Source organism: Nothobranchius furzeri, chromosome 9, assembly GCF_043380555.1.
Source record: "Nothobranchius furzeri strain GRZ-AD chromosome 9, NfurGRZ-RIMD1, whole genome shotgun sequence".
Classification (NCBI taxonomy): domain Eukaryota; kingdom Metazoa; phylum Chordata; class Actinopteri; order Cyprinodontiformes; family Nothobranchiidae; genus Nothobranchius; species Nothobranchius furzeri.
In genome coordinates, this window is record NC_091749.1 from 49,682,610 (window position 1) to 49,826,788 (window position 144,179).

The following is a 144,179-nucleotide window of genomic DNA, read 5'->3' on the forward strand; positions in this document are numbered from 1 at the left end:
GGTTGGCACTAAATGCACTGTGATTTATTATTATGTAATTGTTCAGTAAAACAATGTTGATTTTATATTTCCTCATCAAGTTGACGCAGTGAAAGCTTGCTCCTGTTGTATTGTTGTGTGTCCCTTTTCTGCAGGTCTAGAAGCAGACTTTTGTTCATCATTGATTGTTTCTTTTTGTGGACCCCCACCCCCTTTTTGTTTTTTCCTTTCTCTTTCACCTCTGTCTCCGTGTCTGGTCGGAATTACAAAGCATCAAAAAACAATAACGATAAGTATCAGGCGTGACAATAAAAGCAGAAGCTTTGATGCTCCACCTGAGAGTAACTCTGTAAGGCTTGTCATCAGCATTCAGACATTAATTCTGTTTACTTTACAGTCAGACAGAACACAGTAAAAAAATTATATTTTGTCAGTGTTCTGACAGTGGTTTTAAGTTTTGCTGTTTGAATGATGCAATATAGATTTTCTTGTTCTGCAATGCTTTATATGTATGTACATGTGCACTGTTTTATAAGAACGTAATTCTAATGTTCAATAAAAATGTCTTTGAACTTTCCTTTAAGCAGCAGATATTTGTTTCAGGAAAATGTATTATTTAAAAGAATATTGCAAGTTAAATTTAATCTTTTGTCACATTCCCCAGTATTATATGAGAGAAAAAAATCTGTAACCAGCCCAGCTTTTCTCTTGATCTGACAACAAAATTGTTTGCTTTAGTTTAGCATAAAAATGTAAGTGAATTGGAAAAACAGTTGCCATTCACTTACAACCTGGTTATCGTTTTTTTCTAACACTTCTCTAAATCTGGGAAATATGAAAAAATATTAAATTTAACTATGAGGTGCAATGTCCCTGTACTAAAATAGTAAAATATTTTGATTAAAATAAACTAATATATTATTAATAAATATTACTTAATAAATACATTAAAAATCACAAAAAAAGATGAGTAATAAATGCAAAGGAACATCAAGTAACATTTACTTGGGTTTTGTGTGTACATGCATTGGTAATGTGAGTGAACGTTGCAGTCTAAATGTATTTCCAGTGAAATTTACCTATGTATATTTCTTAAGCAATATGTGGTTCTAGTAAGTAAATATTACATAGAAATAGCCTGAATAAAAATTACAGCACTTTCTGTGTGTAAATCCATTCCTAACTTTTTTTAAGTAAATGTCACTCCAAATTTTTTTCAGTGAGCTGAACCTGCAGTCTCTCTGGGTCTACAGCGATACCCTTCACTCCACGTGTGCACCAGAGCAGAGCAACTTTAATTTTCAGTCATTTCTATTGAATCAAGTGGAATGGATTTCTTTGAGAATGCTTGAAAAAGCACAAGGTGGATTAAATGGGGGGGGGGGGGGGGACCAAATGTGTGGGGGTGACAGGTCCCCTTCTGACATAATGGCTCAGATGCATATGCACCTCTACGGCTGTCAGTCAACAGGGCAGCTTGTCATACACTGTTGAAGATGCAAACACATTATTTTTCTAAATAAAATTAAGTTCCTCTCTCTGTTCTTGACTCAAAGAAAAGCCCAAATCTAAAGTTTATGCTAAAGCTGTTTCAAACACGCCGATGCCATCTCAGTTATTCCACTCTGGCGCACCATTCCGCCCACCACACTGATAGAAGGTTGTGATTGACACTGTGAAATACTGCTCGGGTTAATGGTAGACCTGCTGAGGCTCCTATGGAGTGTAGCTAGACTGACATACTGAGCAAAATGATTTTGCTTTGGCTACTGTCTGTCTAAATGTCTAGGCTAAGTAATTCACACATCTACACAGCTTTCAAATGTTCCAATCCGGGAAGATGTTTGGAACATTTGGGATGGAATTAGATTAGCATCTAGACCCAGTGGCATACATAAACGAATGAACCGCTGGCTATTGAGTACACTGCAGAATCCTGCAATGATTTTCTCAACTTCTTTGCTGACAGAGTGGAGAGGACGAAGGGTTCGATCACACCCTCCAATTACGACCTTGCTCTTCGGGGTCCTGTCCCAGGGCTCCTGGAGAGCTTTCATCCAACATCTCTCAAAGAGTTGGAGAAGATGGTCAAAAGACTGAAATCATCTGGATCTGTAATGGACGCAATCCCTGCTAAACTGCTAAAAGAAGTTGTTTCAGTTGTGTCTGCTTATGTTCTGGAAATTATAAACAGCAGCCTACCATCTGGTGAAGTTCCCAGCTCTTTCAAACATGCAGTAGTGCACCCTCTGCTGAAGAAAGCTGGCCTAGATTTGTCAAATGTATTTAAGTATAGGCCAGTTTCCACACTGCTTTTCTTAGCTAAGGTCTTAGGAAAGCTTGTCGTCGTCGTCATCTTCCTCCGCTTATTCGGGTCCGGGTCGCGGGGGCAGCATCCCAACTAGGGAGCTCCAGGCCGTCGTCTCCCCGGCCTTCTCCACCAGCTCCTCCGGCAGGACCCCAAGGCATTCCCAGACCACATTGGAGATGTAACCTCTCCAACGTGTCCTGGGTCGACCCGGAGGCCTCCTGCCGACAGGACATGCCCGAAACACCTCCCCGGGGAGGCGTCCAGGAGGCATCCTGACCAGATGCCCAAACCACCTCAACTGGTTCCTTTCAATCTGGAGGAGCAGCGGTTCTACTCTGAGTCCCTCCTGAATGTCCAAGCTCCTCACCCTATCTTTAAGGCTGAGCCCGGCCACCCTACGGAGGAAACTCATTTCGGCCGCTTGTATCCGCGATCTCGTTCTTTTGGTCATTACCCAAAGCTCATGACCATAGGTGAGGATTGGGACGTAGATCGACCGGTAAATCGAGAGCCTGGCTTTCTGGCTCAGCTCCCTCTTCCCCACGACAGATCGGCTCAGCGTCCGCATCACTGCAGATGCTGAACCAATTTGCCTGTCGATCTTCTGATCCCTCCTACCCTCACTCGTGAACAAGACCCCGAGATACTTAAACTCCTCCACTTGAGGAAGGACCTCCCCCCGACCCAGAGTTGGCAAGCCACCCTTTTCCGGTCGAGAGCCATGGTCTCAGATTTGGAGGTGCTGATCCTCATCCCAGCCGCTTCACACTCAGCCGTGAACCTACCCAGCAAGAGCTGAAGGTCAGAGCTGGATGAAGCTAGGAGGACCATATCATCTGCAAAAAGCAGAGACAAGATTCTCCTGCCACCAAACTCGACACACTCCACACCACGGCTGCACCTAGAAATTATGTCCATAAAGGTAATGAACAGAACCGGTGACAAAGGGCAGCCCTGGTGGAGTCCAACCCTCACCGGGAACAGGTCCGACTTACTACCGGCTATGCGGACCAAACTCACGCTCCTCTGGTAAAGGGACTGAATGACCCTTAACAGAAAGCCACCCACCCCATACTCCTGGAGCGTCCCCCACAGGGTGCTCCTGGGGACATGGTCATAAGCCTTCTCCAAATCCACAAAACACATGTAGATTGGTTGGGCAAACTCCCATGCCCCCTCCATCACCCTTGCAAGGGTATAGAGCTGGTCCACAGTTCCACGGCCAGGAGGAAAACCACATTGCTCCTCCTCAATCTGAGATTCAACTATCGATCTGACCCTCCTCTCCAGTACCTTGGAGTAGACCTTTCCAGGGAAGCTGAGAAGTGTGATCCCCCTATAGTTGGAACACACCCTCAGGTCACCCTTCTTAAAGATGGGGACCACCACCCCGGTCTGCCACTCCACAGGAACTGCCCCCGATGACCACGCAATGTTGCAGAGACTTGTGAACCATGACAGCCCTACAACATCCATAGCCTTGAGATACCAGGACGAATCTCATCTGTCCCCGGGGCTCCGCCGCTGTGTAGTTGTTTGACTACCTCAGCACCTTCTGCCCCCGAGATTGGACAGTCCATCCCCAGCTCTCCTGGCTCTGGTTCCTCCTCGGAATGCGCATAGGTGGGATTGAGGAGCTCCTCAAAGTATTCCTTCCACCGTCTGACTATAGCCTCAGTTGACGTCAGCAGCTCCCCATCCCCACTGTAAACAGTGTGAGCGAGTTGCTGCCTTCCTCTCCTGAGGCGCCGGACAGTTTGCTAGAACCTCTTTGGAGCCGATCGATAGTCTTTCTCCATGGCCTCACCAAAAAGAAAAGCTTGTGTATGCCCAAATGGTGTAATTTCTACATGAAAATGGGATACTAGAGGTTTTTCAGTCTGGGTTTAAGTCTCTCCATAGTACAGAATCAGCCCTGTTGGTGGTTTTGGATGATATCCTGATGGCAAACAATTCTGGGGAGGCAGTGATTTTATTACTTTTGGACCTGGCCACTGCATTTGACACCATAGACCACAATATCCTGATTGGTCGACTGGAGCACTGAGTGGAAATATCAGGCTTAGCACTCCAGTGGATAAAATCTTACCTCTCAGGGAGGAATTTTTTTTTAAGACTGGTGGACTGTTCATCTGATACTGCTGATTTGCAGTGTGGAGTGCCTCAGGGATCCGTCCTGGCCCACCTCCTCTTTTCCCTATATCTGCTGCCACTGGGTGACTTGTTTCGTCGGCACAAGTTTCACCTGTATGCGGATGGTTGTCAAACCTATCCACCAGTAACACGCAATAACTCAAGTTCTTTTAAACCACTCTTGGATGGCTCGGAGGAGGTCAAATTATGGATGACTCAGAATTTTCTGTTCTTCAACCAGAATAAAACTGAGACTATCCCGTTTGACTCGAAAAACACACATTGATGTGCCCAAGGGATTGTGGTCACCAATCTGGGGGTGAAGTTGGATGTAGAGATCAGACTGGACAGCCAGGTCAATATAACAATCAGATCCTGCTACTTCCATCTCAGGAGAATAGCTTGGATTAAGCTGTTTCTTTCACGCAAACATCTGGAAACTGTCATCCACGCCTTCATTACCACCAGACTGGACTACTGTAACTCGCTTTATGCAGGCATCAAGCAGGCCTCCATAGCGAAACTACAGAAGGTCCTAAATGCAGCAGCCATGTTACTGACTGGTACCAGGAGATCTGAACACATCACCCCTGTCTTGACATCCCTACACTGGCTTCCAGTCTCCTTTAAAAATTCATTTAGAGTTCTGGTGTTTGTTTTTAAATGTTTAAATAAGTTGGCGCCACAATATCTATCAGATTTGATCCATCCTTATGTTCCTTCAAGGAATCTTCGGTCAGCTCAGCAAGGACTGCTGGTCGTTCCCAAACACAGACTAAAATCTTGAGGGGGTCGTGCTTTCTCAGTACTGGGGCCGAGGCTCTGGAATGAGCTACCTACATGTGTCAAACAGGCCACCACGCTCGGCAATTTTTAGAGCTGTCTGAAAACACACTTTTATTCTTTGGCTTTAACTCAAGAGGAGTCTCGTTAATGGGGGGCTTTGCACTTTTTGCTCCCCCACCTAGATTGTATCTACATGTTTTTGTTGGTTTTTAAATGGTTTTATATGTTTTTATTTCTTTATGTTCATTTCTGTTGTGCAGCACTTTGTTTGGTCCTTGGGCCATGTGAAGGCACTATATAAATAAAGTTTAGTAGTAGTAGTAGTTTATTGCTGTGAAGTCCTGTAAAGGCAATAGTGCCATTCAGGGCTGCAACTACAAACTTGGACATGGTCAGTATTTAACTGCAAACCACAGTAACCCAAATAGGGGAAGACCTATCCACATAATTCCTCACTAATCCCAAGGCTACAGTAATCACTTGGGTCATGCACAAATGGAATGGATCCAGAAGAGGATTCCAAAGGCTTACACAAGAAAAAAAAGGACACCTTAGAGGAAGGGATGCCCACATTGAATGAGGCTACTCAGTAATGGAGAGGATCACCTAACCATGGGATGTTGGGTTTAGTTATGGGGCAAACACAGCACTCAGAGTGCAGTGAGGGGATTGATGTCAAAGCTCTTCAGGATATGTATAAAAAATTTGTCACAGAGTGTCCAAGTGGAGTTCTGTTTCTGCATGAATTTAAGCGATTCTTTGGGGTGGATGCAACCGGAGAAGCATCGGATTATGCAGAGAACATGTTTCGAGCTTTTGACAAAAATGGGGTGAGAAAATAACTTTTATTACAGTCCATCATACCAAAATGTTTAGTGTTTAAGCCAGCTGTTGTTCTTCAACTTGTGTTTTAGGACAACACGATTGATTTCCTTGAGTTTGTGGCGGCACTTAATCTTGTTTTCCGAGGGGACTTGGAGCATAAGCTGCGATGGTCATTCAAGGTGTACGACAAAGACGGTAATGGCTACGTGGACAGAAGCGAGCTGCGGTCAATAATTGATGTAGGTTTCTTTTTTTTTTATTATTTCAAACTTTCACCTGACTTATTTATGTTAACAACCATGGTATGGAATTTGACGTTCTTCCTTTGTGCCTACATTAACTGTCGATCAGTGAAATACAAAAAAAAAAAAAAAAAAAAAAAAAAAAAGAATGTTGGTATCAGATAAGACTGTAGGACTTCTTCCCTGGCAGAAAATTTCATTTGTCTTGTAAATTATTTGTGAATATTTGGATGCAAACTTGTGCTTTTTAACCAATAATCAGGTTTTAGACGTTATTCACTTTCACCTTGTGGTAATTATAGAGTGAGTATTTTCCATGCCTACATGGTAGAAGCAAGAACAGTTGTAGAGTCAGGCTACAGCAGAGGTCTGCAAACTGCGGCTCTGGAGTCACAAGTGCTTCTTTGATGTTTCTATGATGGTCCTCAATAGCTAGATGAGTGCTAAAACAAACAGGTTTTCAAATGTACAAATTATGAAAGTGTTTTTTAATTGATTAATTGTATTGAATATCCACAATAAGATTACACCAAAAGTATCAGTGACATGTGGTGTCTATTTATGTTTTTTACTAATCTGAGTAGCCATTCTAGATAACTATAGTATGGCCAAGACACATAGAAATATATCAGTCGTGGAGTGGAATCTAGGGCCCTCACAGCTATGGATGTCAGTCAACAGGGCAGTCCATCATATACTGTCAAAGAAGACGTAAATACCTCAAGTACCTCTGCTCTTGACTCAAAAGCCCTTTTTACAAGACACACCGTGCTGGCAAATCACCGTAATATTACTGCAACGATGTGTCTTACAAACGCGCCATGCTGGCATAGTGATAAGTGACTTTGCAGCATTTTTTCTGCCTTGCTTGGTAGTAATATTGCAGTAACTGTCAGTCTCATAACCGGCGATTGTGCCTTGGCGCCACAGAAGGAAGTATCATGATCATGTGGGGAATTATTGCCAAGCTCTGGCCAGCAAATATATTGAAAATGTAAGTTAAAATGGACCATAAGCTTTTGTATATAGAACTAGCTGAGATGTTAAACTGAAGCAATGCCGTGCTCTTGGAACTTCTCTCCATCGGAGCTGGAGGTCAGATCACCAGAGACTGCACTGGGAGTGTGGAGGACAGACACCTTTAGTTGCAGCTTGTTAAAAAAAATGTACTGAGCATGGCTTTGATTGCAATAAAAACAAGTTATATCCGAGATAAATGTAAATCTGCGCCAACACAGAGATCGCCCAATACCCCCTTTAAACCGCCATTGTCTAACATTTTGTAAAAAGTACACATTACTGCTACGGTCGGACCACTTATAAAAGATCTAAGGCTCTGTGATGCCGCCACAACATTGTGGCAAATTGAAGGCATTGTTTTGTAAAAATGCCACCCAGCTCCTGGTGCAATCTACTGTCATCTCCCGCCTCGATTACTGCAATGCCCTTCTAACTGGTCTTCCAGGCTGTACTGTGAGACCTCTTCAAATGGTCCAGAACGCAGCGGCGCGTCTGGTCTTCAATCAGCCAAAAAGAGCACACGTCACCCCTATGTTCATTGAGCTCCACTGGCTACCGCTAGCAGCATGCATCAAATTCAAAATGCTAACACTAGCATACAAAGTCCGAGATGGTACTGCTCCCATCTACCTGAATCCTCTTGCAAAGGCTTACGTCTTGGCCCGACCGCTCCGGTCATCACAGGATCGTCGGCTAGCAGTGCCTACACCACGCTCAGGACAACCCAGACTCTTCTCATGCATCATTCCACAAATGTGGAATGACCTTCCAAGCACTACCAGAACAGGGGCTTCCTTTTCAGTTTTCAAGAAACTCCTGAAGACCCTGCTCTTCAGAGAGCATCTTCTAAACTAGCACCCTCCCTGCACCCATCCCCCCTCTCTCTACTGTCCACTCCTTGTTCCCTACTCTCCATGACTGATGTCAATGTTGTTGTCGTTATTGTTGTTGTTAGCCTCAAGGGCAATATGCCGATTATCACTTGTAAGTCGCTTTGGACAAAAGCGTCTGCTAAATACATAAACATAACATAAACATAAAAACAGCTACAGAAAAGCCCGAGTCTAAATAGTGCAAAGTTTATGCCAAAGCCATTTCAAACAAGCCGTCGCCATCTTTGTTATTTCGCTCATTCATAGTAACATCCCACCCACCAAACTGGTAAGACACAAGACTGACCAGAGCCTGCTGAGGTTTTAATGAAGCATGGCTAGACTAGCCTGCAAAGCAAAATTATTTTGCTTCTGCTAAAGTCTGACTAGAGTTCTTGGCTAGTTTTTTAAAACTTTTCCACAAATATAAACGTCTTGAAGAAAAAAACATCCATACCTTTTTGGCAAAACTTAAGAAGAGAAACAAGATGGCGTTTTTTCAAAAACAGCAGATAGCTGGTTTGGGGTAGATTTGATTTTGATCTCTCTGGGGAAAAGTTAGAATCTTTACTTCAGTCTCAATATCCTGATTCTAATCTTAGATTTCTGACCTTTTTCTTTTAATTCTTGTATTGCTCTCATTTACCTGAGGCAAAAGCAAAATTGTATTTCAGTCCTCTTCCATAGATTTCTGCTAAAAACATTTTTTAAGTGTCTCTCTTCCAAATATTCTATAGCAGGTGCTACTCTAAACAAGTTTTTTTCTGGTTGACTGAAGGAAAAAATGGCTCTCTGGACACCAAGTGCTCCAGACCACTGGGCTAGAGCCTAAATAAGACTCCTCCATCTTAAAAAAACTCAAGCACAATGACTGACCCAGTAGTCTGAGCTAAAACATTGTTCACACCTATCCTGCATTTGTTTATTTTTATTTATTTATTTTTTATTTATTTCAACAAATAAAAAAGAAATGGAATAAAATAATACACCTATTACTTATTCAAGAGAAATAACATTATATGTTATATGCATCAGTTTGCACATATACTAACGTCAACAGTTCAAAAGGGAGTAGGATGAAGTAAGAACTTATAAGATTCCTACCCCTGTATTTTGCAATGATTCACATACCTATTAACAAAGCAAACATGCAACATTATGCAGGTCTTCTTGTATTCAATGTGTCATTTTTAAATATTGCACCTTATTTATCCATCCAACATAAAAACAAAACAAATCTAAATCAGCCCAGCAGCAACAAACAACAATAGATAGAAAATAGATGTTGAAACTCTAGGATTTGCAAAGACTAACAGATTTATGACAAGACAAGACAGCTTTATTTATATAGCCCATTTCCTACACAAAGGACACTCAATGTGAATTTATTTCACACTGCCACTTAACATTCATGGACTCACCCATCATGACTCATGACGGGAAAAGCTGTTGTTGGTTTATAGTCCAGGGAGCACCAGCGAATGTCTTGACTGGTAGAAGCTAACCGTTAGCATTAGCACCTTCACCACACAGCAGAACTCCTTGATAAAACATCAAGGCTGCAAAGCAAATAGAGTCAGTGGTAGAGTAGTGATGCAGTTAGCCAATCAGAGGTGAGACGTCCAAATATCAGGAAATAAGACTGATTTGGCTCACTTCTAGTTCCTGAAACAGGCACACCCCCAGAGTACGACTTACAAGGATTTAATTCCTACTGGAGACTGACGAGTGAACGACACCTTTAATAAGCGTTTAATTAAAATACAGGAAAATTGTGTTGGGTTGTTTTTAGATGTTAAATTTCTGTTTTTAGATCGAAGTGTTTTTGGGTAGAAGTTAGTTTGACTTCTCTGTAGGAACTCCTCCAAATCCAAATCATTTGATTGATGTCAGGTAAGCCTCAGACTACCTGGAGGTTCCATACCACTCCGCTTAAGACCTCTTTAAGACAACAAAGGTAAAATCAAACTATAGGAAAGTTTATTTTTTTTAGAAATCAACATTGCCTTGGAAACAATGCCACTTTAACAAATAAATAATAATTTGTAATAATAATAATAATAATAATAATAATAATAATGTCTATACAAAAATAAATAAATAATATTGATTGTAAATACATGAAAAAAGCTACTTTAAAGAAAAACAAGAATCCTGAAATCTGGAGAAACCATATTTTGAGGCAGAAATAAGATAAACTAAATATGCAGTTAATATAAATGTGCTGTTTACACACTCAGCAGTGTCTAAAGACTGAGTGAGAATATCTGCTTTATCACATCAAATGTATCTAAAATCAGGGCAGTTACTGGCTAGACCAGTGCATCACCTACCCAGCTGCAGAACAAGTTGACCCAGTAACATTTAAAGTTGTTATACATTGTTGTTGTTGTTGTTATAAGATCTTCTTCCTCTTTTTCAGAGTATCCACAGAATTAAGAAAGGATCAAAAACAGAGATGACTAATTCAAATCCCACAGTGGATGAAGTTGTGGATCGGATATTAGAGGCCGTTGATGTGGATAGAGATGGTAAGCATGGAGTGAAGTAAAAAATCCCTGTATAGTGGATATTCATCCTGTGGGATATTTATTTTATACAGGTGCAGTCAGCATAGAAGAGTTCATCAAAGGAGCCCAGGAGGACCCATGGGTCCTCAGCATGTTGAGGTTGGACATGAACCCTACTGGATGGTTTCTGGAGCAGAGGAGGAAGAGTGCACACTTTTGAGTGTCCAATCACATTGGACTTTCCTGTGATGGCAAAAAAAAAAAAAAGATTGCTTGAACCCAAATGTCTTTTCATATTTCTGTAACACCTCTTATCCTCCATACTTTCCCAGATTGCGCAAGTGTGAGATTTGTTTCTGTGTAACCTTTGTTGGACTTTTGCTGCTGTAAAAAATGTGTTTCCACATTAATTATAATAATTAATCAAGACTTTAATCACTGTTTATTACACAATATTCTGCTTTACCAGTTACAAGCTAATGGTTCTGTGTGTAAATGCCATCATAGATCAGAATTTCTACTATAACTCAATGGTGCATGTATCCATCACTCGCTAATGCAACTTAACAGCCTTCTTGTTATAAAGTGTCAATCTGTAATGAACAATGATGTTTTTATGGTTGTTGTGGTTTTATACTAACATTGTTTGTTTTTTTTTCCTTTTCTTTATTAAGACCCAGCGGTTTAACAAGGATTCTTTGGCCATTATTATGCTGACTCAATTAAAATCTAATTAATGATTACTTTCCTGTTGTCAAAGACTGGTTAGAATGATGATTGTTGCAACTGTTGCATGCAAGGTCTCTTGAAGAAGAATGTGTTAAATACATAAGGATTTAAAGGGGTTGGATTTGGGGGTTAAACCACCAAAATGCTTCTGAGCACAGCCGTGTCTGCACCTCACTGCTCCTGTCATGATGGGTCAAATGCAGAGGACAAATTTCAGCAGACACCCGTGTGTGACAACTGATGGGACTTTAATATCTCACAGCCCTAACCCTTCTTTTACATGGCTAACAACTACTCTCAACTCTGATATTGCATATCAAGCTCAGATGGAAAAAAGGTTTAAATTATTGTCTGTATTGGGTTCTTGCATCTTAAATGAACATCATCAGATTTTATTTATGTCAATCATATCAATGTCTGCATGGGTTTATTAGACTCAGATTATATGTGAAGCAGCTAGCCATGGTTAGCCATCTTAACCATTTAAATAATGCATTTTGTGTAGACCATTCTTTGCTTTTCAGTAGGTTTGAATTCAAAGGTTCTTTCTTAAAAAAAACAAATCTAAACATATTCAAAAGGAATGTGTAATCCCTGCCTTTGAGCTCCACAACCATGATATTCTCTGCTCCAACATTTCAGAACCGATGACTGAATTACCAGTTCAGCATGTCCTCAAGTTCAGCAGAACCCTTTTAATAGCTCATCCATTCAAATAAAATCTGCAGGACACTGGCCTCAAGGACTAGGATTGGATAGAAACGTTCCCACATTACTCCTGTCCTGGAGTCACTCCACTGGCTTCCTGTAAATTTTAGAGTTCATTTTAAAATGATATCTTTAACTTTTAAAGACTTGCAGGGTCAAGCACCTTCATACATAACTGATTTGGTGCAAATCTATACTCCCAAACATTGCCTGAGATCAGAAGCTCAGATGCTCCTGGTGGTCCCCAAAACCCACCTAAAGACCCACTCCTTTAAGGCTATGGCTGTCCGGCTGTGGAACGATCTTCATCTCGCTCTACGTTGTGTTGATTCCTTTTACGTGTTTTAAAATCTCTTTAAAACTTGGATTTTTTAGTTTATTTTACTTAATTTTATTGCTTGTCTTATTCTCATGTTGGTTTTTGTTAATGTATTTTATTCTGTTTTAATGTGAAGCACCTCGGAATTTTTATCTGTGAAAGGTGCTGTAGAAATAAAGGTTACTTACTTACTATAAAACCTCCACATCTTCTAAGGTGTTGGTCCTCGGTTGCTCCTTACTTCTATTGGTCTGTAGTTCAGCTGACTGCAAAATAATTTGTCCATCAGCTGATTGGTCACATTAGATGTTTGGCCTGCCTGACATTTGCGTTACATGTTTAGATAAACGTTTCTGATCCCGACAAATATAATTTAACCGTTATTTTTAAAATACTACTTCATTAAGCAATTACACAAAGTGCATTAGTGAAAAGGTCAGTCCAGGTGCAGGAAGGGATGTTAGTCCTGTGGATCACGTCTTTAAACTTAGCTAGCTAAAATCCTTGGCTGAGAATAAGCTGCTTTGTTGGGGTCAAACATGGCATGCATCAGTTATCTCAGGTGACTCACGTCTGGATCCATTAGCTGCTGAGGACACCATCAACATAGGCGGTGAGGTCAAACTCTGGAGTTAAACAGGCTGCGCACGTCTTCAGGATTTTACTCTATGCTTTGAGTCACTAACATGGGATTAACACAAATAGAAATCACTGAGATGGGGAAAACAAGAACTGGAGAAAAACTGTATCTGTGGCTGAAAATGATTCATCGTGCACCATGATAGGCACAAAGCTGCTCTGGAAAAAAGGTTTTTAGTCATACACTGGGTGGACATGAAGAGGACTCTGCAAGCTAACCAGACTAAGGAGAAGGGTTAGCGTTGCAGAATCTGACGTTTCTATGAGATTTATGTATAATGCTGACTAAAGCTCGCTGCCATGCTACAGAAAAGCATTAAAACCGAGGTGGGGATGTAGCGGCAGCGCATTTTCATAATTCACAAAAAATTACATTTGATACTCAGTATGTAGCCTCCGTAATTCCTTCTCCACACACCTGAAAATTACGCCATTGTCACTACAATTTACACACTTATGACTTAAATCATTTTTTTTTACAAATAAATACATTAAATGTTCAAATTAGCAGTTATCACTCCCATAGGCATGGTTCAAACCGGCCCCCTTGCACCTGCTGGCATCTCAATTCTGATCATTATTCTCTGATCACTATTCTCTGATCACTAGTCTGATAAACAAGAAGCTACTTTTAGGCATCATAATTTTAAATTTATAAGTTAATTCATGGAGTTTAGTGAAAAAGGTGTAAATGTGTTAGTGTTTATCATGAAGCATTTTCTTAAATCATTTCTACACAATCACTTTCCATTATCTGCAAGAAAGACAGAGAAGTACTGTTAATACATAAAAAAAAGACAGTTAAATCATTGAATCCGGTGTGTTGGAGCAGCAAAACAGCTCAAATTTGCATGCTGATAGTCATCAAGGACTGATTTGATGATGCCTGAACTAAAACAATTCCAGGTCTGGAGGACCAGTATCCAGCTCATTTTAGTTTTAACTCTGCTTCAACACACCTGATTTCAATCAGCAGGTATACACAGACTCCTGTAGAGCCTGATGAGCTGACGCACAGGTGATTCAACCACTGAATCAAGTGTGTTTGAGCAGATAAACCATTAAAGCGTGCTGGATACTGGCCCTCCAAGACTGGAATTGAATACCCCAGCTAAAATATAAGCTCCATCTTTGAAACATTTCATTTAGTTATTTCACCATGATGACTTTGAAAGTCAATATAATTTTAAAGTGTGAAGAACTGACACACAACAGAACTGAATGAAGTGGTGGGAAGGTGATGCTACCCATACAAACACCTTCTTTCATGTGTTTAAAAATTACAAAGCAAATGTTAAACCCTATTAGTGAAAAAGAACATGATTGAAGAATAGGCAAGTTTAGTTGTTACCTTGAAAGAAATCACTGAAGAATGTGTAAAATGCAAATATCTCATTAAGATTATTAATTTGTGTGTTAAACCTTGAGCTTTGTTTATTCTTTTATCTTTTGTATAATTTTTTTTATTTTTTTACATTGTTCATGTTTATGATGACTCTAATTGTGATATTATTTTTTGATTTTTATATTCTATTCTATTATATTCTATTGCATGGGAGTTCGCCCATGCAGCCAATCCACATGTGTTTGTGGATTTGGAGAAGGGCTTCGACTGCGTCCCTCAGCGGGCCCTGGGGGGGGGGGGGGGGGGGGGGTACTTCGGGAGTATGGGGCACCAGCCCCTAATGGGCTGTTAGGTCCCTGTATGACCGGTGTCAGAGCTTGGTCTGCATTGCCGGCAGTAAGAGTTGGACTCCGCCAAGGCTGCCCTTTGTCACCGATTCTGTTCATAACTTCTATGGACATGATTTCAAGGTGCATCTAAGATGTTGAGGGAATCCATTTTGGTGGCCTGTGGATTGGGTCTCTGCTTTTTGTAGATGATGTGGTCCTGTTGGCTTCATCAGAACGTAACCTCCGGCTTTTGCTGGATCTGTTCGCAGCTGAGTGTGAAGCAGCTGGGATGAGACTCAGCTCCTCTAAATCTGAGACCATGATCTTGATTCAGAAAAGGGTAGAATGCCTTCTCCAGGTCAGGGATGAGGTCCTTCCCCGAGTGTAGTTTAACTATCTTGGGGTCTTGTTCACGAGTGAGGGAAAGCTGGAGCATGAGATCAATAGGCGTATTGGTGCTGCGTCTGCAGTGATGTGAGCATTGTACTGATCTGTTTTGGTGAAGAGAGAGCCGGGCCGGAAGGCAAAGCTCACGATTTACCGGTCGATTTACGTTCCTACCATCACCTATGGTCATGAACTTTGGGTAGTGACCAAAAGAACGAGATCGTGGATGCAAGCGGCCAAATTTAGTTTTCTCCCCAGGGTGTCTGGGCTCTCTCTTAGAGACGGGGTGAGACGCTGGGACATCTGGGAGGGGCTTGGAGTAGATCCGCTGCTCCTCCGCATAGAGAGGAGCCAGTTGAGGTGGCTCGGTCATCTGATTAGGATGCCTCCTAGACGCCTTCCCAGTGAGGTTTTCCGGTGACGTCATACTGAGAGGAGACCTAAAGAGAGACCCAGGAAATGCTGGAGGGACTATATCTCAGGATCCATTTTAAGGTACTTCTAATGGTTTTTAAGTGTCTTAACGGTCTTGGGCCTTCTTATCTCTCAGAACTGTTTTTACCATATGAACCCTCACGGCCTCTGCTCTCCTCTGGCAGGCGTCTCCTGGTCATCCCTAAAGTCAGGACACACATTCACGGCGAGGCGTCCTTCCAGTGTTATGGTCCTCGCCTCTGGAACGAGCTGCCAGAGGACCTCAGGGCCGCAGAGAACGTTCATGTTTTTAAGTCAAGACTCAAGACCCATCTTTTTAGGTTGACTTTTATGTAAACATTTACTACAGTTTTATTCCTCGTTTTACATGATTATATTTTATTGCTTGCTTTGCATGTTTTATATGATTATATTTTAGCACAGTTTTATTATTTAATATTATTATTTTACTGTCTATATGATTTTATTTATTACTTATTTTCTAACTTTTGTCATTTATATTAGCTCTTTTATTATATTTTTACTCATTTTAATCCAGTGTTTCCTCTGTAGGGGCCCTCTGCCCCGGGAGTGGTGGTCAACTGTAGCTTCCTGGGCGCTCTATAGGTGGGGGTCTATGCTCCCCCTCCACTGAGCACCCTGACTTAGTGTGGAAGACCTGATTCTGCCGGGGCAGACGGCTCCTCTGATGGCGTTTCCTTACCTCACGTTACTTGGCTCATCTGGACTCAGCCAAATATAATTTTTACTTGTGTGTGCGCGTGTGTGTGTGTGTGTGTGTGTGTGTGTGCACGCACGCGTGTGTGTGTGTGTGTGTGTGTGTGTGTGTGTGTGTGCTTGCATATGTCTATTCATGTTTTTAACCTGTTATGGGAATCTGGGGTCATTTTGTAAAGCACTTTGATTAGCACTTTGTTTTAAAAGCGCTTTATAAATAAATCTGATTGACTGATTGATGTCTCTCGGCTGGCCAGGGAACACCTTTAGATTCCCCTAGAAGAGCTGGCCTAAGGGGCTGGGGAGAGGGAAGTCTGGACCTCTTGACTTCAACTGTTGCCCCTGCGACCCAACTCAAGATAAGCGGAAGAGAACTGATGAATGAACTTTTATATTACAGCTTTATCTAGATACATTTTTCTTGTGTACCATGTTCCATGCAGTATTTACCTATGTAGTGCAGCGTTTTGTGAGGCCCTTATCTTTAAAAGATGCTCTATAAATACATTTTACTTACTTACTTTCTGAGTTCTGTCTCTGCTCTGATGCTCTACCCACACCAAGATTGCTATTTTCTGCACAATGTTGACCCCTGCTGGTCGTTACAGAAGAAACATGACCGTGCCCAGGGCAAATTCGTTTAATTCCCAGTTCTTTGCTTCTGGAGATTAACACACGGTCACTTTAGCTGCTACACCAACAATAAAAACCGGGTTTTCTTTCCACATTTCAGAAACTTGGGGCAACACCATTTATAACATTTTGTGGTAATATTAATGTGATAAAACAGTGTTTTAGAGAGAGAGAGAGAGAGAGAGAGAGAGAGAGAGAGAGACTAAGAAAAATATTTTTTTTCGAAATTAATTAGAACATTCCTCGTTCTTGCATTCAGTTACATTACCCATGTTACCCACTTTTAGTTTGTATCGTTTTGTAGTATTTTGTATACGATTGGATTTCAGTCTTTATTGTGGACCATAATCAAACTGGGTGGCACTAAATTGTGTTTGGCATAAAAGTAAAAAGAAACACGTGATATAAAAAAAGGGTAGATATAAATATATGTAAACATCCAAATCTTAACTGATGCAGTTCATGTACCTACTGTTTAGTTCAGCTCCTATAATAAATACAGGTTGCACCCACTGAGTCGGTGTCTTGATGTTTCGCGGAACACTGAAAAGCAAAACAACATAACAGAAATCATCTTTATTCGCGCAGAAAATAAAAAGCAAAAAGAAGCAAGTTACAAGTGGCCATTTTTCCCACAGTCTACGAAGGCACCACCGTATCGCAGCATCACCGCACCTCAGGTGTCTGAGCCGGGCGGCGGCAGCGCACATCGGCGTGTTGGGAGGTGGGGGAGATGAGTAGCGAGGTGGCGGCATGGCGGACAGAGACAAGCGGAAAGCCACCCCACCCTCTGGCCGCAGCCTCAGGGTCAACTCCCCGGCCGGCTTCAGGTAAGTGTTGCGGCGGAGGGAGCCCACAGAGCTGGGCTACGTGTATCTGCATGCGGGTACCGGAGCTCTAGGAGCCACCACGGCTTTGCTGCTGATGCTGGCGTTTCGAGCAACTTCCGCAACGTTTCTATCTAAGCTCACAGGAAATGTCATTTCGTTTTTGGGCGTGTCTGCTCCCACTGGATGGAGCCGACGCGATGTATTTGCTGCACCTAAGGGGAGCATATGTCGCAATACCTCTTCCCCTCCAGTCGGCTCTACCCTTAAACCTGTGCAGACTTGTAATCAGAAGCTTCACCAGTTTTGGAAGAAATACTGACAAAATCACAGACTTTCTTTTTCCTTTCTTTTTTTTTTAAACAATTGCAATGCAGTACAAAAACGAGCCTTTCAAGTTACTGAAAGAGAAAGCTCTGTGCAGATGCTTGGATCCACATGATTTCACTGGATATACTGGTGCTGCTTCCATAAACTCAGACACATGCTCAGATCAGTGATGACCAATGAGAAGCTGTGCTTATTTAATGTCACTATTGAAGGGAAGAACGCTTAGATCAATATTCCTCAGGGAGATCACACACACACACACACACACACACACACACACAAACACACACACACACACACACACACACACACACACACACACACACACACACACATGTAGCAGATGTGTTTCCACTGACATAGCAAACACATCTGCTGCAAGTTTGAGCCAGAATACAGCCAGAGCCACTGTAGCCAGAAATATGTCACAAACTATGGAAAATTAACTGATGTCTTTAGCTTTCTGATGTGACATAAAACATGAAGAACCTGCATCAAGCAAGTTTTGTGATACAGGCTGGTCATTTAAAATTACTGAGTTGTTATGCTGGTGTAAGGTAACCTGTCATAAGCTGTAACATTACTCCACATTCTCCAATTAGCATAAATCAATGCTCCATAATAACAGTAGTTCAGTTAAGGCAGATTATTTAAAAACACCCCAACCATACCATAATTATCATAACAGCCATTATGTTAACTTTTAACGTTTAATGATGCCTGAGTTACCGGGTGTTTCAGTGAGAAAAGAGGACAGATAACCGGCTCAGAGTTGGCTTGATCCGAGAACAGCCACATGCCTGCATGGTTGTTTCCATCACATTCCCACCTTCACACTTATGATTGAATCATAAATAAGTTTGGGAACCACTGCCTAAGAGCATTCCTTCATATGACTTGCCACCTTATGGCAGTTTTAAATTAACATTGGTTTAAGAAAAATTTAGTTATCTGTTTTGTCAAATTACAAACTCAGTCAGTTTAACAAGTTCTCATGTCAGTCAGCAGCATTTATTATGTTGCTGTGAATTACTGGCAGCTACTGACACACCAACACTGGAGAATTGCAGGTGTTCTGGATTCATTAGCTGATTAGAGTGTGACACTTTGAGTCTAGAATATTGAACCTTTTCACAATATTCTAGTTGTCTGAGATTTTGAATGTGGGGTTTTCAAAAGCTGTAAGCTATAATCATCACCCTGGTTTTAGATCTTTTATGGCCGCTCCTCTTCTGAGAAGGATATCGACATCTTCTGGGCTCAGAAGCAGCTGTTTGACTTGCAGATTCTGCCATTTTTCACAGTACCCTCCTCGCTGTGCTCAGTGGCGTGTCCAGATCTTTTAAAATGGGGTGGCCAAGGTGAGGCACAACTTTGTGCATGGGTGGCACCAATGGTTATGCTTTTTTTTTTTGTTTTACCCCCAAGCCTTTTGTGGACAATGAAAAGCCGATTTAAAGGTAAATTAGTGTGGTGGCACCTGGGGTGGCCAATCAGGTTCCAGGGGTGGCATGTGCTACCCGAGGCCACTCCCTGGACACGCCCCTGGCTGTGCTGAGCAGATTATTTGTCAACCTGCAATGGTGCCCTCTATTGGCTGGTAAATGCAAACATAAACCCAGCATCATACCCATCAAAAAAATTTACTTACTTTTTAAAGTAAAATATAGCTTTTAAAGGAAATGCTGTACCTTCATTCTGCACACCTCTAAATGCACCTTGGAGCTTTTAGTATTTCTTTAAATATATATATTTTTATTAAATTGTTCCATATTCAACCTTTAAGGAGATTTTCCATCCATCCATCCATTTTCTGAACCCGCTTTATCCATGCAGGGTCGCGGGGGGGTTGCTGGTGCTTATCTCCAGCGGTCAACGGGCAAGTAGGCGGGGTACACCCTGGACAAAGAGCCAGTCCATCGCAGGGCAACACAGAGACACACAGGACAATCACACACACATTCACACCTAAGGACAATTTAGACAGACCAACCTACCTAACAGTCATGTTTTTGGACTGTGGGAGGAAGCTGGAGTACCCAGAGAGAACCCACGCATGCACAGGGAGAACATGCAAACTCCATGCAGAAAGATCCCAGGCCGGGAAGCGAACCCAGGACCTTCTTGCTACAAGGCAACAGCTCTAACCACTGCACCACTGTGCAGCCCTAAGGAAATTTTATCAAAGTAAAAAAAATTGCGAAACTTCAAAAGATCTTTATAAGGATGAAGTGCTGGAATCGTGATCTAAATCATCTGTTAGAAATGAGAAAATGAGCAGGAGGGAGGAGAGGGCCCGGTCAGGGAGGGTGAGATACCATATGTGCGGCTTTTCTCAAGCCCTGTCCCGGTGCTCGCACTTCCACCCTTGCACCCTTTAATTGTGCATTCCAACCATTAGTGAAAGTGTATAGGGTGTCTTGATTCTCAAGCGTGGACTTTGGCTCTGTCCCTTTTGCACACTTGATCCACACTTTACCTAAGCTTGCATCAGTGCTGGCTTTGGACTGAGTCAGATTTTTGGTAGCATAATACAATTTTTTTATTAATATTTTTTTCGTTTTGCTTTTATAATTAATACTACAATTACCTAAAATGTTCCCCTTGCAAAATTCTCATTTACACCAAGGATCTGCAGATATGCCGCGGTATGGAGCAGAACCGCTGCAGCTGCTACCTAGAGCCTGCTGTTGTTGCTACTGAGGGTTAGAGACTCGAGTCTGCTCCACACATCGCAGCAGGACTACGGCAAGCCATTGTAGCACGTAGCTCTCAAACGCTTCTATATTTGAATACAATTCATACTGGATTATGTCGCCAACCCGTACATAATAAAATATATACGCCACCATTACATTGTTACTAGTAGAAATTAAATGTTATAATTTCCAGTCGCTTACTACTGAACATGTTAGTGAAATTATTCAATTCTACTGATCATATGCAAATATATTTAGATATGTTTAGACTAGGATTAGTAATATTAAAAATGTTAAATATTAATATTTAAATCTTTATATAAAATAATTATAAAATAAAATATTTATTAAGTATAAATATCAGCTGGGAAAGAGGGAACTAAACAAAACCAATCTAATACATATTGTTGATCCTTTTATCAATGTTTTGTTTTATTTTCATAATTTTAGCAGCAGACCACAGTCTCGTTTCACTTGAAAATCATCAAATAGAATATGAGACCAATTGATGGACAGTTCGATAGAATACTCGAATACTAAAATATTCTATAGCTGCAGCCCAAGATACGTTTGAGGCAGAGAGACAAGAAGGACCCAAGATGTTCCCAAGATTCAGTTTTTAGATTCAATTACTTTTATTTTTATTGGAGAGCTGAGGTCCTGGGTTCAACACTGCTGGAGTCTTGCTTTGGGGCGTTTGCATGTTCTTCTCCTTTCTACCCATAGATCAATTATTAAAGCTTTTATAATAAATCTGCAAACAAGCTAGGTTTTAACGTAAACATGTAATGGAACACTCAGCCCACCCCTCGGGTATCTTTCCTGAGATGCTCCTGCCGAGATCGGAAACCCACATTGTCAGAGGAAGCAAGGTAGCGCTAAAGACCAGTCACCATTTTCTAGGTCGAAACATGATTTGTTGTCCATGACTTCAAATGGTGTTTTTCTTTTTGGGACTCTGGTAGTTTGTCCTGAAGTTGCAGTGGTGTCAGTCGGCTGTTTCTCCTTCTCTGATATTATTGAGTGGAGAACCAGCGATGTCCCACTGCTAGATAAGTTAGTGCGTAATGAGTGAAGGACCCAGGGAAGTGCGTCGGTTCAGCCAGACTGACAACCAGATGGTCCAATAGTTGCTTTTGGTTTGAAACGTGTTATTGGTGGAGGTTTATAAACAAATGTGACAACTGCCTTATTATTGTTTTTTTTATCTCTACAATATATTTCTAGCTATACTATGTTATAAATGTTATTGAAAGGCATGGAAAAAAATGTTTTAACCCTTCCACTGTCCTATCGTGGCAGGGGTGAGGAGTGAGTACCACCTCACCCCTGCCACGTGGACCTCAAGGGATGAACCATCAACCCTGCTCAATGGTCACCTTTCCTGGAGGGGTCACCCGATAGGACAGTGGAAGGGTTAAGCTTATTTGTTTTCCAAATTTGTTATTGCAGCTTTAAATTGATGGTTCTAAACCGACCCAGGTGTGAGTGTGAATGACTGTCTTTACATATGTCTCTTTATCAGACTATTGAACAATCCATGTTGTACCTCATCTTTTCTCAAATGGTCACTGGAGGTAAATATCAGCTATGATCCTATGTGGGACCATGGAAACCAATGATTGATTTTCAAGGCAAAGAATAAATAGATTCAGGATTTTTCTACAGAACTAGCTTGTTGTTGAGTATCTGTTTCTTAAAAAGGAGCAGGGTTGTAAATGGGGCTGATTTGAATGTGACTCTCACTAAAAGTTGACATTGTAAATGCACAGGATGCAATTCCCCTCTGGTGGTTATTTACGGCTGTTTCTTAATTCTGCCGACAGGACTTGTTTGAGCTGGTAGCACATTCCCTCTAAACACAAGCCAAATCCTTTCTTTATCTCCGTTTGTGGAAAAGAAATTAACAAATTATGTTAACCAATAAATAATATCAACAGTTACACATTTCACATTAACTTGGCCATCGTGCCTTATTCCCTGTAATTTTATTACAAAAACATTAGAAATAATGTATTCAACAGTAGGGCTGCAACAAACGATTATTTGGATAATCAATGAATCGGATGGGGTCTCGACACGATTAATCGATTAATCGGATTACATGGGGACATTTTTAAAAACTGCTAGGGAAATGTTATTTCTCTCCTTCCTTCACTTTATTTAACACAACATTATTAGAAAACAGTTCAATAGCAGAAAAACAACATGCCATCACCTAAATTGTCTTATAAGGTGTATAGACAGAGACCCTAAGCTACACCTATCTGTGACCTAAAATGCTTGGTCCAATTAAACAGCTTAAGGGCAATTCTCATCTGTTTTGTTTGATCTCATCTGTAGACATTTATTATAACTGGGGATGTCAAACAACTAATTTTTAAATGTAATTAAACATAGGCTGTGAATTAATCAAAATTGATCACTATTTCCAAAAATGACTGAAAAAATAAGTTGTCACACACTCCATGGAAACTTTCAGAGAATCCACAAATAGAGGCTTTCAAATGGTTTTGTTACTTTCTGCAAGTTTAGAAAAGAAGCAGATGAGACAGCATGTCTGATAATTTAGTTTTTCATCTGATAATATTAGAACATGTCAGTAATGCCTGAGGGGCTTTTAGAAACACTGTATAACTAACACTACTGGAGAGGGCATGAATTACACAGAGGCTTCTGGGGAGCCCAGTTATGGGGGGTGGGGGGTGGGGGGGCATTTTGCCTTGGCCCCCAAAATGTCTTGAAACGGCCCTGGGTGGGTGACTGAGTGTTGAAGGTGACCTGAATAGTATCAAATTTATAAATACTACATGTGTGTAACTTATTGTTTTATACAGGTAAAAACGTGTAGTGGAGATAAATCTACCTACATTTTACTTTTCAACACTTTGTTTTGTTTTCTTGTTTTTATTTAACTATTTCCTGTCCTGTCTGTCTCTCATCTTCCTGCATCTCCTCTTAATTCTCCAGAAAAACTGCTGCCTGGATTCTTACTTTTTCACCTCATCAGTTACTTCTGAGCAGATTAAAGGGATCTCCTGACCGCAAAGCGCAGAGCGCGTTTTCGATGCTGCGTGAGGTGAAATCACCGCAGCACAGGTGATGAGCTCCGCAGTAGCGCGCTTCACGCACAAATAAGACAGAAAATAGAGAACATGTGCAGACATGAACGATCGTGTGCTAATTATAGTTTTTTGGTTGCGCCACTTTGAGAATGGACCGTGCGCTGGAAGCAGCTGCCTGGATCGCTGCGCAACAATGCGCTGTGCCGCTCTCTGCTCAAAAGAGTCCAAAAATGATATAATATAGAAAACTTTTTTCCGGTTCCCCTGGATGTGTAGGATATACAGCTCCCCCATAATTCGATCCCTGCTCCTGGATGAAAAGCCGGACATTTTCATCAATACAAGAACCAGCAGTCCGGACGCGCCGGACAGAGAGTGAAAAGTGGACATGTCCGGGGAAAACGGAACGTACGGTCACCATAGTCCTCATAAAGCGGGAAATTATAGATACAGTATTTTGCTCATGCCCTGGGCCCTTTAGAGTTCGTGGGCCCTGGGCAATTGCCCAGTTAATCCGGCCTTGGGCGGAACCGGTTCGCAGCAGCGCAAGTCTCCCCGCTCATCTAATAAGCGTCGCGCTCACGACTTTAGACTCTTTTTTACGAGCTTAGGGCATGTCTAGCCTGTGTAATAATCCGGGACTTGGATGAATCACTTTTGAAAAGTTTTTAATTTACCCGGACACAGAGTTCTCTCCTTCCTCGCTGATGATCCCGACATGCTTGCGTTTAAGACGCTGCATCATCCCGTGCCATGCTAAGTGTAAAGGTGAACTATTTCTTTATGTTTAACAACGGCAAAGGTATACGGGCTTTTATTTTGATAGCGTCATAGCAACCGTAGCCAAGTAGGGAGGCGCAACGGGCGCAACACAGAAGAAGCAAACGGAAATCTATTAGAAGTGAAGACGGAGCAAAGGATAGGCTATTAGCAGTTCACGGAGAAGAAGACAAAGAAAGTTTGAAGAATACTTCTGTCTAGCTTCAGTTGATAAGGGGAACAAGGTTTGTAATTATAATTCAGAATGTTGTTATGAAAACGGAACGTGTCTATATGATTGTATTAATTGTGAAAACGACTACCAATGTAATCAGTTATGCATTATGGTTTATTTTATGATTTATTTATTTTTTGTTTATGCCTAGCTCTTACGTTGGTTGGTTGATGATACGGACGGCTCAATAAATCATCATTCACCATCAGTTCCGGCCTTCTCGATATTGACTGAATGCTACAGTAAGAGCTTGACCGCCCCCTCTTGCCGCACGGTGTGGTTTCACGGTTCAACGGCAGTACCCGCAACGTCCAGCAGAGGGCAAAAGTTGGTCAGGAATTGAAACGGATCAAGGCAAAGTAAAATGGAAGACTTGCAGGCTGCAACAGTAAGTCAAACGGTCCTAACTGAACAGATGACAACTCTGCAAAACGAAAAAAGAATGCTTGTCCTTTATGAGCAATGGAAAGCACAGGCACGTGAAACAAGAGAAAAATTAAAGGAAGATATAACAGTGAAGGAGATGTCAGAACTTGCTGACATAATAGAAGAAAGGAGAGATGATCTATTAAAGTTATATTCAGAAAATAGAACCCAAATGGCACCATCATCTGACGTAAGGAGAAAGATCGATGCATGTGAAGCAGTAACTAAGGAGATCATAGGGATAATTCTGGAAAGAATAAGTGGTGTTGATGGAGATTTTGATGCAGATCGTGAAAAAGCTCGTTTACGTGAACTTTTAGAGCATGAATACGCCATTTCCATATATGGATCAACTGCAGCATCAAATCGCAGCCAGCGATCCTCAGCTTCCCATCTTACAGCAAAACGAGCTGAAGCAGCAGCAGAACTAGCAGCAAAGGAGGTTGAGTATGAGGTCGCGCTGGAGGAACAAAGACAACAAGAAAAAATAAGGGCTCTAGAAGAAGAGCATAAAAAACAGGTGGCAGTTCAAAATGCAGAGTTAGAACGCCTGAGAGCACAAAGGGATGTGAAAGCAGCTCGAGCCAGATTTGAAGCATATGACAGGCATTTACTACAAGTGGGTGATGTACAGTCAATTACAGATGAAAAGGTGAGCCCAAACATCACACCTAAACAGCCGTTACCAGCAGTCTCCTTTGGTTCTGTGCAGACAGCCCCCCCTACTGTTACTGAGTTGGCACCAGCAGTGCAGGAAGCTCCCTCCAGTGTTACCCAGCTAGCACAGGCAGTTCAAGACAGCATAAGATTAAACAAACTTCCTACGCCAGAACCAACAGTTTTTAGTGGCGACCCAAAGCATTTCATTGAATGGAAATCCACATTTACATCACTGATTGATCAAAGGGGCATCTCAGCAGCAGATAAACTGTACTATTTGAAGAGATATGTAACAGGGTCAGCTCGCAAATGCATTGAAGGGACTTTCTTTAGGAGTGATGAAGCCGCATATAAGGACGCTTGGGACAAGTTAAACCAAAGATACGGCCAGCCCTTTATTATACAGAAATCATTCCGAGAGAAGCTATCAAAATGGCCAAAGGTGCAGTCCAGAGATGCTGATGGATTAAGAACTTTTGCGGACTTCCTAAATGCATGCATGCTCGCTATGCCTCATGTAAAGGGTTTGCAAATACTTAACGACTGCGAGGAAAATCAAAAATTACTGCACAAACTACCAGACTGGATAAATGCAAGATGGAACCGACAGGTAACAAAGACTTTAATGGAAGGTGGTGAGTTTCCAAGTTTTAGTGAGTTTGCATCCTTTCTCTCTGTTGAAGCTGAAGTTGCATTTAACCCATTCACCTCCATTCACGCCCTTCGTTACTCTGAAACTAACAGCGACAAAGGAAACACAAAAGAACGAAAAGGGAACAAAGCAAGTGTTTTTAAGACAAATTCAACGGAACAAAGTGACACACAGTCAATAATAATAACATCAAAGGATTTTTCATGTGTTCTGTGTCAGATTGCACATCCACTCCACAAGTGTCCAGACTTCTTAAAACTGTCTCTAGAAAACAGAAGAAAGTTTGTGAAGGAGAAGAAACTTTGTTATGGTTGTCTAAAACAAGGTCACAATGCCAAAGACTGCAAACGCCGCTTCAGTTGTGATACCTGCTCAAAGAGGCATCCTACCTGTCTTCATGACGACAATTATTGGAACAGCCTACAAAAAGAGACACAAGTGAGTGTAAATAATGGAACTCAAGTTAACTCACCTGCAGCAGCGACGGCTATGTCACTCAATGTTGCCAGACCTGAACACACAATCAGCACATCAATGATAGTTCCAGTGTGGCTGTCAACTGCCAACAACCCACTCAAAGAAAAACTGGTTTATGCGCTATTAGACACGCAGAGTGATGCTGTCTTCATTGATCAGGATGTAACACATGAGCTGCAGGCAGATGTTTGCCCAGTAAAGCTAAAACTGACTACCATGATGGGAAAAAATGCAGTTGTAAGCAGTGAAAGGGTGTCTGATCTCTTGGTGAGAGGCTATAACTCAGCCACAGTCATAAAGCTTCCTACGGCATATTCAAAGGACTGCATCCCTGCTAACAGAGAACACATACCCACATGTGAAACAGCCAAACAGTGGAGTCACTTGCTGCCCATTGCAGATGAAATCCCTCCACTTCTCAGTTGTGAGATAAGTCTCCTCATAGGTTATACTTGTCCTAGAGCTCTAGCACCTAAACAAGTAATCTTAGGAAAAGATAATGAACCTTATGCTCTTCGGACTGATTTGGGATGGAGCATTGTTGGCAACTCAGACCCCGAAGAGAAAACAGACATGACAACCAGGCTTTGTCACAGATGCACCGTTAAAGAGGTTCCTCCTTCCACTCCAGCAGACGCAATACGTGTATTGGAAAGAGACTTTAAAGACGCTGAAAGAAATGAAAAGACTGTGTCACAAGAGGATCTATTATTCCTCCAAAAACTTGAGGAAGGCATAGTACAAACGAAAAAGGGAAATTATGAAATGCCATTGCCGTTCAGGAAAAGACCACAAATGCCAACTAACAGACAACTTGCTGAAAGCAGACTAAGTCAACTGAAACGCAAACTCATGAAGGATCAAAAATACAAGGAGGATTACATGAAATTCATGAATGAAATGATCAAAAGAGGTGATGCAGAAGAAACTGACGATATTGGACCACCTGGTGAGACATGGTATATACCTCACCACGGTGTTTATCATCCAAAGAAACCTGACAGGTTGCGCATAGTTTTTGACTGTTCAGCTAAACACAATGGTACCTGCCTTAATGATCATTTACTAAATGGCCCTGACATGATCAACAGTTTAACTGGTGTTTTGGTGCGCTTCAGACAGCATAAAGTCGCTCTAATGTGCGACATTGAAAAAATGTTCCACCAGTTTCAGGTTAAGGAAGATGATCGCAACTATTTGCGCTTCTTATGGTGGAAAGATGGTGACGTTAACAGCCAGCCACAAGCATACAGGATGACAGTCCACCTTTTTGGCGCTGCTTCATCCCCAGGGTGTGCGAACTATGGACTCAAACATCTGGCTAAGGAAAACAGATCTGCATATCCTGTAGGCTCACAGTTCATAACCAGGGACTTCTATGTAGATGACGGAGTCACCAGCGTACAAAAAACTGAGGATGCTATTCAACTAGTAAAGGAAGCACGTGAGCTATGTGCAAAGGGTGGATTAAGGCTGCATAAGTTTGTATCCAACAACACTGATGTTTTAAACAGCATCCCAACATCAGAGCTGGCAACAGATACAAAAACAAAGGACTTGACATTCAAAGAGGCACAAACAGAAAGAGCCCTTGGCATTTATTGGAATGTAGAGAAAGACTGCTTTACGTTCAACATCATGCTGAAGGACCAACCCCCAACCAGGCGGGGCATCCTATCAGCAGTTGCAGCAATATATGATCCCCTCGGATTTTTAGCTCCTTATGTGCTCAACGGCAAGGGAATTCTCCAAGAAATGTGCCGTCAAGGAACAGACTGGGACGACCCAATACCAGACCACCTCAGGCCACGGTGGGAGTGCTGGAAAGGAGACCTGCAAAATTTAAAGAACGTCCAGATAAACAGATGTTATGCTCCTGCAGAATTTGGAGAAGTGATCAAAGGAGAATTACATCACTTTTCAGATGCAAGCACCGCAGGATACGGCCAATGTACCTATCTTAGACTCACAAACAAAAACAAAGAAGTTCATTGTGCCTTTGTCATGGGCAAAGCACGTGTCTCACCCACAAAGGTCACCACTATACCCAGGTTGGAACTCACCGCAGCCACAGTATCAGTCACAGTGAGCAAAATGCTAAAGGAGGAGCTGCTCTACGATGATGTAGAAGAGTTCTTTTGGACAGATTCAAAGGTCACTTTAGGATACATAAATAATGAGGCAAGGCGCTTCCACACGTTTGTTGCGAATAGAGTGCAGAAAATACGGAGCCACACTTCACCGCAACAATGGTTTCATGTACCTACTGATGAAAATCCCGCCGACATGGCTTCCAGGGGCACTTCTGTAAAGGAACTGCTTTCATCCAACTGGCTCACCGGCCCTCAGTTTCTGTGGAAAGGAGAAATACAGCTTCCAACAAGAAAGACTATCGAGCTCCCAGTAGGAGACCCAGAGGTGAGAAAGGTGCAGACCCTAAACACTCAAGCTGTAAAACATGCAAGTCTCAGTGACCACCTCACAAAGTTCTCCTCCTGGTCCCGTGCAGTTAGTGCTGTAGCACGTCTCAGACGATATCTGCTCAAAGACAAATCAAAGACACTCACCACTGTAGCTGAAAGAAAAATAGCTGAAACTGTGATCATCAAAGATTTGCAAGGACAAGTGTATCAAAATGAAATAGACACACTCAAAAAAGGCAAACAACTCCCAAAGAACAGCAAAATAAGCAACTTGGATGTTTTCATAAACAAAGACGGTGTGCTCAAGGTTGGTGGAAGGCTTCAGCTTTCATCTCTGCCCAATTCAATCAAACAGCCAACACTCATTCCCGGAGAACATCACATTGCAAAACTGATAATCGCACAGTCTCATGAAAGAGTTAATCATCAAGGAAAAGGCTTCACCATGAATGAGATACGATCCAGTGGCTATTGGATCCCAAAATTGAGCCAAAGGGTTTCCTCCTACATTCGGCAGTGTGTGTTCTGTCGTAAACAAAGAAGGCCTGTGGAAGGACAAAAAATGAGGGATTTACCCACAGAGAGGACTGAACAATCTCCACCCTTCACCTACTGTGGTATGGATGTTTTTGGACCATTTCTGACCAAACAAGCACGTAAAAAACAGAAAAGGTATGGACTCCTTTTCACATGCTTCTATTCACGTGCAGTGCATGTTGAAATGTTAGAGGACTTATCTACGGACACCTTTATAAATGGACTCAGATGCTTCATCGCTCTAAGAGGCTCTGTCAGACAAATAAAATGTGATCAGGGTACTAATTTCATAGGTGCCAAAAACGAACTCAATGCAGCACAAAGTGAAATGGACACTGGCAAGCTATCAGCCTTCCTTGCAGAAAAACAATGTGATTTTGTTCTAAACACACCTCACGCAAGTCACGCAGGTGGAGTATGGGAACGACAAATACGGACTGTGAAAAATGTTCTCAACGCAACATTGGCTCTCACTCCAGGTCGGCTTACTGACTCTTTACTCAGGACTTTTCTCTATGAAGCAGCTGCAATAGTAAACAGCCGCCCTTTAACTACGGACAATCTTAACGATCCAAACAGTCTGGAGCCACTAACTCCAAACCATCTCATCACAATGAAAACTTCAAGTGCTCTGCCTCCACCAGGAACATTCATAAAAGAGGACATGTATGCACGAAAGCGGTGGCGCCAAGTTCAGTACCTTCTTGAGCAGTTCTGGAGCAGATGGAGAAAAGAGTACCTTCAGAACCTTATAGTGAGACAAAAATGGCACACACCTAAAAGAAACATGCAAATTGGAGACATAGTGATGGACAAAGATGACATGCTACCACGCTCTCAATGGAAACTTGGTCGAATCGTGGACACTGTGCAGGACACTGATGGACTTGTCAGAAAGGTCAAAATAGCCTCTGCAGACAAAAATCTAAACAAGGGCCAACGTGTCAGCAAAATGTCTGTGGTAGAACGCCCTGTTCATAAGTTGGTCTTGTTGTTAGAAGACTGTAATGTTTGAATCTACAATGCTTTAAAGTGTTGGAAAATGTTTTATTTATTCATTTTTTGTTTTTGAATTTTATACAAAGTATCTGTTAAGCTACTGTTATTGTTATGGAAAAATTATTTGTGTTTATATGTTCAATAGTAAATAATTTGGTGGGAGTGTAAAGGTGAACTATTTCTTTATGTTTAACAACGGCAAAGGTATACAGGCTTTTATTTTGATAGCGTCATAGCAACCGTAGCCAAGTAGGGAGGCGCAACGGGCGCAACACAGAAGAAGCAAACGGAAATCTATTAGAAGTGAAGACGGAGCAAAGGATAGGCTATTAGCAGTTCACGGAGAAGAAGACAAAGAAAGTTTGAAGAATACTTCTGTCTAGCTTCAGTTGATAAGGGGAACAAGGTTTGTAATTATAATTCAGAATGTTGTTATGAAAACGGAACGTGTCTATATGATTGTATTAATTGTGAAAACGACTACCAATGTAATCAGTTATGCATTATGGTTTATTTTATGATTTATTTATTTTTTGTTTATGCCTAGCTCTTACGTTGGTTGGTTGATGATACGGACGGCTCAATAAATCATCATTCACCATCAGTTCCGGCCTTCTCGATATTGACTGAATGCTACACTAAGTCTGACCTAAACGTTGCAGGTAACGCATGTCTTCGCCTGATTTAACTGAAAATGCTCCCTAACTTAAAAAGCTTTTACTTTTTTGACTCTCGCTGCTTCTGCCATGTTCCTCTTCCAAACAACTGCCGGCTCTCCCTCGTGCTGATCTGCTGGCTCTCCCTCGCGCTGATCTGTCTGCGCGCAATGGCGGGCGGGAAAGGGGGGGGCGCTTTTGGAAGAGTTGTGCAACACAACGAATCGATGACGCAATTCGTTGCCAACGCTTTTAGTAATCGATTTTCATCGAATTTATCGATTCGTTGTTACAGCCCTATTCAACAGTACTACCATGCTCTCGTTTTACTTTAAAGGTTGTTTCCCAGTCATATAGGTGCCTTGTCTTTTCCTGTCCAGTTCTGCAGCTCTGTGAAGACAAACAGGGCTCTGATGTCAGTGTAGTGCTTTTCAGAATGCATGATAAAATCACAGGCTTTTGTTTGCAGAGACCGCATTAAAGCCCAGTGGCTGAAAACAACAGAGCATGCACATTAAGCAGTTAGACCATCAGGCCGGTTGAATGGTCCATTATTACATTTTATAAATCCTATTTTAATTTCTGCAAAGACCCTGACCTCAGTAGAGCAAGTCTTACTCGGTGTTTATTTTGATAGATCTGTTTTTCTCTCCTGATTGCTCACCTTTTAACTATCTTGCAGAGATCATGTCTTTGGCTTAACACTGTGGTTGCTCTCTGTACTCTTCATGATTTAAGTATTTTTCTGGTGGATGTGAGCCTTTTGACCTGAGATGTTTGCACAAATGTTGGGCAGTGGTGGACTTACATCAAATAGTAGGGTTAGCTCAGAAGATCCTGGTCACTGGATGCAGATGGCTGCCCATGTTCTATTGGTTGGAGGAGACCGATGGGCTACAAACAGAAATTGCTGCAGAGATTTTTTTTACAGCCAGAATTGTAATGCCCTTGAGTCTCCCAGATGAGTTAGCTGGTGTGAGGGGGTTATTGGGATCTTTTCACTGAGGTAATATGGGTGAACAGATCTGACAGTAAAGCACTTGATTAAATTGAATCTGAAACTGCTTTAAAATGTATTTATCTTTTAGTCATAAAAACAGGATAAATGGAAGTGAAAGTGATGGAAGATGATGGAAAATAATTATTTGTGACTACATGAACCAAATAAAAAAGCCCAGCGAGATAGAGAGGACTTGTATGATCAGTGGGCCATATGAATAATTTAGCATGACACTGTTCAGCTGAAAGAAAGGAAGAGATGGGAGTGTCCACTCATGCTGATGCTTTTCCCGTTGGGGCTTCCCGTGTTGTGTGATCTGCTAACTCGAGCAGTTTTCTGCAGTGGCGTAGTAAATCTGATGCACGCAGCATCTAGTTGCTTATATAACACCACTCTGTTCTGGCAGCTTCAGCTCCACAGCTTCAAACAATTGCCCCATCCATCTCTCTCCCCTCCGGATGAAGAGCAGCAACAAGGCTTTGAATCTGACTCCTCGTTCATCGACCCAGACGAGCTGCACCCCTCCTCCCTTTCCGCCGGCTCTCATCCTATTCGCTCCTCCTTCTTTCTCTCTCCCTCCCTCCTTCACTTCCTAACCCTCTTGCTTCTTCTTCTCCTTGTCTTCTCTTGGCTTTGGATGCCCTCCTCATGCACAGGATGGACTCAGGAGGGGAAGGAGGAGAGGGGTGGATGGAGGACCAGTGGGAGAAATGGTAGGGGATTATTGTTTTATGTTACTGATGAGCGGCAGCATGGCTGTGTGTGACCTTGTAAGTGTGAAACTGCTAATATTCCCTTTCCTTGCACCGTATAGCTCAGGCAGGCGAGCCTTTAAAAGAGATCAGATGCATGTGGTTATGTGTATATTTGTGGGTTTAGAAGAGAGGCAGAGCACGTTGATATGTTTGACAAATGAAAGGACAAGAGAAGCCATAGAGGGGACCAGACATGGCAACTAATGTGTTTTATGAGTGTTAAGGGTTTGTTTTCACACAAGGGCTGACTGAAAGTGGACTCTTTTACTCGGATATATTCTAATTGACCAGATCCTGATCATGCTCCATGACCTGTCCTTGCAGGAGGGCAAAGCAAATGAGTTTCTGTAAAGATGCAGTTTTGCTATCTCTTATTGGGACCACAAGCATGCAAATAACCAATAGCAGATGTTGGACAAATCAGGAAATGGTGTATTGGAATCATATGTTCATGCAAAGGCCAATTAAAGCATGTTGTGTGTTACCATTATCAGTTAGAACAGATGTTTTGTCTGGTTTGCTACATGGCAGGACATGTGCAGTGAGGTCTTTAATGTTATGGTAAATATGAGTTTTCCTCTGATGCATCGACAAATATGTCAATGAAACCTTCACTCTGTGGTTATGCCTTTCTCTTGGGGCATTGCTGCCTATAATTGACTTCTCTTTGTTATGCTTTTGTGAGACTGACCTGATGTTTGTGTGTTGAATTTTTTACAGCTATTACAAATATTGTTTTTTTAATTTTCTGAATTATTTAACCTGCAGGCACAAGAAGAATACGTTGAACCAAATCTAAATACCTTTATCTGTGTAATCGATAGTTGAGCACCTGTGATATTTGTGAACAAAACACTTTAAATAACTTTAGTTCTGTTGATGCTGTAGGGAGAAAATGTGGATTCAGAGAAAGACAAATGAGCTGGTTCAGGCCCATCACCTCCCAAGCTTAAGGTCATGCTGTCCTTTCGTACTGCACTCTGAGGCAAGCCATAGAGACACTTGGCTGCCCTGTCACCTCCTGCTGTCAGAATTAGGCTTCAAATGAGCCCAAATCCATCGTGATACAAAGTGAAACATCAGTCCTACAGTGCTGTTGCCATCTGATGTCTTTTGCAACTCAATCTCTCCATGGCAAATGCCAAAGGGCATTCTGAAACTGGGAATCCATCCAAGTAATGATGAAGTAAAGATAAACCCTGCAAGGTTTGTGTCGATCAGAGCAAATGACAAACATTAATTTAACATTGTAGCAATGAGGAATGGCTACATATGTAACAAATGATTAATAAGATGTGATGATTCCATATAAATATGAAATCTCAATCTGATTGATCTTTCAATGTTTAATCATTCAGGGACCATAAACACACTTTGTATTAATTCAGACAGTCAAGTATATAGTTTATAAAAATGAATGTATTTCTACTTACCTAAACTAATGATTATACATGACAAGGTATGAATGATGATACAGTGTAATGGATATGAAGTGATTTAATGTGTTGTGTGAAATGCTGGAGTGGATGTTTGATGTGTTAGCACATCCTTTCTTAAGTATCTGAGAGAGTTTGTGGAGTCTGGTTTGTAAAATAAAATTGACTGTACAGGTGCTGGCCAGTAAATTAGAATATCATCAAAAGGTTGAAAATATTTCAGTAATTCCATTCAAAACGTGAAACTTGTACATTATATTCATGCAATGCACACAGACCAATGTATTTCCGATGTTTATTACGTTTAATTTTGATATTTATAGGTGACAACCAATGAAAACATCAAATCTGGTATCTCAGAAAATTAGAATATTCTAAAGGCCAATGAAAAAATGTTTGTTTCTCTAATGTTGGCCAACTGAAAAGAATGAACATGAAAAGAATGTGCATGTATAGCACTCAATACTTAGTCGGGGCTCCTTTTGCCTCAATAACTGCAGTAATGCGGCGTGGCATGGACTCGATCAGTCTGTGGCACTGCTCAGGTGTTATGAGAGCCCAGGTTGCTCTGATAGTCGTCTTCAGCTCCTCTGCATTGTTGGGTCTAGCGTATTGCATCCTCCGCTTCACAATACCCCATAGATTTTCTATGGGGTTAAGGTCAGGCGAGTTTGCTGGCCAATCAAGGACAGGGATACCATGGTCCTTGAACCAGGTGCTGGTGGTTTTGGCACTGTGTGCAGGTGCCAAGTCCTGTTGAAAGGTGAAGTCTGCATCCCCATAAAGTTGGTCAGCAGCAGGAAGCATGAAGTGCTCTAAAACTTCCTGGTAGACGGCTGCATTGACCCTGGACCTCAGGAAACAGAGTGGGCCAACACCGGCAGATGACATGGCACCCCACACCATCACTGACGGTGGAAACTTTACACTGGACGTCATGCAACGTGGATTCTGTGCTTCTCCGCTCTTCCTCCAGACTCTGGGTCCTTGATTTCCAAAGGAAATGCAGAACTTGCTTTCATCAGAAAACATAACTTTGGACCACTCAGCATCAGTCCAGTCCTTTTTGTCCTTGGCCCAGGCGAGACGCTTCTTGCGCTGTTTCTTGTTCAAGAGTGGCTTGGCACACGGAATGCGACACCTGAATCCCATGTCTTTCATGAGTCTCCTCGTGGTGGTTCTTGAAGCGCTGACTCCAGCTGCAGTCCACTCTTTGTGGATCTCCCCCACATTTTTGAATGGGTTTGTCGTCACAATTCTCTGCAGGGTGCGGTTATCCCTAGAGCTTGTACACTTTTTTCTACCACATTTTTTCCGTCCCTTCGCCTGTCTGTTAATGTGCTTGGACACAGAGCTCTGCGAACAGCCAGCTTCTTTAGCAATCACCTTTTGTTTCTTGCCCTCCTTGTGCAAGGTGTCAATGATTGTCTTTTGGACAGCTGTTAAGTCAGAAGTCTTCCCCATGATTGTGGTGCCTTCAAAACAAGACTGAGGGACCTTTTAAAGGCCTTTGCAGGTGTTTTGAGTAAATCAGCTGATTAGAGTGGCAGCAGGTGTCTTCTATATTCAGCCTTTTCAGAATATTCTAATTTTTTGAGATACCAAATTTGGAGTTTTCATTAGTTGTCACTTATGAATATCAAATTTAAATGTAATGAACATTGGAAATACATTGGTCTGTGTGCATTGCATGAATATAATGTACAAGTTTCACGTTTTGAATGGAATTACTGAAATATTTTCAACCTTTTGATGATATTCTAATTTACTGGCCAGCACCTGTATGTTTGTTAAACTAGAGATTTGTTTATAAAACCACCAGCAATCTGTTGAGTCTACGATACCCTTTGTGTGGAGATCCCCTTCAGATCCAGGGGGTCACGAGGCTGAGATGGACAAGGACCTCGAGGTACCAGGAACCTGTAGATTAGCTCCGATACGATCCGTCTAGTCTTGAGATCTCTCCAGGTCATGACAGGAAGCTGGCATGCTTGTTTGTATCTAAGGCTGTTGTTGTGGGCTCTGAGAAGAGTCATTTTGTCTGATACCACCTGCAGCATTGCAGAGAGGCTTTGACTTCATGTCAAAGGAGAAGATGGTTTCAAAATGCCTTTTTCCCAAATTGGCCGGTTCTCGAGTCAGGGAGAAACTGAATTATTCGGGAAGTAATTCCTGTTTTATTAAAACCCATTGTTTACAAATTTGGCAAATCAGGATCTGACATGTTTGAGGGCCTTACCAAATACCTCAGAAGTCACTCCTTCCTTCAGATAAAAAGATGGTTAACTCTTTGTGTGACTGATAATGTTTTAAACACTTATGTGACGTGGATGTTAAACCGTACTAATTATCTTATTATAATGTGTATGAGTACTGATAGATTAACTTGTTTAATCAACACATACGGATCTGGTGTAGATAAGATCTGAAATGGATCATTGCAGGAACAATATTCATTTTAAAGCCATCATTGATTAAAGCACAGATTATTCAAACATTTGATTTAAACATCATGTTTATTCAACACATTTGATTATTTCAACTTATAAGTGGTAAAGTCACTTAGGAACTTTCAGGTGGGTGCACTTTATTCAGAGTGAGGATGCAGCAGTTTCGGCTGCATGAGACCTTGACTGAGAATGTTGTGTCTTCTTGTACGGTAACAAGGACTGGGGCAGAACTTTATGGATTTGGAGGCCAGACAGATGGTGTGTTTTTGTCTGCAAATGAAAGGTTACTTTCTGGTCAATTTGTTGGTGAAAATTTGACCACTGGTACATTACAACATCATTATTTTAGGTGCTATTATTCTTAGGTTTAATCCAGTTTTTATGTTCATTTCAAGGAAACATGTCATTGCAAGGAGCACATCTGGATTTACTTGATCAGGACTTTGAGAAAAACAGTGATCAAAAATGCTGAAAATGAAACATTAGTTTCATAAATCTGTTGCCTCCATTTTTAAGACAGCAGTTTGCATTAAAGGCACACTTGGTAGTTTTGACTTGCTTTTAGTGTCTGTTTAGTAGAACCAAAAGTGAAACTCTCCTTCTTGATGTGCATTTGTCTTCCCAGCCTTCATTAGTTTCTACAGGAGAGTTTCATCATCAAATCAAACAAATCAGCTGCATTCACAACATAAAATATGTAGGAAACATGCTGGAAGCAGACTCCATTTCAACAGGTGGCGACCCGCCACTCTGAAGTTGCAAGTGCAATATTCTGGCCAAATTCTGGTGGTGGGGTCTGAGTGAGATTTAATTACCCCCGTAAAGGGTTATTTTACCACATAGTGGCTCAAGAAAATGATTTAAAATATGAAAAAGTGGCGTAATATAGTTTTAACAACAAGATAAAGTCAAGATTCATCAGAGAGTTTTCATTTAACTGCAGATTCCCTATTTGCCATAAAATAAAATTAGTATCCTCTTTCCCAAAAAGCGTAAAAGAAAACATTTACACTCACCCACGCAACAAAAGGACTTGTTGACATCATTTCAGACATCATCTCACTCACAAAGGGTGGACATCTTCTTATGCTGACTGAGTTAGAATCAAAGAATGGGCTATTTAAAAGTAGGGTGGGGGTTGAAATGACTGCTTTTTTCTCTGCAACATAAATGCTTTGCACAAAAAGGGCTTCACAAGAAAAGACTACAAGTAAAATTGCAAAGACAGATGCTTACTTGTTTGGAGAAAAGCTATATTCCTCCCACTGTCCTGTAACGATTAAATTTACATGTTATTTAATGAACCATAAAATGTGAGATTCCATAGGAAATACTAAATCAATCTTATGGACCTTTGGATAATTTAAACCAGAAGATTGGAACTTTTTAGTGCAGGGATGTAACCACTTCGTATTAACTCAGAGACAAAACAAAGAGAGTCAAGTTTTAAAAGTTTAAAGATTTATTACTAAACAAATTCAAACTAGACTAACTTTAAACACTAAATGTTTGGTGTAACTAAGGTGAAGTGAGACGGAGAATGGTGTAGTGTGGAATGTTGTTCAGAACCAGCAAATCCGGAGAAACGATTAGTTCTGATGGGAGTGAAGATGATGTTTTGTGCTAAGCTTTTGGTTTGGAGATTTATAACACACATTGAGACGCCATTCTGTCGGCCTACGTACCCTTTGAGGAAGTCCCCGTTAGATCAGGAATGTTGAGGTCCAGCTTGACCCTCTCTGGAACCAAAGCTGGTAGGAAAAGCAGCGGTTACCGACCAGACCAGTCTTGAGATACTTCCGGGTCACAACAGTTTTATTGGCATCCAGCAAGACCCAAAACGGGGTCGTGATGGTTCAGCTTTTATTCTGAAAGGAACCGTTGCAGCAGGTGGAACAGCAACAGATTTATCCAGCTTGTCGTTAGGTTCTTTCGGCTGAAGAGGAAAGTTACGGATTGGCCACTCCGACAACTTCTCTAGAAAACTTTGAACTGAAGTTTACGAAAACGTGGGCATAGTTTTATAATTTGGATGTTTTGAGTTACGGTCTAATCAAAAAGGTACAGGTTTACCAAGCACCACCAAAACCACGCCTCCATCAGATCTGGAAGATTCTGATTGTATCAGAAAAAGGAAATGTGTCATGTGACTTAGCCTTACGTGTGATCAGTCTCTAGGGGAAACATTTAAAGTTATATTACTTATTATAACTTACTAATCATAACATTGTCATTTCACAGATTGGTTCACATTTTAATATTGACTAACACTTTGTTTGATTAGCTTATTAAAATAGAGTTCTTTGACTTATTAAAAAGAAAGAGTCCTTTGTCTTCATTCTTCTCTTGAGCTAGAAAGGAAACAGTTTAGAAGCAAATGTATGACCTTGAGGCAGTCTCATGCAGATTAGTTCTTCCTGAGGAGAGAGGGTAAATAACCTTCGGTGGAATAGCTCCTTCATCACGTTACAGTCCTAATGGGTGTGACCCCGCGAGGAACGTTGACCATTGTGCAGGATTGATGGTTTATCCCTTGAGGTCCACGTGGCACCTCACCCCTGCCACGTGGACCTCAAGGGATAAACCATCAATCCTGCACAATGGTCAACTTTCCTTGAAGGGTCACACCTATTAGGACAGTGGGAGGGTTACGAAAACATTTCTTTTCATGAAACAGGGACAGACTGCTGTCCTGTAAACATTTCATGAATTGAAAGACTGATGATTGAGGTAAAGTAAGTTTTGGGGCGTTTAGAGATACAAAGCCTTGTCTGGAGAGGAAAAGCTGAGCTCCACTGTTGCTTCTGTATCATGCCAGCAGTGAAGAATTCTCAAGCCCTTCATGTGTATAGGGCTTCTCCTAACCCTCAGCTATGAATGAAAAAACAATGGTACCCAAATATCACCTGAGAGGATCTCCTTCCAACCGTCAGAGAACAGTTTGGTGATAAAACAGAACCTCTTCCAGCATGCGGAGAACCATTCCATAATATCTTAGTTGCTGAAGGAACAGAACCACGTTTCTTGGACTGGGAGATCACTGAGGTTTAGAACAGATGTGTTGTTGTGAACATCCTGTATCCTTAATGTGAGTTTGCTCATCACAGTGTGCTCATCTTCTCATACCTCTTGATGTCTGTGCTGTTTCATGTGACATTGTAATTTGCCCTGTATTTTACACTATTGTTTTTCTCTGGCATCTGCATCCACCTTACCCACACGTCACTGCAGCAAAGGGGTCACACTGTCCTGTCTAGGCAGTCTATTTCCTGGATTTTAATTTTGTCCTCCCTACCATTTCACTGTCCAGTGCCTTTATAGGTTCTTTCAACCGAGTTGAATCATCACATAAATTTGTCTTACCTCTTGTTCCCCTTCAGTTGCTCTTCCTTGTTTTTCTAAAGCCAGAGTCACAGTAGGATGCCGTACTGATGACTGATAGGCATACAAGCAGTTCAATATTTGCATTGTCTATGTCCTCTTTTAGTTTATTTTTCCCTTCTTTACATGTTACAAAGCCAGCTTCAGTTTGGTAGTATTTGGAAGTACTTTACTGTACTCTAAGGACGAATACATGCTTTTTTTTTGCACCTGAAAAGCAGAAAACCATTGAAGCATTCAAAACTTATAGTTTGTCAGCTGCAGCTTAGTCCTGATAAGGTTAGATAACACATCTAGACACTATTTGCCATTAAAACAACATTTTCACGATTGTATGAAGACAAGAAGATCTGAGAAACATATTTTGAGGGATACGAAAATATCATAATGGTCAATCATAGGTGTTTCTAGCCAGTTTGGGGGGTACTGAAGCACCTCTAAATTAAATCCCATTACTTTTTACTTCTCCATTTTTGTACAGCTTCTTTTTGGCTCTCATGATGGAGGGAAACACGTTTTACCTCTGAGAATTTAGCTTCTACCCTAATCTCCATACTCATGATGACTGATGACAGTTGAAACCGGATGAACATCTGCATGCTGAGACACACCAATAATGCAGTATTTCTATTCAGTGATGGCACAAGGATTACAGCTCTCCAGGTTCTCCCAGGTTTCTTTGACAGAGCACTGCTGTGCTCCTTATGATCACAATTATCTTCTTTTAATAGCATTTACCTGATGAGTTTCTGACATGCTCAAATGTCTGGAAGGTAAAGAGAAAACAGACAGACCTAATAGCAGATGAAGAAAATTGAGGATTGTTTATTAAAAGTTCATTGAATCTTGCTGGCAATGGTGGACAATTCATTTTCCTGTCTATCAAGGTGGAGATGCACAGGAGTCTGCAAGGCCAAAACATTTTTTCTTCTGTTTGTTTCATATTTCCATTTTCTGACAGATTTACGACTCAAGAGGTTGGAATTACTAACTGTTGTGACCAACAGACCACTTAGTGTTGAAGCCCATTTTGTTTTCTTTTACTTTGGACATGGTACTGAAACGTTGGTGTAGTTTTATTACAATCTTGCCAATATGTTAAAAGATGTTAACTTAAATTTTTATTACCTCTCTCTCTTCCTCTTCTCTTTTGTGACCATCCCCTTCAACCAGGTTGACTCATGACATCAGTCTGGACGAGTTTGAGGATGATGACCTGTCAGAGATTACAGAGATCACTGATGAACGAGGGATGAGCCTCAACTGCAATGGCCCTGATATGAAGGTAAAATGGGCTCTCTTGGTATGAAGACTTAAATTTGTCATTCCCTTTAGTATAGGAACTTGGATAGGGAAAATCATGATTGATTGTATCAACACCAGAGATGGGACCTAGGCTTGAAATACACTCGATTCATTATCTTCCACTTATCTAGGGTCGGGTCGCAGGAGCAGCTGCCTAAGCAAAGAGGCCCAGACTGTAGGAGCAGCAAATCTATTCTGAGCCCCTCCCAGATGACTAAGCTTCTCACCCCATCTCTTAGGGCAGTGGTTCTCAATCCTGGTCCTGGAGGGGCGGTATCCAGCATATTTTAGTTTTAAGACTGCTTCAACACACCTGATTTAATCAGGTGTGATTAACAGGTTTCTGCAGAGCCTGAGGAGCTGCTGCAGGTGATTCAATGGCTGAATCTAGTGTGTTGGACTAAAGAAATCACTAAAACATGCTGGATGCCGGTCCTCCAGGACCAGGATTGAGAACCATTGTCTTAGGAAGAGCCCAGCCACCCTGCAGAGATAACTCATTTCATCCGCTTGTATCAGTGATCTCATTCTTTTGGTCACTTCCCAAAGCTTGTGACTATAAGTGAGGGTAGGAAAGTAGATCGACTGGCAAATTGAAATTACATCTTTTAGTTCTTTTTAAAACACAGAAAGGTTTTATTTACCTGCAACGTTTCGTTTGCGGCTGCAAACTTTGTCAGGCTGATGAAGTTTGCAGCCGCAAATGAAACGTTGCAGGTAAATAAAACCTTTCTGTGTTTTAAAAAGAACGAAAAGATGGAATTAGAATGTCAGCACAGCAACAACACACCAAAGATGGTAAATTGAAAGCTTTGCTTTCCACCTCAGCTCTCTTGTCACCACAACAGACCGGTACAATGCCCACGTGCGGCACCAATCCATCTATCGGTCTCGCGTTCCATCTTTCCCTCACTTTTGAACAAGATATTTAACCCTTTAAGACCAACGGGAGTGCCGGCTCTCCCATTTGCATGTCTGTGTTCAAATGCTTGTAGAACTGAAACTACTTTTTGCATAGTAAACCGAAGGATTTACACTTAAATCTCACACACTGAACATGTCTCAGAGCACTGCGTATTTCTGCTAATGAGTTTGCAAAAAACAACCAAAATGTGCAAATAAGAAAAGCGTTGTCATTCAGACGCAGACGCTGTGTCGTTCTGATCTTCAGCTCACAGGGCTTCACATGCCAGAATAAACATCATCACGTTGTCAATGTGAACTATCACATGATTATCACTCACCCAATCACCTGCTTTGACGTCATTTTCCCGTGAATTGTAGTTCTTTGTAATCCCAGTCTTTCGACTTTTTCTTGTGCTTTTTCGCAATAATACATTTAGACAAACATCCTACACACATTATGCACCCACTACAAACTTCCGACACACACACACACACACACACACACACCACTATGAACGTTTTGATGACTCACAGACCTGCCAAACACTACATCCTCCCTCCTCGAAGCAGTTGACGCCATTACAGCGCCTGGTGATGTTTAAGTTTCACTTTCAGTTTCCTCACGTATATATTCATGCAATATTCTTTGTTATTGTTATTATGGGGCAGCAATTAACAATTATTATTGTTATTATGGGGCAGTAGCTCAACAGGTAGAGCGGGTTGTCCAGAAATCGGAAGGTTGCAGGTTCGATCCCGGCTCCGGACAGAGAATGTTGCTGTTGTGTCCTTGGGCAAGACTCTTAACCCACCTTGCCTGCTGGAGGTGGTCGGAGGGACCGGTGGCGCCTGTGCTCGGCAGCCTCGCCTCTGTCAGCGCGCCCCAGGGTAGCTGTGGCTACATTGTAGCTCATCACCATCAGTGTGTGAATGTGTGTGTGAATGGATAAATGATACACTGTAGTGTAAAGCGCTTTGGAGTCCTTACTCTGAGAGGTGCTATACAAGTACGGGTCATTTATCATTTATTATTATTAGTGAGAGAAAAGGAAAACTATATACTACTAAAAATTAGACAAATATTCAACATTATTATGCTAGACTCCTGCAGATTATTATTATTATTTATGTTTTCGTTTTTGTCACAGTTTATATAAATGAGTGTATCTCAGAAACTATTTTATAGAAGCACTTCAAATAACTTTGTTGTTGTTTGAAAGGATTGTGTGCCATTTTTTTCCATTGAAAATTTTGAATCTTAAAGGCCCAATGTGTGATATTTCATCTTATAAGTTATCAAATTTCTTGTATCACATTCTCAAATTTGTTTATTTTTAATGATAATTCAAACAAGCATTTATTCTAAACATCATTATTAGCTTTATATTTTAATATTTTAGACAAAAGAAGCAGACCGGTGCTCCATATGGCATGCGCCATCTTAAAATACAGTGACCTTTTAGGGACATACAACATATTAAGCTTCGCATTTGATGTTTGCGTTTTTAAATGATGTAACCTCAAAGAAACAGCAGGGGGCAGAAGTGCGCCTTGTAAGCATGCAGTCTGACAAAGTAACTAAGAAGAAGAAGAAACTAGCCACACCGTACTTCTAGCGATGGAGGATCACACATATTCTTCAAGCAAACTTGAGAAACGGGATAGTTTGTCTCATCCAAGTAAAAGAAAAAGGATTTTGAAAAGTGAACAAGACCGGCGTCATGAGAAAACCAGAGTAAATATAGGAGTTGCCTTCCCAAGATGGAGAGACCTCATGTTACAAAAGGGATTCAGTAGACACGCTGAGCTTGCTACCTTCCTTTTGGACAGATAAGTTAAAAATGTGTGTTTAATTTCTTCATTGTAGTAGTTGTGTGCTTTGTGACACAAAGTTTGTGTGGAGTAAGCTAGAGTTTGGGAAAGAGCTCATGCTAACTAGTGCCAAAAATGTAGCACACCATCTTAAAATGTTACTACACGTTATTTAAGTTTGTCCCATTGTCGTGACAGAAATTCATTATGCAATTGTCCTATTTTTTAGATTCAAACGGAAGTACAATAAGAATGCCAAAAGGTACAGTGTGTATTCACTAAAATCAGAAAAGGGCTACGAATACATTCCAGTACTCCAATCAAATATAATCAACGAGAGGTTGGCGAGAGGAGTCGGGATGCCTCGTACCAGATCAATGAGGGATGATGACCCCAGACGGCTCGGTCTTGTGCCACCCATCGCTCCACCACCTATTTCGGAGCTAGTGCAGATCCAAGTCAGCCGAGGTCTTGGTATGTGTCATTTTAGCATCCTTTGACTACAGCTCAGTTCTTTACCTACACTTGTCTTACAATACTTTTTTCACAGTATCAGAACTCAACACAGCTACAGGCCTCCAGTGACGATCTTGTCTACATTTACATGGAGTATTCTATACCTGCTGCGTGTTACTAATGTAATGTACATAAAAATGTAGATATTGCACTTTGATGTCTTTCCTACTGTGCTAACATGTTGTTCTTTTTACTTGAAGTAGCACATAAATTCTGCACAGTCTTTTACGTTAGATCTATTCTTTATTATTCTAAAGTGTGTAAAATCATGTTTCAAGATTAAAATGTGTTCCAAATTTGTCTGTTAAAACTCTGAATAAGGTTAATTCAAATAAAAGTGCATCTGTACTAATTTCTTTATTTCTTATGTCTTTCAGAAAATTACATATTTTTTGTTTCATGACTTGACCCTGTAAGAGTGTAAATTAATAGCTCACTAATGTAATGCAAAACTATGGAGTTGTAAAGATGTGTTTTTTTTTCACATTACAAGAGTATACATGGCTGAAGAGTAGCCACCTCTAAATTTGTCATTATTGTACAACACTAACATTGGGGTTTCAAAAAATATTTATTTAAAATACTTATTCAACATAATAAATTACAATATAAAGGTGTACAAAATATCAGAAACACTTCAACAACCCATGTAAACTTTTGACCAGTTACACTCCCGGTAGAAAACCAGTATACTGTCCATGAGGGTCTGGAAATTTCTCCCTAATTTTGACCACACAGCAACTTGGGATGACTCTTCGATTTCCATGTCCAAGTGACCCATGCTGCCAGAAAATGAAGTGCCGGTAGGCAGCATACCTGTATTCCCTGTTGTCATCGCCTGGTTCCCTAATCTGTCCTAATACGGTGAGGTCTGCTCTGTACTGACGATGGATCCTCAGGACACCTTCATCCAAACAGTAAAGTCTAAAATGGGGCAGAAGGCTTATACAGTTTACAGAGTGTTGTCCACAGCATTTGCGCTCTGCATCTGTTGGCATATCTGTGCAATTGCCACAAGTACACCATGTTAACGCAGGGGCCTGCACGGGTGTGGTGTGCCTATCTCGGCGTTGGTTGTTCAACAAAACATCAAAAACCAGACCTGGCTGTCTTTCCAAAAGTTGAGAGGTGAGATGACGGTGGTCCTCCAGGCTCATGCCCTGTACAAGGCGCTGGGGGGAAAAGTAGGATTAGAATTTTTGTAAGATTATTTTAATTGAATTACAGTAAAAAGCAATGTTTTGTAAATGTTTTAACAAGTTTATAAGAGTAGCTGATTAATACTATATATATTAAATGGCTAATTCCTAAAATAAAGGTACTATCAAAAACAAATAATATGTATTAGGAAAGAAGTAGGACACTGAATGTTTTACAGAACTACATATAATTCCAAACACTTGCTATACGGTTAAATAGAATTACCCTATGTACTTATATGAATGAAATGAGTGACAGGACGGCATATATTGACCCAGATAATTATTAATTTGCTCATTATCTTACACAAACCTCAATTTCTGCTCTTCTTTCCCTTTGAAGCTCCTCGACTCTCTCCTCATCAGCTCTTGAAAGCGCCGATCTTCTAGACTTTATTGCAGCTCTGCCTCTTCCTCTTGTGCGTGGGACGTTGCGGCTGGTTTGAGCAAATTCGGCTCCTTCATCTTGGGATGCTTGCCCTGCTTCTGTCGCATGTCTAACACCACTGCCTCTCTGTGCGCTGGCACACGTCTGTCCTCTCCCTCTTCCTCGCCCTCTTCCTCTCCCTCGTCCTCTGTCTGTCTCCACTGATGAACCATCGGATGATATCTGACTCTGTTTACGGAGAGAAAACAATTACAGACTACACTACCTTGTATATTTCCAAAATGGCAAATATAAATATAACATTTCTCAAATAAAATGAACAAAATATTGTCATTTTTTGTAGTCAGAAGTAATCACTAACTAGCTGCCGTTTGCTATTAGCAAACATAACTGACATAAAAAAGTTTTTCTTATTCAAAACCTATTTATATTTAAATTAATAAAATAAGTTAGATGAAAACAACTAACCTGTTCTCTGACTTGAAAGCTGGAATTAGATGATGACATGCTGCCGTTTACAGCAACACGATTTTGTATTGTATTTGTTATATTTGTTAATAAAGTTTTAAATAATGATTAAAAAAACCCTTTTTGATCCTCGGGGGCTCCAATAGCTGCAATACCGACTCTAAACTGCGTGGTGCTAAAGAGTCGGATCTTTTTACTATGATTTCTGTGAATTTCACACACGGGGCCTTTAAAGCTGTGGCATTTCTGTATAACGAAAAATATATGTACTAACAGAAACTGATTTTCAATTTCTGAATAGATAATTGCATATTTTAGTAAAATATGTTGTTGCTATGAACATTTTACAATTATATAATTAAAATTTAGAATGTAAGGGTTGTATTGATGTATAGAAAGTTGAAATACTCAAAAAAATGGCACCACAGCATGTAAAAATGTAAATATATGTTCTGGCGAACTTGTTCTATATCAGGTCTTAAAGGGTTAAACTCCTCCACTTAGGGCAGGGCCTCATCTGGAGAAGGCATTCTACCCTGAATTACACTTAAATTACAAAACAAAGATATGTAATATAAGTTTGACTCTGGATTTTAGTCGTGAAAATTTTGCCTCTCGTGTAAATAGAAATTAAAGTAATAATCCGGTTAGTAAGACACAAACACAAGCAGATGAACAGAGCTGCTTAAAAGCGCTCTGGTGGTTTTGGCCTACTTTTAGCACCCCCTAGTGTTATTGGCAAACCAAAAAGTTAATCAACTAATTTCTGTATTAAAAAAGAAACAAGTAATGAATTTCTTGGCAGAGGTTTTTAGACAAATATGAGAGGACCACTTTATTGTTATTTTTTTTAAATCACCACAATATACATATAGCTTTGTTAGAATGTTGTTAAAAGGCATGAGAAAAATGTTTTGAGTTCATAAAGTGAACTGCAGGCTCCAACACCAACAAACACTGACAGTAGGGATGAGCGAGTACACCACTATCCATATCTGTTCAACCATCTAAATTATCTGTATCTGTATCTGTACTTGGAGTGGGTGTGACCTAACCCAGAAGTGGGTGTAGTTTAACTGGAAGTGGGTGTGGTTTACATCAAAGCATTATTTTAAGTCTGAAATTGATATGGATTGATCAGAAGTTGCTATGTGTACTTACAGAGCAGCCTCAGAATTGAGATTAAATATATCAACACATTCTCACACCCTAAGCGTCGGAAACAAACGCTTGGTCAGCCACCCTCTACGTCAGACCCCAGACGCCAAAAGTGCCCATTTTCGTTACTTATGTGCGAAAAGAGGTTTTCCCCTTTTGTAACTGCAGATCCCAATGCAGCGTAAAACTGACATGATTAGATATCCGCTGATGCGGCACCGAACCAGCTCATTTAACCGCACCTAAACCTTAACATTTCACTATTTATAACCTTCCCCTCTCCCTCATCCTAGCCTTAACCCTCATTTCACCGATGCAGCACCGAACCAGCTCGTTTAACCACACCTAAACCTTAAATGCGGCACCGAACCAGCTCATTTAACCACACCTAAACCTTAACGTTTCACTATTTATAACCTTCCCCTCTCCCTCATCCTAGCCTTAACCCTCATTTAACCGATGCGGCACCGAACCACCTCGTTTAACCGCACCTTAACCTTAACGTTTCGCCATTTATAACCTTCCCCTCTCCCTCATCCTAACCTTAACCCTCTTGCTACCTAAAACGTTACTCTCACTGCGATCAAGCGTTTGTTTCCCCTGCATTCTGACTCTGACAGTCAGAGTCTGAATGTGAATTTTCGTATTTGCCGCCCAAGGAGAACGTTAGAACACACCATCTGGCAAGGGGGAGGTTACACATACCCTCTACTTTTAACCTCCACCTTGGTAGTTGAAACCTCCCCCTCGCGTTGGCTCGGTCCAAACTCGACCAATCACGAGGCGGCTCCCGCCCGTTCACTTCATAGAGCTGGCTTTTAGAGCGATCGACACATCACCAACGTGTTCGCTGGCAAGATTGTTAAGGTTAGGATAGGGGTGAGGGGAAGGTTAAATAAGAGGATAAGGTTAAATAAGAGGATAAGGTTATGGTGAGGTACAATGAGCTTGTTTGGTGCCAGTGTAACGCTGCATTGGGATGCAACGGTAGCGGACATCCCATCGCTTCAGTATTACGCTGCATTGGGATCTGCAGTCAAATAAGGGAAAAATCCCATTTCGCACATAAGTAACGAAAAAGGGCACTTTTGGCGTCAGGGGTCTGACGTGGAGGGTGGCTGACCAAGCGTTTGTTTTTGACGTGCTGGGAGTGAGAACATGTTGAATATATTTGATCACAATAGTAAAGGAACTATTACAGAACAAGTTTTTCAATAAAATCAGAACATTAATATTTTAGTGCAGGAATTAATAGAGAGAGAGAGAGAGAGAGAGAGAGAGAGAGAGAGAGAGAGAGAGAATAAAAACCCGAGCGGAGGCAGTGACCGACGCAGCACGAGCCGCTTTCAGCTCTGTTTTGTCAAATGCACCACGTACGTTATGAAAAAAACTTACTTTAAATATTAAACCGAAAAAGTTAATTTCAATCATTAAAATTTGAGCGCTGATGTACACTTGACTTGTGAACACCCCTCATCTGAACAAAAATGCAGTCTGTGGCTTTGAAACAAAAATTCACAAGTCTTTACTGTGTTTGGATTTCTTGCTAATTTGTGCAAATCTGGCAGTGTCTATGGGTTGCTGTTACACAGCTGGGTAAAAAGGCCTCATCATTACCTATTTCAGATCAGTGAATTTTATGAGACTGTTTTGTCACTGATATATTGACCTAAGCTAATTGTCTTTAGTGCACTGTCCTGAATACATGCTGCACTCACCTTCCTTCCAGCAGAGGTTGCAGACTAGCTGCAGAGAGAGAAGGTGGATGGTAAAAAAAAAAAAAAAAAGTTTACTCTGTTTTGCATAAGGCTGCTGTAATCCACTTTGGGTGCATACTCGTAATTAACTCAAAGCTGCTGATTTGATTCTGAAGAGATCCAGCTAACTTTGTTAATAACACAGCCTCTGGCAGTTACTGAACAGAGGCAGTCATTTTAAACATGGTTGCAAGTTTTAAGGCTGGTCTCAGAGATGTGGCTGAATATAATATAATATAATTCTGTTTTCCAGTGAAACTATCTTCCGTCCTCCTCCTTTCGGCTTGGCTACAGTATCCTAGGCAACAGAATGGTGAGGAGGTTTTCTGGGTAATTTTGCCTGACTGTTATTTGATCCTTCACTAAGGCCTGACAGACTATTTCAGGAGAAAATGTTCATTCTCAGAAGATTGTTTTTTCCTCATTCAGTCCTGAGGCTCATTATAGCTCAGATTACTAAACGTGAACATTTTCTTGTTAGATGCAGGGTTATGTGTGAACACTGATGACTCATACCCACAGATGTATTTTGCAAGGACTGGTGTTCTTGTGTAAAACTGTCTAAAAATATTCTTCTAAATGTCAAGCAGGGAGTCTTTCACATAGTAAACAATAGGTCACCCTCAGGTCAGAAATGCATCTGTGCCGCTTCAGAGTATATTCACAAAGAGCTTTCATATTAAGTGTCTGTGTAATAACATTCTCACAGGAAAAACCAGGTTCTTGTGTGTGGTGCCAGTAACCTTAAAAATACCAAGTTTACTAGGGAATCGTTTTTTATTGTTAGTTTTGAAATATGATCGCTGAGTCTGAGATTTACATTCAGGCTAAATGTGAAAACAATCTGCTGCCTTTAGACAGGGAAACTCTCCGATTAGAAAAGCTTGACAATTGCATGCCACGATGTCATAAAATCACTCACTCAACTATCGGTCTTCATTTAATAGCCAAGAGAGAGCACAGCACATCTCTAGAAGCTAATTGTTAGCATTGGCAACTCCAAAATACAGGTTTGAGCACACAAGAACAGCTAACCCTTTCCTGTTCAGTTCCTGACCCAGCCTGCCCAGAGCCCAAGCCGCGATGCCAGCTTTTCATAGTGTTCAGCTATTTTGTCATAAATGAACAAATACTTCCAAAAACTATAGAATGCCGTTGAAAGAACATTTAATGTACTTTAAATGGCATTTAATTGTTGTGTTATGATGATTTCCAAACAAAACAAAACACATTATCTCATAAAATGAATAAAGCTGAAGGTATTTTTAATAAAATACTAGATAATTGTGAAGAAAACACAAAATTCTAAATAGATTTTATACTGAAGTGAAGAATGTAAAACACAGAAAGAAAATTTCTTCCTGCTTTCCTGATTTATTTAATACTTTTTATGGGATTTTTGTTAATGAAAGTTAAGTTTTGCATCACTATTAAATAACTGCAGGTAAATTATGCTTTGTTGTGTTTATTTCTGACAACATTAAGGTTGGGGGTTTAGTTGTAGGTGTATTTTTTTTCTCTTCGGGTCTGACAGCAGAGCAGAGGGAGCGAGAGTGTTCACAATCATATTTTATTACTAAATGAGACAATCCACGAAAAGTCCAGAGGGAAGTTTGTAGTAACTAAATCACAAAAAAAGTCTAGAAAGTTGGGAAGCTTGTGTTCATCAGGGGTTCATAAACAAATGGCATTTAAGAACATTACTGTTGCCCAGATTATTTAACCTGCAGGATGTTTTTATGAAACCCGTCTTCTTTAGGGTTAGGGTGCATGTCTCCACGCACCTGCATCTGCAGCCGCTGATGAAAGCTGAAACCCGATCAATTAATCAGCATATTTCCAGTAAATAATGTCTGCCAAAAGATTTGTGCAATAATCTGATTTTCACTTTACTTCCACAAAAGAAATTTTACATTGAATTTTACAGGAATCGGGTACGGCTTGCCAACAAATTCAAAATCCACCCCTCTGTAATTACAAGTCAGGATGGCTGGCTGCTTCCAGGCGAGGGACTTTCAAATGCAGTAGCTCGCGAGCGAAATGTTGGAGACCACTATTCTAGAAGCTATGAGCGGGTCATTGACAGGACCAGCAACTCGAATAGCTTCAGTGTTTGGCCCTTATTGTGGTCGGATGTTCTTATTTTAGCTCCATAAATAAAAGTTTTCTTAGTTTCTGTAGAGGATCTGCCATGATGAACATAATACAATAAACGCCAACCATCTGTAGCTGGTCTGTTCTAAGCTGTAAATATGGATTTTTAAAACATTACTGCTTCTTGCAAGATTCGTGACTCGACCAAATGGTCCCCAAGCACGGCTACAGGGTCGGTCCTAGACCATTTAGTGCCCTTGGCAAGCTCAGTCTACACCAGGATCATTGTGCTTGTTTGGGATTGTTGACTGACTCAAATAATTCTGTGGTCAAATAAAAGTGGGTATTTATTTACATAGAGCCGTTGAACAAACACATGATGTTAATATGAACTTACTGGTTTGTTCGATCAAATCTGCAGTCTTATTAGACCACCTAAATGAAACCAAGTACTTTTCTAATAATTTGGGAAAATTGTAGTTAAAAGACTCTTCTTTAGATATTCAGCCAGCGGTGACCTCATCACTGAGCCCAACATCCAAAGGGACATGCAGAATCTGCCTTGTCTCATCAATCATTAAGAGAGTCAGGAAAAGAGCAGGGTCTGTAAGTATAAGTGATCTACTAAAAAGGGGTCCGACAGAGTATGCTGATAGACACAATTTTTAAATTATTGACACCAAAATATTACATTCCAACTATGATAAGTATAGGATTTTTTTGGTGTGGATATTAAAATTCCAGGTAAAGGTTTCTAAATTTCAGAGAATCATTATTTTCTTCTGCTTTTGTGTTTTTGAACTTGTATGAATGTGTCACACAATTGCATTTAAATCCACATTTGCTCTTTCAATTCTATCATCACAACAAAAAACATGTTTTGGCATATTGACTGTAAGGTTATGAAGTTCATTGTTTTCAACTCCATACAGCTGCCCCCTGGGCACAATAACACCGTGTAGAAAAACCAAGGTCGGGTGTTCCTCCTGGAATGTAAACAGTCTGAGGAACACCCGACCTTGGTTTTGACAGGACCAGCAACTCGAATGTTTATTTAATTCCAATTAAAAATCGATTGTTGTATCCGCAGGCAGGGTAATATTCCAAATAAAAAGTGAACTTTGAAAGAGTACTTATCGTAATCCACAAAAAGGGAAGAGCAGGTGACAGTAATCCCAACGAATGAGGTGTCCCAGCAGCCATGCCGGAACCACAGTCGTCCAAGGCCAACGAGCCGGAGCACCACCCAGGAGTAGTCGATGCAGATGACGAGTCACGGATCCACCCCCAGGACGCAGGATCCTCACAAGCTCAGCAGAGGAGAGAGAGCACAGTGTAGGCACTTCAATGTAGACACGACAAAAGTGCATTTCATGTCATCAAAGAAATAAAAATAATAAAAACCTAACTCTATGAGTGCCTTTTGTACTATGTGTTAGTTTTAAGTGTAATTACCCATTAAGTGAAGAAATGGATGCAGCCCTGACTGTGTAAGATGCAAAAAGGAATGATGCGAGAAGCAGAAAAATGAAAGAAACCCTAACTGGTATCAGTGAATCCTCACTGTAAATACTTGTGTCAGGACAGGGGCAAAATTGGTTATAGCCCAGTAGGATAAATCAAAGAATTGATAATCACGAACAGAATTTTCACTGTAAAAATCAACTGGTCAAAGGTACTATAAAAAAACAGAAATGTAAATCAGTACTAAAATGTAAATCAGTGGTTAGTAATCATGTTCATGTTAATGTACCCCTAGGGAATTGGGATTAGTAAGGATTAAAAAAAACAAAATTTTGGACAACAGTACTATGTGACTTAACCCACTCACTGTTACCTGACTCCAGGAGCCCACAGCACGTCCGTCTCAACACACCTTAAGTCTGCACGTGACGTATAACAGGAAAGACAACCATGTACACTCACAAACAAACAAATTTGTGCAATCAGAGATAGAAATCTGTGGCACCAACGGGACGTATTTATCACCCCCCTTTTGAAGTCGGTGGATTGTTGTTGTTGGTATCGGCCAAATCTGTGGGACCCTTGTGCAGTTTGATATGGTCCCTGTGTACCCATTTGTAGACGGGCGCCTTGTTTTTGTCGGCGATCTTGATCTGATACACGACCGGAGAGATCTTATCTGTAATCACGTATGGACCCGACCATCTGGGCAAAAGTTTCTTAGCCAGCTTCCCCGAGGTCGCATTGTTGTTACCCGTTTTGGGAGCGAAAATGTAGTACCAGGCCTGGTCACCTACATCGAGTTCGGAATGTGAGGCTTTCTTATCGTAATAAGTTTTTCTGCCTTCAGCTGACTTTTCCAGAGACGCCTGTGCGAACGAGAATGCTGCAAGCAGGTGATCCCTCAGGTCCTGCAAGTATTGGCCGCTTGTACACGCCGGGGCTGTGTCGGACGGAACCCATCGTTGATACAGCAGGTGAAGCGGTAGGGTCATCTGCCTACCCGTCATCATTTCAAACGGGGAGACACCTGTAGACTCGTGAGGGGTAGCGCGTATGGCCATGAGGACCAACGGAAGTTTCACATCCCAATCTCGGTGGTTAGCTTTCACGTACTTTTTTAACATGCTGATAACCGTGCGGTTCACCCTTTCGACCTGTCCAGAGGACTGGGGCCGGTGGCTAATGTGGAACTTAGCCTTGACACCCAACAGTTCCCAAAGATGTTTCATCACGTCAGAGGTGAAATGGGTACCCCTGTCCGAGTCGACCCTCGTGGGCAAACCGAAGCGGGCAAAAACGTGATTCAGCAAGAGGACCGCTGTAGTCTTAGCCGTGTCATCAGGAGCTGGCAAACATTCAACCCATTTGGTGAATGCGCAGGTGACAGTCAGTATGTACTTACTCCCCCTGGTGGATTTGGTCAGAGGCCCAACCCAATCGAATTGCAAGTCCGACCACGGAGTGGTCGGCCCTTTTTCTTGTAGGGGAGCTCTGTGCGTAGGGTTGGACGGCTGAAACTGACAACAAACCAAGCAACGCCCGACGTGGTCCGAGATATCACGACGCATCCCTGGCCAATAAGCAACCTGGCACAGGGCACCGAACGTGGCCTTGACGCCTTTGTGACCGGCGGATGGAGAGTCATGAGCCTGCGAGATCATGTCCCTCCTCAGCAGTTTTGGAGTAACAAGGACAGGCGGCGAAGGAGGCTTGGCGGCGTGCATCAGCAGCCCTTCGACGACCCTCAGCGTGGACCGCACACGAAAGAGAGAGCGAAGCTCTGGAACGGAATCAAGCTCGACGGAAGTCGGTAGCTGGGTTTTAGGATCAGAAATGTACTTGATCATCCTGCTGATAGCAGGGTCCCGGGATTGAAGACTGACAAGATCGGTATCCGAATAGGCAGGTTGAACGGCCACCGCACCTTTGGGTTGTCCCGAGTCGGACGCTTTAGCAGCCCGAGCTCGAGTAACTACACACACCTGGTTTTCATCAGGGAAAGACCACACATGTCCATCAAGCCACCCGGGTTCGAAAACCCACAAGGGACCATCGGTCGCGCCCTGTTTGGCCAAAGAGTCTGCAAGATCGTTCAACTCCTTTTCAGGACCGGGTGCGCGAGAGTGACCTTTGACCTTACGCCAGTAAATGTGCATGTCAAGTGCAGTCACCAGAATGTCACACGCCCTGAAGAAGGCCTGATTTTTGACGGGCTTCCGGCTAGCAGTCTGGAACCCGTTACTCTTCCACGTTGGTAGGTGACACAAGAAACTGAGACGCGCGTAGTCCGAGTCAGTGCAAACCACCAGTTCACGGAAGCCATGGTCCCTAGCGCTACGTAGCGCTATCACGATCCCCGCTACTTCAGCATACTGTGAGGTCTTCTCACCCAGAGAGTAACATCGGGACTCCCTGCGGTCACCGTCTACCCAGACGACACCCACGCCCGCACTAGGTGCAGAGCCGTGCCGAAAAGCACTGCCATCCACGTATACGGTCGGTAAACCCGCACAGTACGACTGGTCGTAGTAGTGGTGGTTGCGGTTTAGAAGAGCCTGAGGGGGCCTGGCTGGCGGGACTGACGCGATGGCGTCGTCCGAGCAATGTTGGCACGCAGCCAAACCCATGCCAAGAGGGCTACGTCGGTTCTGGGCGTAGCGCACCTCGATATCGAAGCTTTGAAGAGCCAGCAGCCACGAAGCGATACGTGAATTGGTCACCACACCATCTCTGATGCGCTGACTGTTAAGGAAGGTCACCGGCTGGTGCTGCGTCTCAATGATGATTTTCTGTCCGCCAATATAGTTCGCAAAGTACTTAACTGCCCACATGGTGGAAAGCAAAGCCTTTTCACAGTCCGAGTATTTCAACTCAGGTCCAGTCAAGAGCTTACTAGCATAGGCCACGACACGCCTGTCGCAGTCATGAATCTGGTAGAGACCAGCACTCAAACAGTGAGCTGAGAAACCAACCTCAAGATAGAACTCCTTGTCACAGTCGGGGAGCGCCAAGCACGGAGCCGAGCACATGGCAGCCTTCAGGTCATCCATGGCCTGCTGGTGCTGCTCCGCCCACTCGAACGCCACATCCTTCTTCAACAGATTAGTCAGAGGTCGTGCCAACTCAGCGTAATGTTCCACGAACTGACGCGAGTAGTTGCAGACCCCCAAGAAGCTGCGAAGTTCGGAGACGTTCGTCGGAGGTGTGATGGTGGCAACACCCTGAATCCTGCCAAGCTGAGGCTGCACTCCCTGTGGTCCCACAAGGAGGCCAACGTACTGAACTTGCGACCTGCACCACTGTCCCTTGGCGAGAGAGATCTTAGCACCCGCCGCCGCGAGCTGACCCATGACATGGTCCAGCTCGGCCAGGTGGTCATCCAACGTACGCCGACGAATAAGAATGTCGTCGACATAGATGAGTGTCCCACGCTCCCGAGCATCAGGGCAGGCCTTGTTCAAGAAGATGTTGAACTCAGCTGGTGAGTTGGAATAACCAAAAGGACACCGGGTGAAGGTGTACTGCCGGTTGGCAAAGGAGAAAGCAAGTTTGTGTTGGTCCGATTCGTGGACGGGAATCGTCCAGAATCCAGACGCAATGTCAAGGGTGGAAAAGTACTTAGCATCTTTCACTTTTGGAAGCTCCTGCTCCAGTCGTGCCATAGGCCACCTAGACAAGGGGACCTGTTTGTTGAGTTGCCGGTAGTCAATGGTAAGTCGCCACTTACCATTAGGCTTCAGTACCGGCCACAACAGAGCCGAGTAGGTGCTGTTGAAGGGTCGAATGACCCCGTTAGCCAAGAGGCTGTCAATGATTTCCTGGACCGGTTCTATGGACGCCAAGGGAATCTTGTATTGCCGCACAAAGGACGGCGGTGCATCGGGCCTGGTAGGAATCCGGACTTCATGGATAGTGGTCAGACCACAGTCCAAGGAGTCAAGTGAAAGAAAATCCTGGTACTTTAGCAAAAGTTGTCTTAGCTGGTCTCGCTCGACATCGTTGGTGAGAGCATCTGCTTGGTCTACGACCTTCTCAATCTGTAACAGAAGTTCCGGGGGTCTACCCGGTGGCTTCGAGAGTGGTGGTGAGGTCGAAATCGCGTCCCCCCGCGAAAGACATGCCACGGAAGGGCGTCCGCCTGTGTCAGGCCACGGTTTGTACGGCTTTGGCTTCCGCACACGTGCAAACAGTTGTCCGGACGCACCGCTGATTCTAGCGTCAAGGCGTTGGAGACAGTCCAACCCTAAGAGCATGGGCATCGGCATCTCCTCGCTGATGTACACGAGGTGTTTAAAGGACATGCCTCCTATCGAGATGTTGACCTCAGTCGTCGCAGCCGCGGGCGAGGGAGCGCCATAGAACTCGTCAAAATTCTTTGGGCCCGAAATGAGTGTGGGGGGTGAGATGCCCTCCCCCCTTTGTTCGCACATGCTGCTGTAAAGAGCTCCGCTGATGAGCGAGATGTCCGCTCCTGTGTCTAACAATGCGGCACAGCGATGTCTCTGATTTACAGTGACCTCCACTGCGGGCCTATTAGATCCCTTTCTCACGACCAGAGGTGCAAGCAAAATTTTCTCAGTTACGGCGGTGGTAGTAGTGGTACTGCGGTCGTCATCTGCGGGCTCGTCGCCTAACATCGCCACGGATGGAACGACCGGAGAGGTGTTGTCGCTTTCCTTTGAGGTGTTGTTGTTGTCCTGTGAATCAGAACCTGTGAAAACATCAACCTGCAGCATTTCAGTCTCATTTTGTGGCTTCTCAGGCAAACCCGGAGCTGCTGCCCGTGTCGCCTGAGAATCACGCATGAATTGTTTGACGTCCTCGCCGTCTTTCTGAAGAGCGCAAATCATGTTCATCATGGTCTTCATCTCAGTCATCATAGGTAGGAAAGCGCTTTGAATCGCCGCCTGAAGTTGGGATTGTAACTGCATTGTGACCTCTGAGTCCATTTTCCAAAATAGTAAATAGTCTTTTCCTGTTTTATTTACTAATTTACCCTTCGATTTTGCCTTCTAATTAGATGTTTATTTAGAAAAAAAAAACCTTACCAGTAGATTTTTTTAAAGAATTAGTTACAGGGAAGCTTGGCTGGTGAATGAATATTTTGGGCAAAATTGGTCAATAATGCCAAAAATATCATTGTCATTTGACCTGCCCAAGATGGCGGGTCGAGCTACGCGTCGGGCATCTAAGATGGCGGACCGCCGCGCATGCGTCGTCCGACACCCGGCTTTGATCTCCGTAGCAATCTCACGATTCTAACCACCGCAGCGTGTATTAGAACCGCCGCTAACGTTACCTTAAAGTACTCCGTACCGGAAGGTTTAGCGGATTAAAGGACGCAGTTCCGCTGCGTCGGAACGGCTAGAAAGCTCCGCGGGACGCGTTCCCGAGCCTTCTCACCGAGAGTGGCTAGTTAGCTCGTCGGCTAATGCTAGCGAACGCCCTGTCGCGACCAGGGTCTCAAAATAGCCTCGATCAACCAACGGGCCTCTCGCTCCGTGATTGAAAGGGTCTCAATAGCGTACGCAATCTGGATGCAGTATCGCTCTGCGGTTGTTCTCGGCTGACAGCGTTTACCGAGCAAGTCAAGCTACGGCAGGTGCTAACGAGAATTCCGACTAAGAACAGCGCGAATCCTGCGCTCATCGAATGGGAATAAATTTCCGACGGAGTCTTCTGTCTCCGATTACACAAATGGATGCACACAGTGTCACAAACACCGCGACAAACAATAAACAGATGGTTCCAATGCAATAAATCAGGAGAAATGTTTACCCTTAGATGTAGGCCCCAAAATGGCCGTACGCACACGTCAGCACTTAAGGTGTTTTGATGAAACAGCGCCTCCTGTTGGAGGGTGATGAATGTGCACCCCCCCTTTCTGAGAGCTGAATGAGGAAGCTCTCGCTTTTCTTTCTCTAACACACAGACACTGAATAAGCCCAAAATGTCTCAGAGTCGGCACAAAGTGTAATAAACTGTGCAGATATCAAGCTTGGCTCGCCATATTGTAACGGAATAGAAGTGATGTAACTATCTAAAGTTGTATTTTAATACACTGTTAGTAGTTCACTTTTTATAAACAGAAGAATAGGCTGTTTTTATCATCAGGGAGTTTAATTAAACACTCTGTATTGACTTTGAGACAAGAAAAGAGAGAGAGATGGGATCGTTTGAGAATCTTTAATTTCTGAATTATAAATTCTAAACAATCTACCAGGACTAACTCTGTGATGAATGAAAATGGATTTGGATGTTGTGTTGGTGCGTGTGTGTGTGTGTGTGTGTGTGTGTGTGTCTGGTTCAGATTCTCTAGGATGACGTAATCGAATCTGGTCGTCTTTGTTATGACTAGATATCACGAGGCTTATAAAGTGATGACATGAGCCGCTATTTTGCCGTGTACGTATCCAGTGGGGGTCTCCCAGGTAGATCAGGAAATGCCAGGTCTGGAGACCTCGGATGTACGATGGAGCTGTCGGTGCAGCGATCACAACGTTTCAAAGCCCGTCTGGAGGGTCGACCCCGGTACCGTTCAGCGGCGTCAGCAGGTGCTCTTATTTTGAAAGGACGTCGTCTGGTTGTTAAACGACGAAAATCTCCCGTTTCACAGTTCTTAGTTTAAAGAAAACACATCTGGCCAGGCTGCGCTTTTCTTTAGGATGATGGTGAATAGAACTGAAGTCAAAATGGAACTGACTTAAAATGGTGTTGCCTTGTTTTATATCTCTGAATTGTTGATAAGTTGGAGTAAAGTGGATTGGACACTTGAAGTCAACACCAGATTCTCCTGCGGCAGCCGAAAGCTCTGATTGGTTGGAACAATGTGTCATGCGTTTCTATGGAGATGAGGATCAGTATGTCTGTGCCGTAGTCCTGGTTTCATTAAACATAATTCATGACATATTTATTTCACAGATCATTCACTTGATTATTGTTGATCAACATCTGTTTTGCTTAATAATTTTAATCACAAATAAAGTACTTTGATTATGTAAAGCTTCTTCTTCTCCTTCGGACTCTTCTCCTGGAATGTCAACAGTGTGAGGAACACCCGACCTTGGTTTTTCTACACGGTGTTATTGTGCCCAGGGGGCAGCTGTATGGAGTTGAAAACAATGAACTTCATAACCTTACATGACCATTACCATCATTGTTACCATCATTAAATCATCTATGGGTGTCGGCATCTGTGAATGAATGAATTCATGTGACCGCCCCATCTAGTGGACAACTTTTGTTTCTGCGCATACCTGTAGTTATAGTTTATTTATCGTTATTGAGGTGAAATCCTCAATATGTCGTGTGATATTGATTTTAGGCCGTATTGCCCAGCCCTACTGAGAAACCATTTTTACTAATAATTTTGAATGATCTATCACTCTGAGTTTATCATGCAGGCTGAACGTGAAAAAAGTCTTCTACACCTATCTACTGCATTAGCTTCTGATAGAAAATAGATGGTGAAACTCTTAAGATTTGAAAAGTCTGACAGATTCATGTGAAATGAATAAAAAGGGTCAATTTTCACCATCGAATTGACACAGTAACCTGTCATACACGCCAGAGCTGCAAAGTCAAGGTTACACCAGCTGGAGGATCCAGATGCACATAACAACCTTTTGCTCACTTTTTGTTCTTCAACGCAGACATAAATAAACTGTCAAGGTCTCCTGCAAAAGCCCTTATCTCTGTGAAAGCCAGCCATCAACATTCTTCACTCTGAATAAGTGGACTCCACGATGTTAGTTTTAAGTTAAATTATCATATGTGATGAATGAACAAGATTTTTAAATCAAATGTTTGAATAACCTGTGCTTAAATCAATGAATTTGAAATGAATATTGTTCTTACAATGATCCATTTATATCACAAATCACTGTGTGTTTGATTTAACAAGTTAATCGTTGTTTACACTCATACACATCACAAAAAGATACATATTAAGGTTAAAAACATTTTTGTATCTGAAGGAAGGCGTGGCTTTCTGAGGAATGTTGGTGAATACTCAGAAACGTGTCAAATTCTGATTTGCCAAACTTGGCCAGAAATCATAGCTAAGTAGTTTAATAAAACAGGAATTACTTCTCGAGTAATTCAGTTTCTAGCAGAGTTCCGAACCGGCCAATTCGAAACAAGCATCCTTGAGACATCTCATTTGACATACCATCAAAAACCTGTTTGCACGCTGCAAGCTGACACAGCCAGACGGCTCCCTAAGAGCCACATCCACTTTGGATGCAAACAAGCATTCCAGGCACTGTTGTGACCTGGAGACATCTCAAGACTGGACGGGTCGTATCGGATTCAATCCACGAAATCCCGGTGCCGTGAGGTCCACCCGACTTCTGACAGTCCGGATCTGCTGGGGGTCTCTGCCAGGGTTTGTAGACACAACAGATTGTGTCTGATGCTGTTTTATTAATAATCAACTCTTAAGTTTATAGCAAACAACAAATTCTTTTACACCCAGATTTCACAATTTCTTTCAGATACAAAGATTCTGATAAACATCTAACTTACATCACACAACCTACACATCACATTCCATCACCGCATATACACTCCATCACATCTCATCATTCATATCTTGTCATGTATAATCATTAGTTTAGAAAAGAATCAATTCCTTTTAACTATATGCTTGACTCTATCTGAATTAATACGAAGTGTAAATATGGTCCCTGAACAAGCAAAGAACCCTGGACTCTTCTGATTAAACATTCAAAGATCAATCAGATTAGCATTAGCACCTCCATCACATAGCAGAACTCCTTCAAGCTTGCGAAAACATCAATGCTGCAAAACAAATGGAGTCATTGGTATAGTTATCCCGTTAGAGGCAAGATGTCCGAATATCAGGAAATAGAACCCTAACCCTAACCCTAAATCTGACAGCAACAACAAAAGGGTACTAATAACTTAAAAAATATTCTAAACAAATTTATTAGTTTAGATATGGTAAATATAAACAACCATGTCTCCTTTTTTTAAAATAAAGCTGATATTTACAAAAAGAAAGTCTTGTTTATTTAGCCGGGGTACCTACGTTAATTCAGTAAAAGTGCACATGGCTGAAGCTTTAATGCATAGCAGCTCGAGTCCAGACAAAAACATAAAGAGATTTAATTTTCCTCAGAGAGATTAGATGGCAACATGTATCATCATCATCGCAGCCACTCAGGGGAGAGTGGGAGACCTAAGTGTTCCCATGCATATGGGTGAGCGTGAATGGATTTGATGAGGAGTCATTTGTTGTGTGTAAAAGGTTGGTGAGACTAAAATGTTAGGGTGGGTTCAGACAGAATGGCCTGTTTCAGCAGACTACAGAATACACAGCTTTTCGGTATGAGAAGTAGGATACTTCTGTCTATTTTGATGCTACATACAGTATACACATTTTAAATTCTAAATGAAGCCTAATCTCAAAGAAAACATAAATTATATTTCACCACTAATCTAATTTGGATTTGTCGAAAATTAAAAAAAAATTCAGTTCAATTCAAGTTTATTTATATAGCGCCAAATCACGACAAAAGTCGTCTCAAGGCACTTCACATAGTAAACATTCAAATACAGGTCATTTCATTAAGCCAATCACTAAAAAGTTTCCTGTATAAGGAATCCAGCAAATTGCATCGAGTCACTGACAGGTGTCAGTGACTTTACAGCAGTCCTCATACTAAGCAAACCTCCAGAGGATCCTGGCTCAGTATAAGCAGCCATCCACCACGACTCACTGGGGATGGAGATGACAGAGCACACACACACAACATATACACAAAGTAGTGCTTCTACGGTTACATTGTGATTTCTTAGTAAATGTTCTACTTAATAAGAGATAAATTTTATTGTATTTATCCTAGTGAATCTATAATTAAACAGGTAAACTAGTCGTAGCACATTCAATGTAAAAGAAAGTAAAATGTTATTATCAGGAGAGGGAGAATGTTTAAGTGGTTAGCAGCAATGTTCAAGCCGATGGCCTCCTTCATGAGGCTACCACAGCTCAGCAGAACACCACTGTAGCTTCTTCTGGGGAGAAAAACAGAGAAAAAAATAAAGCTAACAGCGGAAATAGCAGGAAATAATACAATTAAGAGAGAAATTGTAGAAGAAAGTAGTCCAGTGTGGAAAGTGGTCAGTGTATCTTCCAGCAGTCTAAGCCTATAGCAGCATAACTACAGAGATAACTCTGGATAACCTAGCCTTTTAGATGGAGGCATGTTGGAGGCAAGGCAAGGGAGTGCTGTCTTTACCAACTGTATTCTCCACCACCTCCCTTTATTGCCCTACTTGTTCAGATCTGGGCTAACATCAGATTTTAACCATAGGTCTTATCAAATAAAAATGTTTTAAGCCTAGTCTTAAAAGTAGACAAGGGGTCTGCCTCACGGACTAAAGCAGCTAGTTCCACAAGAGAGGAGCCTGAACACCAATTTTATTCACACACCCTCTTTGTACATATAAGGCCAAGATATAACTGCTCTCTCTGCAGAGCATTAACTCCTTCAGAGTTGACAGAAGAGCTGCTTTTATCCAGAAGGATGTCACCCACCCCCAACAAGGTCTGTTCACACGTATACCCTGAAGATTTGTTAAATTTTCTCTGTAATCAGATTTCTGAAAATTGGACTAACTTTATGTTGTCCAATTTCAGCTAAAACAGACAAATATGTTTTGTCGCAAATGAACTCTATTTTCCTTCTTTCTTTTTAGGCAACATAGAAATAATTTATTGTGTAAAAACTGTGTTCCCTCCTTGTGCATAAGCAATAGATTGGAAACTTGGAGTACTACACAAACGTGGTAATAATAAGCGTTTTTACCTATAAATGATAGATTTAAGGAAGCTCTTCATGTACATTTATCATTAGACAAAGCAGACCTGTTTCCATGGCAACAGTGCCTCTCTCACCAACTGCACGTGTCAAAGCCGAAAATACATTCTGTGTTGGTTTGCATACAAACACACACTTACACACATTGCCCCCATGGATTCTGCTCATGTCATCTTCTCCACACATGGTAACAGTGATGAGGAAGCTGCTCCATCACTACAAATAGGCACAAGGGAAGTGCTTTCTGTTTCTACACTTTTTAGGTGCTCATTTTGAATTACTTTAATTTATAGTAATTTATTTTATTAATTTCAGGTCAGATCCTTTCTAGATCAAATTAAATATATATCTAGTAGTATTTTTAACTAGATTGTCAATATCATATTAAGCTCTAAGTTAATGTATCATTTTTGGACTTTTACTGTTGTGTTCAGTTTGACCTGCTTGCTGTGTATTTTATTCTTGGAAAGTTTTGATTGGATGAGAGTCATCTTCATGGCAGCAGCTCTGCCTTACTTAGCCTCCTTGTCTCCTAGCAACTGGGGGCAGGGCAGGCGGGGCTCTGGTAAAGGGGCCAGTCTAAATGTGTTGCCAGAAAAGGCATGCAACAGAAGAGCTGATTGCACTACAAAGTATTGATGTTTTTCAGTGGGTGAATAGGTGAATAGCAGATGAGAAGGGGCTTTGACTAATTAGGGGGATGATAATGGAAAGATGGTTGCCATTAGGAGGACAAAATAATAAATTCATCTGTTCAAGCCATAAAACAGTTATTTGAGGGTACCTTTGGGAGGGAGGGATGAATAGAGTGGGTACATGAATGAATGAATGAATGGCTGAGAGGATTGGGACAGACAAATAAATCTGTTGATGGAAACATGATTGATGAAATGAAAAAGAATGAAAAAAAGAAAAAGTAACAGATGCGTGGGTTGATTATGTTATACTAATTGATGGAAAATGGTCATTGATGGATGGATGGATGGATGGATGGATGGATGGATGGGTAGGTAGATGGATGGATGGATGGGTAGGTGGATGGATGGATGGGTAGGTGGATGGATGGATGGATGCATGGGTAGATGGATGGATGGATGGATGGGTGGGTAGGTAGATGGATGGATGGATGGGTAAGTGGATGGATGGATGGATTCAGTTGTCAAAAGCAATAGGCTGATAGATGAAAAAAGAGCATACCTCGTATGAGTGACTGCATAAACACGTTAAGCTGTGGATTTTTTCATGCACTCATGCATTTTAAGTCCTGTTTTCTTGTGGGCTTAAAACCCTCCATCTTGGAATCAGTTATTGGTGCCTGCACCTGCGTTTGTCTCACAACACATCAGTGCTGGAGCTCCAGGAAGTCTTTCCCAAAGCTTAAATGATCTCCTATTTCTGAGTCGGTATCTATCAAGACCCTCTCTATGGACATGCTATAATCATGCTTTTTGAACCTTCATGGTTCCCGTAGTCTCTCTGTGCATGAGCAGAGCATGCTTGTAATGTGTGTGAACGGGCTAAGTTAAGCGATGGTTTTCTTTTTGCTGCCTGGGTGGAGCCCAGTTAGCAGTGTTGCTGCGTCATGCTAACGGGACTCTGGATTCCAGAAGTTGCGGTGTGGTTCTAGATGGATTTATAGATGTAAGCTATTATTTTAGATCAGACCTATGTCATTTAAAAATGCATGTAGGACACGGACATATGGCTCAGACCTTTTGCTACAGCTGTAAACACAATGTTCCGTAATGATTAAGAGCACGAAAGTAAACAAAATAGTTATTCACAACACTAGCAACAGCAACTATCTTGTTTCACATGTTGGAATGACGTATGCGGATCCTCCCGCTGGGAGGATTTGAAACACCGCCATCCTCTGCTGGATACTGTGGTGCGCTGCTGCACCCTGGTTGTTTATTCTGTTATTGTTACCGGTACTTATCTTGCAAAGTGAAATGCTCGGTCTCAGATTTTGTAAGAAAAATAATAAAATTTCCCCCCAAAATGCGACTCAGTGTGACTTAAAGCGCCTTGGGCTTCCTGACAGGGTTGCGGAAGACACTTTATAAATAAAGCTTTGATTTGATTTGATTAAATATGTTTTTTTCTTCTTCATTATACATTTTATGGCTGGTGCGACTTATACTCCGGAGTGACTTATACTCTGGAAAATACGGTTCATAACGCCTTTTAGAGTCCTAGGACCTCCCCGAGGCACGTAGCAACACACCAGTCATTCACTCGTGCATGCACACATTCGCTCACTGGCGGTGACGAACCAGAATGTCACCACTGCTGCCGTGGGGCTAACTGACAGAAGTTGGGCTGTCATACAAACTACGTGCTGCCAGTTCCCTTCAATCACCATAGGCAAGAGTGAGACATGAACTGGTTATGAGGCAGGCACTTTACTCCTTTGTCACCTTCTCTGCTCAGAAGAACTTTTTGGAATATCCCTTTTAACAGAATACAAACAAAGAATAAATGTATTTTTCGTAAAGGAGTAGTAAAATTCTAAAGGCTAAAGGCTGCATATCTACCTACGATTTAAGAAAGGAAAATGCCTTGTGCGTATTACATCGAACACATGTATACATCCAAAAGTGATGTCAATAAATGAATGCTTTTAACACTTTTATGAGTTTCTTATGACTATTAAGTTGCCTTCTCCCATAAATGAAGGCTTTTTCTCAGAATAAAAGACCTCTGGATTACTAGGATAAGTGTCTCACTGCATATAAATGAGCTTGAAGGCAACACTTAGCCAGTGGACGTGGATTAACCTGTATTCCCTTCACCAACTGTGAGTTAGCTCACATATGTGATTATACGTGTCGATATTTGTTTTGCTACATTGCAAAATACAAACAATATAGAGTTAGTGCATTGTTTTATTAGGCGTTAATCTCCAATGAGCTTTAGTCAAACTCTGATCCCACCTTTGGTTTGTATTATAATGAAATATTAATAGCTGTCTGAAGGTATATTGATATTTTACAGTTAATAAAAGTATTAGGACATGTTTACATGCATATATTATTCATGTTTGTATACTTGATTTTTGTGTTAAGTGATTGGACTTTGCATGTGAAGCTAAGAGAGCTAAAGACCATAATAGGTTTTTCAGGGAGCCAGATGTCGATGTCAAAGTCAATTAAAGGAGTAAAGGAGTAGCTGGTTGTGCTTGGCTGTCTGCGGGAGCTGTAGTAGTGACGTTAACTGAAGTAGACTTTACTGACCCAATGCCTTTTGACCTACTCCTCCCCAAAAAGTCACATTTGTTTTGGTTTTCTCAGAAAGACCCAACAACTTTAATTAGAAAATCACACCAAAATAAAGCTAAAGCAAATACTACGTAATCTTTGGCTAAATAAACTCAGAAATATATATGAACACTTAAGTTAACACTCTTAAAATTATTTTTGAAATGATGTTGCCAAAATAGTTGTTCATATAAAAGTGCTCTTGCAGAAAAGCACATAGGGCTATTTATGTATTTTGCTTTCAGAGACCATGACTACATCTTATTGACTTTTTCAGAAGAAATACTGAAACATTTCGCTATATTGACATAAACCATTTGCCAATATAGGATGGACATAGTTTTGACCTTAGAAGTGTGTGTGTGTGTGTGTGTGTGTGGGGGGGGGGGGGGGGGGGGGGGGGGGTTACAGTAAGTATGCAAGCAAGACTTTACATTGAAGAGCTTAGAGGCTTTTTTATGCAATGTCAGGAATGCAGAACTATAAAGTACACAGATGGCAGTAAAAAGCAAGCAAGAATCAGCAGAGCCAATAGATGAGCTTATGGACGTTTCTAATGGGAAACAGGCTTCAGAAACAGGGGACAGAAATTTACTTTGGAAAAAGTAGGGGGGGCATGTCCCTCCAAAAAACTACGTCCATGTAATATAGTCATATTACATCTATAGCCATTAAAATATATACTGGTGTGTTAGTTTTCTACTTTTGTACCAACTCAAAGATTCATTTGTCAGCTTCCTCACAGACATTAATTTATAAATACTTACATCACCATTAACATTATTATACAAACTTTACAGAATTATTTGAAGAATTTGAAATTATTTAATTTATTTATTCAAACAGCAGTCCTGCACTCTGTGACCCTGCTCAGTCTATGGTCCATTATTCCTATTATACTATTTGTCCTAAGTGGATCCAATCTATGGTATTGTGATTTATTTTTAGATACGTTTTTTATTATTTTATTATTTGTTGAATTAGTATTAATTTCAGGGACCTACAGAGTAATCTTCTCTGTGGGTGGGTTTGGCATTATGTGCTATAGTTAGCTTTTCTTTTAGACAGATGGTCTATTTTTACCTGATTTACTACAAAACGTATTTAAACAGTTTTAGTCAAATATCACAAGATGCCCTATAGGTTATAAATTGTAAGTCACTTTGGATAAAAGCGTCTGCCAAATAAATAAACATAAACATAAATAAATGTAAAACCTAAAAAAAAATTTCAAAGGATGACTTCAAGTTCTTTAACTCATTCACTGCCAGCCGTTTCCTGATCAGAAAAGCTCTTCGCTGCCAGTAATTTTCAGTGTTTTTACTGTTTTTGTAAGAGTCACAAAACGTTGCGCTCTTTGATGGTGTCGATGCCAAAACTACCAAAACAAAGAGTAGACTCACCTCTTACAGCAGGAAGAATCCGCGTGTTTCGAGTGTTATCCATTCTTTCATAATCCGTTGTGAAATTGTGATCGGCAGAAGCTTTTCTGGTTCGCGCCTCATTTTTTTTACAGCAGTGGCCCAAAACGATCTTCTAACACATGGATTTTCTGCTTCCTGATCATGTGACATGTGACATACGCGAATGAAGATCGGCTTTAGATCTGGGATGTTTGTTCTCACGGTGTGAGGGCTCATTCAGACGCCCACACAGTAAAAAATGCAAATAGCGACATCGCGTCGATGGTAGTGAATGGTTGGATTTAAAATGACAACTTTTGTCATCAATGGCAGTTAATGAGTTAAGATAAAATGGCATCTTTTTTTTCTAGTTACACTGTCTGTATCCATTTACATCTCATTTCTGTTGAAAATAAAAGACATACATTTTGGGTAAGAACATTCACACTCAGCCACCACTAAAAAGTCTCAGATTTTTATTCTTTTATTTTCTTATTTTAGTACAGACATGTTTAGGTTAGAAAGATAAAGGTAATTACAGAATGGCAATAATACAGCAAATACTATCTACTATGTACCAATATTTGATTTGCTGCTCCTAGCAAGAAACAACTTTCTAACCTATTGAATCTATGGCAAATGAGATCCATCTCATGGATGCAGGAATTTTACTGCTTGAATACAGCAAAGGAATCATGTATATAAAGACAGTGACTATAAAATAGACACAAATGGACATAAATGAGTTTTAAGGAGAGAGAAAATATTGTTCCCTTTGAATACATTATGCCTAGTAAATAGAACTGGTAACAGAAGAAGATTCTATAAATAGGTTCTGCATGTGCTCTCCTTTAAGCAGCCTGTTGGCAACGAAAATGTTGTTGGTGAAGACAGCAGCTTCTAATTGGCCGGCTCGGTCTCCTCATACCATGCACACACAATCTGTCTTTCTCTCTTTCTCTCCTTGTTGCTTTGCTTTGACTGATGCTGTATTCCCTCCAATCCCTGTAGGGCTGCGTGAGACGGGGAACCAATAGTATGTCAGGGAGGATTGATCTGGGAGCAGTTGGTCAGCTTCAGGCTGAGATGTTGCATTTGGACCTCATTGATGGTGCTGACGGTTACCGCGGTGATAAAGAGTCCTCCAAGGCATCAGCTGTTGCATCTCCGGCAGTCACCAAGGACCCTGCAGCATCTGTCACCATGGATACTTATCGGCCCAAGAGACCCACGACACTTAACCTTTTCCCAATTGTGCCACGCACACAGGTAAAGTATATTAATCTTATCTACACACACAAGCACAATTTCTGGAAGGCATCTGAACATAAATTAAAAAAAAAAGATTTATGTCTGTATGACTGGCTGTTTGATGTTGTTCCTTCTATACAAATATGACATTTAAAATGAAAGAAAAAAAAGGAAACGACAGGCTAGTCTGATAATCACTTTTTGTTCTTGAAGAATGTGCTTTTTCTATACTGAACAATAGATTCAATTGTAAAAAGGCTTTTTTTTTTGCTTCCATTTGGTGCCAATCTCTGTTTGTGCTTGGATGCAACTGAAGCTCGTGACTGTGTGTTTGTGTCTACTATGTTAACCAGTGTGAGAACTTAAACCAAGAGGGAGTCCACCACATAGTGTTTGTGGTTCATGTTTAAGCTTTAGCTTACATTTAGGGGTTGATATAGATGCAGAAATGTCTATTTTAAAGATTTTTGTAACTATACGTTTAAATATGACTATAGTAAGTGTGTCTGTGAAAGGATGATGATTGTTGTTCTGTTAAAATCTATAAAATATTTGAATTTTTTTTTTTGAAGAACAGATTCAAGTGTGGTCTGATGTATTGCCCAGTTTTCAACCTATGTGTGCATGTATTTGTATCCAGCTAAAACATCTCAATCAACAAAACCATGTTAGTTTTGTCTTTAGTTCAGTTTAAGCTCCAAAGTCATACAGTCATACAGCCTCATGCAATAGAGCATTAATCCACTAAACTATGGGTTAGCATGCTTCATGTTGTAGGATTCTAGGACCAGATAGTATAACCTCTGGAATAGGCCATGGAAATCCACCCAAATATAACCACTTAAAGTATGAACAACTGCTAGGTGTCAGAACATTACTGATACTTTAGGTGTTGACTTAATCCTAATATGCTTTGAATGAAAGTAAGAACTTAAAGGTTCCATTACATAAAAAATAAATTTTTGAGTTTTTTTAAAGGTAAAGTCCCATTAGTCATAATCACACACTGGTGACATTCATCTCAGCGGGTGACCCATTCTTGTGGGGAGCGGTGAGCTGCAGCTGCGGCTGTGCTCGGGAACTATCTAGTGGTTTAACCCCCCAATTCAACCCTTAAAGCTGTGCATCAAGCAAAGGGGCATTGGGTCCCATCTTTCAAGTCTTTGGTATGACCCAACGGTTTTTGAACCCCAATCTCCCAGTCCCAGGGTGGACACTCTACCACTAGGCCACTGAGCTGGTTTACCATGTGATATTGTTGTTTTCTACCACAAACCTTGTCTTTGTTGCATTGATGCATTTTCCTGCCTTAGCTTCAAAAAAATTTTTCTAATTCTTTCAAAGCCTGCAGATGGGACAAAGTAGCCCAAGTGTTTCATAAGGCATTGCTCCTCCCCCTGAAGCTCTCAGGTCTGGAACCCGCCTCCCCTGGAAGTAGGTCACTAATGCCCACTTCCTCTAAGATGCGGAAATAGAGCAGTCAATTTCATGTTGCTGTTGAGAATGTGACCTTCATGTCACAGATGACTGCTTTAAACCTCAAACGGTACCAGAGTCGATATTCTGACAAAATACTTCTGCATTTGGGGACAAAACACTGCTATAAAAACCATGCATCATGTCTACAAGGATGTATGTAATGGCCAGCACAGGATATGTGTGTTAGGCGACTAATGTTTTGTAACAAACTTGGTAGTCTTGTGGTTAGAGTTTGCCATTTTCACTGGTTTGACTTCCAGCCTTGACAGCAATTTATTTATCTTATTTTGTTTAGCTATATATGCCAATGTAATGTTCTAAACCCTTTTTTGGTCAATTGTTTAAAATAAAAGGACTAATCTTCTTTTTGTACTTTGTTTATTTAGCCAGTGTGAGTCCATGTGAGGTGAGCAGAGTATCAACTAAAATGCTGCTTGGAAATGATCAAATTCAAAGATCTTTAGAGACACAAAATAGTTTGCAGAAAATAACCAATAAAAATAAGTAATTAAAAAAAATGTTAATTTGCTTCAGCTGTTACTTCTAACACAGAAAGTCGAACCGGTGTCAGGACAAGGTGATAGGCACTTGCTTTAACTACTAGACCACCATAGCCAATACAGCAACTGACTTACCTTGCTGTTATCCAGTCCGAGGCCAGATGTCCATATGGAAATAAGGCTCCAAATCTTGTCGTCTGAAGCTCTTCTCTGATGTGCAATTTTTTTATTCCTGAAACTGGTGCACTGGAGCTTTTTTCCCCAAAGTATGAATTAGAAGGCAGTCTACACCTTTAAAGAGATATTACACAACATTGGGTTAATCCCTGTTGTGTCACGACTCATCTGTCAAAAGGAACTAGACGATAATGTGGCTTACAACATAAATTAAGGCAAAATGCATAAAACATGTCAATACTTTAATAAACAATATTGGATATTTAAGCCATGTAAGGAAAATAATATGCATTCTTTTACTACATTTTAAACTAGTGTATAGGCCTGTAGGGTGGTCCATTTGTTATGTAACTGCTGATGTTACTGTCTTGGATGGTAAATTTGCCTGTCACTCCAACACACTTACATCCTCTTTCAGTGCGGGCTGTCAGCACGATCACACAAGCACTTCTATCCTCGCTCACGCTTTGTGCTTTGCCCAGTTTTGCTTAGTTGGAAAACTTTATCTTCATGTGTGTGTTATTGTCATTAGTGCTCTCGCACCATTTTTGTTCTTTGGAGGTCTTTACCCTAGTGATCAGTCCCAGGTTGTGGAACAAGCTGCATACAAATGTAAAACAGGCTGACTCTCTTATTGTGATTAAATCTTGCCAATAGACTCACGTTTTTTTCTAAGGCCTTTGATTGAAGATGTTGTACAGTACTTTCGTACATGTCGCTGTTTTTTTTTGTTTTGTTTTTTTTGGGGGGAGGGGGTATACATAAACTGTAACTGTAAATGTAATTAGCTTCTGATAGAAAATAGATGGTGAAAATCTAAGCCTGACCACTCTAAGTTACATTGTGAATTGGACTCATCCATATTGACTCACGACAAGGAACACTGTTGTTCTTTTAGTGTCCAGAATCAACAGAGAACATAAGCTTACTGCTAGCATAGCAACTTAAACATGACTAAGTTCCTCCTGGCTTGCTATTTGTGGAGATAAAACATCCATGTCCCATGAGCAAACAGTTAGTAGTAGAGTTGCATTGCTTTTATCCAATCCAAGGCAAAATATCTAAAGATCAAGTAATAAGACTCCTGTTTGGAGCACAGCTCTGATGTCTCGAGCCTAATTTATACATTGTGATGGAGACACAAAATGCCATTATGCATATAAAAATAAATTAGGCTTCAGACTTGGTCCTGCTGGGCCAAGGGCTTGTGTGCTTTTAGTGCCCTGAGTTATGCCTGCAAGGCGTTCATTCCTACTAGAGACCACTGCAAATGTTTTGATTCAAAAAGTAATCCACACCTTTAAGATATAAACAATTGAGGTTTTGTTGAGTTTAGGCTAACATGACTTTGTTTTAAAAGCACTGCCTTCAATCAACAATTTTTTTAATCTTTTTTTGGTGTATGATCATTGGGCTTGTCTGGTGGGACTCTTTTCTCTTAGTTTTTATGAGTCCTCGAGAGAGCTCATCAGTATGTCTTTCCACTTCCCTGTGTTTCAGCCTGTTTTGTTGTGCAGCCACAGTTTTGCAGCCCAGTTAGAGTGTTTTCATCACACCAAAAAACATGTTACTACTTGTTCTGTAGCCTTGACTACAAATTGTTAGTCTGCTTAAAGGTTTTTACTCCACACAGCACAGTCTGGTGCTTGAAATGGGTGTTAAAGTCTCTGACTAGAGATATATTTATTTCATTCAATTTTTTTTTACAAATTCTTCTATATTTGTTTTCAGTGCTCATCCATTGCTGGCACTTGGATTTGTAGAATTAGTTTCCTCCATATTCTGATGAACCCCAACTACCATCAGTTTATCCTCTGATTCTCATGCCTTGTGTCATAAACAACAGCTTACTCAGTCCTTGCCTTTAAAGTTAAAGTAAATTCCATAATAAAACTTTATTTGCTGTTTATTGTAGTATTTTGCTCCTAACTGTGGGATATAAAGACAAAAGGACAAACTGACAGATCTTGGCAACAGTAGGTCATAAACCCGTTTAATAGACCTAGCCCTACTCTGATAAAATTCCTTGTATGATGCTACTGGGATAGAATGTGGTCAGAGGGGATTTACGAACCAAAAGAGATAAAAAAAAAAGTAGAAGTCCCTTTGGCTACATTCTCATACAAAAGAAGAAACAAAATGTAAAAACATAATAAACAAAAGATCTAGCCAAATAAATGAGAAAAAAAATGGAATTCAGGTTATTTAAAAATAATGCACACTGGTTATATATAATTAATATCAATCTTGATTGATTGATCAGTTTGACCCAGCTAAAGCTTGTTCATGTAAAGTATATGTGTGTGTGTACATTATGTTCTGTTGTGCTTTCAAATTAGATTATAAATGTTCTCCCTTTTATATAAAGTACATATTTCCATTTATTTTTATTTTTTTTGTAGGCTTTATACTTCTCTTTTGACATTTTAACTATGTAATGTGCTAATTGTCTTTTTTTTAATTATACAGGGCATGTTTATTGGGTAAATTTTTATCTGTAAAAAATATAGTGTCCAAAAATTTTGGTTTTCATAGGGCCCAGACTTTCTGTTGGTACCCCTGCAAACAAGCAAATCTAGATTCACACACACAGATCTTTTGAGACTTTTACCCATACATGAGCGATGAGTTGGAATGCTAACGGCTCGTTATTCATTGCTTGTTTATAGGAGAACTCTTTTTTTTTTCATTCAAAATTTATAAAATTAACACAAGCAAATAAATACAACATAAACGCAATGGAATAAAACAACAACATTTGAATGAACAGGAGCAGACAGAAGAAAAATCTTATGATTTATGCCCCTTTTTACAAAAGAAAATTATCCGTAAAACATATACAATATAACCTCAGTCCCTTTCCCTTTTCATAATTACTTAATACAATTGGTTTTATAAATTTTTTAAATATAGCAAGTGAGTTTGATTCTTTAATTTCTCTGTTAAAGGAGACATAACATGCTTTTAAGTTATTCCTTTTTACATCTAAATCCTTCAGTTGGGGTCTAAATACAGTGGAACTGCAGTTCTTTGGTCTGATTTCCTCATTATTGTTGCTCTACAGACCCTCATCTACCCCTGTTCTGAGGAGAGTCTTGAGAACGAGCCGTTTTTGGGTACTGTCTCTTTAAACTGGAGGAGGAGCTGTAAACTCCGCCCCCCTCCATAGTGCAGACCTGTACTCTCCTCCCCCAGTCGGACTTTGTAATTCTATAGAGAAATCATTATTTAGCATAGCAGATTTAGCATAGCATATTAGCATTTTTAAAACATGTGGGGAGAGTAGTTCATCAAGCTGTTTCAAGGCTGCTAACTCTCTCATGCATTTGTCTGTAGTCACTCACACACACCCGTCACGGCCGACGGAGGGACAAGCGAGTAGGCACGTGCGCGCACACACACACACACACACACACACACACACACATCCGTCACGGCCGACGGAAGGACAAGCGAGCAGGCGCGCGCGCGCACACACACACAAGGAATGCTGCTTGCTTATTTATTTCTATAAAAAATGTTTTAAAAAATGATACAGCTCATTAAAACACCATTAAAAGAATATATTTTATTAAGATCTCTCTCTCTCTCTCTCTCTCTCTCTCTCTCTCTCTCTCTCTCTCTCTCTCTCTCTCTCTCTCTCTATATATATATATATATATATATATATATATATATATATATATAATTATAAATAATTTTATAAGTAGTCTTTTTTATATTGGGTGTCTTAATGGCTGAAAATGGATAAAAAGCAGTTACATTTTAATTTAAAGATTTGAGATTCTAGTCAAAAATAAAGAACATTCCTCCAAATGTTCTTTAATGTGATCATTATAATTCTAATGCTTACAACTTTGTTTTTATTGTCTGCAATGTGTAGCCTATCTTTATTAAATGTGTTTTCAGCTGTAACGTGGTAATTCTCTAATGTGTACACAGAGGTGGACATCAGTGCTGCAGTGAAATTCCCAAGATAAGTCTGCTTTGCTAACAAATATAGTTAAATCTTACCTGCATTCTAAATAAATACCATTAGGTGAAAACATCAGTAGGCATCGAGTTATTGATACAATCCCTAACAGCCAGAATGGAAGAAGAGTATGCTGGGTCATCATGGATCTGAGCCTGTTCTGTGTATTTACCTACAGGATGCAATAAATGTCTACAAGGCTGAGTTTGGACCATTACATCTAAAAGAAAACATACAATCAGTGATTTTTTTAATTGTTTACATTAAAGGCCCAATGTGTGATATTTCATCTTATAAGTTATCAAATTTCTTGTATCACATTCTCAAATTTGTTTTTTTTAATGATAATTCAAACAAGCATTTATTCTAAGCATTATTATTAGCTTTATATTTTAATATTTTAGACAAAAGAAGCAGACCGGTGCTCCATATGGCATGCGCCATCTTAAAATACAGTGACCTTTTAGGGACATACAACATATTAAGCTTCGCATTTGATGTTTGCGTTTTTAAATGATGTAACCTCAAAGAAACAGCAGGGGGCAGAAGTGCGCCTTGAAAGCATGCAGTCTGACAAAGTAACTAAGAAGAAGAAGAAACTAGCCACACCGTACTTCTAGCGATGGAGGATCACACATATTCTACAAGCAAACTTGAGAAACGGGATAGTTTGTCTCATCCAAGTAAAAGAAAAAGGATTTTGAAAAGTGAACAAGACCGGCGTCATGAGAAAACCAGAGTAAATATAGGAGCAAATATACGTTGCGGCTGGTTTGAGCAAATTCGGCTCCTTCATCTTGGGATGCTTGCCCTGCTTCTGTCGCATGTCTAACACCTCTGCCTCTCTGTGCGCTGGCACACATCTGTCCTCTCCCTCTTCCTCTCCCTCTTCCTCTCCCTCGTCCTCTGTCTGTCTCCACTGATGAACCATCGGATGATATCTGACTCTGTTTACGGAGAGAAAACAATTACAGACTACACTACCTTGTATATTTCCAAAATGGCAAATAGAAATATAACATTTCTCAAATAAAATGAACAAAATATTGTCATTTTTTGTAGTCAGAAGTCATCACTAACTAGCTGCCGTTTGCTATTAGCAAACATAACTGACATAAAAAAGTTTTTCTCATTCAAAACCTATTTAGATTAAATTAATAAAATAAGTTAGATGAAAACAACTAACCTGTTCGCTGACTTGAAAGCTGGAATTAGATGATGACATGCTGCCGTTTACAGCAACACGATTTTGTATTGTATTTGTTATATTTGTTAATAAAGTTTTAAATAATGATAAAAAAACCCTTTTTGATCCTCGGGGGCTCCAATAGCTGCAATACCGACTCTAAACTGCGTGGTGCTAAAGAGTCGGATCTTTTTACTATGATTTCTGTGAATTTCACACACGGGGCCTTTAATATACAAATTTTCTAAGTATTAACCTCACAGCAAATAAGTAGAACAATGTAATAAACAGGTTTTAGTAGTTAAACAGGCGTTGTGCACACAGGTGCTTTGGGTCCCGGTGCTGGTGTATCTAGGTCTCAGAGTTCCTGTCCTCCTGCCGTCTTCTGTTGTCCTCAGGATACGGATTGATGTTTCCTGATGATGAGGGAGGGGCAGTATGTGGGCTTCAAACTGGTCCTGGATAACAGTGGGAGACCTCCGTTGTCTGAATACTGAGACTAGAGGGTTGGTGAGATGCAGATCTTCTCTACCTCATCTAGAAACGGAGTTGATTCAGGGAAAACTTTTCCAATGACCAGTTCCATGATGTCATCGCCATATTCTGCAATGATAGACAATAACTTTAATGACATATTTTGTCTACAAGCAGCTTTAGGAAAGTTGGTTCTTTAGCTTTCATGTTTATAGTCACGTTTGTGTTGCTGCAGTGACTTCATATTATCCTACAAATGTAATAAAATAGTGACACTAAAATTATACAAATGATTCCTTATGAAAGGAAGCTCATTAGAGAGCAGTGCAGACAGACTTACTACATGCTGCAGCTGTTTTTGTAGGCCAGCTGCTGCTGAATTTGGGGAAAGTTATTCTGTACACGTCCAGATCAGATGGTCGATTACAGAAAATAATGTATTTCAATAATTTCTAAACAGACTAAACAAGTAAAACATCTAATAAATCACTCTGCTGTCATCAGACGGAGTGATTCAGGGGTGAGTTGTTCTTAATGATGAGGGTGGCTGAGGTGTGTCATCACTCACTTTGGTCTGGTCCAGACCGTCTCTTTACTGGTGGGTCTCCTTCCTCAGTAGGTGTCGTGAAGCTCCAACATCTGAACGTTCTATGTTCCTTAGAGGAGAATTAAAGTAACATTAGCAAGCTGGCTAAATTATTTTTTACTAGCATCTCAAGGACTTGGAGAAGCAGATCTTCACTTACCTAAACATCAGACCAGTTTGTCCCAGCTGAGCTCATCAGGGCGTTAGTCTGACAGCCTGTCAGTGAAACACGGCTCCAGCCTGCTGGATGTGGACTCTAAAAAGCAAAGGAACATTTCTACTTTTGTTTTAATTATTTTACAGCTGATTTGATCAGCTTTCCGACGCTCATACAGACGGTGAGCTTCGCTGCATCTGACTGATGCAGAGTTATTTTTTATATCTGCAGTGAGACAAAAAACTAACCTCACTTCACTCAGAGATCGTTCTTTAAAACTCTATTAAATCCACTGTGTTGACGCACTTTAATGACTGTCACGCTGCATTTTAGCTGATATGGGACTTTATTTACTGGATGCTAAGATTACATCACACTCACGTAGAATAACACACAGGACCTCTGCTGTTACAATCAGTAGAAGGTTATCATCTGGTGTAAAAGAAGGCGTTGATCAGAAATCACGTTTTATTCCAAGAAAATCGGCCAAATCCACATTAATCTGGGTGCTAACGTTACTAGCATACTGTGCTAGCGATAGCAAGCCGGATGCTAACGCTTTAGTGCTGCTAATGCCCGTAAATCTAAAGTAAAGTTTGTCGACATTTTAGAGTGATATGAAGCTTACCACTCTGCTGCTGTGTCCCGTCGCTGCCACATTCAGATGGAAATTACTCCTTTTAGATAGATGAAGCCATCAGTACTTAGCCACTAGCCTGGAGACATGAATGAACGAACCACGCGCGCGCGCACACACACACACACACTCACTCACACACACAAACACACACATTACTTTTTCTCCTGTGTTTTTTTAGCAGTTGTGTCATCCGCTCCTGGGTTTAAATACTGCCACACCACCCTTCCTTAAAACGAGGAACAGTTTTGAGCTGTGTGTGGCTAAAATAACCAGACATTCTGCATTTTTCCAAAAGGACTACAAAAAATCTTAGCGAGAAGAAAAAATGGCGGATTGGCTCTGTGTTTAGCCGAGGGCCATTACCATATTTGGTAGTTATCCTGACGAAATAAATTACTGATGTAATAGATAATTTGAAAAACTGAACGGGTGGACAAATATGCCCAAAACTTAATTATTAAATATCTAAATAGCAACTCCAGTGAATAATAAAAGCCTTTTTGCTCACTTAGACACTTAAAATGTGAAACACACTGTGTTAATGGATAAAAAAGTGGGTTTTTCATGTTATGTCTCCTTTAAGGGCATTCCACAATCTTACACCATTTAGAGAAATATTACATTCCTTCATTTTCAGTCCCTTTTAACATGTACCCACTTACTCTCTTATGAAACATTTTCTGAAATTAGATGATAAATTACTCGTATTCACTTTATACATTATTTGCAAAATTTTCCACTCTACCAAGTCAGGAAATTTCAGTATTTTATATCTAATGAATAATGGATTAGAGTGATCTCTATAGTTACTGTTATTGATCCTCAATGCTCTTTTTTGTAAAACGAACAAAGGTTGAGTAAAAGTTTTGCATTGGCTCCCCAAATTTCTAAACATGCTTTCTTGTGTTTGGTTATTTATTAATGCTAATGTTGGTGATAATGTTGCGTTTAAATGTGATTTTCAAAGTCTGGGACATTTTAGTCAAAGAAAATGAGTTTAAGGGAACTGTGTAAGAAGGCATTACATCCCTGCAGGTCAAGTCACTAACCTACTCAAACTGTACCATTCTGGGCAAAGCTCTGCTCGTTACAATGGCTAAAAATTATGCTCACGTCAGTGATGCTCTTTCCCACCTGCTGATTCACTTGTTTCTATGGCAACAGCCGAGCTTCCGCTTGGTACACATAGTGATGTGAGTTATGTGTGGTGGGTGGATGGAGGAGGACATAGACAAGATCTTATTTGGGATTTAATGTCGTCACAGGACCTTCCACTTCCTGTTTTTAAATAAAAATCTCTCATTTGCAGATAAAAATTATTATTTCTTCCAACCAAATTTTTTATAGAACAAAACCTGCTCTCTAATTGTAATTTGATAGGTTTGTCTGTTGCTTTTAATTGATGAAACATCCTGAATATATCTTACATGTAAGTCATGTTTACTTTCGTGTATTTTTTTCTGGTGATAATAGACATGTCTGCTGATTGATGACAGCTGCACAATGTCTCCTACTGTGTACATTCAAATGATTATGTTTAATTATTATTCACTGATAGACTTAACTGTTATAAATTGTAAATTGTAAAATTTTTTACCATTGTTTAGCTAGTGAAGTCGGAAGTTTCAAAAGAAAAACTTTTTGCCAACTTACAAGATAACTTTTCAGCTGCCAATTTCCATCTTGCTGTCAGATTTTGGCGACCGTAGATCATTAACCTGTTTAATAGATTACCACCCAGCCTTACTTTGATAAGGTCAAGGTCAAGGTCAAGGTCACATTTATTTCTAAAGCACACTTATTATTGCTTCTGCAACCCAAAGTGCTGTACAACACAGAAGATAAAATCACAAACAAGTATAACTAAAAACCATACAAATCAGCAAGTTAGGATAAAAAAACATTACATCACAAAATTATAAAATCAATATAAATGAGAAAGAATGACAATGACAAAATAAAATCATCCTACATAAAAGCCAGGTTGAATAAATGAGTTTTAAGCAAGGACTTAAAGACATCCAGACTGTGAGGTCCTGATCTGCAGAGGAAGACTGTTCCAGAGTGTAGGACCGGCCACAGAAAATGCCCTATCTCCTCTCGTCTTTAGGCGAGCCTTTGGAACTGACAATAAAAACTGAGCCCGACCGCAAATTCCTGGCAGGAGTGTAGGGTGACAATAAATCATCTATATAAGGAGGGGCCAGACCAAAAAGTGATTTATAAACAAAAAGTAACAATTTATACTGAATCTTGTAATGCACTGGAGAGATGTGATCATGCTTCCTTGTACCTGTTAAAAGGCGGGCTGCTGCATTTTGAACCAGTTGCAAGCCGCTTAAGGATGAATGCCCTAATCCATAGTACATGGAATTGCAGTAATCTAGTCGACAGGAGACAAAGAGATGAATAACATGTTCAAAGACAGTTTCCGGCAAATAACACTTAACCTTTGCAAGTTGCCTCAAGTGATAAAAACCAGACTGGACCACTGCACTTATCTGTTTGTCCAATTTAAACAAACCATCCATGAAAAAACAGGTTTTTCACATAAGGCTTTACAGAATCCGAAAGGGAACCAAGTTGGCTCACCGCACCCTTTAACAGGTCTCCACTGCCAAAAACTAAAATCTCTGTCTTCAAGTCATTCAGTTTCATAAAATTAATTGACATCCATTGCTTCAAATCAGCTAAGAAGGCCATTAAAGAAACAGCTGAATCCGGGATGAGTGGGAGATATATCTGAAGGTCATCAGCAACGCAATGAAAAGTAATGTTGTGTCTGGCGAAGATAGAGGACAATGGTAAATTATACAGTGAGAAAAGTGTTGGCCCTAAAATGGAACCTTGTGGAACACCACAAGTCACTGGTGCTGGTGGTGATGTAAAAGTTCCCAAGTTCACAGAAAAAGACCTGTCCTGTAGATAAGACTGAAACCAATCAAGCACTGTGCCCTGTATCCCAACACAAGACTCTAATCGAGACAACAGAATATCATGATCAATGGTGTCAAAAGCAGCAGATAAGATAAAATTCCTTGTATGATGCAACTTCAATTGGGTGAAAGTAGACGTCTCTTTGGCTACATTCTCTGTCTTAGTGCTCAATTCAGATTTTTGGATGAAATCAGATTTTTTATGTGACTATTTGCACCATTACTGAAATGGGACAGCAGACATGCTACAGTGTGAACGGTTCATGCTCCTAAACCGGTTCACCTGCACAGAAAACAAAATGTTGCATGGTTACAGATTTTTGTGCAGCAGTTTAGCGAATTTCTGCAGTAAGAAACTAAAAACATGATAACTGTTAAAACCATCATAGAATCTGTCAATGAACCATTTACTTACATTTGTAATCTATCACTTTCTTCTGGAAATTTTCCTGACGCAATGAAAACAGCGAAAGTCATTCCTTTATATAAGAGTGCCATGGTGATAAACATAGTTTCAATAATTACAGGCCGGTGTCACTGTTTCCACAGTTTTCTAAAATATTGGAAAAAGTATTTGTATCAAGGTTGGATACATTCATCGAAAAAAAATTATATTTTTAACAATGAAAATATGAGTTTAGAACTAAACATTCCACAGCAATGGCAATAATGGAATTAACAGATAAAATATCAACAGCAATTGACAATAAAATTATTTTGTTAGTGTTTTTATTGATTTGAAAAATGCATTTGACGTCACTGATCACTCAAGGTTACTTCGAAAATTAAGTCAGTATGGAATAAGAGGTGTGGCTCATCAATGGGTTAAAACTTATTTAGACAAAAGGAAACAGTTTGTTCAGATAAAGGACCATAAATCAAAACTATGTGAAATCAATTGTGGAGTGCCACAAGGGTCGGTCCTCTGACAAAAACTGTTCATTTTGTTTATTAATGACTTGGTAAATGTATCTAAGACACTCGGTACTATTCTATTTGCAGATGATACAACACTGTTTTACTCAGGATCAAATATTGAGGAGGTGGCTAAAGTGATGAATGATGAACTGATAAAAATTAAAAATTGGTTTGATATAAATAGATTGACACTGAATCTTAATGAAACAAATTGTATACCATCTATTGATAAAAAGAACAGTGATGTGTCATTGAAAATAGATGGGATTGAAATTCAAAGAGTAAAAGAAACTAAATTTCTTGGAGTTCTTATTGATGAAAACTTGTCATGGAAATCCCATATTAGTTACATAAAAGGTAAAATTGCCGAATCCTTAGGAGTATTACGCAGAGTCAAGTTTTTACTGACTTATTCTGGTTTGTTGGCATTGTACAATTTGCTGATTGTTCCATACTTGACTTATTGTGTAGAAATCTGGGGAGCAACATACAAAAACTATACACAACCCTTATTTATTTTACAGAAAAGAGCTCTGAGAATCATCAATTATAGTGGCTGTAGAGATCCATCGAACCCATTGTTTATTCAATATAAATTACTGAAATTACATTATTTAAAAGACTGGAAAATCTTACAAACCATGTATAAAGCCAGTTTAGGTACTCTGCCAACAAACATTCAGGGGATATTTGAAAAGGGAACTAGTAATTACATGCTGAAAGAAACTGATGTGTTAACAAAACCTAGATTTAGAACTAAAATTAAGGAACGGAATATATCTGTAAATGGTGTTAAATTATGGAATAACCTTAAAAGGGACATTTAAAAAACTCTGTCATTTAATATATTCAAAAAATGTACCAAATTGAGTGTGCTAAATAATTATGAAAATGTAAATTAAATCAATGATCATGATTTTCCAGTGACCGCACTGGAATTTAGAACAGGAAAATTTTTAAAATGAATCTGTATGTGTGTCTGACAAATGGAAATTGTATATAAATTGGTTATTTCTTCTGGAAAAGGGGGCAGAAATTATAAGATATTTTTTCTTCATTCTGCTCCTTTTCGTTCAAATTTGATTTTTTGTTATTTCTTATTGTTTATATGTTTTTTGTTTTTATTTTTGAAGTAAAGAGATTTTTTTTGACCAATTAAGAAAAAGAAGGACACAGAGATAAGAGAGCCAGCGTGTAACAATGGTGTTCAGTGGAACTGTGGCTGCCACTGTACAGAGGTGTAAGTGGAAGCAGAATAGGAACCAGGAGTCGTGGAATTGTTAGGTGAACAGCTTCACTGGCATTCAAGTTCATCCACAATGTCGAAACAGACCTGTGAATACCTCTGTCAGAACTTCTCCTCACAGATGTCAAGGCCCTAATACTCTACTCCTCTGTGTCAGTGATGTATGAGATTGATCTAATGTGACATTAAGTTGCTTTCAAAAACATCAGATATAGGATTAAGTGCCAAATATGAAAGTTACCAGGGTCAGACTTGAAAAAAAATTCAGATTTGTGCTTTTCAAACTGTCATGTGAAATCAGATAATGGGTCGCATAATGTAATGACCAGACTGGAGAGACCCGTGAAGACAACCGAGACACAGTAAGGTGCTTTAAAGTTTTTATTATGGAACACACAGAGGAATCTTACCAGTCTGAAGGAAGGGCTGTAGCAGAGGCTTGGTCAGGGGAAGAGCGGGGGGATCAGAGCAGTTCCAAAAAGGGACTGGCAAGAAGCAGAGTCCAGGATCCAGGCCCGAGGTCAGAAATCCTGGTAATCAGATGCACGAGATAATCCAGGCAGGGTGTAGGCAAAGGGGTAATCCAAAGGTCCAGAACAGGGTTGAGATGCGAGAGCAGAGGGTCAAGAGTGCTGGAGAATCTACTGGCAAATGCTTTCAATAATCTGGCGCTGGCTTGGTGTTGGTCCTGGTGTTTTATAGGGAGCGTTGCAGGTTGAGCTGATGAAGAGTTAATGTGAGTGTAGCGTGATGAATTGTCCATCTTTGACCTAAAAGGTCCTGCTCTATTTGCTCTGCCCAAGCAAAACCGTAAGTTTCTGACACAAGCCTAATCTACAGGATAGGGGCCAAGGCCACTCATGCTCTGTGCACTTATCTAAACTGTTGCTTCCCCAGACAGCACAAGAAAGAAGAACTATTTTAGAAACAGAACTATTTCTCTTTAAACAATGATCAAATAATGTCTGTTAGTCCAAGTAATCATGTGAAGCTCAAGGTTCAATCAATCTGTGAAATGAGAATATTAATTACTTGATATTATAATCCTATGATAGTATTTTAATAAGTAATATAGCTTTAAATATTTACACTAGACTGATCATACATAATGCTAAGTCACATGACACATTTCCTTTTTCTGATCCAGTCAGACCCTTCCAGATCTGACGTGAGGCGTGGTTTTGTTGGTGCTTGTTAAATTCCCTTTTGTGTCAAATTCTGATTTGACCATTGATCAAAACATCTGAATTATAAAGATAATTCCCACGTCACCCTTATCTCAGTTCAAAGCATTCTAGAGAAGTTATGGGAGTGGCCAATCCGTAACTTGCCTCTTAAAGCTGAAAGAACCTAGCGACAAGCTGGATTAAATCTGTTGAATGTTCCACCTGCTGCAACGGTTCCTTCAGAATAAAAGCTGACCCATCACAACCCTTCAGGGTCTTGCTGATGCCAATAAACTGTCGTGACCTGGGGGTAACTCAAGACTGGAAGGGTCGGCAACCGCTGCATATCTACAGGCGTCGGTTCCAAGAGGGTCTAAAGTTGGACCCCGACATTCCGGATCTAAACGGGGACTTCTGTTGGGGTACGTAGACCGACAGATGGCGTCTCAATGTGTGTTATAATCTCCAACCAAGCTTAGAGCGAAACGCCATCTCACTCCCATCAGAACTAATCGTTTCTCCAGATTTGCTGGTTTTGAACATATTGCACACACACCATCCTCAGTCTTACTCCACCTTAGTTCATCATACACAGTGTTTAAAGTTAGTCCTGTTTTATTTGTTTAGAAATAAATCTTTTAACTTTTTAAACCTGACCCTCTCTCTTTCTTGGAGTTGATACGAAGTGTTGCTCAATCCCTGCAATAAAAAGATCCGATCTTCTGGTTAAATATTGTTACAAGCCATCTTCCCAAACTAGCTTACTCTTTAACAGATGTTACGTCTCAGGGTTGACTTGTATTTCTATTTATGCGTGGGTGTGATATTCAGTCGCTCTTTAAATTACCTGCACACTATAGGAGCTGATTAGCAATCACCATTAACCTAGACTCTGATTCTGGCAACACAAACTGCTTGCAGCTCAAAGGAAGACTCGGTTCAAGCCCACACACACCTTTAGTCCACCTGTGGCTTATTTATGCTCAGGTTAAAGACTCTAAAATAACTTGTCTAAACCTCTTGGAGTGGGATATAAAGTAACCAGCATCTCACCTTTTCGGTTACCCGACAAACAGACGGAGGCCCCCAGGCACAGAAGTCCTTTTAGTTTCTTTGAATAAGAAACCAAGGTTTTTATTTAAAAATGATGAAAAAAGAATTAATCCAAACAGAATCCCCGACACAGCGGGTAGGACAGAACACCAAGCTCGTACAGAACTTTCTCGAACTTCCGCTCGCAGTCGTTAGAACTCAGAACTCTCTCCTTACATCTCTGCCCCCCCCCCCCCCCCCCATCTCCTGTTCGTCTCCATGGCAACTCTTCCCGGCCCCTCTTGCTTGGTGTTCTCCTGGCATTACCTCATTCCTTTCTTGTGGTTATCAGTCAATCGGGGGAGGCATGCCCCCCCTCCCCTTCCTTGTCTTCTCCACTCCAGGGGTCTGCTTAAGCCAATCATGAACATATCCCAGATGCAGTGTCTCCCCTGAATCTTTATTGCATCCTGGACTAACCCCACAGAGATCAGTAAAGGCTATATACACACATACATTACCTAAACATATCAGAGTAGTGAAGGCACACTCATTATTTACGACATCCGGAGATCAGGAGTCAAATCACACACACATGGCCTTTCTTTGACCTCTTCAGCCTGGTTTCATTCACACACAGATTGAGATGTAATCCAGAACTGCTTTCTTATAATATACACAGGTCTGGAATCGAAATCTTTGTTCAACAAATATATTCAAAGATCCATTAAGGTGATATTTCATATTTCATGGTATTTCACATTCTATGGTTTCTAATTAAATGTAAGAACATCTTCTCTACATGAGGCAGGTGGTTTGGATGAGGTTGATGGTGAGCTGGTTGTGGTTGCTGGGGAAACGGGGCTTGGCTGGAACAGGGGCATGACAGCATAAGGGAAAAAAGTCTAATTTAATGTCCTTTTGCCTGCAGTGTGGACATAATCTATGACTGACACACCAAGCATGCCTATATGTTCTAGCTAATATTCTCTGTAGATAACATGGTTCCGTGTTTTTATAGTGATTAAATGTTTTAGGGATACTAAAGCTATTCATCATTTTATAATTCAGATAGACTGACATTTAAAGCTGTCATAGCAAATCAGCAGAACAAACTAGGTTTTGGACGCAAACACGGTCACAGAACATTCACCCCCTCCCTCTTCCCTGAGATGCTTATGCTGAAACCTGAAACCCACGATGCCTGAGGAAACTGGCAAATGGTGTTTTTCTTGGGACTCTGGTAGTTTGTCCTAAAGCTGAAGTGGTAGTAGCCGGCTGTTTCTCCTTCTCTGATAATACTGAGCTGAGAACCTCTCACACCAGTGGTGTTGTTAAATACGTGAGTGCGTAGTGAGTGGAGAAGCTAGGAAAGTGCGGAAATGAGGCGGTTCAGCGAGGCCGATGACTGGATGGTCCAATAGTTGCTTTTGGTCTGAGACATTTATACAAATGTGAGAGAACCATTTTATTTTTATTTATTTTTTTTTGCATTTTTTTTATTTCCGCAATTTATTTAAAGCTATAATAATAGAATGTTGTTAAGAGGCATGAAACAAATCTGTTAAATGAATTTGTTTTTCAATGTTGCTATTGCAGCTTTAAAGCCCTGAGTAAAAGCTTGCTGTAAAGCAGCTCCAACTGTTTAAATGCCCTCAGTGGCTTCCATAAAAGCTCTGGTCCCTTTAAATGCTCCCCACACACCACGGACAAAAGAGGCCCTGCTCATTCATGAGAATAAAAGATTTGTGTGTATGTGTGTGAGATCGAGACTAACACGCAAATGTTGTACATTTATTCTCCAGGAAGTCAGAGACCACACTTGCCCCGTCTTTCCTTATGTCAGTACCTCCGCTATCTGTCATTCTCATCACTTTTTTCTCTATCTCTTTTTTTTTGTCAAGGACACATTAAACAACAATTCCTTTGGAAAGAAATACAGCTGGCAGGAAAAGGTTTCTGGTTCGTCTTCACCTCTTAAAACCGGTAAGAGCTGAATAAACAGGAAGCTGCTGTTTTCAGTTCCCTCTGACGTGTTTCTTCTACCAGATATGTAACTGTCATCAGGGTGGGGACACGAGAGATTTGGTTTGACAGGCTGGTGAGGGTATGGTTAACTCCAGGAATAGGAGAGATGAATTAATAACGCACAATGCTACAGCTCGCTCAAGGTTGTTTTTAGCAACAATGCTTATCAAAGTCCCATGTTAGAAAAACAAACTATGCCAGAATTTTGGCATAAAAACAATTATTTACAGCTTCTGCTATGTTAAAACATGGTGAAAAAATCCCAATTTGAAGTTCAACTTCCTGTCTCTTCTGTACACATGGCAGAATGACCGCAAGGCTAAAATGAGAGAATCCACAAATTTACCTCAGTTCACTTGATGTCTAAGTTTGTATTTAGTAATTGTGGTATTTATTTAACTAAACCAAAGATAAATGGTAAACCAATAGTATCTGTTTTATTTAGTCTTCTTATAGGTTTTTTGTCCACAATGCAGCAGAAATAAACAAATAAAAGCCTATAAGGTAAACATCAAAGGTTCAGCACTTGAATCCAATAGTTATTACTAAAAGGAATAAAAATTATTTAAATTCAGCATACGATGAAAGAAGTATAATTATCTTGTTCTAAATACACTGCCCGGCCAAAAAAAGTCACCACCTAAAAAATATACCACACTCACATTTCCTTGGACTACTTTTAGCTTTGATTACAGCATATCTTCACTGTGGCGTTGTTTCCATGAGCTTCTGCAATGTCACAAGACTTGTTTCCATCTGGGGTTGCATTAATATTTCACCAAGATCTTGTATTGATGATGGTAAAGTCCGACCGCTGCACAAAGCTCATACCAAAGATTCTCAATGGGGTTAAGGTCTGGACTCTGTGGTGGCCAATCCATGTGTGAAGATGCTGTCTCATGCTCCCTGAACCACTCTTTCACTATTTGAGCCTGATGAATCCTGGCATTGTCACCTTGGAATATGCCTGTGCCATCAGGGAAGATGGAATGACCTGGTCATTCAGTATATTCAGGTAGTCAGATGACCTCATTCTTAGAGAACATCCTGTTGCTGAACCTAGACCTGACCAACTGCAGCAACCCAGATCATAGCACTGCCCCCACAGGCTCCACTAGGCATGATGGTGCATCACTTCTTCTGCCTCTCTTCTTACCCTGATTCACCATCACTTTGGAAAAGGGTCCATCTGGACTCTTCTGACCAGCTTTTAATAAAGCGTTGGACAGTTCTTACCCCAGTTTTAGTCGTTTCTGCAATCTCCTTAGATGTTTTCTCTGCTTGATGCTAGGGGTTGTATCAACTAGTCGACTTCACTGCTCTGTAGTGACTTTTTTACCTTTCATAGACTACTCGCGGTCACGTGATAATGACTGATGAGATGTAGTCCTCGGAAAAGACAGCAGGTGAAGAGACCCTGCACGTTGGGAGGCGACGCGCTGTGCCAGAGCGTTGGTATCTGATGCCCACCGTAAAACGGACATTTGACTGAATTGTGACCTTTACCCTCTTGCAATTTAACCTTCCTCTCAACCCCATCCTAACCTTAACCAGCTTCCACATGCAAAACTCTGATCGTTGACGCGCTCCAGACATCTGCGTCCTGAGCACGGCCACAGTAACATTATCAAATTAGGTGTCGCCACCTCAAAAACAAATGTAACATGCGATTGTTCATGTCGGCTCATTTCCTTTAATGTTTTCTGTCTTTTATTTGTGCCTGATGCTTTTCACTGCTGTGGAGCGGAGCGCATCACCTGTTCAGTCCTCCGGTGATGTACCGCACTGGTGCGGCCGGCGCGCAGCGCGCACTTCGCTGTTTTTGCGGTCGGTAGATCTTTTAGAACTGCAGTTCAAAGGTAACTCATGAGGTGAATATATATGAACCCAGGTAGCAGTTTTTCTTTAGGATTGAGAGGAGATGCAGGACGATAATAAACAGGCAGGACAGAAAAATAGTTAAATAAAATCAAGTTAGTTTTTGTACCTGGTGGTTGCAACAAACAGACACCATTGAAGGTAATCAGAAGTGAGGAACAGAAAATGATATAATTTTTTTAATGTTTAGAGCAGCAGAAACTCTGAGAGGCTGCAGGCGCATCAGTGAGTTTGCGGCCGCTGCGCAGGGGGAGGGGGGAGATGGCTGAAGCAGAAACTACCGTTGTTAAAAGTGATGTGTTTAACTTAGAAAATGTGGGCGCAATTTCAGTTGTCAAAAACTCCAACGAACCAACCCAACCCACACACACCTCAGATTGCTGTAAAAGCGGTGAGATGGGTGGCGCACACAAAAAGCCTGGGACAATTATTACTATAACTGATGAGACCTGCAAATATTGGTCAGGACAAATTTATAAAAGAGGAGAAAAGAAAAGAAACAGCGCTACAGAAAGTTGAGGAAATGAGTGAAAACAGGACAGGCAGCAAGATTTGGACACATTTTAACTACAGTGACAATTAAAAGGCAGAGTGTGGCATATGCAAAGAGAAAATATATCCAACAGGCTCTAATGGTTCAAAGTTAATAAATGTTTTACGTCGAGTTTAGTATTGTCATTTAAAATGTGTTTTTGTAGCTCTCTGCTTTGTGTTGAATAAAATAACTTATCTAAATAATGAATAGTTGATATAATATATTGTAGATCAGTAATTAAGTTTAGTCCGTTTTGTATAATTTCTGGTAATAAGTTAATTTAAGAAAAAAAACATGAGAAGCCGTTTGAGAGCCAAAGGAGCCGGTTGATTTAAGTGAGCCGTAAGAACCGGTTCTCTTGGAGGAGCTCATACCTATTTGCTTTAGTTAAATCTAGGTGAAACCTTCTTTGGCCAGACAGTTTAGGCTACCTTGAATGCATTTCCTCATTCTCTTAATGCTAATCTGTTCCCTTTTTTATTTAATCTTATGTTTTTGCTTCATAAAAAAGCAAATCAATTACATCTGCAATCACTTAAATCATGTTTTAATCTAAATGATTTTAGGAAGCATTTCTCTGTTTTATTTGCATCTCAAAGCCTCCAATTTTTAGTTGTGCCGCTTGCAGCGATGTCCCGACCCAAACTCTAGGAACCACTGGTAGTTTTCTGTGATGTCAGACATCTCTGCTGTGTCTAGAAGATGAAAAATACACTAACTTGATTTCCTGTCAATGGATTATGACGTAATATGTGACATAATTCAGCATTCACCTCATCCTTGCTCTGATTTGGGTGTGTAAAGGGATTTAACTGTGTAATCCTGACATTACCTAACCATTGCTACTCTTTCTGCTCTGTGTTTTTGTTCGGTGTCATGCCTTTTCATCCTCATGGCTGCTGGTGTATTTCTCTGTCTCCATCATGTGTGTTTACCTCTGTGTGTCTGGCCTCTCTTTATGCTTGTGTGTCTGTGTGTTTGTTTGTGTTGCCATCTCCATGGTTTTGCTTGTGTCTGCTCTTTCTTTAGGTGACCTCACACCTCCACGTGAGCACAGCTGTCTGGGCGATCAGGACAAGGTGCAGCTTGGGGGAGCACAGACCAAAGACTGCGGGACATCCACCGACGCCCCCTGCAGACACGGCCACACGTCGGGTCATTCGCATGGCTCGAGTGCAGGGGCCGTGACGCGCTGCAAGCTACAAGAGAAGCCTCCTCAACCTCCACCACCACAGAACTACACACCAGCTCCTCTGTACCCGGCGGGTAAAGCCGATAGTATTGCTCACCATCGGGAACGGATTCAGTACCAAAAAGATGTTCATTTGGAGCCTACAGAGGAGATTTACCTGACTCCAGTGCAGCGTTCCGCTGACCTCTTAGAGCCCGCTAACACACAGGACCGACCTTTCCTCTCACAGCAGACTGAACAAGGACGCATGTCCATAAGCTCTGATACAGAGGGACCACCTCCTTATCAGCCCCTTCCAGACAGGACAAACCCCTCCATCTATGAAGAGGATGAACTTTATGTCCCTCCACCTTCATACGCTTCCTGTGTAGAGTCTCTCATCACACCTCCTGGCATGGCTGTTTCACCTAACTCGTCTCTTGCCCTGGACCTCAGCTTGAAAGCGACAGGGGCCATGCTTCGAGCTGGCTCTTCTGTCGAGTATGTGGATGCCACAGATGACAGCTATTGTGGAGAGGATGAGGATGTAGACAGGATAATAATGGCCCAAAGAATGACAAAGGGGGGAGGGAAGGGAGACAGTGGTGGTGTCAGCAAATCTGTCCCACTAAGGACTACCATGAGCTCAGAGGCCAGCAGCTTAACATATGACTCAGTCAAATACACACTGGTGGTAGATGAGCATGCTCAGCTAGAGCTCATCAGTCTCCGACAGTGTTACCAAGGCTACAGTGATGACAGCGACTCGGCCACCGTCTATGACAACTGCGTCTCCTCGCCCTACGAATCAGCCATTGGGGAGGAGTACGAGGAAGAGGATGAGGATCAAGACTCTCGGACAGGAGGGGTGCAGAGGGAGGCAACAGCTTGCCTTTCTGAAGACTCCACTTCTGAGGAAGACCTGCATTTCTCCAAAAAGTTCCTGAACGTCTTCATGAATGGGCGCTCTCACTCCTCAAGTAAGTTCCTGTCATTTTTACAATCAACCTGCTGCAAATAACAAAAACTCCGCCTCAGACCTTTGAGAGCAGAATAAATGCAAAGGGACTGAGTTGGCAAATGTTTTGTTTTACTTAGTTTTTATGTAAATGAATCAGAACACATGCAAATGAGACTAACACAGCCCTACTGGTTTACAAAGAGTCATTTGTTCATGTTTACCCAATGAAAAACATTGTTTTAGTTATGAATATTTTATCATTTGTGTGCTGTTTCCAAAAAGCATATCTACACCACTGATTATTATTAGAGATTTTTTTTTTCAGTCGAGGCAAGATGTATTAGGACTTTGTAAATACTCTGCTTGCAACATGTTTTAGAATGTTGCAAGCAGGATGTATTACATCTGTGGTGAAAGTAAGAACTTGCATTCAGTGATTTCCCTCTAATAGCGATATTTGCAGTAGCGTGGGCTGCGGGAGTGAGCGGTAGGAGAGCGGAACGGCTGGAGGGCTGGCAGATGTGGACTCAGGAGTTCATCCAAGGGGTTGTGATTGCTCAAAATTGACTGATAATTCAGAGGCGATCGGAGCACCTGGAGGTGAGAAAAAGGTCAGAGGCTCGAAAGGCTTCTCTAGGAATTGAAAAGACGTAGATAAAGCTGACACCCCACCCACATCAGTAATCCACGCAAATAGGTGGAGTGGTTAGTGCTACGTTTGTGCTGATTTGTGTTGTTAAAATTGTCGTTTGTGGTGCTATGGTTTTTAAAATATTCAACATTATTTTTATAGGTCATCCAGGTGTCACCATCCCCCCAGGTCAGTCCAAAATGAACCGGACCAATCTACGTTTTAGTGCTACGTTTGTGCTCATAGAGTAGAAGAGGTTATGACCCGCGAACTTTTTCCGGTCGAGGGTGGCTGGTGATGTCATCGCCCCAAAATAAAACTATTAATATCTCGAAAACCACAGCAGCACAAACAACCGTTTTAACGGCACAAATGAGCACAAACATAGCACTAAAAACATAAACTGGTCCGGTTCATTTTGGACCTACCTGGGGGAATGGTGACCCCTGGATGACCTATAAAAATAATGTTGAATATTTTAAAAAATATAGCTGCACAAACAACTATTTTAACGGCACAAATCAGCACAAACGTAGTACTAACCACTCCACCTATTTGCGTGGATTTCTGATGTGGGTGAGGTGTCAGCTTTATCTATGTCTCGAAAAGCGCTAGTGACTCCTCATCTGGTTGTACCCACAGTGAGTAATCATCCAACATTGTGCAGTCGTCTGCCAATCCTTAAATAGTCCAATCTGGAAGACTGTCTGACTCACAGCAGCTGGGTCCGCTCCACCCACCCGCCAACAGCACTCCACCGTTAGTGATGGCCACTCACCTCAAACTACGACAGATTCGTATTCATGATTCATAGTTTAGTGGTGTGTGTCCATCCTGTGACTGGGAGATTGTGGGTTCAAATTCATGTCGGGTCATACAAAAGACTTGGGACCCTGCTTGACACTCAGCAGTAAGGGGTTGGATTGGGCGGTTAAGTCAGCAAATAATTCCCGAGTGCACCCAAAGCTGCAGCTCACCCCTCCCTACGGGAATGGATCAAATGCAGAGATGTCATTTCAAGTGTGTGTGAAGATGCCTAATAGAATTTTACAGAGGGTGTTTTTTTTTCACCCACATAAAAAAGCTAAAAAGAATGTAATGCTTTCACCTAGTGGGTTTATGGGTATGTTTGTGTCATCAGATAATTAACACTATTTAATTTGGGAATCTGGCACTGAGAAAGAGCCAATAGGAGGTACAAAAACAAAGCAGCAGGCTTGGCTAAGAAGCCAAGTCTTGCTGAATCTGGGCCTGATTCTGTTTTTACATTTATAATTGAGGGATGAAGGTTCTAATACTAGTTTGAGTATTCATGTTAGTGAATCACCAAAATCAGGGGTCCTCTAGGGAGTATCTTTCGTCTGAGTCATGACACCTTGGAGAAAGTACGTGGTAATTTCACTCTCATTGGGTTAGGGTTAGGAGTTTGTAAATCCTCAGTCACTGTTGATGTTTTTAGGTAAAGGACAGGACAAGTGGAGTGTGTTAATTGACTGACCTCTTGTGTACTGTTTTCCTTGTGCGCATCATTCACACCTTTCTGAGAAACCGTAGCATTTTATGTGCACAATGAAAAAGGGGGTGAGGAATCTCAAAGGACAGTAGGGAGAAACACAGTGCGTGTCTGTTTCACATTTAATTTAAGTATCATTTAAAATCTCTTAGGAGGGCTGGTGTGCTTTGAAGTGAACTATGCATTAATTAAAACGTCTACTGCATGAGAAACCTTTGTTGCCGTTCAAAGGAAATAGCATGCATCACCTTGTCAGAGGCAGACAATAGAAACTATTGCTAATTTCTGTCTAAATCAGTTGCCTTACCTTGTTTCTTTTATGTGGTATTAAAGGTGCTGAGTCATTTGGCTTATGTTCCTGTGTCATTAATGGCGAAAAAAAGGACCAGACCCACAGAGCAGTTTACAGGTGAGGAACTACACCATCATACGTCTCCATGGAAACCATCACCCAAGCAGAAGCAAGTGTTTGAGTTTTGGACTGTTACATCAATAGCAGACCTGTGAAAAAAGAAAAAAGTATGGGTGAATTAAAATGTACATTTGAATACATAACATTACAAACTATACCCACTACATTAATTTTTAGAATACTTCTCAAAAGGCTGTGTAAAACAAGGAATCATCTTCCAGATTTATTCCAAAAAACTTATGATTAAAGCATCTTTCCTGAGTATTACCCCATGGCACCATCTAGTGGCTGACAAGCATACACAAATAGTCGGTTGATCCATTTTTTTAAGATGGTGATTTTGTGTTTCTTGTTTATTAATATTCTTATGTGTGGTATCCTGTCATGTAGCCGGTCCAAGATAGTGTGTCTATATTGTGTTTTTTGTATTTTAAAAACTTTTTAACACGGACAAATTTGTCACTCATCCTCCTTCACCTCTTCATGTGCTCGCCACATCTAAACCCACATTTCCCTTCATTTCCGTCCACGAATAAAACACTTGCTGCATATCTTGTCATGCCTCCAGTCAAGGGTGAATAAAACATTCATATTTTTAGAGTTTTTTCACGAGGTATTCTTCAAGCTCCATTTCTGCCGCTAAATATCCTCGGCTCCCTTTATGTTTTTGAGGTTGCAATGGCGGCGTTGAAGACGGCAGTGGCGACCTGACAAATCACTAGCTTGTGTTTTCCGTCTTGACGGACGGATGTTTAGAAAAGAGAGCTCGACTCCGTCCGTTTTTACAAGCCTGTCGGAGAGCCCTCGAAAGGACGGATAATGGCGTTGCGTTCGTCCCGACGCAGACAGAGAAGTATACATTAGGCTTAGCAAAAAAAAAAAAAAAAAGACTATGGCTTACATTATATCACAGTACATGATAAGATAATCACTTTTCTGAAAAATCATACATAATTTCTGAAAGGGGAAAACTCCAGAAAGCTGCTTTAACATCATATACAGCCTTTAGTTAAGGGTATCAACATAATTAGATCATGAACGCAGCTGGTTTGTTTAATTTAGAGATGCATCACTCTTGTAGACACTAAGGAAGGCTGGGAGACATTTCTGCTGTTAGATTAAGGCGTTAAAAAGAAGAACGCACAGCGAGGAGATAGTTTCACTTCTACAAACGGACACTAGGGGTTGTAAAGGCAACTTATTAATTTCAATATTTAAAGAAAACACGCTTTAATAAAAGAGAAATATTGTAATTTTCTTAAATATTAGCAACATTTGGGATTTTTAAAAGACCACATAGGGCTGGACGATAAAATAATAACATTGTATATTTCGAAATAACTTCTTCTCGATAGACATTTGGGAACAAGTCGATAGAACTTTGATATAAAGAAAAAAGCTACATGAAGTAGTTTAGCTAGCATCACAGCTGTGAAGCTAATGATGTTGACCTGGTTCTGCGGGTTCTGACAAATGGGGGAAATCACTGATCTATTTGAGCTCCCGAACCAGCTCTAATGCTGGAGCAGCAGGATGTACAAAACTTTAGGATCCCAGCTGAAAGCGAGTTTGAGGAGACTTACTTTAAGCACTATGCATGTAACATTTATTTCACTCCTCTACATGACGTGCTCACCATAGACATGAATAGGGAGACGGCCCATTAGGCGCTGTAGAGCAGTGGTTCCCAAACTTATTTAGCCGCGCACCCCCTTCTATGTCCCGACCATTTCGACGCCCCTATATATGTATAGAGATAGATAGATAGATAGATAGATAGATAGATAGATAGATAGATAGATAGATAGATAGATAGATAGATAGATAGATAGATAGATAGATAGATAGATAGATAGATAGATAGATAGATAGATAGATAGATAGATAGATAGATAGATAGATATCAGATGTCAAGCTAAACAGACAGGGTTAAAAAAAATTCCCCATCACTTTCATTTTTTAAATAGTAATTAATAAACATTCGATACCATTACAATTTCCTTTGATTTCATTTTAAATAAATATTTAGAGTGCCCAGGTAGCACATAAACAATGCAATTTAACGGTTTTCTTAAAGTAGGAACGTTTAACCTGTGCGGCCAGAGCGCTCTCCTTCCTTCTGCTCTGCGTAAACCTGAGCTGATCACCTACTTGTGCGTAATCAAATGTCAATAGGGGACAAGATATAGCCATGATGTTCACTTTTACCTCAGACCGACTTATTGCTGTTGTATGGGCTGAATCTGCGATCCGCTGCCACGCTGACTGGAATAACAAATGCTGCAGTAACATGAGATGTGGTCAGGTTCATGAGGAGTCACTGGCTGTAGCGGACCCGACTCATCCCAGAAGCTAATATCTTAATTTGACCTTGAATGAAAAATAACCTCTTAAAAGTTTTTATCACGGTGGAGGCAGCGTTCATTTCTGCCTTCAGTCTGACGGCGCGCCGGAGTTAAAGCAGCGTGCGCGCTTATTGAATCTGTGTGTGCGCGCGCATGCACTCGCGCGCAGCACAGCCGCTCAAGTCACCGCATCTCGTTATTTGGCTCAATTTAAACCAATGTTGTAAAATTACTTCTGCCCAGCACAGATGTGCTCACATGTGCACCCGTGAGCCGTGGTTCCGCTGGAACGCGTCTGACCTCTGACAGACGCACTCTGAACTTCAGATCTTCAGCGCGCTGTCAATAGCCTGAATGGGAATCATTTCTTGTTATTTTGTTACATCCACAATGTTCCGTGTGTGAGGTTTACAATGTCAGAACACCTGCATGAGACAGGTGTTAATTACAATCTGCCAGAATGACTCGCCACCTTCAGATTTCTCCAACACCGTTAAAAATGATCAAATACGGAACATATCGGCGTGAGCAGGCCAGAGTGCTGAAGCTCGGCGCATTGTTATTATGAAGCTAGGGCACATGTGGAGGACACACGCGTGCACGCGCAAAAATATACTTGTTTTCAATTACATTTATTGGGCCCACTTACTTTTTCTTTGGCCCACCCACAAATGAGTTTCTACGCTAATGGTGACATATGACAGACTTCTCTGAGCTCCGCAGCCATTACACTTTTCACCTCGCGCACCCCCTAGCGTCTTAATTTGACCTTGAATGAAAAATAACCTGTATGTCTGTGGTGGTCACTGCTCAAGAATCAGGAGTTAAAGTCAAGACTAAATGCAGAGATCTCAGCAGACTAAACTAATCAATCCTTACACAACAGATTGCTACAGCAACTACAGATGATATACAAAATTTAAATTTATAGACATTCTCTATTTTACTGTTTTGCTTTTTTTCTCTTTTAGAGCTGCTTAAAATTTCAACGATATAAAAAACTGTTTTTAATCATTTCTTTTTTGTTTGTTTTTTCTTAAAGAAACTATTATTAAAGCAAGCAGATACATTTTGAGATTTTATGTTTAGATGGCTCTTTTACTGAGCTCTGTTTTCCTCTAATTCTTAAAGTTTTTGTTCAAAATTAACCTTTTTTTAAATCCAAAACAGTTAACTCATTCACTGCCAGCCGTTTCCTGATCGCTAAAGGCCTTCACTGCCAGCGTTTCTCACCGTTTTCACTGTTTTTTTAAGAGTCACTGAACGTTGCGCGCTAGGATGATGTTGACGCCAAAACAACCAAAACAAAGCGGAGCCTCACCTCTTACATCAGGAATAATCGGCGTGTTTCGAGTGTTATCTGTTCTTTCATAATCCGTTGTCGAATTGTGATCGGCAGAAGCTTTTCCGGTTCGCACCTCACTTTTTTCAAAGGAACGGCCCAAAACGATCTCCTAACACATGGAATTTCTGCTTCCTAATCATGTGACGTGTGACGTATGTGGATGAAGATAGGCTTCAGAGCTGAGATGTTTGTTCTCACTGTGCAGGGGCTCGTTCCGATGCCCACACAGTAAAAAAAAAAAAAATGCAAATGATGTCTTTAGTCGTCATTTGCAGTGAACGGTTGGATCTAAAATGATGACTTTAGTCGTCAATGGCAGTGAATGAGTTAATGACATGTTCACCTTCAAAAAATGTTTTATAATAAAAAATAACCATCTGATATCATCAAATCTCAATTTTAAATAGCAGAGAACATTAAAGATTGACAGAAATAGTGATTAGTTTTATGTCAGGATATATATATATATATATCGATTTCGACCAAATTATTTTCCATATTGCCTAGCCCCAAGACCAGATTCTCATGAAGTTTCTTCATGAGGGTTCATAGCGAAAAGACCCACCACTTTAACTCTAATTAGATAATTACTTTGAAAATTTTAACTCCTCTCACCAGATTTGTGCCTCGACATGATGATGAACTGGAGTTGGAGGTGGACGACCCTTTGTTTGTGGAGGTCCAAGGGGAGGACTACTGGTATGAGGGCTACAACATGCGGACTTATGCTCGTGGGATCTTCCCTGCCTACTACGCCATAGAGGTCACCAAGGACACTGAGAGCTGTGAAGGTACTGATAAATGTACAAGTTCAAGACACTGTTAAAACTGTCCACAAATTTGCTGAAAAAGATCCACTTTCTGACTACAAGTGTGTTTGTTTTGGTTTGAATTTGAGTTGAAATCATATGAAGTGCTTTCCTGATTGCAAGTGTTTCTTACAGTTTCAGCTTTTGAAAAGAAAAAAAAAGACATGTAAGAGCCCTAAAAGTTTGTTTGATCAAAAACAAACTCCAGAATGAAAGTTCCTGAAAGGGCATTTTCATTTTCATAGACAGTCAAAATGCAACTTTTTTTAAAACTTCTCATATTCACACCTCAGACTTGCCTCTAGTCTAACCTAATACCATGTCAGGATGCTAATACCGTCTCTGTTCACACATGATTTTCTGGAATTTGTGATAAAGATTCTACAAAATTCAGTGGCTGAAGTACAATCATCCCTGCCTCTTGCTTATTGTTTGCACATACCATGCAAGTAGTAATCACACACAGGAGGCTTTCCTGATTTATTTTTATTTTTATTTGTTGTTGCGGTGGATGTTCATATAGACTGGAGATGCTCCAATCCGATCATGTGATCAGAAATCGGGAGAAAAAAAACGGATTTAATCTTTTAAAAACAACAAAACATGACTTTTTAAATGCATCCTGAGATAGAGGTTTTCAAATTGAATGAAAATGGCTTAGTTCAAATTTCAATACGTCCCTCTACATCAATAATATTAGTTTCTTATACGAACAACACAGTAATGTCAAACAACTTACGGCAGGCAAGGACTCAGACACCAAGTGCCGCTGTTAGATAGCCTGCTAACGTAGAGCTAACGTGTCTCCTCAGGAGAGCTAAAACATCTGCAGCTTGGTTGTATTTAAACCGGACAGCAAAGGCAGAGCTACAGACACTTGTATGTGTGCATACCGAGCATTCAATATGCTGAAAAGGGCAGCTCCATGAGTTGCTGCCTTCAAACAAGCTAATTTCTCTGTCAGCTTTTCCCTTCGGGCATCAACAAAGGAAATTACTGGTCTCCATTAATCCCTAGATTACCTCTAACAGTCGCAGTTCACAGTGAAGTCAGACAAAAACTCGGAGCCAGCTGACAGAGAAAGTTACGCTAATGAACTAAGAGAAATTAGCACCTTGAATGTTTTTGTTTTTTATTGTACAATGCTGGCAGGCAAAAACACTGTCCAGCTGCTATCCTGACCTGTCGCATTTTTTTAGAATATTTTTTGTTCACTAGTTCTTGTTTGTTTGCTTGTCAATTTGGTTCTGTGCAAGATCTGCCCCTTAATTGGTTAATGCTATGTTTAGTTGCTTTGTCAAAGTCTAGTCCTAATTTATTTTATTTTTAATATGTATATCCATTTCTTAGTATTGTAAACAAAACCATTTTCTTCACTTGTCCTTGCAGTGAAGAGTAGTGAATGGATGGACACATATCGCCTGAAGTTTCTGGGATCAGTCCAAGTGCCCTACCACAAAGGAAACGACGTTTTATGTGCAGCTATGCAGAAGGTAGACACCCTGTGTTTTGCACATTTGGATGTCCATATCTTTCTAACTTCATGTTTTAGTCATCATATTTTTCTTATTTCTTCCAGATCGCTATCAACAGAAAGATGACAGTCAAGTATAACCCGCCTTCCTCCTGCATCCTAGAAATTAGTGTTAAAGGCATCAAACTGGCAGTTCAAGAGGACTACTACACCTGTGATAGAGTAAGAACCGACAGCTCGCATCTCACCTGGATGAGATGGTTGATGACTAGCTGAAAACACAAATTTGAATTGAATTGGTTTGTAAAACACTTTTGTGACATGTTTTATGCATGGCCAGGTGGAGTCATTGATGTCATTTTGAACAAGTCCCACTGCAGCGGTGCAGAAAAAACTATCGGATTAGATTTGTGCCAATAGGATCAAGAAAAAGACTTTGAAGATCAAACAAATATTAAGACATGGAGAGAAAAAAATTGTTTCAAAAGAAAAACTTACAATCTGAATCAGCTTCTTAAAATGATCAAGAAAAACACTTTGATGGTCAAACAAAATTTAAGAAATTGACAGAACAAAAATATTGACTAAAGGAAAAAAAATGTTTCAAAAGTAAAACTTACTATCTGAATCAACTTCTTAAAATGAGTAACAAAGTATGTTTCCTTTTTCTGTTTGCCTCTATGTGTTTTTGTTATCAGTTTCCTTAGTTTCGTTCTCGCTGCTCAGAGCTTTGCTCTCACTACCAGATTTGCACTTACACTTTCTGGCTTTCTCCTTTGCAATCCCTGAGTTTTTGGTTGCAATTCTGACACAACCCTGTCGGGTGGGTGGGACTTCTGAGAAGTCCTCTCCCATAGGACAGTGGTTTCTCTTGAGTGAAAGTTCAGTGACCCAGAAGTGATGTAACCTCCAAGACATTTTTTTCCCACCTCGGTCAACAACATGAATTTTGAGCCCCAAACACATTATTTCTGCTGTCTGTGGTGTCTACTAAGGATCTAAAGTGAGTATTGATAATATATTTTATCTTTTCTTAGTTAATCTTTAAGTTAAGCCACTTTTTAAGTTGGTTTTAACCAGACGTTAGCTCACTAGCTAGCTGCTAAGCAAGCCATTGTGCTAGCCTCAGGACAATGGTCTATTGTTCCAGAGAGACGTATTAAAAACTCATCTTAACATTTTCATTTTTATTCCATGTTACTTGGACGGGCTATACAAGTTCACAGTTCTGCCTGCTCCTTTTTCAGTGAAACAAATGGATTATATGATGTAACTCTGACTGAATAATTATCTAATTGAGTATGTTTGATAATAATGTTCTTACCACTATACAGATCTGACATTTGTTTGTCAGAACAGGACAAATCAGATTCAATGTGCTTTCTGTCAAGTGTTCTGTATTCTCCATCAAAAGAATGAGTTAAATACATGCTTTTAAATATTAAATTTTTACATAAAATCTATATTTTTGTCTAAAAGCTATTTCTTTTGTTGTTTGGGTTTTTTTCTTTCTTTTTAGATATAAAACTACTGCATTGCATTACAATGGAAGTGCTACATGGCCACATGTGTCAACTGCAGCTGGTGGGCTAAGACACACATAGTGTACACAAAGTACACTGCAGACAAGGGATGTAAGAAAATATCAATATGACAATATATCACAATATATTTTCTCAGTGATATTGTATCGATATTCTCAAACTGTGTCTCTAAAATATCGATATGCAATATATCGTGATATTTTTTCCTGAGATATTACATCCATTTTCAAAAGCAGTGTATCTCATTTTTGGAAGAATTTACATACAAACATTAGTGTATTTTCTTTGTTTTTGGTGCACTTTAAATGTCGACTGCTAGTTGGCAGCAGTATGCATTGGGTTTTGTTTCCACCATTGAAATTTAAATCCCGCTATTATGGTTCAGATAACTCATGTTAAACATGTTAAGTATCAGTTTGGACTGTTTATTGAATATTCCTACAATAAATTCAGTCAAAAATACACATCCCTACTGCAGACCAATCCCACCTCATGTATTTCATAGGCTGTAAAATAAACCCACAGTGAAAGTTATGGATAAATATCTGTACTAATGGTAATCTTTTTCCATTGTTTCCAGTTGACAAGCATATGGACCTATTGTTCGAGTCTGTGGTGGTGGATGCTCTACCATATCAGGAGTCTAAGTACCTGTGCCTGAACCTCTCTGTGTCTAGTTCAAAAGACCTGAAAGACCTGCTGTAAGCAGGCACAGGTTAAGATTTTAAAAGAACCTGTAAGGTGAGCAACACAACAGAATATAAATCTTTATTATTATTGTACGCTGTACAGCTAGAGTAAACTTGCATGCTCAGAAGCCACATATGATTACATCGCCTACAGGTTGCCTGATGCTGAACTTCAGGCAGCTGCGTGTGACTGTACTCCCGTGGAACAACCACCTGTCAGGAGTTTGGGTCGGAGTCCTGGGTTTGTGTTCCCTTTAATCTCTTCATTAGCCTTGCTAGTCACCATTGCAGAGCACCATGGAGAGGCTTACCTGAAAACTCTTCTCATGGGGCAGGCACATCCTCACACACCTGTAACCCCATCCTTGAATAAAAGCTGGTAGCTGGTCACTCATCAGAGTGTTTTAACCCATATCTAGCCCATGACTCTGCCGTTTTTCAAACTTACATTCTCATTTTCTATGCAGATCTATGGAAATTATTTCCTTGAAGCTCCTGATCACACAACCATACTGGCAGTCGGCTTACCCACTACCTTCTGCTCACCTGCTTGCAACTCATGCTGTCATTCTCCCAGACTTCTGGTTGTTTCTCCACCATTCTGCTGTCTCCCGTCTGCGCTACAACTTCAGACCGTAAGTACCTAAACGTTTCCTTTTGTAAGTCATTCTTTAGTCATTACTAACACTCAATTTTACCTCAGGGCCTTCTGATCTTTAAACACTAAAACCTGTTGCTCCATCTCTGTGGCGTTTCTCAGTCTCTGTAAGCTACCTGCACAGTCTAAAAAAAACCTGACCTGTTGACTCTTACTAACCTCTGCTCTTCCTTGCAGAAGCTTCTGGTTCCTGATCTCCAGCAGTTACCTCTTCAGTCATCCGTCAAACATTTAAATAAACTGTTTTTAGCTCATTTGTCTCCTGAGTTTCTCTGCATGAAGGTCAGTTTATTGCAAAAGTCATGACATTAGCAATTATTTTGTCCCACTCTGTTAAACAGCTGATGTTAATTTCAAGTGTATCTTTAAAAATACATTGAATGTCAATGTGAATGAAAGGCATCCATTCAGCTTTCAGTGTCTAATGCAGGATTTTATGGACAGGCACCAAAACATGAAATTTATAAATTGAGATTTATTTACTAAATCAGGTAAACCATAATAAAATACTAATGTTTAAAGTCCAGAGGAGGGAGGAAGGCTTTATAGCAGGGGTATTCAATTCTAGTCCTGGATGGCTGGTATCCAGCACGTTTTAGTTGTTTCCCTGCTCCAACACACTTGAATCAGTGGTTGAATTACCTGTGCAGCAGCTCTGCAGAAGCCTGTTAATTATCTGCTGACTGAAATCAGGTGTGTTGAAACAGAGTTAAAACTTAAATGTGCTGGATACCGGCCCTCCAGGCCCAGAAGTAAATACCCCTGCTTTATAGGCACAGAGAACTCCCATCATGATCCTGGAGACGGCACAAGGAGAAGACGATATGAGTGTGCCCTCCCAGATCACACCAACACCACCTGACCACACGGAGGCATGTGTCTGTAAGAAACAAAAACTGGTGATGTATGAGTTCTAAACAAAAAGTATGAACACAATCAATTTTACAGTTGTTTAACCTGCTGAGCATTGTCTCCCCAAAGAGCTGCACAAAGGTGCAACTGGCTCAGAACCAGGGTGCTCCGTTATGCAGGTGGTCACCCCCTCCTGCTGACACCAGAGGATTACCTACAACAAAGGGACAACTGATATGTATAAGGAAATAATTAAATCAGAGCTAAAAGTTTAATTTTAGTGTGATGTTTGAGATTGTGTGAAATAAATGTGGACATTATGATTTTCTCATTGTGGGGTCAGTACCTTGGGCGTTTCTCTGTAGCAACATTTTGTCTGGCTGACAATGAAGTAGAAAAGTCACCAGTTGAGGCAGAGTTAGACTATATTACGCCAGCTAAGCTAAATGTAGCTAAACTAGACACTAGTCACCTGACTATAGTTACTATAGATTTTATTATATTTAATAAAGGTATCCGCTGTGACATAGAAATTGGTGTGTGTTTATGTATGTATTAGGTGTGACAGAAAAAGAAGAGGGTTCTAATTATTTCAATGCCTAACAAGCTTGTAAAATAAAAATGCTTGTGGTGCATTACCTAGATCAGTGCTAGATGGGTTTTTAATACGTCTCTCTGGAACAATAGACCATTGTCCTGAGGCTAGCACAACGGCTTGCTTAGCAGCTAGCTAGCGGGCTAACGTCTGGTTAAAACCAACTTAAAGGGGCATTATGGAAGTTTGACAGCCAAAACATGTATAGAAATAATACATTTCTTCTTCATGCATTCTCCTGCAATGCCCTGGTCCTGTAGAATGAGCCCTGGCATTTTTACTGTGATTGCCTGTTTTTCTGTAAAATCACAGAAAAAGAGAGCTGCTCGGGTCGAGCAGGCTGCTTCTTGTGCGTTCACGCTCAGGCATAGCCCATAGCATTTTCTATCAGTAGCTTTTAGCAGCAGAGAGTGAGGTAGTGCCAACTCAGCAACTTTGTCGCTGTTCCTAGTGATGAACCTAGCTACATTTCTGAGGACCCTTAGCTACTTTCTTCTAGATATTTCCTGCAAATTGGCAATAAAATAGCCATTTTCGCTTCAAACTGTTCTTTGAACATTGTTTCAGCTGTCATTTAGGATATAAAAGTTACAAATTCAAAAGATGTTACTGGCGCTTTAGCTCACCTAGTTAGACGTTGGAGTCTCATGCAGAAGATCCAGGTTTGATTCTTGATGTGAATGTAATTTATGTAGAGTTTATTTCTTACATTAATGGTATATTATTTTACAGCAAGATGCCCAAATTTTTATTTGAGATTCACCGAACGGCATTGAATTCACAGATAAAAAAGATGTGGGTTAAACTTTCATTTTGGAACGATTTTTCAAGCAAGGGAAGGGAATGATCTGAGCATGCAGGAGGACTGACCCATCATAAACTTTTGTCGGCTGTGCTGAAGAGAAAGGTACAGAACCAAATTATCTAATTAATTAGCTGCACGTTCTCCTGTCCTCTGTCCTCCGGGCCACACACACACACACACACACACACACACACACACACACGGGACTGTCTCAGCTGTATTTTCGTTAAGGAGTGTGCACGTACAGCATGCGCGACTCGTGCACAATCCTACTATTGAAGCTGCCATTACGCTTTTGGTCTGAGGGGGCAATCGCGAGCATAAAAATACAAAACTCCATAAAGTCCCTTTAAAAAGTGGCTTAACTTACAGATTAACTAAGAAAAGATAAAATATATTATCAATACTCACTTTAGATCCTTAGTAGACACCACAGACAGCAGACATAACGTGTTTGGGGCTCAAAATTCATGTTGTTGACCGAGGTGGAAAAAAAATGTCTTGGAGGCTACATCACTTCCGGGTCACTGAACTTTCACTCAAGAGAAACCACTGTCCTATGGGAGAGGACTTCTCAGAAGTCCCACCCACCCGACAGGGTTGTGTCAGAATTGCAACCAAAAACTCAGGGATTGCAAAGGAGAAAGCCAGAAAGTGTACGTGTAAATCTGGTAGTGAGAGCAAAGCTGTGAGCAGGGAGAATGAAACTAAGGAAATTGGTTAAAAAAACACATAGAGGCAAACAGAAAAAGGAAACATACTGTGTTACTCATTTTAAGAAGTTGATTCAGATAGCAAGTTTTACTTTTGAAACATGTTATTGCCTTTAGTCAATATTTTTGTTCTGTCACCCCGGCTTTCCACAGGAGCCGTCAGCAGCACGTTACTGCAGCAGCACGTCATAGCTGCTGATAGGAACCGCTGTGGTCAACAGAACCTTTTCCACTGGAGCCGTCAGCAGCGCGAGTCTGCCGCGTCTCAGGAGCAGCATGTCGCGGCCTTTACGCGCCGGTTCTATTTTCTACGTGCGACGCCTCTGAAATCTAATCCCAAACTTTGTCAATTCTGACTGGAATATGGGCAAATCACACTGATAAGCTGTAGCGGTCTGTTGTTGCTTAACTAGACGAAACCACTCTGAGTACCCCTTCTCCCCATGAAAAATCTACTTTAAATAAGGGGCTTATAAGGCTTAGATTTCACCTCATTCAATTTCATTCTTAAGCAGTTTCAGTCTAGGTCACACCTTCCTGCATCTAATCAAGACAACAACTCCCTCTCAGTAGAGGCTAACGACTCATCAGGGGGTAGAGAGGAGGGGTATTCTGAGTAGTATCTGCTCGTTAAATAACAATACAGTTTATAAGCTCGACCCTCCCATATTCCAGTCAGAATTAACAAAGCTCTTCCCATGAGATGCAAAATATCTTTAAGAAACCAAAGAAGTCCAGTTGCCTTCATCTGAACCCTTTTGGATTACCATGACCTGGATGACTGAGAACCTTCACCAGCATATTCTCTATTCTAGTTTGCCACAGTTATTTTGGTTTTATCTTTGACATGTCTGCTTTCTGTGTCTTTCAGAGTAACGAGTGCAGTCACTTCTTCCAGCTGAAAAACGTCTCGTTTTGTGGCTACCATCCTAAAAACAGCAAGTATGTGTCTGTTTCATTTGTTTTATTCTTTCTGCACCACCCTGCTCTAAATGTGCCACTTGGTATCAACATGTTAATATGTTATTATGCTATTATTTAAATAAAACGCACACACACACACACACACACACACACACACACACACACACACACACACACACACACACACACACACACACACACACACACACTGCTAGAATTCTATTTGTTTACTGCAGAATATAAATAGGTAGTGTTGAACTTATTTGATTCTTTTTTCCCCCACAGGTATTTTGGTTTCATAACTAAGCACCCAGCTGACCAGAGATTTGCCTGCCATGTGTTTGTGTCTGAAAACTCCACCAAGCCCCTCGCAGAGTCAGTAGGGTGAGTTAAAAAACTGCACATAAGCATTGCTCATTACACATTTTAACATTATCCTCTAACTAATAAATTAAAAATGCCTGGATCACATGTTAATTTAATGCTACTCTCAACACATAAAGCCAGTGATCTGAGCTTGTAAAGTGCTGTCCTTGCAGGAGGATTTTGCACACGAATGAAATATTTTTAAAGAATATTGAAAATATTTTCCTTTTTTTTCAGGAAAGCTTTCCAGCTGTACTACAAAGAGTTTGTGGAGTTCTCGTGCCCCACAGAGGACATCTATCTGGAGTAACCCCATCTTCAACCACAGCTCTGTACAGTACACTGTACTATAACATAATGTTGCATGAAGAACATATATTTCTAAATTTAAAATGAAAAAAAATGGTAAAACATCTGACAAACATGACAAACATGCAGGGAAAACATCAGTATTACCCCTGTGGTTGAAGCCTTTGTGTAGGAGAGGATGAAAACGAAACAAAGGGTTAATGTCTTCTGGGAGACAATATGCAAAAGGATTCACAAATGAGGTGGATACCATCAATGCAAAGCACAAAATGTGAACTCCTGCAGCCTTGTCAGTCTGATTAGCCTGTAGCATCATTTCAATGCCACTTGAGACGTACTGGGCTGCTCTGATCTGCCTTGTTGCACTAAGTGAAGAAAATCAGCAGCTTGTTTTAGAAGCAATGACTCATCTGGATTTAAATAGGAACGATCCAAGCAAAAATAACATTCTGACTCTAGAAATGTACACGAAGTGAAGTAAAAATCACACTGGTGATTTCAATTCTTTAAACATACCTTATACAAGACTGTATTGACATTTTGGACTAATCTAAAACACGACAACATCCAGCTGAACAAATCCGTTTAAATTCTGGTCTGGTTTGATATTTTTTACAGAATTATGAGCTGTGCAGTACAGATAGAGAGCAGCATCAGTCTGAAGGCTGACCTGTTTTCATACGCCAGGAAACGGCTTGTATTTCAGTTTGAGATGATTAATCGAACAGATGGTCCGAATTATCCTAATGGTTAACCTAAAAAGTCAGTCTAAGCAAAGTGTAGAGGGCAGTTCTACATCTCAGAACAAAAAGAGATAAAAATCTCCATCACCTCACACGTTATAACAAAGAGTAGATGTGTATACATTGTGCTAGAATAAACTGATTCTGTCTGTAACTATAAAAACAATAATGAAGTGCAGTGTGCATCACTTCTTCTCATTAAAAAAGTGGATTTTTCATCTCAAACTTTTCAGCAGCTTCTGTTGGTTCTGTGTTTAGCTGAGCTGCCGCCACTGTGTGCCCAGTACAAACCTATGCCCTTAATTTATTTCATATGTCAGATACACTGTGCTTCTTTACTGTGTGAGCTAACAAGATGTTGAATCAGTTATAAAAGGGTTGAAATATAAACACACCAGTGAGAATGCTTGGTGACGGACAAGGGATTAGACACAGAATCTCTTTCATACTTTTACAAAAACTCAGTTTTCTTGGTTGAAATAATGCATCCATTCTGTGAAGCAGTTGGCTCAAATCCAGAGTTGGGATGAGTTTCTCACCTCCACATGTGTTGCATCAGTTCAAACAAAATGCTGTTCAAAGTTGGTCTGCTTGTCTAGAGCAGTGGTTCTAAAACTGGGATCTGGGACCCCAAGGAAGGTTTCCACAAGATTTCAAGTGGAAACCACAATTTTATAATGTGCTAAGGTTGTGACGTTAAGATTTTATTTGTGAAAATTGCATTAATAAAATCCCAATAGCACACTCTACAGTATAATGAAATCTCCACATACAAGTTATACTTCTGTAGGTCTGCATTAAGTTTGCAAATGATCACATTTAATGTGTGTGTGTGTGTGTGTGTGTGTGCGTGTGTGGGGGTGGGTAGGAGTTTGGGTTAGGGGTCCTGGCTTGGCTTGGACACGGGCAAGGGGCTCCTCAAGGAGGAAAGTTTGAGAACCACTGATCTAGAAGATGTGATCAAAAGTTGAGTCAAAATGGCAACAAGGAAGCAGGATCAAAGGTTTGGTGTCTTTATGTGTTCACTTGTGCCTGAATCTTTCTCACTAAACATCATCAACAGTTTAAGGGTTTGCCAGGGAGTGTTAAGTTTACAGATTTGAATACAGAAAACTAGGGATATTGTTTTTGGATCCTTTTTCAACTGCAATAACTGTGCTGAACTTTGCATAACCCGCTCAATTCAAAATCTATATTTCCTCCACCGTTTTGAATGATGACGTTAGTAGCCTGGTAAATCGGTTGGTCTTGACACTTAGGCTACATAAACGGCTAACTCTGGAGTGCACTGGTAGATCTAGCTAAAAACCTCTAAATGTTTAATCATGGTTCAATCCAATCCAGATTTATTTATATAACACATTTATCAACAGCATGACAGCTGACCAAAGTGCTGGACATACAACAAAAGGAAACACGATAAAATAGTTGAGTCAAGAGGTAAAGAGTAAACCAAGTGAAACAATACAAATTTCAAGTGAGCAGTGGGTAAAAATTTACTAAACCCACAAAACATTCAAACAAGTCTAAAAATATGATTTGCTCATTATCACTCTGCTTCTGGCCTTTGAGTTTTTTCAGAATTTCAGAGACTTGGTAGAATCTAGATGTTTATATCTATGAAAAATTTCTCCCATTTTATAAGACAAATTATATTTTCATACCAAATAAAAGCCACATCATTTTTCTGTGAGGCTCTTCATGCATGGATTGTACATTAGTCAACTGAGCAACACAGCTCAGCCTGGTTGAACTCCCTCATGCTCTATGGCATTGGGTGGACTGGACTAGATACAGTCCATGTTGGCCAATACCTCAACCTGATCAGTCAACCAGCAAACTGGTGCCAATCACTAGCTCACACTGAGCTGTCAGTTAGGTGCAACTCATTCACCTGTGACTGGAACACATCCAGTAGCAGTTCAAAGCAAGAATAACTAACCCTAACCCTCAAAGAAAGAAATAATTTTGTTTTATTTAAAGAAAATAAAACTATATCAGTTATTTCCAGTGCAAATAAACCTATCTGAAAGATAAATACAGAGTAGCAATGCCAAAGACCTGAAACATGCAATTACAAAGGTTAGAAAAAAACACATAAGTTTACCTAACAATCACATCCATCATCTCCTGTCAACAAGAGCTCAACGGCATGTGACAACAAACTGTCATATGAAAACATGCATGCAGTTGGTGCTGCAGAACCAGTGCAGGGATTAAAGCTCATTATTTTAACACCTGCAGAAAAAAATCAAAATATGTGAACTGGAAGCTTTGTTTACTGGAAGCCTGATTCAGTGTCCAATCAGTGTAGAGGCAGACGACCCAGGAAAGAGAATGGTTAGTAAAGGTGGGCCGAGGTTAGCATTAAAGACGGCAAAAAATCTTCACAAAGCAAGTATTCAGTCAGCGGGAGCTTCGTGTTGGGTGCAGTTACAATACCATAACACAGAGATAAAAATTAAAAGGCAAGAAGAAAGCTAACACTAGAAAACACTTCAAAAGAAAATTATAAGATGTCAAAACAAATAGTTTGAAGGTAAAGTTATTGAAATTTAGACATTGTTTTTAACCTCATATGTTTGTGTGATCATATAATGTTTTCTGTCCAACTGCGATCATAATCACCCTGGAAACTATAAAAACAAGGCAAAAAAACACTATCACTAAAAGTTTAATAGGTTTACACAAAAAGCAAAGTATAATGTTCTTTTCAAATGAATGAATCCAATTCCCTTGGGCATATATCGCTCTACACTACACAGGGGAGCAAGCTTAATGCTTTTAACTTTTGCATTTTAATATAAACACCTTATCACTGCCACTAACCAGAAAATATTCAGTAATTTTTTTTTAATAATTGGTAAACTTTTTGGTTGGTTAATTCCAAAGAAAACAGTTATTAATGCAGAGTTCAGCATGAAGGATGAGGCAAACCCCGGCCTTCCACCAGACATGAAAGTGACATGTAATGTAATAGAAACACTTCAGCCGCGAGCTCCCCTCCAACCGGGAGTGATTTCTCCACGAATTGAGAGCAAAAGCATTCCACGCTGCTGGTCCTGCAAAGTCACAGCATCACAGGTGAATTGAAACACTATCACCGATTTCTGAAGTCTTCATAATAACAAGCAAGGAAAAAGACCACTGTGATCTGTGGTTTAGTTTCTGTTCTGTTTACCTCGCCTACAGGGGTTTCACAGGAAATAGCATACTTTTTTTTTTCACGTGACTTGTATTTTGAAAGTTTCCTAATCTTTTGCACTGCTTTTGTTTTTCACTTTCTCTCTGGCCCGAGCTAAGCTGCAGAGTTTGACATGTTTTGGAAGCTTAACTTGACTCGAAATATTGTGATTCTGGGAGATGTCCAAAACGTTAGAATTTGCTGCTGGTGGAAATGAACCTGTCCACTATATCGACTGCCACACTTACACGTCCAGTAAAAAGATGAGGAACATGTTAAAACAGGTCATTCAAGCACAGAACACACTGTACCGACACGTGGAATTTAAGTTTGCTTATGCTGAGCTTGTTTCCTGAAGTAGGTGTGTGAGATCACAGCCTGAGGGAAAATACATTTGAACTAAACTTGAATAAAAGTTGGCCTGAAAGTGAACATCGTTCTAAACATCTGAAAGATTTAGATGTTAAAATGTCTGCTTCGCCTGGATCCTCATGTAAGTACGTCTCAAACTCCAGAATTCTAATCATTATTGTTCCACACTTCCAACTGAGTTAACCCTCCCACTGTCTTCATGGGTGAACCCGCAAAGAAAGTTGACCATTCAGCAGGATTGATGGTTTATCCCTTGAGGTCCACATGGCAGGGGTGAGGTGGTGCTCACTCCTCACCCCTGCCACATGGACCTCAAGGGATAAACCATCAACCCTGCTCAGTGGTCAAATTTTTTGCAGGGTCACCCATGAAGACAACGGGAGGGTTAAACTGTCTCGTGGTTTTGCTTCCACATTTTTATCATAATCATTTATTATGCACCTATGGATGCAGGTTGAAGAGACCAGTTTTCAAAGTGCTACAGAAGTGTAACATAAAAATAATCACACATATTTAATAGAGGAAACTGCAGAAAGGATAAATCATTTACAGTTAAATGCACAGAAACAGCCATTTGACAAAATGTTTCTTTAAAAACAAATTATTCCAGTTAACCGTTCTTAACTTGTCTATTAAATTGGATGTTTTTAATCAGCCTTCTGTTCCAATTTTAATGACTTCTCTAATTGAACAACAATTAAATTCTCTATTGTTTACTTTGTTTGACAATTATGCTCAACGCCCACTTTTATGTGACTTTCCTTCTCAACAGTCGATCCCAGTGACAGGAGCTGTACTATAGTGTGCCCATTATACAAGTGTACAGAAACGCCATATATAAATAATATTGTAATATCTGTAATTACAAATATTATATTGTATTGTTTCAATGTGTAGAATGTGGACTTTTTCTTTATTTTGATTTATTTTTAGCTGTGAATTATTCTTGATTAAAAAACTCCAATGCAGATGTATCAGTGTCTTGTCATTCATGTTCTGATACACATACACACCAAAAAACAGTGTTGGGAGTAATGAGTTACAAAAACATGTAATTACTGTAATGCATTGCTTTTTGCTATAACACAGTAATATAAGCCATTACAGGGGAAAAAATGGTAATATTTTACTCGGTCAGTAATGGAGGTTGCAATGCATTTTTATCCTGGAATCAAGTGGTGGGGTTTCTTTCAGCTTTGGATTAGGGGAAAGCCTGAAAAAAGGTCCAGTTTCCACTTATATTACATTAAGATGACTAAATGTAAGAATCTAAAGCAGATGAGTGAAGCTTAACCAGAGGTTGTCACAGTAGACACTGAAAGAAATGCTGAATCAACAAAAGAGCCTGTAAAAGGAAGTGCTTAAACATCGGGAAGCTTCCTTAAGTGTTTCATTGAAATGATTCTGGATTTGACAAACAAAAGGATTGATTGGATTGTGAAAGCTGTCCAAGAGCTGTGTACTCCCAGCTGGACACTGATAATTAAAAAAAGCTCAAGGGACCTCAGAAAAACATTCATCTGAAAGACTTAGACAATAAACTAAAAAAGTTTGAGCGAAAAACATTGGATGACTCTAAACTTTCTGCTTTTAAATCAAGACAAGACTAAAGTTGGACCAGAACGTCAGAAAATGATACTGCTCACCTGATCTGAATATCATTACATTAGTCTCCGGGAACAGACTGAAGACCCTTGGTTTTGTGGAGGAAGGTAAGGATGACGCAAGGCAGTTCTGCTCACAGTCTTTAATCACTCCAAGTAAATCCGTGCCCAGTGGCGGTTCTACATCGAATTACTCCCCGGGCGAGGCCCCCTTTGAGCGCCCCCCCCCACCCCCCCCCCACCCACCACCACCACCACCACCACCACCACCACACCACCCCACCTGCATGAACACATGCATGTTTTCTACAAACAGGCATGTTTTATTAGAACGACTATTGAACATTCATTTTTCTAAGTTGCACATATTTACATTAATTACTATGAAGTTGTCAGAATGTAAAGCACTATACATTATATACTGTATCAAAATATATAGAATCAAATATACAAAAACAAACAATAACTAAATATTAAGAATATATGAACATAATAGATAATAAATATTCTAAATAGCAAAAATATTTCACACATAACAAACTAAAGATAATCACTACAGCATTGCACTTAGAAAACACAAACTAAAATTAAAACCTAACCTTGATGCAACATCATCAATAATGTCATCACATGAAATCTGCTCCCCTACTGAGTGATTGATACTAATCAGAGCCAGGTTAGTGAGCCGCCCCTGAAACATAGGTGACCTCAGGTATGACTTGATCAAGTTTTGAAAAGCTCCTCTCAGCTTGAGCCACAGTGACTGGCAGAGCAGTCCAAAAGTTGGGGTAGATCTCCAATAGATCTCATGATCCATAATATTTTAGAATTGCCTCTGAAATTGTAATTTAAACTGACATAAAAAACTGTAGACTACCAAAAATGCCAACTTTTACAGAACAAATCATGTAAAAAATAATCAGTGCAGCCATCAGCAATAAATAAACAGGATAGTTAGTGGTGACTGGGGTGTTTTCTTCTGCTTGTAGAGTGGTTTCATTTATTATTATGTGAACATGATCAACATGTTTGTTGTTGTTCAAGCAGGCCACAGGCTGCAGCGAGCATTTAACAAATCCTAGTTTGAATCAGTAAAAAACGATTCAAGGACTTTTTTCAAACCATTTGAATATTCGTTTAAATATTTCAGCCCTATTAGCTCTGTTAGCAATTAGTTGACTGCATTTAACCGTTAAAATCCCAGTTAACTGGTTCAAAACATTGAAAACATGCATCATGAGAGCTACATACCTTTATCTTTCTGCTCTTTTTTCTTTTTTTCCCCCTGAATCGGGCACCTGGTGGTTTTAGCCTTTTTATGTTCATCTCTTCTGTTTGGCTCCTGACTCAGTAAGTTTCCTTTAGTCAGGACTAAACAATTTGACCTTGATGGGGGGGTGACCACAAAATCGTTTTGTTTTTCCTTTTTTTATTCGGCCATTTCACACAATTCAGAGAAACCTGAAAGAATGATAGGCCTGTGTTTATGATATTATGAATGAAATATGGAAGAACGTTAAGATGTGATTGACTTTAGCCATGTTAATACAGTTGATTCAGCCCCTGCACGCTCATTTCATCTGGGAAAGACGCAGAGGTGAATTCCCCCGCCGCACCCCTCCCCTTCCTGTTCTTCATAGACACACGGTGCACGTGAACGTTCTCAGTCAGCAGGAGCGCCTGCAACTGCAGGGGGCGCCAACTTGCTGTTTCCAATCCAGACACTGTCATATGACAGATAATAGAAAACCTCGGTGCGGCGCAGATTTCCTTTTTTTTTTTTACTCCGCGCTTGTGCGCCCCTTTTGTGTCATGAAAAAATGCCGCCCCGGGCAACTGCCCTGTCTGCCCGTGCCTAAAACCGCTACTGTCCGTGCCATGGGGTTTCAGCACACTAAACATCCCGTCTCCACACAAATCGTGTCCTGTCTCTGGGTATGAGTGGAGCCCCCTGGTGGTCTGCTACACACACCCACCCCCTTCCTCCAGAACACCCAGCACAGTCCCTGATAGGCCCAGGATTTACTTGACTAGTCCAGGATCCTTGGTCTAATTAATCGCCCAGAGCAGCTGACTCTGGGCTCTACTGGCTTGGGAGGGGGGTTCGAAGGAGCTGGGGTGTCCGACAACCCTGAATTGAATTGAATTGCTAAATGTATTTTAAAAAGCATCTATGTCAATGTATGCTGATGATACCACCATTTGGTTTTCTGCTAGGAATCTACCACACAATGTTTCAGGAAGAGCTAATGCTGGCGTCAAAATGGATTGACAAAAATATGTTAAAATTAAATATTTCCAAAACAAAGTCTATGGTGGTTAGAAAAACTAAGAACAATTCAGTCAGACATAGGAGTTCAGCTTTATAAAGCGATAATAGGACTGCACAATGTCAGAACCTACTCTGCCAAATGTTTTCCAGCTCAGCCTTTCTTGTTCACAGAGCTTCATGATAAATACATGGGTGTTCACAGAGCAGAGCCAGTTCTATGTGATGCTTGTGCAGATAGTTGGAGTTTATCAGTGTTAAGGTCCCAGCAGGTTTCATCACCACACATCAGGCTTTGTTCTTCTTGTGGGAATTGTCCTGAAGCTGAAGCATTCCAACCCAGGGAGTGAGCCTTAAGCTGTTAAAGAACAAATTGCAGGTTAGAGACTCCCACGAAACTGTGTTTAGAGAAACATGACAGAAACTCATTTTCTGACACAAAGGAAACTTGTGTGTAGGGTTGTCACGGTATGAAAATTTAACCTCACGGTTATTGTGACCAAAATTATCACGGTTTTCGGTATTATCGCGGTATTTTTTAAACGGTGTTGCGTATGTTCAGAAAGCATTGATAGTCATGTTCTACACAAACTGAAATAGTTTAACAGTGTTTATTAAACCTAAAATAACACAAAGCCTTAGCAAAAGTGCAACTTTTCACAAGTAAAGGAACAAATAGCTTCTTTTTCTGGAACATGTTACAGTAGTCAGTGCAGGTTTAAATTATACAAATCCAAACATTGAAAACATAAACAATATGTAAACAAATCAAAGAAACACCACTTGTTTTCTCATATACTTGTTTTCTTCATTATCAAAATGAAAATCTAAAACTCCAGTCCACACTTGACTTGAGCACTGTACAAGTCAACCTTAAAAAAATATGTATTTAAAATAAATAGCCACTTTAAACAAATTACTAAAATAACTACTACACTATGTAATCAAATCCAAATGTTCAAGTATAAATGACATTGAATAAGTAAACAAATCAATGACAAGGAACTAATTGTATATTTCTCTTCATCATCAACAAATAAGATGCTTCATCCAGCAACAGGGTGTCCGTGACACGGTTTAAATGCTGGCAGAGGACGCTGCGGCTGCAGTATATAGTGACTCTAGGGCTGGGGGTAAACGATTATTTTTAAAACGATTATTCTGACGATTATTTTATCGAATAGTCGACTATTCTAATGACTATTTAGAAAATTAATCTAATGAATATTTTTCTATTGCACAATTAACAAAAACCAGAAAATCTCAAATAAATTCCTCAAAAAAATTGATAAATTCTTACTGTAAGAGAATAAACACTACAGGCCTTCCATTTTGTATAACACTGCTTTTATTGTGTTGGTTGGTTATGTTCTGGTGACGTGTAGAACTTGGGAGTGCAGGCTGCTGCCTGAGAGGTGGTAGAAGATGGAGTGTCTCCATGCTGCTTTGTTTTGGTCACTTATGTGCGTGAGGCGAGTGGTCTTACGGGTTAAACCAAACTCAGGTGATATTTTACACTAAACCGAAAACCCACAACACTCTAAATGTAATGAAAGGGAGATCTACACCACAAAAAAGATGAACTCTAAACCAAAACGTAACAGCTTATCCCAACGCAAGAAGCTGTTAGCGAAGATGCTAACAGTAGCTTTACCAACATTAAGTTCAAGTTACCAAGTTTAAATAAACCAAAAACACCCGGCAGCAAACAGACCAGCATGGAGGAGAGACTGCTACCACCAAAACAGCTCTCCTCATGTCTGAAAGAAGCTCCTTAATGAAGGGAGAAGCGCTCCCGGTGATTTTCTACATCTGCGGTAGACACGAAGCAGCGCATCTGACCCCGGAAGTTGTTGTCCGTTGCCGGGAGACGAAGGGGTAAAACAGGAAAATAATCTAGTAGTGGACGGACGTTGTTCCGGGTCTTCGGTATTTGGCGGAGATGTTAGTGAAGGCGGAGAAGAGGGCGAACTAGAGGAAAAACAGGCAGATTCCTCCTCTATTTACAAACTCTTGGGGATGCAACAAGTGGGCGCGGTGCGTCGACTTCCGGATCTGACGTCGACAAATTTTTAGAATCGAGCCGTCGACTTAGTCGAGGCTTCGCTACAGCCCTAAGTGACTCGTTGCATTCTCTCTCAACCAAAAATCCTCACGTCATGCATTTAAGCTAAAATGCTAATGTTAACTTACCTTGCACTGGCTGTAGAGACGTGGGTGATGGTCACGCAGATGTGCCATTAGATTCGAAGTGTTGCTGCCTTTTGCAGACACTTGTTTCCTGCACGTTCTGCAAACGGGATAGCAGTCTTCTATTAACTGTCCCTCAGCATTTTTCAGAAATACAAAATATGCCCAAACTTCCGATTTAGTCTTCTCTGAGGGCTGATGGATGTCCTGGGCGCTGCCGTCTCCTCCTTCGGCCATTATTTCAGCTTCAAAGTTTTGGTGCCGTTGCAAACTAAAAAGTGCGCGCTGCGGGAACTTCAGCTGAAGCGACGGTGGCTGGTAAGGGTCACCGCGCCGAAACCGCGGCCACGGTAAACCCACCGAGATAATTTAGTTTTTTTAAAAACTGGACGGTTATTTTTATTGTCAACTTTTTTACCGGGGTTTACCGCTATACCGGTTACCGTGACAACCCTACTTGTGTGTTCCATTTCTTATCTTATGTCTTTGGGTGTGTGTGTGTGTGTGTGTGTGTGTGTGTCAGACGAAGAGTGTAATGAGGGATATTATCGTCATATTTATGGCAAGCCAAATGAGCATTTATTCTGATATCAGGATATCAGCCAGAATTGTCATGAACATGTAAGCCATTTCTGTCCATTAGTTAACTAGTTAGCCATGTTTGTGTCAACTAGTTAAATAGTGACCGCCTAAATGTCAACTAGTTAACTAGTAAGGCCTAAATTCTCTCTAGTTAACTAGTTAAAATGTTTCATATCTTACTAGTTAACTAGTATTGCTCAGTGTGTTCACTAGTTAACTAGTGGACAAATCAATGTCCACTAGTTAACTAGTTAAAACACATTTAGTTTTTACTAGTCAACTAGTAAGGTACAAAAACTCGTACTAGCTGACTACTGAATGTAAAATCCCACTTGTTAACTTTGCCCAATTTGGCCAGCCGCTTGAGCATTAATTCTGATATCTTGTCAACAGGTCAACTAGTTAACTAGTGAGGGTCAAACTGTACATGCTAGTTAACTAGTGAACACATTTTGACCTTCACTAGTTAACTAGTTGACACAAAAATGGCTCATTAGTTAACTAGTAAAGGCCAAAATGCATACCAGTCAGCTAGTTGAAGGTATTTGTGTCTCACTAGTTAACTAGTCAGGGTCAAAATGAGCCCACCAGTTAACTAGTGGGAGACGGAAATGTTCACTAGTTAACTAGTGAACACATTTTGGCTTCACTAGTTAACTAGGTGACACAAAAATGGCTCACTAGTTAACTAGTACAGGCCAAAATGCATACCAGTCAGCTAGTTGAAGGTTTTTGTGTCTCACTAGTTAACTAGTGATGGCCAAAATGTGCACACCAGTTAACTAGTGACCGAAGAAATGCCCACTAGTTGACAAGTGAACACATTTTGGCTTCCTAGTTAACTAGGTGACACAAAAATGGCCCACTAGTTAACTAGTAAGGGCTAAAATGCATACCAGTCAGCTAGTTGATGGTTTTTGTGTCTCACTAGTTAACTAGTCACAGTTCAAAGTGTCCACATGTTCACTAGTGAAGGCAAAACTCCTAACTAGTTAACTAGTTGGAGTAGGTCAGTGCCACTAGTTAACTAGTGAACCATTAATGGCTCACTAGCTAGCTAGTTGATTGTAGCAGGCTCACTAGTTACCTAGTTGATGCATCCATTGTCCAAACTAGTTAACTAGTGAGGACATAAATGTATACTAGTCAACTAGTTCAAGCCTACATTCACACTAGCTAGCTAGTTGCACAGAATTCTAATTAGGAAGTGGAGAATTTCTCAAATTGAGGCTTTCTATTGGCTCACTATGTTAAAATAAAATATGACAACCAATCACAGTGCGGAATTTTGCAAAATCCCACCCCAAACATTTGCATGCGGCACACAAGTTAACATGCTGGCCAGAGGAACCTCAGCTAGTGAACTAGTGGCTTCAGTGTGACACTTACATGTAAACTTGTGAAGGCGGAACTGCTCACTAGTTAACTAGTGAGGGTACAAATGTCCACTAGTTAACTAGTGAGGTGCAAAATAAGTGTTACTAGTTCACTAGTGGGCCCCAAAACGCCCACAAGTTAACTAGTAAGGTGCGGATATGCTCACTAGTTAACTAGTGCGCCCTTAAGCGCTCACTAATTAACTAGTAAGGTGCAAAAAAGCATCACTAATTAACTTGTAAAGTGCAGATATGCTCACTAGTTAACTAGTGGGCCCCAAAATGCCAACTAGTTAACTAGTAGGGTGCGGATTTGCTCACTAGTTAACTAGTGAGGCGCAGATATGCTCACTAGTTAACTAGTGATGTGCGGATTTGCTTACTAGTTAACTAGTTAGGTGCAGATATGCTCTCTAGTTAACAAGTGAGGTGCGGATTTGCTCACTAGCTAACTAGTGAAGTGCGGATTTGCTCACTAGTTAACTAGTTACATCTAAAAACACATACAAGCTGACCATTTTTGTCCACTAGTTAACTAGTGGAACAATTGAAATTTCACCAGTTTACATGTGTGGCAGTGCAGCAGCTCACTAGTTAACTAGTGCCTGAAACACAAATTATGCATATTCTAATGAGAAGGCGGGCAGAAGACTCCTGTTGGGTATAAGAATCCCACCCAGTCTAAAACGTATGTGCTGTGGCCTCGCAATCACATACTGATGGGTGCCCCTGAGCGCCAAGGCTTGCACTCATTAGTCATGGTTTGACACCTACTGGTTGGTCGTTGCGGCGGGTTCGAATCCCGCAGATGGCATTCCGCAATTGCCGTAACATTATTTATTTTCTCTTTGTGTTGTAATGTTCAAAGTTTTATTGTTTTACTGCTTTTATTCCCCCCTCCCAAATCAAGTAAAGCACCTCGTTTGGTGTTGTGTAAGGGAGATCAGTTGGCGAGTTCAAGTCCCATAGAGGAGAATTGGAATTTAGTGTGCCAGTTATCTATTTTATTGTAGTTCATTTTTGTTTGGTATTGAAAGTTTGGTATTGAAAAAGGCTATATTAAAAATAATTATGTATATATATATATATATATATATATATATATATATATATATATATATATATATACACATATATATATATATATATATATATATATATATATATATATATATATATATATATATACATATATATATATATATATATATATATATATATATATACATCCATCCATCCATCCATCCATCTTCCCAAGAAATAGATCAAATGACACTGAGGGAAAAAACTGTGGTTATTTTGGAGAGGGTGCTCGCTGCAGAACCACAAAGGCGGAGCTGCACCCCGCCCACTCACGCAAACTCAGCCTAGCCCACTGACTTCCGTTTTTGTTTTCAACTTTATCGCAAACTGACCTGACCCACATGAATTACGGCTGTTACTAGTTTACAGTCGTTAATGCTATGTTCTATGCTCCAATTAAACAAGATAAATATAACTTGCTACATGACAAAGACTGAATATATCTCGAAATGAAAAGGTTTCTTTTAGCAAATATCTGCCTACAGCTGGTCTAACAAAAGTGCTGTACAACAGCACATCAGTCTATTAAATGGGCTCTGGTGGTCTAGTGGTAAAATTGTCTGTGTTGGTTTTTGCTTTCCCCTCAGCTGATGCTGGTTCGATTCTCGGTGGGGTCGTCAGCAATCCATTTAGCCAGCTGAAACATTTAATTTGTTTATATTTTAGTTGTAATGTTTATTTTCAGCAAAATATTTATGTCTCTAAAAGTTCTTTGAATTTGGTCGTTCCTAAACAGCATTTTAGTTGAAACTCTGCTCACAAATGGACGCACACTGGCTAAATAAACGAATAAATAAATTAAAAAACACATTAGATGTTAATCGGTATACCAGTAAATTGTTGTAAACATAGTACTGGCAAGTGTAGCTAGAAATGAAGAAAAGAGGTTGTAAACTACCTAAAACTTACACTACTAGGAGGCGAAACAGCATGTCAACCTGACTCCATAACCATTGCACCACCACATCTGTTATAAATCATGTGGCGTTACATGTAATTGTGATGCCCAGTGTGTCTCTGAGATGGGATGTATGGTTTATTGGCGGTGTCTCAGTAGAAGTCATTTCAGAAATAATTTGTCAGAAAATTCACAGAATATCCAGATTTGAGAACCAAGACCAGACCCGCTTCGGGGGAGGAGACCAAATTGAAGCTGAGATGGGAGGAAAATGCATGAATGAGGCTAAAAATGGCTTTGGCGTGTTTCTTATGAGGAAATGACAATATAACATGTTTAAAAGTTCCAAAAGTTAGATTTTTAATTATATGGAACCTTTACAAACCTGTTCAATTAACTTCTCAACTCCGTCCTCAATCTCGCATTTTTTAACTACAACACCCTCTTTGGTTCCAGAATGCTATCAAGTCTGACAACTGGAAGGAATTAGACTGACTCTGATGGAATGGGCGGGGCTGATTCTGGAATGGGCGGGGCTGACTCTGGTGCAGCTCCGCCTTTGTGATTCTGCAGCGAGCACCACTTGTTATTTTGAGCTAGTACCAGAAGACAGTGTAACCTTTTTTAGTTCTCTCCAGTCAAAACAAAACTTTAGACTTTTTTCCTTTTTAATTTAACAGGGAACAGCAATCAATTGAACAGGGAACTGCAACCAGTAGTCACACAACAAAATAAAATCACACAAACAAAATAAAGTTACTCTCCTCTTTTCTTGGTGTCTGAAAAGGGCAGGGAAAACCATCAGACTCCAGTCCCCCATCGAATGGACTCTTCACCCTCCTGCCCTCTGGGAAGCGCTACAGGAGCCTATGGACTAAGACTACCAGGTCCCGAAACAGTTTCTTTCCCACAGCTGTCAGACTCCTAAATTCTGCCTGCTGACATAACACCCCAAACCAGCAGCACCCTACATAAACTCTGTAGAAACAAGAAAGCCCCGCAAATCGACGCAGAGCGTCGCGGGATATGCCTGATTGGTCATATATATTACCTCTCATGACACTGATCTCTGACCCTATGAGCTTGTGTATGTGACGAGTTTATTTACCTTTGATAGGGAGTTATGACCTCTGATTTTGTCAAAATCCTTCAACCCGCTCAGGAGATATTGCACACAAAAGCCAAATTTTCATATATACGGCCTCACACAACCTTGACCTTTGACCCTATGAGGTTTTGTACCTCATGAGTTTATTTACCTTAGATAGGGAGTTCTCACCTGCGATTTGGTCAAAGTATTTCAACCTGTTCAGAAGATATTGCACACAAAAACCAATTTTTCATATATACGGCCTCACACGACCTTTACCTTTGACCCTATGTGGTTGTGACCTGATCAGTTTATCTACCTTTGATAGGGAGCTATCACCTCTGATTTGGTCAAAATCATTCAACCCGTTCAGGCAATTTTTGATATATATATATGACCTCACACGACCTTGACCTTTGACCCTATGACCTTGTGTTCCTAATCAGTTCATGTACCCTTCATAGTAATAAAATACACAGGCGAGGGTCCGACTCTCTGGAGGACGCCTTGTTGGATTCTATGTTTATTTAGCTGTATTTATGGTTTTGCTGGTGGTTTTTGACTCCTTTGAAAACTGTGCAACAACACTCTTCTTCTTCCTTTTCTTGTGTGTTATTTGGCGGATGACACTCAACATAAAAAGATGCATTTCTCAAACAATTAATGTATTGGAGCGTGAACCAGAGTCATTAATCTCATATCCTAATTTGAGAGTTACAGCTAGAGTCCAGAGGGTTTTGTTGGCTTTATAAGCATTCGTTAGTAAGGTCCTCACTTGAACAAAAAACACAGCTTGATTGCAGTGACTTTGGTATTTACTACCCCCATTGCCAGAAATCTACACACTTTCCCTTTAAGCCGCGTTGCCTCTTTAAGACCGGTCCTGGGTGACATTGGAGTTTACAGCGAGGCCGTAGAAATTCTCTGTCTGGATATTTATTGTGGAGATTAATGGACTAAAATGGGTTGCTGCACCGTGACTGTCTTCTCCTTTTTTGGAGAGTAAAAACTATATTTTGGTTTTTAAATGCTGCCGCTGCACCGTGTTAAGAAATCATATTACTGGTTGGTTCGAAATGGGTTGAAATGTTCACATTTCTTCTTTGCTTTACATGCTGATCACTAAAGCGTGCTTTAATTAATATTACGTTTTCGTAAAACGTAAGAGCAAACAAGGGGGATTTTAATTGACAAAAATAATAAAATCAGCACATTTCCAAGCCAACTGCGGTTAACATTGGCACGTCGGCTTGAAAAATATCTCCTTTTTGCCGTAAATAACAGACATTTCATAGCTGTTGTGGGTTATTTATGTGTTCATCAGTGCTTGAGAACTGTAACTTTGGGGAGCGGGTCGTAATTGTGGGCTTTTAATGCGGTGCTGTCTGTGGCGAGGTGTTGGTAGGGTCTGATCGGAGCTGCAGCCAGAGCGTTTCTCCCGACCAGCGGCTGCTGGGAGCTGGTCCACGGTGAAGCAGCCCACGCAACCGAACGAGGGCTTCCCGGCTCTACCTAAGAGCTGACCGCAGCGGCCCCGACGACCGCGGGCCAGCGACCCCGACGACCGCGGGCCAGCGACCCGAGAAATAACATGGGGAGTCCTGCTGCTGCCTGCTGTTGTTTTTTTTTTCGTAGTAAATACCTGAAAATGCAGGGACTCAACAGGTCATTCAGTTGTATGGTATCATTAAGATGATCAAATGAAATGTTGCAACATTAATATCAGTTTACCTGATCTTGATCAATAATCACATTGATGAATTGGTGCATGAATAACTACAGACCCTGCTTCCTGCAGCAGCTTTTTCAGCTCTAAATTTATGATATGCTATTTGTATATTTCAACGAATAAGACGGAAATAGCATTAACTATTTAGATTTATTTGTGGATTTTTTTGTCGATGTTGACCCTGTTGTGTCTCAGTTCATGAAGCTGTTTTCAATGTTTCCCGCGATGCGAGCAGCTGATTGTGCAGCAGATGGCCGCGGACATTATCAATTTCGAAGTGAGCATGTTTCAGAACTCTGCTCTGTAGGTTCTGGTGGTTCTGATAACCACCCGCTAGTTCTGGATCAAGAGAAAGCCTGCTGTGCTGTGCCGATGATTTTATTTTGCGAGGATGGATTGAGGAAGGGGGACACACATGCTTAAATATCGACTGTCGGCAATAATCAGATTCATACTCATAAATTACTTGTTTACATGTTTTGTGTGTGTGTGTGTGTGTGTGTGTGTGTGTGTGTGTGTGTGTGTGTGTGTAACTCTGTCCACTAATCCGTTACGTATTTTGTTTCTTGTTGACATAAATACAAAAATTATGCAAAAGAAAAGAAGTGAAATAATGTACAAAACTAAAGTATATGGACCAGGAACAAACCCGCAACCATCACCATTGCAGGCAAACACATTAGCCACTAGACCACCAGCACTGGATGCTGAATCCCTTTGCAAATTCATACCTTCAAAACACCATGAGTGCTTTGCAGGCTTTACAGCAACATATGTAGAATAGAGCCTTTTTTATTATTATAAACTTGTCGCTTCCGTACAAATTTGAAACAATATATCTGACGGAGATTTCTGCGGAGTTTCTGCACTTTCCTGTCAACAGAAACAGACATGCTGTCTGCCGCTGCCTTCCGCCTCCAGGCTTTTTCAGACTAATAACTGAAAACTAAAGACTGTATACGTTAACTGAACAAAGATTACAGCAATACACCACAACTTTCTCGCTACAAATGTCGTCAAAACATATTTATATGCTCAAACGATCTTAGTTTATCAAATTTTCTCTTAGAACAGCCTGAACAGAGTCCGCCATACTTTCTCTGTTTCTCAGTCCTAAATGGACCAATCACATTGCTGTTCTGCATTTCTTCATTTGCATGTAATGGCCAGATTTGCTCACTAGTTAACTAGTGAGCAGTACAGCGGTCGAACTAGTTAACATGTTACACAGAATGCCAGCCAAGTGTGTATTTATTCAAATTCCACAAATTTACTAGTTTTAGGGGCATTTTTCTGCAGCTAGTTAACTAGTGACAGTGTTTTGTGTTCACTACTTAACATGTAAGGCTCAGTTTGCCCTCTATAAGCTACTGAGAAAAAATTATAATGCAGATATGCTCACTAGTTAACTAGTGAGTGCTTCCTGTCCCATTACAAGTGAACTAGAAAGGCCAAATATGTCAACTAGTTAACTAGTGAAGGTAAATGTGTCACTAGTTAACTAGTAAGAACACATTTTTACATAACAAGTAAACTAGATTGCTCCAAAAACAGCAACTAGTGTGCGTCTTGTGCGCACTAGTTAACTAGTGAGCAAATCCGCACATCACTAGTTAACTAATGAGCATATCTGTGCCTCACTAGTTAACTAGTGAGCAAATCCGCACCCTACTAGTTAACTTGTTGGCATTTTGGGGCCCACTAGTTAACTAGTGAGCATATCTGCACTTTACAAGTTAACTAGTGATGCTTTTTTGCACCTTACTAGTTAACTAGTGGGCGCTTAAGTGCGCACTAGTTAACTAGTGAGCAAATCTGCACCTCACTAGTTAACTAGTGAGCATATCCGCACCTTACTAGTTAACTTGTGGGCGTTTTGGGGCCCACTAGTGAACTAGTGACACTTATTTTGCACCTCACTAGTTAACTAGTGGACATTTGTACCCTCTCTAGTTAACTAGTGAGCAGTTCCGCCTTCACAAGTTTACATGTAAGTGTCACACTGAAGCCACTACTAGTTTACTAGCTGAGGTTCCTCTGGCCAGCATGTTAACTTGTGTGCTGCATGCAAATGTTTGGGGTGGGATTTTATGAAATTCTGCACTGTGATTGGTTGTCATATTTTATTTTGACACAGGGAGCCAATAGAGAGTCTTCATTTGAGAAATTCTCCGCCTCCTAATTAGAATTCTGCGCAACTAGCTAACTAGTGTGAATGTAGACTTGAACTAGTTTACTAGTATACATTTATGTCCTCACTAGTTAACTACTTTGGAGAATGGATGCATCAACTAGGTAACTAGTGAGCCTGCTGCCATCAACTAGCTAGCTAGTGAGCCATTAATGGTTCACTAGTTAACTAGTGGCACTGACCTACTCCAACTAGTTAACTAGTTAGGAGTTATGCCTTCACTAGTTAACTAGTGTGCACATTTTGGCCATCAATAGTTAACTAGTGAGACACAAAAAACCTTCAACTAGCTGACTGGTATGAACTTTGGCCTTTACTAGTTAACTAGTGAGCCATTTATGTGTCAACTAGTTAACTAGTGAAGCCAAAATGTGTTCACTAGTTAACTAGTGCACATTTATGTCTACCACAAGTTAACTAGTGTGCACATTTTGGCCATCACTAGTTAACTAGTGAGACACAAATACCTTCAAGTAGCTGACTGGTATTCATTTCTGCTTTTACTAGTTAACTAGTGAGCAGTTTTTGTGTCAACTAGTTAACTACTGAAGCCTAAATGTGTTCACTAGTTAACTAGTGCGCATTTCTGCTGTCACTAGTTAACTAGTGGGCACATTTTCACCCTCGATATTTAACTAGTTGACACAAACATGTCTAACTAGTTAACTAGTGGACAGAAATGGCTTACATGTTCATGACAATTCTGGCTGATATCCTGATATCAGAATAAATGCTCATTTGGCTTGCCATACTTATTGCTTTTATATTTATGGGGAGGGAGAGAATGTGGGTTAATCGGGTCGTTTTCATTTGTAAAGCATTTGAGTTGCATTTGTTGTATGAATTGTGCTATATAAATAAAGTTTGATAAATGTTTATAATTTTACTTATGATGGACCAAAACCGTAAAGTTATGAGTTTGCTGCATGCCCCAGAGAGCAGAGACAAACCAGAGGGAGAAATGATCGGCCAAAGCAGAGAGATTGTGGAGAAGCAGCGGGAGAGCAGCAGGTGAGTTAACTCGTGTGCTAACATCACAATATTGTACAGATCACTATCATGTACCAGACAATTAAAATAGTATTGTTCAGTTAATATAATATTAATACTAATGAGCGTCTGTCAGCTTTCTCATACTAATTAATATCCGTTTACGTTTAGTAGTTTAGCACTTACCCCCAAATTCCACTACCTCCGCTCCGACACGAATGCCGGAGCAAAATCGGTCCCGTTGTAGTCAATCAGAGCAATTCCACTACTGCGGCCGTGCTCCGGCAGTGCGGCGCAGTGCGCCGCCCTCTGTTCCAGCGTCCGGCAAAAATAGAGTCGATCCTATTTTTGCCGGACGCCGGAGCACCTCCGCAGTAAATGGAAAGAAATCACAACCGCCCAACAGGAAAAGGAGCAAGCACAACTTCCGTTTTTCACAATAAATCGATAAACAAAAGGCGTTTTTTCTTTCATATGCACAGGTTTAACAACTTTTAACAACTATCAATGGCGGCTGAAGTTTAAATGCACAAAAGTAAGCCATAAATACAGTTTCCACTATCAAAGTAGTCACACTTTGTTGATCCAAACACTGCTGATCTCTCAACACAAATGATAAGCAGATTAAACAGTTCATTTCGATGCCTCTCCCACACAACGGGTGTTTGGATATAACTTCCGCATTTATTGCTCGGACTGTATCGCAAGATCTCGAAAATCCCGCGCATGCTTGTGTGCCCACCTCAGGTCTCCGCACCGGAGCGGAGCCGTTGTAGAGCGGGTACCAAGAAAAATTGAGTTTGGAAGCGAGCGGCTGCGGAAGGCGGGGGCGGACCGGAGCGGAGGTAGTGGAATTTGGGGGTTAGAGAGAGAGAGAGAGAGAGAGAGAGAGAGAGAGAGAGAGAGAGAGAGAGAGAGAGAGAGAGAGAGAGAGAGAGAGAGAGAGAGAGAGAGAGAGAGAGAGAGAGAGAGAGAGAGAGAGAGAGAGAGAGAGAGAGAGAGAGAGAGAGAGAGAGAGAGAGAGAGAGAGAGAGAGAGACCTGACATCCAGTTCTGGAGCTCATGCGAGCTTCTGTGAGCTGGGTCTGACCCAGACACCAGCAAGCCAGTCAAGCTGTTATTTTGAAAAGCCGTGCATCCTCTCTTGGTGATTCAGGAGGCAGTTCTGATCCTGTCCCGACCTGGAAACCAGCTGGCCCGCTGAGCTGCGAGTCTCTTTTGGTGGTCGGTTCTGATGATGATCCAAGCTTCAGAAATCCGCATTTATTTTTTTAAACCTCACCACGGGTAGCTGGAGCCCAGCGTGCAGCAGCGGTTTTAGGCACGGGCAGACAGGGCAGTTGCCCGGGGCGGCATTTTTTCATGACACAAAAGGGGCGCACAGGCGCTGAGTAAAAAAAAAAAAAAAAAAAAGAAACCTGCGCCGCACCAAGGGTTTTCTATTATCTGTCATATTACAGTGTCTGGATTGGAAACAGCAAGTTGGCGCCCCCTGCAGCTGCAGGCGCTCCGTGCACCGTGTGTGTATGAAGAAGAGAAAGGGGAGTGGTTGCGGCGGGGGAATTCACCTCTGGGTGGGTCCAAATGAAATGAGCGGGTAGGGGCTGAATCAACTGTATCAACATGGCTAAAGTCAATCACATCTTGATGTTCTTCCATATTTCATTCATAATATCATAAACACATGCCTATCATTCTTTCAGGTGTTTCTGAATTGTGTGAAATGGCCGAATAAAAAAAGGAAAAACAAAACGATGTTGTGGTCACCCCCCCATCAAGGTCAAATTGTTTAGTCCTGACTAAAGGAAACTTATTGAGTCAAGAGCCAAACAGAAGAGATGAACATAAAAAGGCTAACACCACCAGGTGCCCGATTCAGGAAGAAAAAAAGGAGAAAGATAAAGGTATGTACGCTCTCATGATGCATGTTTTCAATTTTTTGAACCAGTTAACTGGGATTTTAATGGTTGAATTCGGTCAACTAATTGCTAACAGAGCTAATAGGGCTGAAATATTGAAACGAATATTCAAATGGTTCAAAAAAATTCCTTCAATCATTTTTTACTGATTCAAACTAGGATTTGTTAAATGCTCGCTGCAGCCTGTGGCCTGCCTGAACAACAACAAACACATGTTGATCATGTTCACATAATAATAAATAAAACAACTATACAAGCAGAAGAAAACTCCCCAGTCACCACTAACTATCCTGTTTATTTATTGCAGATGGCTGCACTGATTATTTTTTACCTGATTTGTTCTGTAAAAGTTGGCATTTTTGTTAGTCTACAGTTTTTTTATGTCAGTTTAAATTACAATTTCAGAGGCAACTCTAAAATATTATGGATCATGATAAAGATCTATTGGAGATCTACCCCAACTTTTGGACTGCTCTGCCAGTCACTGTGGCTCAAGCTGAGAGGAGCTTTTCAAAACTTGATCGTCATACCTGAGGTCAACTATGTTTCAGGGGTGGCTCACTAACCTGGCTCTGATTAGTATCAATCACTCAGTAGGGGAGCAGATTTCATATGATAACATTATTGATGACTTTGCATCAAGGTTAGGTTTTTATTTTAGTTTGTGTTTTCTGTTCTAAGTGCAGTGCTGTAGTGATTATCTTTAGTTTGTTATGTGTGAAATATTTTTGCTATTTAGAATATTTATTATATATTATGTGCATATATTCTTAATATTTAGTTAGTTTAGTTGTTTTTGTATATTTGATTCTATATATTCTGATACAGTGTATAATGTATATTGCTTCACATTCTGACAACTTCATAGTAATTAATGTAAATATGTGCAACTTAGAAAAATGAATGTTCAATAGTCGTTCTAATAAAACTTGCTCCTTAAGATGTTAGTTGAAGCAGTCAATAAGTGGAAAATTCCTAACACCCTATTACTTATTAAACATAATGATCCTTAAAGGAACAATCATTTATAAACTGAATTACTAGAGTGTCTATCAGCTATCACCCGCTGGCTAGATGATAACTTCCTTCAGTTAAACTCTGAAAAGACATAATGTCTGATCATTGTCCTTGAGAGCATGGTTCCCCTGATTAGTCAACAACTTGGTCATTTATCTTCTGCCATCAAGTAAAACTTGAGGAATATGGGTGTTGTTTTTGACCGATCAATTTCTCTTGAAGGCCACTAGAAGACATTGGTCCAAAACTTTTTATCACTTAAGAAATATCTCCTAACTGTGAAGGTTGATGTCAAAACATGAACTTGGAATGTTATCCATGTTAATGTCAATGTCAAGATCAAGTTTATTTATATAGCACATTTCCAACAATCAGAGACTGCACAAAGTGCTGTACACAGACAAGCAGTAAAAATAAAATGATAAAACACTGAGAGCCTTCCAGTAGACCCTAAAATTACTTAACAGTAAAAGCAATTAAAAGCAAGGGTTTTTAAAAGAGACTTAAAAACTGAAAGATTGTTAGCAGACCTAATCTGTAGGGGAAGGCTGTTCCAGAGCTTGGGAGCGGCCACAGAAAAGGCTCTGTCGCCTCTGGACTTCAGCCTAGACTTGGGAACAGATAGTAGATGTAGAGAGGATGATCAGAGGTTTCGTTTGGGGACATGAGTGTTTAAAAGTTCCGACAGATAAGGAGGGACCAAATTGTATTGTGCCTTAAAGCAGATCAGTAGCATTTTAAATTGAATCCTGTAAGTGATCGGGAGCCAGTGAAGAGCTTGTAAGATGTGTTATGTGACCCCTGCACCTCCTACCTGTCTGCAAGCGGGCTTCTGAGCCACCTACAAGCGGTGAATTGACGACTGCTCCAGTCCATGATAAAGAGAGTTGCAGTAGTTGAGTCACGACATGATTAGCAGGTGTATAACCTTTTCAAAGTCTTTGAATGGTAAATAGGGCTTGATTTTACTAAGAACACGCAAATGAAAGAACACACTCTGGACAACAGAACATATCTGTTTATCAAGTTTAAAATGGCCATCAATGAAACAACCCAGATTTCTTGCCTGAGACACACAAAAGGATTCTAAAGGGCCAAATACACTGTTTACCCCGTGCAACAGCCCAGGGTCCCCAAAAACAATTTCCGTCTTTTTGTCATTTAAAGTGAGAAGGTTCAATTGTAGCCAGTTTTTAACATCTTTTAGACAATTCAGTAATTTGTCAAACGATGGCCTTTGAGAATGTAATGGGACATATATCTGCACATGATCCACAAAGAAGGGATACGCGATGCCATGCTTATGAAAGATTGCACCAAGAGGTAATATACAGAGAGAACAAGAGCGGGCCCTAAACTGAACCTTGAGGGACACCACAACTAAGTTTCACTGGAGACGAACAGCACTGCCCCATATTTACTGTAAAAGTCCTGTCTGACAGGGAGGACTTAAACCACTGCAACACTGAGCCCTGGATGCCAACGTCATGCTCTAGGCTGGATAAAATGACCTAATGGTCCACCGTATCGAAGGCCGCTGTTAGGACTAAAAGGATCAATACAGCTGATTGACCGGAATCGATAGTTGAAAATATATTGTTAAATATTCTTAAAAGAGCAGTCTCCATATAGCCTAGTGAACTAGACCAAATTCTTGCTTTGCAAAGTTTGGTCTAGGCATGCTCCATTGGAACCTCAGCAGCTCCTACCAGGACTCTGGCTAGCCAATCACAACTTTCTAGAGGGGTTTCAAATGCATAAAGAGCTGTGACTGGTCCCTAATGGTGGGCCAATCATAGTGCTCTATCTGTTTAGTGAACAAATCACAGAGCTTTATCGGCTTTGTGGGCCAATCAGGGCACTCTATATGCCTGGTGGGTGGGATGATGCAACAGAGTGAAACAAGAGTATGTCACATTCATTGTCCAGTGGAATGCGGAGATCATTTGAAAGACAACGGTAGAACCCGCCCCACAACTGAGAGCCGTCAATGGAGCGTGGCCAGACTAAATAATACATTTATTTAGTCTGGCTTGCCAGGCTAGTCTCCATACTGTGGTATTGCTTAAAACCTGATTGAAACTTCTCTAAAATACCATAATGGTCAAGGTAGTCCTGCAGTTGCCTGTAGACAATTTTCTCCATGACCTTAGAAAGGAAAGGGAGCTTGGAGATAGGCCTGTAGTTGGAGAGCACCATGGGATCAAGATTTGGTTTCTTTAAGAGCGGCTGAATAACAGCACGTTTAAAGGCAGCAGGGACAAGACCAGCAGATAAACAAGTATTTATAATAAGTAAAATAATAGGCCAAATTGTGGAAAAAACATTTTTTTAAAGTGATGGGTGGATACTATCCAGTGGGCTGCAGGAAGGACTTGACTGGTGAACCACCTTTGAGAGGTCAGAAAGAGACAATAGCTCAAACTGGTCAAAAGCAGTTGAGCATGGTTGTGAAGAAGCTGTGTCCACCAGACAGGAAGGGGAAGATAATCTAAGAGAGGTGATCTTATCTGTAAAGAAGTTCTTCAACTTTTCACAGAACAGATCAGAAAACTGTAGGCAAGAAGACACACCAGGGGAGATAAGACTACTAAATACACTAAATAAGACCTGAGGCCTATTGGAGTTATTTACAATAAGCATAGAAAAGTACTGTGTCTTTGCATGCTTTAGTGCACACTGATATTCAGCACGAGCATCCCTAAGGATATCCAGCGAGACATGAAGGCCGTCCTTTTCCCATTTTCTCTCAGCTCTTCTGCAGGCGCGTCTGAGAGAACAAATAGAGTCATTCATCCATAGTTCTGGAGCACATGCACAGTGCCGAGTTCTCTCACATTCTGAACTCAACGTAGGTGATGAGGCCTGGTTCTACATTTTCGCTCCTAAAACTGGTAACAACAAGAACACCTCTGGGAAGCTGGCTAAGAAACTTTTGCCCAAGTGGTCAGGCCCATACCTGATAACAGATAAGCTCTCTCTAGTCGTGGATCAGATCAAGATTACCCAAACAAACAAGGAGCCCGTCTACAAATGGGTCCACAGGGACCAAATCAAACTGCACAAGGGTTCCACTAATTTGGTCAATTCTACCACCAACAACTTCCCAACTTCGAAAGAAGGATGATATCGCGCCTCGTTGGTTCCATAGCTCTCTATCTTGAGTTACACAAGTTTGTATGTTTGTGTGTGTGCATGGTTGTCTTTCCTGTTTATACATGACATGCAGACTTGGGTGATTGGAGATGAACATGCTGTGGATTCCTGAAGTCAGGTAATCAGGTAGTTAACAGTAGATAGGTTTAGTCCACATATTACTGTTATCCAAATTTGTTTTTTATTATTTTCACTAATCATAATTCCTTATGGGTACATTCACAGTTAGGGATTACTAACTTCACTGATTTACATTTTTAGTGTTTTGACACTTACATAACTATCTTTTTATAGTACTTTTGCTAGGGTGATTAAGTTTGAGAACTTTATGATTAACTTAGTTAATTTACCTTAAAGGGCTACAACCAATTTTTGCCCTTCATCCTTATAAAAAGTGTATTTAGTGCAGTGATTTCTCTGATACCAGAGTTTTTTTTTAAATATTTTATTTTCATTTATTGACATTAAAATAAAAATACAGTCAGAACTAAATTGCTGCAAGCCAAAATGAAAAAGGGGACAGAAAGAAGAAAAACTTATGTTGTCTGCCCCTTTTAACTAAAATAGCATTAATACAAATGAAATAATCATATGATTCTTAAAGAAATTGAACAATATAGTTCCTGGACCTGTTGGCCGACAAAATCTCAACCCATGAATTTGAGAAAAAAAAATAGAAAAAGAAAACAATTTACACAGAAAGAAGCATTAAGTTATAGATCTATATACATACATATATATACACATACGAATACATACTAGGTTATTTTTTTTCCCTTTCATCCCCCCCCACCCCCCTCCCCTCACACATTTATGTTAATCGTTTTATTTTTTATCTCTTTTTTGAAAGTCAATATTGTTTTTGCATTCTTGAGTTCAGTATTCAATTTATTCCACAATTTAACTCCATATATGGAGACACAATGTTCCTTTATGAGTATCTGATGTCTAGGTACGCTAAATAATTCATGTCCCTTTAAATCCTATTTGCTATGTCTTTTTGTAAATCGTTTAATTAATCCTGCAGGTACGTTCCTTTTGTTTGCATTATACATAAATTTTAAAATATTGTAGTTCACCAGATCATAGAATTTTAGTGTTTTTCATTTAATAAATAATGGATTGGATGGATCTCTGTAGTTGCTCCTTGTGATTATTCTTATTGCTTTTTTCTGTAAGATGTAGATCGAATTTGTGTAAGTTTTATATGTTGTTCCCCAGATTTCAATGCAGTAGTTCAGGCAGTGGTGGGCAGTCAGGGCCAGCAAAGCCTTCTCTGCTGGCCTAAACGTACTCAAAAGCGTAAATGTATTTTTTTTTCTTTGGTAATTATTTTTAAATAAAAAAATGTTTACTGGTCTATTTTCTTTATATCCTATTATAACCACTTGGCTGCGCTGCTTCCAGTGTTAAAATACCAAGGCTGGGTGTTATCCAATCAGATTTAAGCTAGCTTGTGTTTTCAGGCAGATTAAGTCTGCCCTAGGCCTTCAGAATCAATCGAGAAGCCCACTGTCCGCTGTAAGTGAACAGAGACGAGCCAGTTGCGATAGCCAATCAGCTCACGAGTCAGCTTGGCCCGGGCCAGCTAGCTGGCCTCACGCAAAAGTTGACATGAACGCATCCTGTGATTGGATAAGCAGTAGTTTAAACTTTTCTAGCAGCATTAAGAAAAATATCAAAACTAAATACGGAGATTTGTATCTATAGGCAGTTATCAGTGTATTTTTGAACACATGATGGCTGAAAGAGGAGAAGAGACAGACTTGGTTGCAGATTAACTTGCCACACCATTTTCAAGACGGACCTTTCAAGAAAAAATGGATATTGTGAGAACAGGTCATCTGACTCCAACGCTAGCTGGCTTGTCCCAGCAGGGGAAAGGATTTGTTCGTCATTTTCAGGCAAGCAACTATGAACGGTACCCATGGCTAACAGCTTCAGAGAACCGCTGCAGGTTATTCTGCTGGGAATGCCTGTTGCTCGCATCAGATGGATTTGGTAGCATTAAAGCGCGTTAAAACGTACGCCAGAAACACGACCGGACAGACACGGCTTTCAGCATTAGCCTCCATGTCCGTAGAAAAGGATCTACTCATGGACCTGAAGTGCACAGATAAACTGTACAGAGCCACTGAGGTTTTCCTGAGGAAAGAAAGAAGGATGGATTTTATTTTCTATGAGAAGGAGAGGAGGAGATCCATGCTGGACATTTATGTTGGTGAGTAGAAACATTTTATTAGTATTTTTTTAATGTTTTGTCATTTTATTTTGTTAATAATCAATAAATGGTAACGAAATAAAATGGCAAAATGAAATTATTCTGTGTTCTGTTTCTATGCAATTTATATTGTGTATAACGTGGTGTGTGCAGCTGCGTCAACATGTTCAATTGTTTCGCGGTGCAGTTTTCTCCAAAACAAATGCAAATAATGTGTTTGCTTTACTTATTTATTTTATTGTCTCATCTCTTAAACCCGTCTTTCATTTCTGAGATTTGACGGTATCCGTGGTCAGCTTCCTACTCTCAACTGGGAATGCGAGTTTGATTTTAAAGACTGGAAATTATGTGTCTTGACCAGCCACTGGTGTGTGTGTGTGTGTGTGTGTGTGTGTGTGTGTGTGTGTGTGTGTGTGTGTGTGTGTGTGTGTGTGTGTGTGTGTGTGTGTGTGTGTGAGTGTGTGAGGTTTCTCCAGCTGTGATGTCCTATTGATGGTATTTTAAGGTGTATTAAATTAGATTGGACTGAATAGTAAATCACTGAAGGCCCAGGGGTGGAACGCACCGCCCGCCACTGAGTTCAGGTATGGTATGATCAGCGAGTTATATAACAAATATAATGAATTATTATCAAGCAACCCTTTTGCTCTATGTAACAGTGCAATAGTTTTAGATATTTTAGTTTTGACACTGTTTATATGCAGTTTCCAAGACATTTTTTCATCAATGATGACTCCCAGATACTTGACTTCTTTAACTCTTTTTATATTAATCTCATGTATATTTAATAAAATGTCATCATTTGAATTTTTATTACTAAATATCATAAAACAGGATTTATCACTGTTTAATGATAGTTTGTTCCCATCAAACCACAGTTTAATTTTTTTCATCTCTGTTTGTATCACTTCTATCATCTGCTCAACATTATCTCCTGAATAGTAAAAAGTTGTATCATCTGCAAATAAGGTGCATTTTAATATTTTGGATGCCTCAACAATGTCATTTATATAAATGATAAATAGTTTAGTGCCCAATACCTACCCTTGTGGTACACCACAAGTAATGTTATTTATATGTGATTTTGTGTTGTTTATTTGAACATACTGCTGCCTATTGGTAAGATAACTAGTTATCCATTTTAGGGCCATCCCTGTGATGCCATATTTACAAAGTTTTTTAATAAGAATTTTATGATCCACTGTATCGAATGCTTTTTTTAAATAAATAAAGATACTTATGAGATGATTTTTTTTGTCAAGGGCTTCCGATATTTCTTCTGTTAAATCCATTAATGCCATGGATGTTGAATGATTTGTTCTAAAACCATACTGACTGTCATTAAATATCTCTTCTTTGATCAGGAATCGGTCCAGCCTAGCAATATATAATTTTTCTAATATTTTTGAGAATTGTGACAATAAAGATATTGGTCTGTAGTTGGAAAATATATGTTTGTCTCCACTTTTATGAAGTGGTATGACATTTTGCAATTTTCATCCTGTTAGGAAATGTCCCTGTTGCAAAAGATAAATTACATATGTAAGTCAATGGATGAATAATGCTTTCTATTATATTTTTTATTAATGTTATGTCTAAACCGTCACAGTCAGTACTTCTTTTGTTGATGCATTTATTGATAATATTTCTTATTTCATCACTAGTTACTGGACTTAAATATATACTGATTTTATTGCTTTTGATATTCTTGCCTGTACTATAATTAGTTCTTTTTGGAATGTTTTATGCCAGGTCAGGTCCCACATTAGTAAAAAAAATTGTTAAATTCATTTACTATTTTACTGGTTTCACTAATTTCAGACTGTCTGTTTTCAAAATAATTTGGAACAGTTGAAGCTATCTGATTTCTTTTTATGACATTATTTATTATTCCCCAAGTTGCTCTAATATTATTTTTGTTTTCTTCTAATAAATTGCTATAATATTCCTTTTTTTTTGTCTTTTGATTATAGAAACTAATTTATTCTTATATTTTTTGTATTTACTTTCTGCTTCACTTGTTCTTAGTTTAAAAAAACATCTATATAATGTATTTTTTTTCCTACAGGCATTCAGCAGCCCTTTTGTCATCCATGGTTTGTTCATCCTCCCTCTTTTTGTTTGAGTTTTTGTTTTACAGTTTTTGTCATATTGACTACATAATATTCCTATAAAAGAATTGTAAGCCATGTTTACATTATCAACATATACTTCTTCCCAGTTTTGTTGTTCCAGATCTCTTTTTAGTGCGTCTATAGCGTTTTGTGACCTGTCCCTTATAAGTTTTTCCATTTTTTGTTGATTTTTGATCTGGTGATTTTTATAGACTGTGAAAATTGGCAGATGATCACTGTTATCAGTCATCACTATTCCACTTCTCTCTATCCCTTCTGAAGCATTAGTAAATATATTATCTATAATTGTTGAGCTATGCGCGTCAATTCTTGTTGGTTTGGTTATCAGTGGAACCAGACCCAGTAGATACATTGAATTTAAGAAGTCGTTTGCTGTCTTTGAATTGTTTACATTTTCCAGGTCAACATTATAGTCCCCACAGAGAAATACATCCTTGTTACAGATTCCACTCAACATCTCAGTAATTGTATTTGTACATGTTTCTACACAAGATCCAGGTGCTCTATAGATACAACTTATTATTATGTTTTTTGTCTTTTCAGAGATTATTTCAATAGTGATCATTTCCATTACATCTTGGATGGCTGTTGACATGTTATGAATGACTTTACTTTGTAAATTGTGACATACATACAGTGCAACACCACCTCCTCTTTTATTAATCCGATTCATAAAGTACATTTCATACCCCTCTATTTGTACCTCCTCCTCATCTCCTTCTTTTAACCATGTTTCTGTTATAGCAATGATTTGAAATGTTTTTTTTATTTTGTGTTAAATAATCCAATATTTTAGAGTAATTGCAATACAAACTTCTATTATTGAAGTGAATGATCGAGAGTGTACCTTCTGTCAAAACTGAATCACTTAGTTCTTGTTCACTAAAATAATCACATTTATTATTCATATGTATGTACAAATTATATTCTAGTTCCTTTCCAGGGTCATATATCTTGTATTCTAGTTCCTCATATGTATTTGTTGTTATGTCCATATGCTTGTGTTGTGGTTTACTTGTATATCATGTATGTGATGTTATATGAGATTTTACTTGATTCTACATCCCTCTTCCAACTTTCACTGTTTATTAAATTTTTCCAGTTCTCCCAGCTCCTTTATTATCTTAGCCTGTGACCCTTCTTGTTCTCTGATCCATACACTCCCATTCCTTGTCCATGTAGCTACAATTTTTTTCTGCTTTTTTAGCATCCGTGCCTATCTAGCTATTGTCCCATTTTTTTTGGTTAAATGTTCATTTATGTACACATTGGTGCCTCTAAGCTTGTTTGCTTGCAACAGAACGCTGTTTCTTTGTTTTCTGCTGGTAAACCTTACAATAATAGTTGGTTTAGCTTTCTCAATTTTTTTTGGCAGTGCATGACATATTGAAATAGCATCTCTTTGAATAGTTATGTTCTTGCTGTGCAGAAAAGTAACAACTTGCTGCTCTAGTGTCTCAAGTTCTTTGTCTGAAGCCTCTTCTGCTGAGTCATGATTGGCTACTGCTTTTGCGTAGCTTCTGTGTCGGGTTTCTAGTCCCATTATCACCAAATCCTCTCGTCTTGTATATTGTTCAAGTTCATCAACTCTTTGCTCTAAGGCTGAAATCTTCTTATCATTTTCAGTTAACAGTATTTTAAGCTCCTTCACCTCCTCCATCAGTCTCAATAATCGATCCTGCTGTGATGTTACTTTTGACAGTTCACCTGACATAAAGTTCAGAGATCATTTGATCTCCTCCAGGTCTTCTGTGGCCATTTCTTTACCTCGTCCACCGGCTCTTCCTCCTGGCATCTCTTCCTCTCACCTGCAACCGTCGTCCTCTGGTTCCGTGCTCACCGCAACGCGATGAATGTTGTTGGGCCTGGCTCAGCAGGACCCCTCCAGAGTGTTGTTAGGCCCCGTCGGCAGAACTTGGCTGGGGCGATGGAACCGCGCCGGGCTCGGTGCCGCTGGGCTGGGCCGGCGTAACCACACTGGGTTCGGCGCTGCCGTGCCAGGCGGATGGAACCACGCCAGGCCAGGTGCCACTGGTTCAGGCTGGTAGAACCACGTCAGGCTCGGTGCCGCTGGGCTGGGCCGGCGTTACCACACTGGGTTCGGCACTGCCGGGCCCGGTACCGCCAGTACCGAGTTCGATTGCTTTCAGCACCAACTTTTTTGCAGTACACGTAGTGGTAGTGCACCCATTTCCTGACTTAAAGGTTAATTCACATAACACCTACACAAAGTACAGAGGTTCTCACAGTGTTAGGTTTCTTTATGTTTATTGATTTGCATGAGATGCCATTATGTTGTGTCTACATTAAGGTGCCCTGTGCTGTACTCTCTCTCCTCTCCTGAGTTTCGCTGATGATCCTCGCTTCCCTGGGGGTGGACTCATGACTCGTCGTCGGATTCCGCTCCTCCTGATGGGTGTTCCGGCTCGTAAGACCTGGATGACCATTTGTTCTGGCATGGCAGCTGGGATACTTCACTCACTGGGACCTGACCTGCCTGCTGCTCTTTCCTGCACTGAATCACGATAAGTGCAATTACAAAGATCAATATACTGTTGGAATTATTCCCTACCCATGGATACGTAAAATTTTGCTCCTGCTTCAACTTATTACCCCACGTGTATACCTTACTAATTTGCTGACTTGTGTGCTTCCAAAGGGATTATGCGATGCTCTTGAAACCATAGACTGTTCTTTGGAGTGGGGTTCGTACCTCACCACTGTTGGCCTCTTCCGGGGGTACTACACCTTCCTTTGTCATTGAGGTCCCTTTAGGACTCTGGTTTGTTCAACGCCAGATGGTCTCTGCACGCGCCACCATACCATTGAAAAGGGGGGATATGTAACGGAATGGAATGACTCTTATTTTTCCCTTCTTTGCTCAGGACTAGTCTGCATGAGAGATAGTCTCAAAGTCTCATGCATTCCTTCTAACCTGCTTATTTTCAGCTCAACAGAAGAATGAAGAATGAACTATTTTCTTTTAATTAATCAAAGAACTCTATTTTAATAAATCTAATCCATCAAAGTGTTAGTCAATAAATAAGATGTGACCCACCTGTGAAATCAAAATATTAATTACTTTATTATGATCCTTTAAAATATAATAAGTACTGTGACTTTAAGTGTTCCAACAGGACTCATTTCACGTAGTGTTAAAAAGACATAACACATTACTTTCACTGATCCAATCAGAATCTTACAGATCTGACGGAGGCGTGGTTCTGATGGTGGTTGGTAATTTTCATTCGACAATAACCCATAACATCCGAAGTATAAAACTATGCCACGTCAGCTCTAACGCCAGTTCAAAGCGTTCCAGAGAAAGTGAAGGAGTGGCCAATCCTGATCTAAACTGTTTAACCGAAAGAACCAACGACAAGCTGAAAAATCCAGCCGCTACACCAACCAGCGGCAGCAGCTCCTTTCAGAACAAAGCTCCATCCACCGACCCAGGCTTGGGTCTGACCAGACACCAATAATGTCTCGTGTTCCCGTAAGTAACTCAAGATGGGTTTGATCGGAACCGTGGCTTTTCCTACCGGCCCGGTTCCAGAGAGGGTTCATTGGACCTCAATATTCCTGATCTACAGAGGACTTCCACTGAAGGGTAGGTAGACCGGCAAATGGTGTCTCATGTGTTTCTGATCTCCCGAACCACAGCTTAATGCAAAACAACATCTTCAGTTCCCGTCAGAACAATCGCTTCTTCGGATTTGCTGGTTCTGATTTACATCACACGTCATCCATTCACCGTCTCATCCATTTTTAGTTACAATATACATTTAGTTTTGAAGTCAGTCTAGTTTAATTTGTTAGTAATAAAATTCTTTACTTTTAAACTTGACTCTTTCTATTCTGTTGTCTCCGAGTGAATATGTAACGGTTA

The 144,179-nt window shown here is 40.4% G+C and overlaps 4 protein-coding genes and 2 long non-coding RNA genes across 9 annotated transcripts; 4 read left to right on the plus strand and 2 right to left on the minus strand.

The window, feature by feature from the left end:
* Window positions 1-5,779: 5,779 nt before the first annotated feature.
* LOC107381807 (guanylyl cyclase-activating protein 2) lies at window positions 5,780-11,421 on the plus strand. The gene is made up of 4 exons (XM_015953691.3): window positions 5,780-6,039; window positions 6,124-6,273; window positions 10,591-10,699; window positions 10,771-11,421. The coding sequence occupies exons 1-4, from the start codon at window positions 5,827-5,829 to the stop codon at window positions 10,896-10,898; spliced, it is 600 nt and encodes a 199-aa protein (XP_015809177.3). The 5' UTR covers window positions 5,780-5,826; the 3' UTR covers window positions 10,899-11,421.
* Window positions 11,422-17,554: 6,133 nt separating this feature from the next.
* LOC107381812 (C-Jun-amino-terminal kinase-interacting protein 1) lies at window positions 17,555-114,812 on the plus strand. 3 transcript variants are annotated; one of them, XM_054732221.2, is made up of 12 exons: window positions 17,555-17,749; window positions 41,860-41,971; window positions 70,275-70,532; window positions 88,889-88,970; window positions 92,455-93,576; window positions 96,035-96,110; window positions 100,422-100,594; window positions 102,002-102,105; window positions 102,192-102,308; window positions 108,814-108,884; window positions 109,152-109,250; window positions 109,470-114,812. In XM_054732221.2, the coding sequence occupies exons 1-12, from the start codon at window positions 17,673-17,675 to the stop codon at window positions 109,540-109,542; spliced, it is 2,364 nt and encodes a 787-aa protein (XP_054588196.2). In that variant the 5' UTR covers window positions 17,555-17,672; the 3' UTR covers window positions 109,543-114,812. The 3 variants fall into 3 exon arrangements, with proteins under 3 accessions (XP_054588196.2, XP_054588197.2, XP_015809184.3); XM_015953698.3 differs by lacking the exon at window positions 17,555-17,749 and adding an exon at window positions 32,274-33,377; XM_054732222.2 differs by lacking the exon at window positions 41,860-41,971 and having other exon boundaries at window positions 17,615-17,749.
* Window positions 23,508-31,612, plus strand: LOC129163077 (uncharacterized). 2 transcript variants are annotated; one of them, XR_011521613.1, is made up of 2 exons: window positions 23,508-31,414; window positions 31,556-31,612. XR_011521613.1 is itself a non-coding variant. In XM_070554919.1 (2 exons), the coding sequence occupies exon 2, from the start codon at window positions 25,199-25,201 to the stop codon at window positions 31,022-31,024; it is 5,826 nt and encodes a 1,941-aa protein (XP_070411020.1). In that variant the 5' UTR covers window positions 23,508-24,844; window positions 24,986-25,198; the 3' UTR covers window positions 31,025-31,612. The 2 variants fall into 2 exon arrangements, 1 of the variants encoding a protein (XP_070411020.1); XM_070554919.1 differs by having other exon boundaries at window positions 23,508-24,844; window positions 24,986-31,612.
* On the plus strand, window positions 44,280-45,573 carry LOC139071796 (uncharacterized). Its single transcript, XR_011521615.1, has 3 exons — window positions 44,280-44,740; window positions 44,939-45,183; window positions 45,260-45,573. It is a non-coding gene; the product is annotated as an uncharacterized lncRNA (long non-coding RNA).
* LOC129160163 (uncharacterized) lies at window positions 45,610-47,334 on the minus strand. Its single transcript, XM_054737347.2, has 3 exons — window positions 47,281-47,334; window positions 46,738-47,040; window positions 45,610-46,397 (listed from the first exon to the last, which is right to left on the minus strand). Exons 1-3 carry the CDS (start codon window positions 47,317-47,319, stop codon window positions 45,891-45,893), a joined length of 849 nt encoding a protein of 282 aa, XP_054593322.1. The 5' UTR covers window positions 47,320-47,334; the 3' UTR covers window positions 45,610-45,890.
* On the minus strand, window positions 76,941-79,305 carry LOC139071798 (uncharacterized). The gene is made up of 2 exons (XR_011521618.1): window positions 78,872-79,305; window positions 76,941-78,432 (listed from the first exon to the last, which is right to left on the minus strand). It is a non-coding gene; the product is annotated as an uncharacterized lncRNA (long non-coding RNA).
* Window positions 114,813-144,179: the final 29,367 nt, after the last annotated feature.

What these genes read in the sequence shown, in the direction of transcription:
- LOC107381812 (XM_054732221.2), top strand. Translation starts at nt 17,673, where the DNA reads ATGGCGGACAGAGACAAGCGGAAAGCCACCCCACCCTCTGGCCGCAGC. An exon ending in ACCCACAGAGCAGTTTACAG is followed by an intron (nt 96,111 to 100,421) that starts GTGAGGAACTAC and finishes TCCTCTCACCAG; the next exon opens with ATTTGTGCCTCGACATGATG. An exon ending in TACCATCCTAAAAACAGCAA is followed by an intron (nt 108,885 to 109,151) that starts GTATGTGTCTGT and finishes TTTCCCCCACAG; the next exon opens with GTATTTTGGTTTCATAACTA.
- LOC107381807 (XM_015953691.3), top strand. Translation starts at nt 5,827, where the DNA reads ATGTTGGGTTTAGTTATGGGGCAAACACAGCACTCAGAGTGCAGTGAG. An exon ending in AGCTGCGGTCAATAATTGAT is followed by an intron (nt 6,274 to 10,590) that starts GTAGGTTTCTTT and finishes CCTCTTTTTCAG; the next exon opens with AGTATCCACAGAATTAAGAA. An exon ending in CGTTGATGTGGATAGAGATG is followed by an intron (nt 10,700 to 10,770) that starts GTAAGCATGGAG and finishes TATTTTATACAG; the next exon opens with GTGCAGTCAGCATAGAAGAG.
- LOC129163077 (XM_070554919.1), top strand. Translation starts at nt 25,199, where the DNA reads ATGGAAGACTTGCAGGCTGCAACAGTAAGTCAAACGGTCCTAACTGAA.
- LOC129160163 (XM_054737347.2), bottom strand. Translation starts at nt 47,319, where the DNA reads ATGTCATCATCTAATTCCAGCTTTCAAGTCAGAGAACAG. An exon ending in GCTTTCAAGTCAGAGAACAG is followed by an intron (nt 47,041 to 47,280) that starts GTTAGTTGTTTT and finishes CTCCGTAAACAG; the next exon opens with AGTCAGATATCATCCGATGG. An exon ending in AAAGAAGAGCAGAAATTGAG is followed by an intron (nt 46,398 to 46,737) that starts GTTTGTGTAAGA and finishes TTTTCCCCCCAG; the next exon opens with CGCCTTGTACAGGGCATGAG.